Source organism: Erpetoichthys calabaricus, chromosome 11 (genome assembly GCF_900747795.2).
Source record: "Erpetoichthys calabaricus chromosome 11, fErpCal1.3, whole genome shotgun sequence".
NCBI lineage: Eukaryota > Metazoa > Chordata > Cladistia > Polypteriformes > Polypteridae > Erpetoichthys > Erpetoichthys calabaricus.
Genome location: NC_041404.2, coordinates 130,531,249 through 130,675,427, shown reverse-complemented (window position 1 = coordinate 130,675,427; position 144,179 = coordinate 130,531,249). Strand labels below are relative to the sequence as shown.

Below are 144,179 nucleotides of genomic sequence, written 5' to 3'. Positions count from 1 at the left end.
ACCCGATATAATAAATTATTTTCAATAACAAAGTGGGGCCCCTGTGGCATGGGCTGATGGGTGCCTTGGCCATTGACTAGTATAACTGCATTCTTTGCAAATTTAAGGGAATCATCATTCCATTGTTTCCTTTTAAATGAGGCCAGCATTTGTCTAAACTGAAAACTTAATTCTGAGAGAGGGTCCGGTCTGACCTCAAGGGGCTGATGATGCAATGGTCTGCGATGGCCTGGGAACCTCCCCATCCTCCTCTTGGCCTCCCATATCTCTCTCCGCCGGCTGAGTACACGGTGTGGAGACAACCTGCGACGGATGATTCCCGTCTGTTACTAGGCCCAAATTAGGTTTGGGAGTGGTCAGTACATCACTGCTTTTAGTATCAGACCAGTCCCGCCCTAGAATCACAGCGAAAGATGGTTCTTTTAACTGATCCTCCCTGGCTGATGAAACATCGGGTGGATTTATAGAATCAGACATCTCAGTGTACACAGGTTATAATGGTCTTTAGTTTTATCCACTGTCGCAGCAGTACATACCGGCGATCAACAATGGAAGAGGGCCATCCATCCATCCATTTTCCAACCCACTGAATCCGAACACAGGGTCACGGGGGTCTGCTGGAGCCAATCCCAGCCAACACAGGGCACAAGGTAGGAACCAATCCCGGGCAGGGTGCCAACACACCACAGGACACACACAAACACACCAAGCACACACTAGGGCCAATTTAGAATCGCCAATCCACCTAACCTGCATGTCTTTGGACAATGGGAGGAAACCAGAGCACCTGGAGGAAACCCACGCAGACACGGGGAGAACATGCAAACTCCACGCATGGAGGACCTGGGAAGCGAACCCAGGTCCCCAGGTCTCCCAACTGTGAGGTAGCAGCGCTACCCATTGCGCCACCGTGCCGCCCATGGAAGAGGGCTTCCACCTTAAATCCATTAACAACTACCAGTCCTGTATGAGCCACTGACAAGGGGCTTGAAAGCGCACACAATCCACCCCCCTCTCTTCACTTACATTCCGCCTTGCTCCCAAATGAGGGCCGCGCCCAGCAGAATCGGGGACTCTGGTTTATGCCGAGGGGGCATATTAGGAGGGACATAGTCTTTATATCGTTCGCTAAAGGACTGTTCTGCTCTCCCAAATTCCGATGCCGTCCTAGGTGTTTCGATGAGCTTGATGATATCATTCATATTAGAAAAGTCTTGGTGGGTTTTAACGATATTGCCACTGTTTTCCAAAGAGCATCAGCCTGCTCTTGGGTAGATCCCTCATGATCTAGCTTCCTGTAATAACCTCACCTGCTGTTCTGGGGAATCCCCACTCTGCTCTGGGGCCTTGGCCCCCGCGGGTAGGATGGCTCTCTCATCCGTGTGAGCATAATAAGTCCCTGTCGCTTCCTCCATAGAGACCAGCCCACTTCTGTGTGTCCCATCAACACTCTCCCTTATTTATTTTATGTGCCCCAGAACTAGACAAAGGGAGCGGAGTCTTCACCGGTTCTTTCTGAAATCCGGGATGAACCCCCCACCCAGAAGCTCTGCCCCGGTACTCTCCCACCTGGTCATGATTCAGGTCAGGTCCTGTTTTCTTCTGGGATTCTACCATCCTGCTGACTACAGCACTGTCACAAAAATGACCAAAAGACATTGAGAAGGTTTGGGGCAGCCACCCGTATAATTTTTCCCGGCTGAAAAACTGGTGAGAACAGACATGTTCACACAACTGAATCCAAAACAGAACTGATTCACTAGAAACAAGATGGCAGCTTTAAAGGCCAGTATGGGAAGTGACGTCGTTGGATGCCCCAGAGCCCGGCGGGATTTCCCTAGAATGTTCTGCAAAGAATCGAGAGAGAGAATTAGTGCACTTTGCCACCCCCTGGTCTGGCATGGAATTACATCTACTCAGGCCCTTTAGTTGTCCCCTAAACACATGTGTGTGACAAGACACAGGGAGAACATGCAAACTTCATGGTGACAAAAAAAAAAAACAGGTGCAGGACCTGAATCCAGTATTTTGGACCACATACAGTAACCCTTTACAATTATCATTATAATAAAATATAATAGAAGTATGACACAGGACAAATTAATTTTAAAAAGTATGCAAGCCTCCCACTTACCTGATTTTTCCTTTCACAATAATTAATCATTTGATTCTCAGTCAGCTAGTCCTTTTATCTGCCCTAACAAGAAGGAAATGGTGGAGAGATGCAGAAACCATCCCATCTGTATAGTTTTTAATTTTTTGGTAGTTACCTTTGCTGCCTTTCCTAAATGGGTGGGCTTATCTGTCACGGTGGTGTCTTTTTTCTTAATGACAGCAAGGTTTCCAGAGTATTCTGCAATGGACTGATGATCAGAACAGGGTTTGTCATTATTGTATACTAGCTGAGATCTCTGCTCGTCATGTGGGTTACAGATCATGTTCACATCAGAGGGTTGTGTGAAGGAAGATTGGGTTAAAGAAACAGCTCAGAAAATGATTGAATGCTTTATCCACTGGCGGCCTCTTCAAAACCACCCATAATTCAGTTTAATTCAGTTTATGTTTGTACAGTATTCTTCATTTTACAAATGACTAAATTCTGAATGAGTACATTTAAAGACACAGATAAGTTAAAACACATGGAAAGCAAAGAAACTAATTAATGCATATGAAACCCAACAGCAGCTGTCCGTTAATTAATTAATTGTCGAGCTATGGCCAACTGACAACGGAAGAGAGGAAAGCAAAACTCCAGCTAGCAACATCCCTGGAGAAAATAAACCTCTGGGAGTACAGGGTCAATTGCAGGAGAAAATCAAAGACAAAGACAGACGCAATGGAGTCCCAGAGACCTCAGCCAACCACCTGCCCCATCCAATCTGATAATTCCAATATTTCTTTATATCAGATACGTTTCCAAGAGCAGGAGAACAGCTTGGCAATAGAGCAGTGCTCCAAGAGCCATATCAAGATACACTGTAGACAAATTAAGGGAACACTTAATTATCACAGTCTAACACCACGTTAATTAAGCTTCAGGGATATCAATCTGTCTGGTTAAGAAGCATAAGCAATTGTGAATCAACTTCACCTGCTTTGGTGCAGATGAACATGACAACAGGTGTACTGGAGAGGCAACAGCAAGACAACCACCAAAATGGGAATGGTTTTGCAGGCGGTGGTCACAGATAGTTGCTTTCTCCTTATCCTTCCTAACTGATTCTCTCTAGTTTTGTGTTTTGCTAGTGTCCTTGTCACTACGAGTAGCATGAGACAGTATCTGCAGCTGATTCATTTTGCACAGGTGGTCCAGCTTCTCCAGGATGGCACATCCATATGTGTCATTGAAAAAAGGTTTGTTGTGTCTCCCAGCACAGTCTCAAGAGCAAGGAGGAGATACCAAGAAATGGGCAATTACACAAGGAGAGCTGGAGAGGGCCATAGAAGGGCATCAACCCAGCTGCAGGACCGGTATCTGCTCCTTTCTGCAAGGAGGAACAGGAGTAGCAAAATGACCTCCAGCTTGCTACTGGTATGCATGTTTCTGACCAAACTGCTAGAACAAGACTCCATGAGGGTGGCATGAGGGCTCAACATCCTCTACTGGGACCTGTTCTCACAGTCCATTAACGTGCAAGCTTGATTGCAATACACCAGAGTATACCACAATTGGCAGCTCCAACACTGGCACCCAATTCTCTTCATAAATGAGAGCAGGTTCACACTGAACACATGTGACAGTCATGAAAGAGTCTGGAGACGCTCTGGTGAACATTATGTAGACTGCAAAATCTTCTAGCATGACCAGTTTGACGGTAGGTCAGTGATGGTCTGGGGAGGCATATCCAGACCTTCATGTGCTAGCCAACAGTTCCCTAACTGTTGTTCGGTACTTGGATAAAATCCTCGGAGCCATTGTCAGAGCTTACGCTGGTGCAGTGGGCCTTGGGCTCCTCCTGGTACAGGACAATGCCCAGGCTTATGTGGCCAGAATGTGTAGGCAGTTCCTAAATGACAAAGACATTGATCCCATTGACTGACTCGCACATTCCTCAGACCTGAATCCAACTGGAAACTTCTGGGATGTTACGTATTGGTGTATCCAAAGCTGCCAAGTAGCACCATAGACTGTCCAGGAGCTCAATGATATCCTGAGCCAGGTCTGGGAGGAGATCCCCAGGACACCATCTGCCTTCTCATCAAGAGCATGACCAGACGTTGGCAGGAGTTCATACAGGCATGTGGGGGCCAAACACACTACTGAGTCACATTATGAGCTGCCATGATGAAATTCACGCAAGTTGAATCAGCCTGTGATTTCAATTTTTGACTTTGATTTTCGGTGTGATGTTGAATCCAGCTCTCAGTGAGTTGGGGATTTTGGTTTCCACTGAGCATTGTTACATCATTTTGTATTACTCAGTAAAGAGTTTCTACTTGAATATTTTGTTTGTTGAGATCCAATATCCTCTTCAGCATCAGAGCCAGATCTGCCGGGCTGCAGGATAGTTTTTACTCCCAAGCTGTCAGACTCCTTAACACCATGCTGCCCCCTGGGATCTTCCACACTGCCTCAACCACCTCTAGAAACAGAACTTTTATACATGCAAGCCACTTTCCTGCAAAGACTAGTGTGCATGTAAAAAAGAACTGAAAATCTCATACTGACCTTTAAGGATTTTGATACTCTTGATATCCTTCTGCTGTGAAACATTCTGACCTGTCATTATTTACACATGTCTTAAACAACTATAATCATACACTGATAATTTCTGTATTATCTATATCTTTTATTTATTTATTATATTACATATCTGTTGACTATATTTATGTATCTAGATTGCAAATACCACACATTGCATCAATGTTCATATTGCTTAGTACACGTCAATATTGCTGCTGCTTCTTTGTCTTGTCTTTGCACAATGTCTTGTCTTGTTTGTGTTTTAATTTTAATTCTATTTTTATTTTTAATTTATTATTTGCACTTCATGTTGTTACACTGTGGACCCTGAGCTTCACAAATTCGTCTATCTGTATACTTGTATATGGTTGAGATGACAATAAAGTTCGCTTTGACTTTGACTTTAAGTGCTCCCTTAATTTTTTTGAGCAGTGTACAAAGGAAGGAAACAGAATAGATGAGGGTTAATAACGCTTTATAAATATTGCATTACTTATATGTTTGTAGAAATGGCTTAACAAACAGAGATGCAATATGCACAGTTAATCAGCAACCTAATGTGGGTATGCAAGATGCAAGACTAAAGTAGTGAGTCTTCAGTTGGATTTAAAAGCTGAGACTGAAGGGGCACCTTTAATAATCGACACCCAGCATTTTATACTATAGTCTTTATTTACTTCCTGATCCAATAAATGGTTAAATTTTGAATACAACCCCTGCTGGTTACATGTTTTTTCAATACTGAAAGCCCAGTCTAATAATTAAGTGATCACCTGTTTTGTGCTTCATTGTGAATTCACGGCTGCCATTTTCTTTCAAGATAACAGTCAAAAAAATTATTAGCCTATATTCATGTGCTATGGAAATTTGCAGTGTTAGTCATGCCTTCCCACTTTATTCTGTTCAAGTACTTTTTGATTTAGATGTCTCTGTTAATATGCTGTTTGATTCATATAAAAGGCACTCAGAGTTTCCCAATCAAAATGTCTTTGTGAAAATAAATAGAAAAGAATCTTCATTAGGCAAGTACTACATTGATTTAAATGCGAAGATATAAAGAAAGACTGACAAATCTTGTACAGCATGACCAAAAAAAATGTGCTTTCTGGCTGTGGTGATTGTTACTTTTTATTTTTGTGTAATGAAATGAGAAAAACGGTCAGGGGTATGTCACAGCTTGGCAAAATTAAGTAACTAAGTGGAATGGCATTCACTTAAAAATCTGTAAAGGGGACTTCATATCTGTTGTGGCCACCAGGGAGCACAAAAGCACGCCAACACCTGACACAACAGGCACAGACACAAGTGCAGCAACACACACGTTTATTTACATGGGGAAACGCTTCCCAAATCATTCCCCTCAGCAGCACAGTACAGAAGCATAAACCGCATAATGACAATACAGCACTTTGTCTTCTGTCTGTATTTCAGCCTCCACTCCTCCTCCAGCAAGTTTCATCCACCTCCACCTGATGCTGGATCTCGAAATGAAGGTGTGCAGCTCCCTTTATGCTGCTCCTGGGAGTGCTCCAGGTGGCTTGTTAACAAGGTCTGGAATCCCTCCCAGGTGTTGTGAAAGCCCAAAGTAGAGCTCTGCAGCTTCCGCAGCTCCCCCTGGCAGCATCCCCAGAACCCAACAGGGCTGAGCTGACAAATATCAATTCCCATAGAGCCCTGTAGGAATCAGAGGTGCTACTGCAACCCATGGGGGCTGCCAAGTAGCAGTTCACGGGAGATAGTGCCCTTCAAAAGCCATCTCCCTCTGTTCTTCCTTCAAGGAGCCATCCTGGCCTGGTGAAGATGCTGGCCATCCCTCACACTGTCATTTCAGCTAATGTCCAAATGCCTCCAAATTTCACAAACATTTGCTTGACTCAGGAATGGTCTTAGAAAAACCTGTGTTTGAATTCTAGTCCAGGCACTGCCTGTGTAGAATATGCATATTCTTCCCCTGGGCTTTTCTCCAGGTATTTTGGTTTTTGCTCCACAAACCCAAAGAAGTTCAAGTTTGGTTAAGAGGTGACTTTAAACTGCTGTGATGGAGTGTGGGTATGTGAATTAGTGTTTCTTATGTTAGACTGGTACTCAGTTCTCAGTTATTTCCTACATGATCATCAGTGCTGCTGGGACAGACCCCAGCACCCCATTACTCTGAACTAGAGAAAAGGACTTGTATAGATTTGGTAGACATCTTTACCCAAAGTTACTTACAAAATCAAAAAATGTTAAAATGAATGTGTTTCTGTTTGTATAATGGTCACACGGTCAGGTAAATGAACTTGCTCAAAGGTACAGAATGGGGCTCAGATAGAGAGTGTAGCAGTAGAGGCGTGTATCGACCTCTTGTACCCTCAGGTACCACTCCAAACACCAGGTAAAAGTCCAAGACTCTTTTATTTTGCAATAATCACATGCACCAAGCACCCTCCACTCCACACTACTCATATAATCAATTCTTCAAATACAAACACCAATCCTCCTCTCCCAGACACTTCGCCACCCTACCTCCCAGCTCAGCTCAGTGTCTGGGCTTTCCCAGAGTCCTTTTATACTCCCTGAACCAGAGGTGTTCCTGCTCAACAGTCCACAAGTCCTTATTACTTCCGGGTCAGGGTAAAAGTCCTTTTCTTCAACCTGGAAGTACGTCATTTCTCCTGTTCACGTGACCAGGACATACTTCCAGGTTATAGGGCACATAAGAGTCCATGAGCCTCCCTACAGCGATTCCCGGTGGTCCCCAAGGTATCCAGCAGGGCTGTGCATAAAAACTACAAAGTCCATGAGGCCCTGCTGGAATTCGGGGCACGTCCATGGTGTCGGGAGAGCTCCTCCTGGTGGCCTGGGGGTGAGGGCCGGAATATGTAGCCGGCCATCCATCACAAGAGTAAACTTGTTATTTGCACAAAAGTAATGCTGTGTTTCTTTTGCCTGGTACCATTGCCAATAAAGATATACTCTCCCAGTGCATGTACAGTATTTTATGTTATGGCCCGACAGAACTCTGCATTACTTTTCCAGGGGTTCCTAGCTGTTTTTTCCAGTCTCTTGGCTGCTCCTTCCCACTTACTTCTCTGTCTTGATATCCTAGATGATCTACCAAGGTCCTAGCTATGCACCGTTGCTCATTTTATGTACAACAATCTATTAACATCTATAAATAATATACAAGAAGGCAATTAGAAACTAAAAGCCTAAATTCAGGAACAGTGTCTGCCTTTATAAAGTGTCTCAGAGTAGAAAAACAGTCCTAACTGGTTCAAAAATCATAGGGTGATGCAAACTTGGTCTGACTCTTAGGAGTAGGAGTAATAGCATTTTATCAGTTTTCTTAATTTAGGAAACTACTACTAAATTCACCAGGATTAAAGAGAGCTTGTGAGCTGTCTAACTTGGTAGGAGCTGCCAGAAGATGGTGTTCAGGCAGAGATCAAGCAGACACAGTTTTCTGGCCACGGACCAAATGTAGCTTTGAAATGGTAATGATGTGGGTACACCACAACCAACTGTTTCTAAAATTCTGCACCAAACCTTTACAATGTGTGAGGTAATACAAAAATTAATGCATTTCCCCACCACTCCACATGAGGCAATGTTAAAGCAAGCTGCATTAATGGCAATCACTGGATTTCCTAGAATTGTTGGTGAGATTGACAGCACGCACATAGAGATCATTGCAAATGTGAATCGCAAGCAGTATCATAATATCAACACACTGTTTGCCATGAATGCAATGCTGCATTTTAGTAGCCAGTCTATTAGCCTGAAGATACGTGGGAATGAACGGGGCATTGAGAGTGAAATGTCACACAAGTACATTGAGCTCTGCACTCCATGGACCGCTGGAAAATCTACAATACAAGACGAGGAAGGTTTGAGAAGTTAGGCAGGACTCCTGGGGCATTCGGAGAAGATAAGTAGGAGATCATGGAAAGAGGCATGGTATGTAACTCTGAAAGACAATTGGGATCACTGGAAGAGTGAATGTGACTTGAGAAACAGTACTGCAACCGCTGTGGTTAATTTCAATAACTTATTTTACAAGGTGTTCCCATAGCCAAAACATTAAAAAAAATACTGCTGTGGATCATTCTTTGTTAAATAAACATGCCCGCTCTCGGGATTTATTCTTATTCAGCATGCGAGTCTCAATCTTTCTATCTCAGTGCTTGTTACAATATTATCCCTAATTATGTGCAGCTTAGCTCAATACTCTATCTTATGACATTTTCCTTCTTCTTCTTTTTCTACTACTTTGCTTATTATTATTATTATTATTATTATCTTTGTGGTGAAGCCTTAGCGTTAGTATCACAAATCTATGAAACATCACCATGATTTAGAAGGAAACTACAAAATAGCTTCATGAGTGCCATTTTGTGACTTGAAGTGTTGTAAAACTGTAACATCATTCTCAAACATGAAGTCCTACTGCTTTTTGGGAGGAGATTTAGGACACTTGATAACTAACTCTCATGTACTACTCTGGATTAGGACAAATTCATATCCTAGTAAGACTTTCAGTGCAATACCTAGGAGTAATTCTGAGACACTTGATGAACACGGGCACTGATCTTTGACTTGGAGAGGAACATTAAAAAGAGTAAAAAGAAGATCTCCCAAAAGTCTTTGCAGAGATCTGATACAGGTTTGGTGTATCTGCAGAGCCAGCCATGTTTTTGTTCATTCTTTAGAAATTCTGTTGTCTCCAGGCATCAGTCCTAGCTTGAAAGTGCCATAGTCAACTATCAATGACATGCCAGGTGGCTTACTGTACATTGTGTTACCATTGAACACATACAACAGGCTTATCCTGCATTTCCATTTGTTTTTACATATAATTCAGGAATTGCCTGCATCATGGTTAATTGGTGCTCACTTGATACTCTACATCCAGTTGCTGGCCACAGTGCTTTTGATTATCCATGTAAAAGAAGTTTTTCTTTTTTGGTTGAGCAGCATACCACAAGATTTCACATTGGCTTAAAGGTTTTACAGCTTTTCATGTTAGCTGCCTCAGTTACTTCACCACTGTCTGTGATGATTTACAATAAAAGTGTTTTTTCGCACGTATCCTGAATCAGTCATAACTGACCTAACATGGAGTGAGGTTACGAGAGTGAGTATAACACCTTCTTTCATCTGCCATTGCTATGGCTATCTGACAAACTGCTAAGAGGGTTTTAAAGCGATGTTGGACAACATCTCAAATACACATTATACAGTCAATACCCAAATGGGCCAAAGAGGGTCATGCACAAATACACTGATGGGAATAAGAAACATAACACTCTTAGTTGGACTAAAATTTCAGCCTTCATTGTTGAAATAACAACTAACAATTGAAAATAATAGGAAAAAAAACTGTACACCAAAAAAAAAACAAAAGGAAAATAAAAACAAATTTGAACACTAAAGGAATTCACTGCCCCAAAATAATATTTTCCTTTTCTATCACTTACCCTGTGTTGTTTGTAGTGTCAGCAAAAAAATTTTTTATCTCATGTAGTCATGGAAAACAGAGATCACAAAGTTTATGATACAGTGGGCTTCAGTGAGGGGCTAATACTGAACAACAACCAATGATATTAAAACATCCATGAAAACAATCTTATTATTGTGGCATAACCCATTTCTCAGTAATACGGTTATATGTTTACAATATATTGTTAGATAAATACTTCCACAGTAGTGTATAAATATGAGGTGTGTTGAAATTGTCCAGCTTTTGAATTATAAAGACAATTCTTGGCCAGTAAATGAACAAGAGAGGCAGTTTTCCATGCCCAGAAGCCCATTGTATCAGAAATTTGTGATTTCCATTTTCCATGAAAACATGAGATTAAACTACGAGGGGGAGTCAAGCTGAAGTTAGAAAATGGCATTTATTAGAAAATAGAACGAACCTTAACAAAACTGATAATGTCATTTCCCAGTGTAGTCTCCACCCTTCTCAATGCACTTGTGCCTGGAAGTGCCCGGATTCCAGCAGAATAGAAGGTTTTGTCTTGTCCTCACAAAAACTCCTGGTTCTCAAATATGTAACTTCTGATACATCATCAGTCAACACATGTACTTGACATAATACAACAAGAAAGCATCACCAACATAGCAACAATGAATTAAATTCAAAAAATAAAAAGTGGCAAAATCCCAAAATAGTACCAATTACTACTAAAATACAGTATATCATGTAGCTAAGCCACTGGACATCCAGCTAGATGTCTGCAGGTTCAGTTCTCACCTTCAACTGTCAATTAAATCTGTGAGTCAGTTCCACGAGTGACCCTCGGCAGATTACCTAACCTGCCGGTGCTTCACCTGTACTGTAGCTCTGTACTTGTAATTTGTTTTATGGTGGTGTCAGTCAGTCAGTCATTGTCAACCCGCTATATGCTAACACAGGGTCACGGGGGTCTGCTGGAGCCAATCCCAGCCAACAAAGGGCACAAGGCAGAAACAAATCCCGGACAGGGCACCAACCCACCGCAGGACATACACACCCACACACCAAGCACACACACTAGGGACAATTTAGAATCGGCAATACACCTAACCTGTCTTTGGACTGTGAGAGGAAACCGGAGCACCCGGAGGAAACCCACTCAGACACGGGGAGAACATGCAAACTCCATGGAGGGAGGACCCGGGAAGCGAACCTGGGTCTCCTTACTGTAAGACAACAGTGCTACCACTGCGCCACTGTGCCGCCCTTATGGTGGTAATTTGCTGCAGAAATGGACTATACCAAAATAAACCTGTTTACTCTCTTTGCTTTTATGGATACACTTTCATTAACAACACATCATTAGGTAGAAAGGTAGAGTTTCTACTCTAAATTCAGCTGAAATTCATCTGTTCCTCACCCTGTCATGGAGAGTGAGCCCAGCAAACCCATGCAAGAACCTCATTTCACACACTTGTTAATGTACTCTCATATATCACATAAAAAAAATCTCTATACATCCAACCACACCGGCCAATGATGAGCAAAGACAATCCTGGCAGAAAGGCACCCACCTACCTACTCATACTAGACCAATTTAGAGCCACTAATGTGCCCAAAGTGCAGACTTAGATTGTTAAAGGAACCCACAACTCCTATATATTGCCAAGAAGTAAACCAAACATGCATACATTCTCAATAAAATTCCCCCACTCACACATAAACATTATCTAACAGTCAGTGTTCATTAGTTAACATCAGATGCACATCTAGATGCACTAAAGGAAGACAGGTAAATTAAAAATATTTTTTTATTCTTGTGTGAGATTACTTTAGGGCATGTCATACAGGAGTTTTCAAGTTGAAAAAAAAATTAAATAAAGTAATGAAATTAGTTGACCAATATAGGGTATGTTTTCATTCAAAAGCCACGGCTGTGTATTTAGCAAACCCTCAAGCTCATTATTTGAAAATGACTCCATCAGACCTATAAAATGATATTTTATTAAAGAGAATTAGATTTTGCCTTCAACAATCACGTTACCGCTTCAAAGAAAGATCTGCTTTGGCTACCTAGAGCGACAGCCCAGACAGAGCAATTCACCACGAAATTCATTTCTGGTAGTCTGACCTTTCTCATTTTGTCCAATTAGTGTTCTATGACTGAGACGAGGATACAGCTAAATAGTAGAGCCTACTCTTATTTCCAATTTATTACAAGTTATTTACTTTCTCAGGCTTTCACCGCCAGAGCAGCTGAACAAGTTAAAGTGTCTGAAGATGTGCTGGCTCCTTTGACCTTGTTTATCTGAGCTGTAGGCATCAGAGCTTCACAACAGGATGTGTCCAGTGACTCCCTTGGTTTAAAAATGGTCCTGTGACTCAGCTTAGCTAAGACTTAGCTACGACTTGCTTAATCAGATGGCCTTTTTTACTTTCATTCTGCACTGTAATGTATGATTTGCATCTTTGTAATAGATTTTAATACACTGGAGTCTTAGTTGCATGCTCTTGTTCACTATTTTCAGAAGAGTATGTCTTTACCCAAGTACAATGTGGAGGGGGACCCAGTTAGGATTGGTGACTGCAGGGATTGTCAGATGGTTTAGGGTGGGAGTCAGTCTATAAAATGCCCAGCTCAAAACTGCACTGCTAACAACTACTTGTGGGGTCATGTCAGTGCAGCTGGGTTATTCCATGAGGGGACACTTGAGCCCTTATGCATGAGTGGAGCCTCAGACTTAGCTACCTCTGGGGCAAAATGTAATGAAAGGGCAATCTGGGACATCAAGTAATGAAATCACAGTTCCCAAGTACAAAATGTGGCTGCCATGTGACTCATTATGTTGTAGTTGTTACTTGTTACATTGGACAGGTAAACTGTGTGTTGCCTAGCCCCTTTAATGGGACCTGGGACTCAGGACAAAAGGGAAACCTGGGGCTGATAGAAGAATTGCCCCAGATGATCTAGTGGCTGTTCTTGAACCCAGAAGGTAATTTCTATGACACATGGAAGTAGTTCCTAGCAAGGACTTAAAAGCCCCTTTCAGCCAGAGAGCCTTTGAACTTGGAGCTGGGAGGAGAGTCAGACACAAAGGTCCAACTGGTTAGCGAATGTCAGGACATAATTCTTAGATAGATAGATAGATAGATAGATAGATAGATAGATAGATAGATAGATAGATAGATAGATAGATAGATAGATAGATAGATAGATAGATAGATAGATAGATAGATAGATAGATAGATAGATAGATAGATAGATACTTTATTAATCCCAAGGGGAAATTCACATACTCCAGCAGCACCTTACTGATACAAAAAACAAAATTAAATTAAAGAGTTATAAAAATGAAGGTAAAACAGACAATAACTTTGAATAATGTTAACGTTTACCCCCCCGGGTGGAATTGAAGAGTCACATAGTTTGGGGGAGGAACGATCTTCTCAGTCTGTCAGTGGAGCAGGACAGTGACAGCACTGTGTCGCTGAAGCTGCTCTTCTGTCTGGAGATGGCACTGTTTAGTGGATGCAATGGATTCTCCATAATTGATAGGAGCCTGCTGAGTGCCCGTCGCTCTGCCACAGATATCAAGCTGTCCAGCTCCATGCCAACAATAGAGCCTGCCTTCCTCACCAGTTTGTCCAGGCGTGAGGCGTCCCTCTTCTTTATGCTGCCTCCCGCGCACACCACCGCGTAGAAGAGGGCGCTCACCACAACCGTCTAATAAAACATCTGCAGCATCTTATTGCAGATGTTAAAGGACGCCAGCCTTGACAGAAAGGAGGTGGATGGGGCAAAGAGCTCAAATGAACTCTGCTAGATAGACGGGGTGTAAGGTCTTTTTAGGTAGGACCAGTGGAGTGTATTGGGCTTTGGTTTGGATATTTATTTTGATATTTTCTTCCTTCTTGTGTTTATCTCATTTATTGTGTTTTTATTTTATTAATCAATATACCCTTTGTATATACTTCGGCTCCATTGCAGTTATTCTAGTTGTGAAGACTACCTCAAGAATGATTCCTACAGGTCATGAGAAATAATTTACAAAGAGCAGACATGAGTATAAATGACAATAAATGCTAAAGAAGAACAGCTATTTTTGACCCACTTCCAATTCTTTAACCATTACCAAGCAATAAAGATACTTAAAAAATGGCTATAACAAACGTGAGAAAAACTAGCTAAGAATTCCAAAAAGATGAACATCTGGAAATAAAGAAAATGTTAAATCAAAATGAGTCAAATTATCTGGCGCAAAAACCTACAGCTGGCGATAGAAACTGCCTCTTGGTACGTGGAATGTTATCTGACGTGTGCAGGAGGCTTCAAATTACCAGCTAGATATATATTGATTGTCTCTGGAAGCAGGCTTCTCAGTCTCCTACTCCAGAGTTGATCCTCACAAGTTCTTGGCGGGGTGTAATATAGTTGGAGTTTGTTGTAGGGGATAACAGAGTCGCCTCAAGCTACCAACAGGACATCCTTGGCTATTGCATCCTTGTATGCATCATACAGCTAATCCTGGCTTTTTTTTTTTTTAAGAGAAATTGGATTCTGTACTCAAAACAGTTCCATCTACTGACAATGTAGTCCTGCTGGTAGAGTTTAATGCTCCATAATAAACAGATATGAGGTAAAGAGGCATGATTGGAAGAAATGCCTTGCCAGATGTAAACCTGAGTGATAGATAGATAGATAGATAGATAGATAGATAGATAGATAGATAGATAGATAGATAGATAGATAGATAGATAGATAGATAGATAGATAGATAGATAGATAGATAGATAGATAGATAGATAGATAGATAGATAGATAGATAGATAGATACTTTATTAATCCCAATGGGAAATTCACAATAGTGGTGTGAATTGAATCACAGAGTGGTGAATTGCTGCTGGATTTCTGTGCTAGTCATGGATTGTAAATAGTGAATGCCATGCTTGAACACAAGTAAGCTCATACATATATCTGGTACCAGAATATCTCAGGTCAATTAGCTGATTTATAGAGTCATCTGATCTATGACACTGAGTCTATATGTTCAAAAACCTCAGGTAAAGACAGCTGACTCAGAGAGATGAAAAAATCTGGGATGCCCAAATGTGTGATGAGGGTTTGCTGGAAATGACTGGAGACATCTGTGTTTGAGATGAGCTCAACTCTCACATCTAAGAAAGAGTTTCTTGAATCTCAAGAAAAGTCAGGGACATGGAGCCTACAAATTGGACCATTTGTAAGACCTCAGTAGTGAATGCAGCAGGAAGGAGTTGTGGCCTGATGGTTGCTTTTGCCTGTCATGGTGACAACTGAAGGAACTGATTTTGGGCACAAGTAACAAAGGAAGTTGTTAATTTAAAGAAGGAAACATTTTGTGCAATGTTAGCAGGAAGGTCTCCACAGCTGACTAAGATGTACTCTCACACCTGTAACTAGAGCAGTGACCAAAGCAAGGGTCCATGTGCGGGTAAAGTCTGCTGTGGCTGTGGAAATGAATTTCAGGCGGCTTTAAGGAAGTTCTGGTAAGCCATTCAAATGCTCAACAACTGCAGTCAAGATGTCACCCAGACTGTTCTCAAAAAGGGTAGGGAAACATTGACCTCAATGGACAATTATGTCGAGAAGTACAATATACCATGAGAAACTCCTACATTCAGTGGATTTGTCTTCCTCAGTGGAGGCAGTGCCTGAAGCATTAGTTGGGGATTTGGTACAGCTTCATTGCCAAGGTCACTGCTGGATTAGATTAGAACTGACTGGAATTGTTGAAATTATTAAATATTGTGGAAGTAGTATGGCTAACATGCATCTTCAGTGTTGCATGGATTGCAGGAACAGGGCATGAGGACTGCAAGATTGGTGTGGTGGTCCCTGTTTTTTTAAAAATAGTGGACAAGAAGGTGTATTACAGTTACTAAGGGATCACACTAATCTGACCCCTGGAAAAGCCTGATAAAGGGAAACTGGAATTTTTTTCTGAATCTGTCTTGAGGAAAAATGCATGCACCTTGGTCTAGAGTGGGACAGAAGTGGTTGCGAGATTGACAACAGACTTTGTGCAGTGAGAATAGTTCTGCAGATATTATACTTGACTGCGATGGTAAAGGGAAAATGAAGGTCTTAGCTGTTGACTTATCATTCAATGTATATCTCCATCTTCACCTATGGTCACAAGCACTGGATAGTGACTAAAAGAATGAGATTGTAAGTTCAGATCACTGAATTGTGGATCCTAACAGGGTTTGCATACTGACTTCTGCTTCTCCAGATTGAAATGAATCAGCTGAGTTGGTGTGTGCCTGTAATTAGAATGCCTTCTTGGCACCTCATGCACAATGTGTTCAAGACACGGTCTATTAAGTAAAGACACACTGACAGACCCTGTTTCTGGGTATTCCCTGGATGGACTGAAAGAAGTTGCTGAAGATAGGGTGGCCTGATCTGCTCAGCTCAATAGGTTGCTACCATAACCCTCATCAGGATAAATGGAGTAAAAATGATGATGACAATGATGATGATGAAAAGCCTACAGCCACTGTGGCCCTCTATGACTGGAGCTGAGCACCCCATTCTAGATATATGCAGAATGTTTTTCATTTTTGAAAAAGAAAAAGTGTGCTTAATTGATGCATACATTTTCTCCTTAAACAGATTCAGAGAAAAATCAAAGCTAAACTGTTTAAAAAAGATTTGTAATGTTGAACAGAATAATTAGAAGAATATTTGAAGAATGTTACTTATCTTAATTATTCCTAATTATTTTTTAATTGTTTTTAACAAATGTTTCCCAAACTTGGTCCTGGGAGACCTGTGGGACAGCTGTTTTTCTTCTGAGCAATTGCTCCACCAAAGGTTAATTACAGTCTTAAATTAAAGAGTCACATTTTTTTTCTGGTACTATCTTCAGTCAGAAAGCCAACTAATAAGCTCGAAAGCTTCATCAATAAAAAAAACATTTCATTCTCTGCATTCTTAACAGGAAGAGGAAAACACATTGAAGCAAACTAAAAGCAAAAATGAAAGCTGCAGCCAGAGCCACCCAGTGGAAGTTAAGGGGACGTGCATCTTAGATAGACAGGGCCCTAGACCCCAGATTAATGCACCAGTTGAGGGACATCAGTCTAAAGGGCTGTTCCATTAATCGTGATATTCTATATGTTATTATTAATATTTTCAAGTCATGCAGATTTTAAGTTTTTACAGTGAGTATCTGTTAAATTTTATGGTTCAACTGGACATCCTGGATTAACCTAGAAAATGGCAATAAAACCAGTATAGAGGTAGAGTGAGAGAAGGAGGATAAGCAATTTCTGCCATTTGGCAGGAAATTAAATTGTTCATTGCAATGAGTCAATTTTTTATCATATAAGATATTGCACTGTTCCAGTTAAATTCAGTATTCATACAAAATGTCTAGTTCAGTGCTGATGGACGCCAGAGTCTTTTCTTATAGTGTCATGCTCAAGGCAAGAACTAGGCCTGGACAGGGTACTAGACCATCATTAGATCCTCCCACTCACACTTACCCAGGGACAATTTAAATTCATCCATCGGTTAGCCTAATCTGTATGTATCTGGAGATGTGGGAGGAAAACTGGAGTACTTGAAAGACAATCCACACAGACAAAGGGAGAACATGCTGCTGTCACACAGACAATAAGCAAGTGTTGCATTCAAACCCTGAAAGCCTAGATCTGTGTAGCAGTAGCACTAAGTACTGTTCCACAATGTCACCCTTAAGTTCAGCATTGTCACTTACAAATGCTGTAGTGCATTTTATAATTATATGATGCTGTATTTTTTTCAATTAAAAATGTTCTTTTACAATAAGGTATGCAAAAAATTTCATACAGTTAAAAACAGAAAAGTATAAAGCCTGATATTATCAAAAGCAAGTATTACTGCAGTACATTAGCTTATTGTTTAACTGTACACTGTGAGAGTCAAGTTTGGGTCTTCTCTTGTCTCCGTGGACTTTTGTTAAAGTGCTCTGATATTCTGCTGCATCACTAAAACATGCAGTGTAAATAAGTTGACAGCCACAAATTAGCGCTGTGTGAGTAAGTGTGGAATAAATACAAGAGTGAGATCTGTCATACACTGGCACTCTGTCCAGGATTGGTTTCTGGCTTGTGTTAGGTGATGCAGAGGTAAGCTTCAGCTCCAACGACTCTCTGATTTGGAGTAAGGGATGGTTGGATCGATGGATCTGAAGGATGGATAATAAGACAGGCTTAAGATATGTCAAAGGCTTTGAACTGTAAAAAATGAAATGAATGAATGAATGGATAACAACTATCAACAATATTGTCATATAAATAATATATCAAAGACAGATCAACAACAACTACCAAATAAAAAACATTTGTTTTTACTCTGGTGGCAACAGATGACTTTGACATGGATTCATTTTTTACCAGCAAGTGTTCATTATATATCACCTAGCTTTACTTGGTAAGGGTTCACTCTGAAATGTAATCTTAATATTGTGCACGATATTCTGACAAATTTTTGAAATCTAATATTTGGGGAATTTGCATTCTTTACCAAATGGCTGAGATGGATTGGTCAATGATATGTTTATTTAAAAAAGAGAAAAATCTTAAAATTAAAAATAGCAGAGTATTTGTTTGGGAGCTGCTTTACCCTTTTCAGGTGGCAGCTTTCAGTTAGAAGGCCTTAGCCTGAAAGCTTTGTCATGCTGAACAGAAATGTAGGGCATTCTGGGAAAGCTGAAAGGCAAAGCAGGATTTAGGGAGTTTTGCATAGTTAGAAAGTGAAACAGGACCTTATAATGTTCTGTATAGCCAGCCTGTTTGCAGTTTCGAGTACAGTGAAACAGAACAACATAAGAAATTTGACAAACAAGAGGAGGCCATTCAGTCTATCAAACTCATTTGTTTAACTAATAGCTAAGCTGTCCAAACATCTCATGCAGATTCTTCTTAAAGATTATCAAGGTTTTGGCTTCAATAACATGGCTTTGTGTTGGATTCCTGTTACTCTTTATGGAAAGAAGTGCGTCCTGGCTTCTGTCCTAAACGAACTTCCATTAATTTAAACTGGTGTCTTTGAGTATGTGATTTGCCGTTCAGTTGAAAGAATTCAGCTGAATCTGTTTTATCAGTGCATTTGAAAATTCTGAAGACCTGTCTTCGGTCCCCATGCTTTCTCCTTTGCTCGAGACTAAACAGGTTTAATTCTCTGAGCTTGTCACAGCAGGACACATCCTTAAGTCCTGGGTTGCACCTGCTTGCTCTCTTCTACACAGCTTTATGTGCTACTATGTCTTTCTTGTAGGTGACTAGAATTGCATACAGTACTCCAGATGAAGTCTAATTAGTGTGTTATACTAGTCCCTTGAGTTATATTCAACAGTTTCTATCATATAATCTAACATTTTATTTGCCTTTTGATTCACTTTTGCACATTACTACGATGATGAAAATATTTTGTCAACATAAACCTCTAAAACCTTTTCAGAAGTTGCTTCCTTTAGGATGCTGTCCCTTACTGTATCTTGTACTTATAATTGATGTTCTGCTTGTACTTTTCTACATTAAACTGCATTTTTCAGTGTTTGCTAGGTTCTACAACTTGTCCAAGTTGTAAGACTCGGCTTTTGATTCCCATGGGACTTGACCTTGAGCTTGTATGATAATGATTTAGTAACATCCATTCATCTATCATCCAACCCGCTATATCCTAACTGCAGGGTCACGGGGGTCTGCTGGAGCCAATCCCAGCCAACACAGGGCACAAGGCAGGAAACAAACCCCAGGCAGGGTGCCAGCCCACCACAGTTTAGTAACATTACAATGTTTAAAAGAAAAAAAAAACTGAAAAAATGTTAGCTGCCCTGCAAACAGAAAGAAAGGTAGGTGCTCATTTTGGGCTGGGGGAGGATGTGGGAATTATGGTCACCTTTTGTTAGACTTTTTAAAATGTGTTCTCTCAGTTTAGTTTAGTTGGTGCCTTTTTGACATTTTGGTTAAGGGTTCAGCACAGCTGCAAAATGGTCACTTATAAGGAGCTTTTATCTATCTGCTAAACATTGAACATGGCCACTTGGAAAGGAGCTCTCTCTCTGGCACGAAATCATTATTTTAATTTTTTAAATTAAGAATGTAAAAATCACACCAATGTAAAGAATGGTGATGAACAAACTCCACTAAACTCACTTGTTCTTGAGTTGAGAAAAATCGTGGAAAAATTCAGGAATTTCACTCAACTTGGCAAAATGCATTGAAGTCAATGGGAAAGGAAAAAACTGAAAAAAGTTTTGAGAGGATTATATGAGTAGAAGGGCCTTTTAAGTGTCCCTGAGGGCTAGTGAAGTGTCTGCGAACTATGCCATACCAATTACTGTGGCCAAAAATGTGACCTGAGCTGTGAGACAGCAGTGCTAACCACTGTGCTACCATATCTTCCTGAAATAAAATTATGTCATGCATCATCCCGCGTTGTTGCTTTCTAGAGCCAGTTCAGTCACAGAGAAAACACACTTTTACACAGGCATACATCAGACAAATGCTGGATCAAGTGTGGTCACTCAAAAGTCTCATATTTCACAACAATAAAATACTTTATAAGTGATTGTGTGATGCAATTGGCTTAACCTGTCTGAAAATATTTGCCTTGTGCGTCATGTAGCCTCACCCCTGTGTAAGGAAAATTTCTCTACAGAATGCCTTTGAGTTCTTTTAATTTCAGAAAGACAAAAATGTACCTGAACTTCTCTGAAAATTATTTAAGTTTTGCTTTTGTCTTAAAAGTTCAAAAATAATGAGTGTTTGCTTTAAAGGGCTGTTTTTATTTTATTTGTGTAAATGTGAACCTAACTAATAGAATGGAATATCAGAACAGTAACATTTATTGCAGACAGGGGCAAGAGAAGCAGGAAGCATAAATTCAATGAGGGTTGGCCCTCACAAGCCCTGTGCACTTAAGAGTTACAGAACGGCAGAGGAAGAGCAGAGACAGAGACACAGCAATCCCTGGAATCGACAGTAAGGAGCAAAAAATCTTACTCATTCATTTTTCTGAATGTCAGTCTGTCCACAGAATTGCACATTAATATTGGCAGGAGATCTGCCAGTCGGGGTGTTGCCGCAAGTCATGAGTTGGCAGAAGAGGGTTACCAGCCAAAAGGACGGGAGATGCAGTGTCAACAACTTTGCCAAATGCCCATTTGAACACAGGATTTGGAGGTGGCTGATTGGAAGGGCCTCTTACTCTCCAGCATCTGCATGATAAAGGACTGGTACTGTACGCTAAAAAGAGGTGAAGGGGAAAGTGTGGGTAGAGGAAGAACTATACACTGGCTGCCTCTGGGGGTGGGCCTCTGCACTCTGTTCTGTAGCTGAGGGCTGCCTTCCACTGGCAGACACTGCATCTTAGGTGCAAGAAATCAGCATTATATACTGAGGGAGCTGTCCCATCCAACATTGTCAGCTACAGCTCTGTGATGTTACCTTGGATTTGCAAAACATTTTGAGGCACTGGGAAAAAAGAGGTTTTCCTAAGCTGTCCAAAAGGTTAATTTTCAGGCAAAAAACTGGCAACAAAGTTCACCAGCAAACCATTACAATTTGCTAAGGAAGGCACTTTGGAGAATTTCACCAATCAACACTATAAAGTAGCCATCTAGGATCTGTCACCTGTGACTAATTAAACATGAGCCCACTTTGGTTGTATAACTGTTGTGTTATAATGGTTGTATAATTCTTTGATTTGCTGCTATTGGTTATTATGCAAATAAGTATTATTTTTAAGTAAAAGCTTCAAGTCATTCCTTGTCTGATTGCTACTAGCACTGATCATTTCTTATCTAACTGAATTCCTTTAAGGCCATGAGGGCATGCTGTTGTCAAGTCCTCTATTGGTGGTAAAACTGTGTTGAAGTAAATTACTGAAAATGAAAGACAGTCCCAGTCATTAGAGGTCACTAGGGTTGAATCCATGGGGTACAATCCGGACAGTGAAACGGGAAAGAGATTACAGGTAACAGTTGTACAGCTGGGTTTGGCGTTTCTTCCTATCCCGCATTAAGGAAAAGAACATAAGAGTTCAGTTAGTATCTTTCCGGTTAGGTGCATGTCACAGGCTATCGGATAACAAGATAAAACAATATTTATTTTAAAGTATACATTTCATGTCTCTCTGTTATATAAAAAAATCCTGGGATGAGACGAGACATTTTCAGAGAGATAATTTGAAGTCCCACGAGAATAGACTTAGTGCGAAGAGATTTAACCACGCCCACGGTCCACTCACCTCTCATTCATGTGAATGATATTGTCAGACACAGTTCCTGTGCTCTTAGCTCTTATAAATGTTTACGTTTTCCTCATTTTAATACAAGACATACAATCTATTTGTTTCCTTCGATGTAGTCCTTTTCTGGACAATTATTTTATACGTTCTAGATGAAACGTCAACAACTAAGTGAAGAAGAAAGGGCAGCACATTGAAAAGAGGCCCAAAAGCGTTGGAGAGAAAAGAATTCAAAAAAGAACAATAATAATCTTAGTTCAAATTCGGAAAATAATGAAAGTTATAATCAGCCCGGACCAAATGAAATTGAAAACCTAACAGGTCTAAGCGGGGTGGGGGGTGGGGGTTTGGAGCAAAATAAAAGACAAAGAGTAGAAGACAAAGTAGAACATTGTAAAGAGGTCCAAAAACATTGGCGTGATACACATGCAGAACAGGTTAGAGATAATGAAAGTGCTAAAATTTGAAAGTCTCAAAAACTGATAGTAAAGATCGCATTAGTGCAAATAAATGGAACTTATTACTCGGTGAAATAACAGATCAGCGAAAAGAGATTGAATGCATGGACATAGGTGATATGACAGAAGTATGTAGGTTTTGTTTGGCTTTAAAGCTTAAGTCAGAGACTTGTAGATCGTCTAATTTGTGTTGCCATCACGGAAAAGTAGTGTTTCTTCCCAATGAAGAGGCGTATCCGTGAGAAATAAAAGAGTTGTCATTTGGTGAAAATGAAATCCTCGGTCACTACAGGCAAAAAATCCATATCTACAATAATCTGTTTGCGTTCGCATCATTCAATGCACAAAATTTAGATATACATGATTCAGGACCATACGCTATGAGAATCTGTGGTCCCGCAACAATTAAAGCAACTATAAGTTGAATTTATAGAAACCACAATTTGGTCAGGTTTATATTTATGATCACGGAGAGAATCGAAAGAGTTAAATGATCAGACATATTAGAAATTCTACAGCCAATAATGGATACAAATCCATACATCCAAAAGTATCGCACTTTACACAAAATTTATCTGAAAAACACAGACAAAGAAGTTTTCTTGGATTTCTATATGAATCCGAAACTTCACGTTCACATATATAATAAACCAACATGTGACGAATTGTCAGTGGTAATAGTTTCGAAAGACAGAGATATCAAAGACAGAGTTGATATTCATATTTATCCAAAAGCAAAGCACGATTCGTCACAAGTGGCAGATCCGGGAAATGACTAGCGTGTAGGGCCCGCACGGGGGTTGGCAAGTGAAGCAAGCAGGGGGCAGAGCCCCCTAGTAATAATTTATGAAAAAGACCATGCCTTCATTTATTTCTCTGAAATGCAAACACCTCATGGTTATGTCAGTTCTACAGTATGTGTATCTTTTCAGTTCTGACAGCATCAGGTATGACTTTTTTTAATGACAGCTGTCCTTATTTTATAAATTGCTTAAAAACTAATCTTCTGGTTTTATTATTTGTAGTGAATTACTTGTTATTATCAGACTTAGGAGATTTGCAGATAACTGGGCAAATTCAAATGACGTGGCAAGTTTAGAAGAATATCAGTACTGGTAATAATGAAAAAATGTCAACTCACAAAATTCTTTCAGTAATTTGCCAGGAATTAAATGGTTAAAGGAAAAGACAAATAAATCAATAACATCCATCCATTTTCTGAAGCAACTTTTTCTAATGTAGTGGTGTGCAGAGTCTCAGTGTATTCTGGCAGTTAGGAACAAAATCTTCACCAGATGTTGGTTTTGCCAAAATAAGTGGACAAATAATGTGTTCTAATTACAGAAATTCAAATTCATGTAAAAGGTTAAGTAATATCCAAGCCTGTTACAGGATATATAAAAAAGAATTTAGATTACAAATTTTCCAAAAGTAGATAAAGCCTGAAAACAAAGACTGCACAAAATGTATTCCTAAGGTCTACAAGAAGCAGGAAGCAATTGATTACAAATACAAACCTTACCATTTATTTTTCAGAGCTCGATGTAATCCAAGGGAATTCCTAAGAACTGGGAGTTTGCCATCATTGTTCCATTATATAAAGAGAACATTATGTTGACCCTGCTAATTAAAGGCTAGATAGCTTAACTTGATCTCATGTAAATTAATAGAAGCAATTAAAAAAACAAGATAAAACCATCCAATAATCAAGTTGTAACAGACTTGTGGCATGGATTAAAACAGGGGCCTGATACTTTATTTATTTTTTAGAATTTGATGATGAGACAATAAAAACATGCAATTGGTTTATACGCTTATGGGGTCATTATTGTCACACATACAGAATGCATTGAAATTCTTACTTGCATGTTTTAATCAACAAATAACACGGTTCCACTCTCTGGTGACATGATTAGTGAGTATATCATCCATGCCTTACCTTGAAACTCCTGTCTTCTTTACTTGAAAATGATTAGAACGCATATTAAAAGATAAGTTTGATAGCAGGAGAGTTTATGACCTTATCTGCCCTGACTTCCAAGAAGATTTTAATGAGATATATTTCAGCTTATCATCAAAGTACAAGAGGCAGAGTTACAGGGTGTAGTGTGCATCTAGGTGCAGAATGGACTTCAACACAGAAAACCCTAAGTTACAAATTACCAGATGTCAAATACTGTATATGACAAATCAATTTTTTACATTTGTAGTAGATACTAAGTGCAATACTCACATCAAAGACAATTAAAGCTCTTGTTGAATTCTTACTAAGGTCAGATAGCTTCCAAATTTAATTAGAGTGGCTAAAAAGTGACTGGTATACAAGGTACAGAACACTACGTGAGGATTATATTACATAAGAGAGGTGAAGCCATAATTGGAATAGAGAGGGCACCTTTGCTTTCAAGGCCATGGTAGCAATGAAGAAAGCACACAGAAGGCCTAGTACACTTTTAACAGCTAGGCGGCTAATTGAGAGAAAGGAAAGTCTTCAGGTGGAACAAATAGAGTCTCAGAGAAACCATGGCAGAAGTATGTCAAAGTATGAAGGATGTATGGTGGATACTGTTACTTTAAAATCACCTCTTTAACAGTTCTTGTCGCCTACAGAAAATCTCAGATGATTCTGCACTTATGGGGTGTATTGATAAGGGCGATGAGACAGAGGAGAGGCATCAGTTGGAGAACTATGTGCTTCTTAATGCAAACAGAATTGTCTGCACGTTAACATTAACAAAACCATGCAACTGGTTATTGACTTTCACAGCACCATAGAACCTGTGTTCCCAGTCACTATTCAGGGAGTGGATGTAGAGGTGTTGCAATCCTTCAAGTACTTGAGGGTCCAAATCAACGACAGGCTGGACTCAGGGCCATCTTAACGTAGGGGCACTGGCTGGGGGCCACAGGAGAATTAGGGCCCGTGATGTTTCTGATACCTATGTATGTTTCTGATTTGCCATCAAAAATTGGGCCCCAGTGCACTTCTTTGCCCAGGGGTCTATGATGCTGTTAACATACTGGTCTAGAAACACAGGAGATCTATATAAGAAAGGGCAGAGCAGGCTCTTTTTTCTTATGGGACTGTGTTACTTTAATGTATGTAAAGGCATCCTTTACACATTCTACAACATCAATTCTGTGATGGCCAATGCGATTTTCTATTGAGTGCCAGGCCATTAACATCACTTCAAGAGAGCCCCACTGAATCAACCAACTAATCAAAAGGCAGCCTCAGTTATGGGATGCATTCTCAACCCTCTGAAAATAGTAGGGAGAATGAAAACAAAACTGAGTGCAGCTGGTTCCTATGACCATACTATTTTGATAAAAATGCATTGATAAAACTCTAAAAGTGATAAAATGCATCGAATATGACTGGAGGTCTCAAATGAATAAGACAGAACAGTGGGCAATACAATTTTAAATCCATCCATCCACTATTAAACCAAGCCAACTGACGGTTTCAAGTGTTAGAGCCCATCCCAGCAGCACCTACTGTATACAGTAATACACACCTTAAACCAGCATTGCCGGTAGCTTGTCACATGACACGTTAACGCTGGCCTGCCGGCTATGAATTAAATTGTGTTCGCTGGTAACGTTTTAAGTAAAGGGCACTGCAAGGTGGGGACAAGAAGCATTACGTCAACATCGCAAAAATGCCATTCATGTGCCGTACTTTCTACAACTAGCTTTTCTTGAATTGCACGTTTTTTTTGAACAGCTTAAAAAAATCAGTAAGAAGGTAAGCGACAGTGCCGAGATGCGCGAGGGGTGTCGCTGTGGTGCGCAGTGCTGCCCGTCTAACTACAACGTGTTCTTTTTTTTTTTGCTGTGGCAGCGGAGAAATTGCCGTTAAATTAAAATCTCTTATGGTTTTGAATCTCTTTTACTAATTTTTTGGCATCGATATAAGGTACGGATAAACTCGATCGCCGAGTTTTTAAATAATTTTCGCAATAATGGATAATAAAGAAGAGCTGCCTACAGGCCAAAGCCGATCCTCGGTACTCATATTGAAAGGGCACGGCATTCAGTGAAGGCTTAGGCGGTCAGATTGCGACATCGCGCTGGCAAGTTTTCGTGTTGTGTTAGCTTAATGTTATTGTCAGCTCTTAAAACAGTAATGGATTTTATACAAGTTATAATGTTTTAGTTATACTGCTGTTTATCAATAAACATGAGAAAATATCGATTACTGCATTTTAACCAATTTACTGAACCTACTTTATGAAGTTATTTACTTAAAATGATATCTTTGTTAAAACAAGCAACAATAACATACCTAAACTTTCTGAAACCCGTTTAGTCCAACAGAGGGCCACGTTTATGGGGTCTGTCTCAAGGAAGAAAATAATTTTTGTGTTGTCTTTTGTACATTTGTATTGTTTCGGTCGGAAGAAAAATCGATTACAAAAGCTGAGTTGCTCCTTTTTTTGAAATGCAGAGGACTAACTGTTGTATATACTGTATTTTGAGTATGGGCCCCTAAAAAAAGTATTAATACAACATAAAAGTAAGTTCCCGAGAAAGAGCCTTGACAATTACGTCACAAATTTTATTACACATTTGAATGGCTACAATATGACCAAGCTAGCCAAGTTGTTCTAAGCCAAATCTAATCAATAATAATGTCAGGATAAAAGTATTAGTCAGTCATTGTCCAACCCGCTATATCCTAACCCATGGTGACGGGGGTATGCTGGAGCCAGCCTTAACATTTTTAAACAAGAGTTAATAATAATTATGAAAAAGAAAAACTGAAAATTAGAGTTTCTGAAGTATTTATGCAGTTATCTACAGTGGTTTCATGCTATATCTAAATTAGTAGAATGTTCCAAATATTTGGTACATAAAAGGTTAGATGAAGATCAGACAGAGCAATTTTTACACAGTAATTTTGATTTCTTTGTAACCTGGCAATCATATCATAGGGCCACAAACATAAAGGAAAAAAAAATATATATATAAAACATAAAGGAATTGTTTTGAGAAATGAATGAATTTTAATGTCACAAATAACTTCAATGTATTTTTTTCTTTTACAATAGGTCCGTTAATAATGGCAGCTGAGAGAGTCATCTTTTCAAAGTGCAAAAATGAGATAATCAATGGTATCTCCACTCAGATTGCCTGCACAGCATTTAGCAACTACATTTTTGTGGTCATCACACAGTATGGAAAAATGGGAACATTAATATCACTTACACCTAATGTGACATCCTCTGATATTAGTAAACCTATATTTACTACAAAAGTACTGCTTGGAAATGACGAGGTAACCTAAAACCTTTAATTTTCTTCAGTTGTTACAGATTTACAGTTTATAATGTAACCAGAGTAAGTCAATACTCATAAAGTAAAGCACATATAGATATATTTAAAAATGGATATGGTTAACAATTCATTTCTGAGGGAGATGTATACAGGTTTGTCAAATAATTGTTACAATGTTTTATACAAAAGAAGCATTTTACTAATTTTATAGATATTTGAAAGACATACTCTTAAACAAAATAGCAAGACTGGCTTCTCCAGTGCCACAAATGAAAATTTTGATTTCTGTTAAGCGTGAAATAAATTTTAGTATACAGTAAGAAAAGAAACATACATGTGCATTACAACCATGCATTGCCTCCTCTATTATTGTGGCTGCTTGTTTGATCCTTATTGAATATAAGTGAAGGCAGAAGCTGAGAAGAAAGTAGATTGAATTTTGAAAATACTTTCATCTGGTATATAATTAAACATTCTCTTAAACAAAATTGTTAATTGCGAAGAAGGTAATTACATAGTTATGTAAATGAAAGATAAATGATCTCATTACCCAGAATGTGAACCCTATGTCACAGTCAGTTGATAAGTGTAAATATTTAACAGTTTACAGCAAATTTTAAATTGAGTGAGCTGGAATTTAACCTTGTTGCATGTTGTATTTGCAGACTTTGCTATTTATAAATTGCATTTAAATGGCACTTCATTTCAATAAGCCTACAGTGCAGTATTTTTTCTGTATTATTGCATAAGCATCACACTGAATAATAGTCAACCAAAATTTAATATTTAATAAAAGGTGTCTCAGTTGAATAAATGAAACACAACAATATGATACACATTTATTTATCTTAATAAGAAATGATATACAGTGCCCAAATCCCCATGTGAAGAAGTTAATACCACCTTGGATGCAGTAAATTATTACATTATCTTTAGCAGCAATGGCTCTATCTGGACATTTTCTGTAGCTTTTTATTAAGCTATTACACCACTTTGCTGGAAATTTGACCCACTTCTTGTTGAACTGACTCAGCCTGGTGACATTTGTGAGCTTCTAAACATAAAGTGCTCATGTCACGTCCCTTTTAAACTTCACAAAGAAAGAGTTTAGCCCTAGATACTAGTCCATTAAAAATGTATTTATTCAATTTCAGCCATTCTGAAAATTTGTTTGTGCATTTTTAGATCATTGTCTTGCTATATTACTTCAGCTACTACTACTTATTGATGTTCTCCCTAATAATCCTTTGATACAAAGAAGAGATTATTGTTCCTTTACATATGGCAAGTAATCCTGGTCCTAATGTGGCAAAGCATCTCCACACTATGACATATCCATCATCATGCATGACAACTTATACTAGGAGGCTGTCACAGAATGCATTTTTAGTTTTTATACAACATAACAGGGTAAAACTAAGCAAGAAAGGTCCACATTTGACCTTTCTGTCCACAAAGTCTTTCCCCAGAAAGGTGGAGAGTCCTCCATGTGTGTTTTGGCAAACTTGAGGTCAACACGCAAATCATTGTTAATAAGAAGCAGTTTCCATTTTGTTACTCTGCCATGAATCCAGTTTTGTGCCTGGTGCCCTTTAAGAATTCAAGGTATGGCCACTAATATTAGGTTCCCCAGGTGATAGAGTTTTTTTTTTTTGTGACTTCATAGAAAAAAAAAATTCTTCAAGTTCATGGAAAGCAGTCATCAATATTTTTTTTATTTCAGGATTTTCTTTTTGTACCATGAGAATCTTTTTGCTGACATTTGTACTCCCATGGTAAGGGTCAGATATTGTCCGATTTATACTTGGCAGTGATGACCTCAATCAGGTCTCACTGTTAAATTTTAACAAAAATAATCTTTTAATTAAGTTGAGTCCATTTGGAATGTGGAGTAATAACATCTTCACATGTGAGGACTGGGTGTCTGATTATCTAATATATTGTGAAAAGTATGAAGTAGTATGGATAATAATGGGGGAAATCTGTTTTTGGTACTGTATTTTGTTTATTTTACAATAGAACACTCAGAATAGCACTGTTGCTTTTTAATAAAGTTAATGTAAATGTGCAGCTTATGATATTCTTATTTAATTTCATTACAGGCTCTAACCCATGTTTTTGCTAAAAACCTGGTAATGTTTGTATCACAAGAAGCAGGAAACAAACCTGTCTTACTGGCACTGGCCCTCAAAGACAAAAGGATTGAAAGTATAAGAGACATGAAGGAAATTATCAAAAGCTGCCAAGTATGGTAGAAGCTAGTCAGATTGCTAAAAGTGAGACCAAAGATTCAGATGCCAATTAAGAGGACAGCAGAAACGAATCACCTTTTGTTCAGAGATGAGAATGCAAGGAGATGATAAAATGCTGAGGGGGAAATGTGGTAACCGAAAGCATTCAAGGAAGTTGATGCCTTTGGTTACTGACCATTTTGCTAATTATGGAGAATTAAATTAATTAACGTTATAGGGTATCTGGAAAGAAGTGGCATTTTTTATATTAATTTTCCAAAAGACTATTTTATACTTTAATACAATATTTATTGTAGTTTTCAAAAGACAATACTGCATGAATGTTTACAGGGTAACACAGCATGAAATAAATGAAGTGTTATAACAGGAGTGAAGCTTTAAGATATTGTAATGGGATACACACTAGCAGACTGGCTGTCACATAAGTTTTACTGTTTTTGTGCTGCAAAAGTGTAATAAAATGTGAAATCCACTGTTTTTTCCTGTGATATTTTTTGTATTTTTGTGTTTGATAAAATACAGTTATTGTTTATATTTGGCTTTTTCACAAGTTGCCCATTACACTGATAATTTTAAAATGTAGATAGAATACAATATACAGTATGTTATTTACCAACAGTGTAACAAGAGTTTTCCTTATTAATTGGAAACTTACTTAGGGTGTTCATAGAATTGAATGATATGTTATCGTGCACTTGAGCTCAGGTTTTTCTATTATTGAACATAAATGCACAGTATTAAGTGATGGAACAATGAAGAAACATATTTTTAATATTAGTCTGAGATTATTTGCTTTGATCTCTGTTTCATTATACAAAGAGTTAAAAATCCCTAAGGGGTTAGCAGCTTCTTCAGCTTAAACAGGTAGTTAGGTCATTTTAGATGGTCATCTTTAATAGCCCACTCTGAGTACAGTAAGTGGGGGATTGTGTGAGTGTACCCTGCCATGGAGTAACAGCTTGTCCAAGGCTGGCGTCTGCTCTGTACCCATTGCTGCTTAGATACAGACCCATGTGAATTGAAAGTAGGCAAGTAGATTACAAATGGATTAATGTATGAAGAACATTGTCTAAAATATGTTTTGATTCTCAGATGGGGAAAAATAACATTTGACACATGTAACTGATAGGTAAACCAGTGTTTGGTTAGAATAAAAATTGTAGGTACTCCTGATGTTATTATGAAATGAAACACTTTATGCCACATGTGCTTTATGAATAATTGTCATGAGGTAATTGTATATTGGTTGCAAAACAAATTATTTTGTTCTTTAGTTTTTCACTCGTACAGTGGCGTTGCTTCCTTGCAACTTCAGATTAGTAGTGAGTGGTAGAGAGACCACGCTTGATCAGGAAGTTTGGTTCCATAGCCAGTTTTGGGTGTAGAGATGAATACAACTACATCTAGCTGGTGTTTTTCAAAATCTCTCACAAGTACCAGTACAGTCCCTCCCAGGGTAGTCGTGTTCCACAATTTAAGAGCATGTTGCCTTGTGTGGCATTGCACCGCCTTGCAGCTTTTTCTGGCTGTGCCCATCCAGGCAACATGGATCACCTGGGTACTTACTGGCAAACACCGTTAGTAGGCATGTTTCCAGATGCAAGTCCCAAGGTATCACTGTTCAGGGTGAGGTTTTCCCAGATTAAATTAAAACATTCATGAGAACAAGTTATGGATTGCTGTTTGTCGGGTCCCTCCCTTTGACCAATTTGCTGTTGGGTGACCCTAAGAGGAGCACATGACTTCAGACAAAATACCTATAAGGATTATTGAGAAAAACGAGCCCTTCAGCACATCAGGGTCATTTTGCCTTGCATGGTACTTGTCAACTGGTTATAGTGCTCTGAGGCTGAACTTGGTGAAGAGTGCCATACAAAATAAAAATTGAATTCAGTTTTCAGTTCAGTTAGTAAAATACTCAATTGTATTGTACATAAGCAATTGAAGTGATTCATCCATCCATCCATTTTCCAACCCGCTGAATCCGAACACAGGGTAACGGGGGTCTGCTGGAGCCAATCCCAGCCAACACAGGGCACAAGGCAGGGAACCAGTCCTGGGCAGGGTGCCAACCCACCGCAGAAGTGATTCATGATAATGATGACAACTACTCTAAAAAAGCACTATGTACACACACATTAAACTGCATTTAAAAAAATTGTACTCTTACTTTGGAGAAATCAAGAACTTTAGCTGACTTTGAAACAATGTTTTAAATGTAGCTGGAAATGTTCACCATAACTTGATACAGTGCAGCAAAAAAAAAAATGTTGACTTAATGTGTCCCATTTTCCCAAACTGTCATTTTCTCTTTCTCTCTTAGTATATCCTTTATCATTTGTTACATGGAATCTTGATGGGGACCAAATCTAGACACAATGTCCAGTGAATCAGCTGCAGGCCACACTTTCAGATCCAATTTATATTTACACTCAGCATAACCAACTTTTGGATGATATTGGGGTTACCTGAAGAAAACCTGTAAGGGTACAGAAAGAATGACCCATAAAGTCTGCTCTAACCAGGCATTGAAGTAAGATCAGCTGAGCTATGAATGTAAACTACAGTGCCACTGTGGTGCCCTCCTATAGTTCCAACTTTTGAAATAATGTGATAAACTCCAGTTTAAAAGTTAAAAAAAGGTTTTTAAATCATGTTAATGTAATTGTGCCTACTTTTTCTGTAGTAAACTTGAATTAATATAAAACAAAAGCAGTAAACACAATATTTTTGAATTAATATTGGTGAGTATAACTGGTATGTGCTTTTAATAAGCTGTTTTAAAGCTTTGTGACATTGGTTTAGATTAAGGGAACTTTGACATCCTTTACAGTAATATAAGTATTATATATCAAGAACTTGTACAAAAAAATGATAGCACTTATTCATATTACATAACAAGAGATGGAAATATTTTGTGTTAATGAGCACTGAACTAGGAAATAAATTCAAGCTATCCTATTGATATTTTAGTGCAAGATGTGAGTTCACTTCCATATCTCTATATATATAAAATCCAACGTTTGTCTGTATGTCTCAGGTTTTCACAAGAGAACTTCTTGATCGATTTAGATTTTTTTTCTATAATTTTCTTGAATATTCCAGTTGATTTAGAGATTTCTGTCATCACACTGTTATAGTTTGCTTGCAAGAGCAATATATTCGCGCTAATCCAGGACAGAGGCTGCGTAGCCAAGGGGAGAGGGAAGCGTGACGTCAGGAGTGGGGAGCCAGGCGGGGCCCTCCTCACTCACGCACCAGCCTCCATTTGAATCAGTCAACCTCTGGCCACATTTTGGAGCAGACTTTTCCTCTGCTTAGCTAGAGATGCCTGTTTAGTTATTGATTTTTAAAGTTTGTCCTGTCACACCTTTACGCTGGCAAAGCCGGGGGGGGGGGGGGGGCTAGTAGCTAGTTTTGTATATTCAAATGTTGTTGAATACTGCAACATTACACAAAGCACAAATCTAAAGCCATTGTTTCAATTATAATTTGTATTAACAACAAGTTTTTAATCTAAAATAACTTCTTTTTAATTCAGGGTTTTATACTTCACTACTTTGAATAACATAAATATTAATAGAATGCAAACCATATATGTACGCCTTAATTTTCCTTGACAAGGCCAAAGAGAAACACAACTGAAAGAATATGCATTGGCATTCAAGGCTAATTACACACCTTTTTAACAACTGTATAACAAATTCAAGAGCATGTGTAAAAAACATCAGTGTTCTTCAAAACCCTTATTAAATTTTAACTTTTTTCAACTGTGCATGTGTGAAGTCCAGGTGCATTTAGTACATGCCCAAGGAATTTATATATGGTGAATTTTACTGTAGGTGTGTGTTACAACTATTTCTAAGGCATCTGCCGTGCAAAATGGGTTAATGATACTTCATGGTTACTTTTCTACTATGGTAACTGGAGGGTTCCCAATACTTTTTACCTTTCAATGTTACCACTAACCCTGGCTTCAGATGTCACACATTTTATTTAGTGTTCATCCTAACTTATCCGAGGCCCACTAGTCCAGTAGAAGATTTTATTTTCTGTTCTGCTATCCCTCTGGATGAGATTTATCTTGCGCACCATCATTTGATTTCTCAGACATACAATTTACACGATCTTATCTTTGATCTGTCTGCAAGAATTTTGATGAATGAAAGGGTGGAGGTTGTTGAAATTTTGTGATATTTTACTGCCCTTTTTCCTCATTAGGAATAACATTATGCTTATAATGAAATTAGCCCATTTTAAATGTGTTACATTTTCTGCTACTTGTAAAATATATAACTCACACCATACTGTAAGGTTCTTAGTAAGTAAAAACACAGCCATTTCATTAGAAATGAAGAAAAGCCTCTCTGTGTTGAAATACAGAGAATGACACTTTTGTGGATTTTAGTTGGTGTAATATGCAACTGAGTATGTAAGCAAATAAAGTGGGCCACTTTGAAAATGTCAGCTCATATTAAGGATTCTGGTGAAACATTCTGTTACATGAAAGTCAAAGTGACTCTTGCGGTTTTGTCATTCATTGTTCAGTACGTTACAAAAGTTTCATTCATGAACTGATCCATCTAAACTGTTTATGGTGATGAGGCTGGAGCTTACCTTGGCAGCATGGACTGCAAGTTAGGAACTAACCCAGCACATGATACCAGTCCATTGCTGGGCACATAAATGTACACTTTCACACCTACAGTATTTATTTTACATCATTTTAAAGTTGCCAGTTGCAGTCTGTGTAAAGCTTTCATGTCCTTCCTGTCTCTAAGTGGATTTTCTTTTAGGCACTTTACAATGGATTCTGTTATTTAAATCAATATACTTTACAACTTCCTTTTTAATTGAGATAAATAAATCATCTTTTTCAAAAAGAATGTATGATGCTTTTATAGCAAGATTTTGTAAGAGATGTTTACATTTTAAAAGGATTATACCACAAGAAATGAGTTTACCATCTGTTCCAGATTTTGCTAGACTACACATATTTTTGATAAATTCATATTCCTTCTTGATCAAACCAAAACAGTATGATGCCTCTTTATCTTAAAATCTTTTATGATGCTTTTTCCAATACAAAATTGTAGAGAAGGGCCAGAGCTTTTTTTTCACTACCATCAAGTGGAAGGAATCAACCGTGCGTGGGCTGTCGTTCCATTTATCACCAATGATATCTGAATTTCAGATTTTGCAATTTATATTGCCAGTCCTGGCAGTATGGTGGTCCAGGGGTTAGTGCTGCTACATCACAGATTATGTCCCCTGGGTTTCAATCCTGTGCCTGGCGGTTGTCTGTGTGAACTTTACACATTCCACATCCTTATGGCAGTGTTGTATATGTTTCATGTACTTTTCTTCTATATCCCTAAAGATCTGAGAAAGAGGTTGGGGGCATGTGCTGATAGAGTGTTGCCGCTACCGCCACACGACAAAGCACCTGGATTGTGACCTGAGTGCAGTGGGTGACACTTCGGTACCACACTGGAACAGTGTGAAGTTTTTTACGGTGCTTGAAGTGCCAATCCTGTCACCAACCCCCATAAAGACATGCATGTTACTTTAATTGGTGATTTCAAATTGGCCAAATATGGGTGTGAATTTGTGGGCTCTACAGTGGACTGGCCACCTGTCTAGAACTGTTTCTGTGCTTGCACCCATTGTCATTACGAAAGGCTTAGATCTGCCCATAACTCTAAATTGGATTTTGTGGGTTTGAGATTGTCTTTCTATTATAAAAGAAAATCTTGAGACGAGACAAGACTATTGCCAATAGATTTTTTGTTTTTAAAAGTTGGTAGAGGGGGGTCCCACCCTCCTCTCAACCATTTCCGGTTAACAGCCGTAGGAGGGATGCTGGGTATGTTGGGAGAAAGATGTTAAGGATGGCGCTACCAGGCGAGAGTAAAAAGAGGAAGGCCTAAGAGAAGGTTTATGGATGTGGTGAGAGAGGACATGCAGGTGTTGGGTGTAACAAAGCAAGATGTAGAGGACAGAAAGATATGGAAAAACATGATCTGTTCTGGCAGCCCCTAATGGGAGCAGCCGATAGAAGAAAAAGAAGAATTTTAAACTTTTTCAACACATTGTGATTCCTTGAGGGTTTTTGAAGACACAAAGTCTTTGGAAATCTGTATTGTTGTCCACATATTGATCTGGCAAAATTTTACACTGGATGTCCTTCCTGATGTAACCACCCCCATTTATCCAGGCTTGGGACTGGAACAAAGAAACACACTGGTTTGTGCATCCACTATGACTGGGTTTATGGAAAAAGATGAATGGGAGCAGCCGAAAGAAGAAGAAGAAGTCTTTATCTGCTATCTATATTTTTGCTTTAACTTTTTTTTAATTACATTAATCCCTTAAATGCCAGAAGTGAATGTACTAAATTGGGCCCTTGAGCAAGTGTCTTTAACCTGCAATTTCCCCGTTCTGGGTATGACATTAATCTGCATCAAGCCCTGCAACTTATTGGGAAAACTTGGGGGTTGGTGGCAGGATTGGCATTCCAGCCACTGTAAAAAACCTCACACTGCTCCCCTCCATTCAAACTAATGTGGTGCTCAGATGTCACCTATTGCACAGCTGCATGAGAATAAAAGTCAGTTTAATGGATTGAAAGTGAAGTGTGTGTGTGTGTGCGTGTTTAAAGTTGTTTGGTTAATTGACAGTTGGCACCTGATTTTGTTGATTATGAGTTAGCTTAAAATACCGGGCTTTGATTTTGGTATTTGTCTTCTGGCTTCATCTTAGTTTTGTTTCAGACTACACCTTTCTCCCGGTCCCTTTTAAAAATATTATTTGACCTGCCCTTGCCTTCTTTTGCAGATCATAACACCATGTACACTTTTAAACATTTGTATTCAACTCAGGGTTGCATGACTAGCATTTACATAGTATATTAAGCATGTATCTAACTGTATGAAATGTTGTTATTATTGAAATTTAGTTGAACCATAAATACAAATCATCATGGGTTATTCCTTAGTTGACCCAGAAGAACCACTGACTTTCAATCACTTATTTTGCCTTTAATTTGTGTTTCTTTAAACCATTTAAGCCAAATAATATTCAGAGGCAGATGAAGTGAATTGCAAAACACTTTGACCTCATTATATGGGTAGGGAAGGAGGCGCAAGTCAATGTCCTTTTAATTGTATATTTTTTTACTTTCAGACTTTATATCTTTTTTTTTTTTTTTGTTCTGCCTTATACAATTTCTTGTATTAGGAATTTGGTGGTTTTCGCATACCCCTTGGGGTCAGAGCGCAGGGTCAGCCATTGTACAGCGCCCCTGGAGCAATTACAGGTTAAGGGTCTTGCTCAAGGGCCCAGCAGAGTAGGATCTCTTTTGGCAGTGACGGGGATTTGAACCGGCAACCTTCGGGATACCAGCACAGATCCTTAGCCTCAGAGCCACCACTCCACCCAGTAAATCTTAGTAGTTTCTGTAGATTTTTCTGGGGTTTTCTTTGAATTCTGTTGTGTTTAGCTAATCTTTCTATCTTGTGTACTTGGATGATAAATGGAGAATGTTTCTCATGAGAAGACTGTATGTAAATCAAGTTTAATATTTACATAAGATAAAGAAATGGCAGACAATGGGAGGACACATACAAACATTCAATCTGTATTGGCATGTAGCGACTGGCCCTTGAGTAGTGCACTACCTTGCCTGGCTTACTGACTGGCATGCAACAGTATAACACCCATTCTGTGCAATAAATGAGAGCATGGAGAGCCACACCTGTGACAACTGCTACTGAGAAGAGGAATTAAGGAGAGGCTTTCAAACGTTTATCTACACCCTCCACTGAATTATGCCAAGTTGAATTTAAAATATTTAAACTTTGAAAAATCAAAAAACAAAGAAAGGCAAATGCTTTAAATATCTGCTGCAAATAAAACACCACAACATGTTTCTATATTCTCATGTTTACGTTTTCATTTACTTATTTGGCTGACACCTTTACCCAAGGCAGTTTACAACATTTATGATACAGTTGGTTACATTTCTTTTGCTTTTCCAGTTAGAGCACATGCAGGTCAAGTGACATGTGTGAGGGTCACACAGTGTCAACAGAGAGATATGAACCCACAACCTCAGGGTTTAAAGTCCTACACCACACTGCCTAGCCTATGTTATGTTGAACTGAACTGAATTGAAAATCCAAATATTAGCTGAAAAATTCACCTAATATGGGCAGAAATTTGTAAACAGGAATTAAATTAAACATAGAGTTCAGTACAACCCCAAGATCAGCTTCTCATTAAGAAGCTGGTTGCTGTGGAACCCTTCGGACTCATCTGTACTCCAGGATCAGAAAGGAATACATCTTCATGTGAGCCATTTCAACAACTCCATGAAATTAACCTTAAGACACTTTTGGGATTAGGAGTCACCATATATGGTATAAAGTCCTGCCTCCTTCAGTTTTGGACACACTTATTTCTGACTGTTATTTAAAATGACAGGCACCAATTCAATGTCTACTGTACATGAAGGATTTTATATTCGTCTGGGGTACAATAGTCCATTTCTAAGCAATGAAAAGGTTGGTAAGGTCAGTCCCTAGTTGTCCAAGTCTGATGGAAATTATATTACAGAATTCACTGAAACTGGCCCTGTTCTCCCTTTCAATAAGATCCCTCAATGGCCTAACTTCAGGTAATTGGGTTGCCATCACCAACAGTTTTGTAACTGAATATTTAAAGATGTGTACTGCTCTCACCACTTTATTTTCAAAGCATATATATTCATTATCATTTTTTAGGCACTGCCCAATTTAAAACTTTTAAAGTCATTGTTTTAAACAGGGTTGTTAAAGTACAAGTGATACCAGATTTTTTTTCACTCGTGCAATTTCAAGATGGGTCCTCAACTCTGGTCCTGGAGGGCTGCAGTGGCTGCAGGTTTTCATTCAAGCCCTTTTCTTAATTAGAGACCTGTTTTTGCTACTAATTAACATCTCTTGAATTAATTTTATTTGACTTGCTCTTGAAGACTCAGACCGCTTAATTGTTTCCTTTTCCTTAATTAGCAGCCAAACAATAATGAGATACAAAATGAGCTAAAACATGACCAGCAAACTGTGACCATCATACACTATCTGAAATTAAAGAAAGGTGAAGGTCTCAAGAATGTCGATCTGCTCAGATCCACAAAACATTTTTACAGTGGTCTTAGAAAAGAGAAAACCAACAATTTTGGTAATGTATGCTATTGCACAATAAAAGCAGCAACAAGCCATGGAGTTAAAGAACAGGTTTAATCAACAACAAGAATCTGTGCCTAATGAAGCAACTGGTTGGAGTGAAATTGGTTGACTTAGTTGGTCTTCTGTTGGCTCCCTCACTTCACATTTCATTTCTGTTTGGGTGCCATTTAAGGAAGAAATGAAGCAATTCAGGGGAATGAATCTTTAAAAACAGGTCAATTAAAATTAATTCAAAAGAAGTTAATTAGCAGCAAAAACAGGTCACTAATTTAAAAAAATGGGTTAGGATGAAGACCTACAGCTACTGCAGCCCTCCAGGACTGGAGATGGGGACTCCTGATGGAAAATGTTTAGAAAGAAATAAAGTGAACAATATCCTGATTCATAATACTACTACTACTACTGCTATTTCTAATTATACTTCTGTATGCACAACTTTATCTTTGCTAAATTAAATCTAAATCTGAAAAACTTCAAGTTTAGATAAAATCATTAATTCATTACATCATTCCACTCAATCCACTCCCAGACTATTTCTTTGAATGAAAAATTGGTAAAAAAAACACTAATCCTGCAGCACAGTGTAGATTCTACAATGCTGGAAAACAATTCTAAAATGACAACACTCTTATAACCTGCTTACCCATAAAAGCTGGAAGCAAAGGTCTGGTGATGCATCTTTCTGTTACAAAATGATTTACCACTAGAAACTGAAGAAGACTGGTACAGGAATACCCAAAGCAGGGAGGTGCTGTGACCAATCATTGTAAGCCAGGACAGAAACAGACAGACCTGGGCTCATTGCTTAGCTGTCCATCCTTCCATTTTTTTGTACCTGTTTTTTCAAACACTGGAGCCACAACCTATTTTAGAATCAACAGGCACAAGACAGAAACCAGTAGCAGATTGAAAGACAGTTTTCTGCAGTGTATAAAAATGCATACTTGCCTGTTTTGGGGTCATATGAGGTAACACCAGTGAACACTAGTTGAATGGATCAGCTCAAAAAAGGTCTAATTACTTTGAAGAAATAACTTCACCCACTGCACCAACATGAAGAGGCAGCAAAACTGGGTGGTCTGTTGGGGCTTATGCCACACCTAGAAATGTCAAAGCCACCACAAAACCTCCCATCTCAAAAGATAAAAAAACGCTATACTGTATATAAAATTAATCAATTACGGGCACAATTACATGTATTTTTACCCACACGCTTATTTCATTTAAATATAAATAAGTTTACCACTTAACTCTGAAACTCTGTTTTGTCTGCATTACATCCTTTGTGTTTAGGTGTTTTTTTTTCAGCCCCCCTCGGAACTGTTTCTGGTTCCCATTCCCTAATAACCTATACCAAAATCTTTGGGACTGCCTGTGCCACATTGCCTAACCCCAGATGTACATTTACATTTACATTATTTGCTTGGTGGATGCTTTTATTCAAAGTGACTTACAAAAGAGGTAAACATAATCAAGTAACATTAGGCCATGGCCTGTTTGTTCAGCAAGTGTAGCAGGACAGGCAACAAAAGTTGATTGCCACAAGTGAAAAGATGTAATAATTAATAAATTTGCAATCATAGATCAGGGCTGTCTTAACAACATTATAGGTCCCCGGGCAAAGCAATGCACTGGGGCCCCTACCTACACAACTACTCAGCAAGTCACAACATACATAGATTAGCATTGGGCCCCTATGCTCGTGGGGCTCACCAGCGTGCCCATACGTTAAGACAGTCCTGTCATAGATTACAATCAATAAAGCAAATAAACTTCATGTAACAACAAATTAACCAACAATATGAAATATCACAGAGGAATTTTTTTTCTTCTATGATTTAGACTGATATTCACAGAATAGATGGGTTTTCAATTGCTTCTTGAATAAAATGAGGGAGTCAGCAGTGGGATGGAGGTGAGTAGCCCATTCCACCAACTAGGAACTACACAGGAAAAGAGTCTGGATTGAGACTTGATACCACGTAGAGGTGGCATCACCATGCATTGTTCCCTGGCAGACCTGAGTGGACCCCAGTGCAGGATTTACGTATAAGCTACACAAGCTATAGCTTAGGGCCCCCGCCTTCTTGGGGGCCCCCAAAACAAATTGTCCGAGTGAGCAATTGTCATATATACTTAAATATACTACAGCATTATTTGTCCCAATGCCGCACGTCCGGGACGTCCAATATTCTTCACCCAATTTTTTTGCGCGTCTTTTCATTCCTAACAAAATTAGAAGCTACAGAAGAAGAGATTCGTGAAGGAGTTAGTGCTTTATGCCAAACATATCCTGAAGATGTGGACATGAATCTTGTAGGAGAAGTCAAGCATTTTCACCAATATGTTAGACATAGTCAAGCCCATGGTTCAGCGGAACATGATAGTCTGACACATCAGGATCTGTATAGGGTAATATTTAACGATCGTGTCCAAACAGCATTCCCTAATGTAGAAGCAATTTTGCGATTGTTTCTATGTATGATGGTTGCAAATTGCTCTGGAGAAAGATCTTTTTCTCAGCTGAAGAGAATAAAAAATGAATTTAGAACAACAATGACACAAGATAAATTATGTTCCCTCAGTCTCATGTGCATAGAAAGTGACAAACTACGCAGTTTATCATTTGATGATGTCATCAGTGACTTTGCTCTGGCAAAGGCAAGAAAGAAAATATTTTAGTTTAATATAATTCCTTAATCCTTATACCATGTTTGAAGATATTAGATAATAAACCGTTGTACATTGTGCCTTTTAAAAGAACTTTTGTTTCTTTTTACCAGAGTTTGCATTTTTAAGTTTATTATGAATAAAAATGATTTTAAGTTAAGCATTTATTATTTCAATATCTATATACTTCTTAATTGTATTTCAGTTTAAACCTCTAGGTATCGGAAAATCATATTTGGCACTTACATAGAATATCTGGACTTATAAAGGGCCCCATGTCTCAAATAGCTTAGGGCCTTATCAAGTCTAAATCCGGCCCTGGTGGACCCGAAGGAATACAGCACCTCACCAGTGTCTCCATATACTCAGGTGCTGACCCAATGACTCTTCTGTAGGCCAGCATCAGGGATTTGAACTGAATGCGTGCTGCTACAGGGAACCGATGTAGCAGCCTGAAGAGAGGAGTAACATGTGCCTGTCTCCGTTGGTTAAATACATGACGGGCTGCTGTATTCTGGTCCATCTGCAGCGGCTTGATACCACATGCCGGTACACCTGCCAGAGACGAGTTGCAGCACAAGGAGGGCTAAACTAGATCCCATTCATTAAAACTTAAGAAACGTTTTATCAGGAGGATTCCAGTAAATAACCTGTAACAATCTGAAAACGTGGAAACGTGAGCTAAAACAATATCCAAACAAAGTGCCCTTTGCTTCACATTTCTGAATGTAAATATTTCATTAGGCACATTTATTAAATAGGCATTTTAATGTTAACGTTAAGGAAATTTGCGTATTCCGTGATAGCAATAACACGACTTAACAAATTTACACCTGAGGTGTACAGAAGGAGACTATGTTTTCCCTGTGTGTGAAGAAGTGAAATGCAGGACATCAAGCACAATAAACCGTTTACCCTGACCTGTGTTGCGCTGGTTGCGAGGATACAAAGTCGGCTTGTACATACAGTACTGTAGATCACTTAGTTGTCAAATGAGGCCAAGGCTGAAAGGCAATATGTCTTAAATGTTGCATATCAAAGATCAAGCTTTATTTAGCACTGTCTTCGAAGTGGGATACAGACAAAAGTTACAAGTACAAACTCGTGTTTTAAGTAATGATTCGTTTAGGATATAACAACGGAAATGTCAGAGGTACATGAGCAGCTTCACGCAGAAAAGCGCTTACATGACAAGATAAAGCGGCATGCAACGATCGCATACAGGTCAGGTGGGCGTGGCGCCACACGGGCACGTGACTGTCCACGGCGTTTCCCCTGCTTCTGACTTACCTGTTTAATCGGTCAGGTGTTACTCGTGTCTGTCGTAACAGTAATGAATGCTGCGAAGAGGGTTTAAGGAAATGAATTGATACGCGGAAAAGAATAACCCAAAACAACACTTAAAACAGTTTGAAAAGAGTTTTAAAAGGGAACAGTCTCCGGTTTAACTTATCCGGTGGCGTCAGAAGGGATACGAGAAGCGACGAGGACTTTAATCTCATCACTTGTTTACTGTACCTGTCGCCAACAGCGTGAACAGATAACGAAAGAGAAAGATTCAGACGACAGACAACTATATATATTTTTTGCCTCTGTAACTGTATATTTTTAATAAGTCGTTGGCTGTGAGGATTTACGCCTTTAATTTATTCCCTATCAATAATATGGATTATTAAGAATGAGGCGTCCCATCTTCCGAGACGCATTTAGGAAACTCTAAAGTTAACTTTGCTGCTTCCGTGTGGATTGCCTCCCTGGAGGAGTGCCAGCTGTGCATTGACAAAGTTTTATTCTGCTGGTAACCAGACGGTGAGTGTTACTTTTTTTTTCTTAACTAGAAGAGAGCAAGTCCGAACGTAAAACATCTTTGAGACGTTTTATGTTTTCAATGTTAAAACCTTAATGTAAGGTTGCAGAATTCTCTTGCGGCCAAACGTTAATTAAATTATGCCTACACCCCTTTCCAGAATTGTAATCTTTATATAGTACGGTTTTTTTTTTTTTGTTTTGATAATCAAGTAGTTGCATGGGTTTGTAATGGTGTTCACATTACTGGCCTAACCATAAAAAAAATCCATATAAATGGTGAATTTCTGATGAATAGGTGGATCGCAGAGTATTATGCTGTCCTACAGTATCATCATACTATGACCGGGAACAGTAAAAACGTGTTAAATTTTCTCTACAACTATGGAGATTTGAGCTGACATTTTGTACAAAGCGCAAATGCCCGCCAACCCCCCGGCCCATTTGTTTTTTCCAGATACAGAAATATCTAAATAAGAAGTAGAAATAGTTAAGGGACCATCTTAGGACCACCGTAACTGCTTATTTCCATATGGCCGAAATGAAAGCATTCAGCCACTGACACCAGGATCTAAAAGGTATTCTGTTAACGACAGGAAGTAACAAATTACGTCCTAGAGAGCTGCACTGGCTGCAGGTTTTCAATAATCTCAAATTCTTAATTAGCAGCAAGTCCCCTCCAGTAAATAAACTCCTTGCCTAATTAACTTTTCTGTAGAATTATTTCTGTATTCAGATTAGCTGACAGTCTATGCATGCTTTTCCATCTTAAGGAATATTGATGCTACACTAAATTGTTTTCGCATTTTAATCACAGTATATTCACTCTTTCACTGGTAGCAGGTTACATATTTCTGAGGCTTCAAGGCACTAGATTTTTGGGCACAAAGGGTACTTAAATTCTACTTTTTTAGATACTGTATGTAATAGTCAACTGAGGTGTTTTGCTAATATAGTATAGCTATATATTGCTACTTTTCAAGAATTATATGACATTCTTCTTTCTAAAATGGAGCTGGTTTTGACACATCTATCCAAGTTAACATCACAGTGTATCTACTTTCAGTTATTTCAGTACATGTTTTGGTTTTGTTTTGTTTTTTTTTTTGGTATTTGCGCTCTGTTTTTCTTAAAGCGCTCTTGGTGGACAAAAAGTATTAAAAGAGAATCCTTGAAATGCATTTTTGTGCACATGAAGGTACCACAGTAACATACATTTTGGTCCTTTTTAATGTTTTGCTCACTCCATATGCTGAACCAGTGCCAAATGAAGCCCATTTGGAGTCTTAGCCTCTGAATAGAGCAGAGACATTTTCAAAGTGTCTAAATATGCAGATAAGAAACAGCAATTCCGCTTTTCATTGAAAGATTAGTTACAGTGAAAACCTGTAACCCTTTAGGATTGCAACTGACCATCTATGCTTTAAGGTTTTTATTCATACCACTTTATTAATTGAAAATTTGTTTTTGTTGTTAATGAATACACCATTAAATCATTGTTAACGGTTATCTGATCCCTCCAGTAAATTCACTTACAAACACCAGGCCTCGTGCCATTCTACAAATCTTGCTTAATACATTTCTTTTTCAGCCATCTACTTAGTTAGAACAGGGAGATGACTAGCAGATCATTTTGGATAGCACATTCAAGCAATGAATATTAAAGAGCTTTCTAAGGCTGTTCTTTCACATTCCATGTACATAACCACACTGTTGTCTGTGCCTGTCTTCTTGCACAGGTTTTAAGATAATTTTTTTTTTTTATGGGGAAAAAAGAAGCAGCTAAAATCATTGTCATCTTTGGATTACATATTAATAACCAACTAACTTTTTAATCTTTCCCTTCATCTTTTGTAATAGCAACTTTAAATACTAGCTAGCATCTTTCACTAATTTCATATCACCTGGCTATATTTCCTCCTTCCCCTCTTATTTATGTAACCCACTTTTTCCTTTTGAGTCACACATTTGATGATGGCTGTATAGCCGCTGCATTATGTCTCTTACCTCCTTTTGGTGTTAACATGTTCTTCACTGTGGGCTAATTTACCACTAATGACTGATTAGAAAAAGGTCATCGATTAGCAATCCATATATGTTTCCTGAAGTCCTTTATTTCTCACAGGCATTGTCACTTTATTGGTAGCAACAACACCTGTTGGCAGTTGTGAGCTGGAAATCATGTGATATATGACATCATTTTGCTCCACCAATATAAGCAGAAGTTGTGGTAGTTCCAGTGTCCCAGTTTTTGGGTTGTATGGAAAAAAACTTTATTGAAGCTTTAGGTGTTCAGAAAATATTAAGGAAGTAGGACTTTGCATATTTTTTGATTCTAAGTTTTGATTTACATATTTGATTTTGTTATTTTGATTAGTATATCTTTTTGGCTAAGTTCTTTGCTTGTTTCAAATCTACAGTTAGTTTGTTTAAAGTATTAAAAAGTGCAAATTGTGATTTGACTGTTTGCTATGTTCTCTTGGCATTCTTAGAAAGACTCTACATGTTTGCTTCTTCCATTTAATGGACAATAGTCCAATCGAACACAATACCAATCCAGACGAATGGCTTGATTATGATTACCCTGTTATAAAGAAACACAGAATCCTAGTATGAAACAGAAATGAGATATAGAGAAATGCCTTTTTTAATGTTGTGCCACACTCGTGCTGCTCAGAAAAAAACTGGCTACACCAGTCCCAGACATCTCCAGAGTCTCGTGTTCAAATCATGCAATGTAAATAGTTTGCATGTACATATACACAAGCTGCACAGTTCTAAATTAGATTTATTGCTGTTTTGATTTAGGAAGTTCATAGCCAATATATTTCTACAGAAGCGAGCGTATTGCGTATTTTGGTAGATGATCACACACATGCACGCACACACACACACACACACACACACACATAGATAATCGGTTTTATTATCAGAGTTTCATTCAATATACTGGCAATTGCCCACACTTTTATTTACATTTTGTGAATAAATGTTGTTAAAGTTAAAATGATAAATGTATTAAATGATTAAACTGATAAATTTTTTAAATGATAAAATAGCAGTGACGTAGCTGGGTTTTTTTTTAAATTTTTTATTCTTTTTTAAATCCTGGTCCACAATGCAAGAGCACCCAGCCATTTCCACAGCACTTGTCAAATGAATGAGAACCCATAATGAGTGTTTTTTTTTTTGCATTTGTTTGTCTGGCTGGACACTACTTTCACATTTAGAAAGTTGACTTGGAGTAGGAGAAACTGACTCACTTTTCTGCCATACGGTACTGATATGCTTTGGTGCTCATGTAGTTTTTTAGTCTTGCTCTGTACACACCAAGAAATTCAACAAAATAATGAAAAATATCCCAGTACTTGCTACTTGTGGTCATCCAGCAGCCATACCACATTCACTTCAGAAGAGGTTATCCACCTGAAGCTAGGAATGTTTAGGCCCAGCCAATACTTGGATGGGAGACTATCTAGGAAAAGCTTAGGTTGCTGCTGGAAGAGGTGTTGGTGAGGCTGTTGTTTGAATGTTAATCTCAATATTCCAGTGCAGTAATGGGGACACTGTGCTGTAAAATGGCGGCATCCTTCAGAGGAGATGTAAAACCAAATGTCCTTACTCTCTGTGGTCATTAAAGATCCTTGGGCATCCTTTATACACAGCAAGGTGTATCCTAATGTCCAGTGCTAAACTGCTTTCCATGGCCTAGTCGTTCTAGTCCCCTCATCATCCCTAGTTTCTAACTGTCTCTCTCTCTCTCTCTCTCTCTCTCTGTCTCTCTCTCACCTGTTCATCACCTAATAGCTAATGTGTGGTGAGAGTGATGATGCAACAATGGCTGCTGTCACATCATCTATGAAAACTACTTTGAGTAGTGAGAAAAGTGCTATATCTTCTTCTTGTTTTGGCTGCTTCCGTTAGGGGTTGCCACAGCGGATCATCTTGATCCGGTATGGAAATTTGTATCGTTGTCAGCTTATTGATTTGGCAAAATTTTATACTGGATGCCCTTCCTGACGTAACCCTCCCCATTTATCTGGTTTGTGCATCTCCTGTGGCTTGGTGAGAAAAGCGCTATATAAATGTGAGGCTAGGGATCTGCATGGGCAATCGGAAGGTTGTGGTTCCCATCCCATAAACGTAAGAAGTGACTCTACTCCCTTGGGCTCTTAAGCAACAACAACAACAACACTTATTTATATAGCACATTTTCATGCAAATAATGTAGCTCAAAGTGCTTTACATGATGAAGAAAGAGATAAAAGACAAAGTAAGAATTAAAATAAGAGAACACTAATTAACATAGAATAAAAGTAAGGTCCGATGGCCGGGGAGGACAGAAAAAACAAAAAAAACTCCAGACAGCTGGAGAAAAAATAAAATCTGCAGGGATTCCAGGCCATGAGACCGCCCAACCCCCTCTAGGCATTCTAATACATAAATGATCAGTCCTCATTGTATTCAGGGTTTTCATGGAAGGACTTGATGATGACGGTCACATGGACTTCTGGCCTTTAATCCATCAATGTAGGGACATCATGATGGCGCTTTGATCAGGTGGTGGTGGCGCAGGTCATCCCCACAGAAAACCGGAAAAAGAACAGGAGAGTAGGGGTTAGTACGGATTTTGGAGCCACCATGAATAGTAATGATAATTAGTTGAATATGCAGAGCATCAGGATTAAATTAAAATGAAGTTATGAGAAAGCCATGTTAAAGTAATGTGTTTTTAGCAGTTTTTTTAAAGTGCTCCACTGTATCAGCCTGGCGAATTCCTATTGGCAGGCTATTCCAGATTTTAAGTGCATAACAGCAGAAGGCTGCCTCACCACATCTTTTAAGTTTAGCTCTTGGAATTCTAAGCAGACACTCATTTGAAAATGTAAGATTATGATTTAGAATATAAGATGTCAGACCTTCCGATATATAAGATGGAGCGAGATTATTTAAGGCTTTGTAAACCATAAGCAGTATTTTAAACTCAATTCTGAATGACACAGGTAACCAGTGTAGTGACATCAAAACTGGAGAAATGTGCTCGGATCTTCTTTTCCTAGTTAGGATTCTAGCAGCTGCATTCTGCACTAGTTGCAATCGATTTATGTCTTTTTTGGGTAGTCCTAAGAGTAGTGCGTTACAGTAATCTAGTTGACTGAAAACAAAAGCGTGAACTAATTTCTCAGCATCTTTCAATGATATAAGAGGTCTAACTTTTGCTATATTTCTTAAGTGAAAAAATGCTGTCCTAGTGATCTGATTAATATATGCGATTTAAAATTCAGGTCAGAGTCAACAGTTACCCCTAAATTCTTTACCTCCGTCTTGACTTTTAATCCTAATGCATCAAGTTTATTTCTAATAACCTTATTATTTCAATTGTTGCCAATCACTAAAATTTCAGTTTTCTCTTTATTTAGCTTGAGAAAATTACTACTCATTTACAAGAAACACAAGTAAGACATTGTGTTAGCGAAACAACAGAGTCGGGGTCATCAGGTGCTATTGATAAATACAGCTGCGTGTCATCAGCATAGCTGTCTCTAGAATTTTACTTAAGAAAGGCAGGTTAGAAATAGGTCTTAAAATTTTCAAAAGCAGAGGAGTCGAGATTATTTTTCTTGAGTAGGGGTTTAACTACAGCAGTCTTAAGACAGTCTGGGAAGACCCCCGTATCTAATGACAAATTTTCTATGTCAAGAATACTATCAATTAGCACACCCGATACTTCTTTGAAAAAACTTGTTGGTATTGGGTCAAGGACGCAGGTGAAGGGTCTCAGTTGAGAAATGATGTTATATAAATCAGGTAAATCTATCCTGGGGAAAGAATTAAATTTGTTTATAATGGAGTATTGGGGCTTAAGAGGATCCACAGTGTTGGGGAGATATACTATATTATCTCTCCATTATATAAAAAAAAAAAATCCTGGAAAGCAAAAAGCAAGGCAACGTTACGTGATCTTCTCGGAAGACATTTAAAAGACCCGCGAGACAAAAGAGACTTGCCACAGAAGCGGCTTGCGGGGACCGTAAACATGAGACTTGGTGCCAAGAGATTGTCCCAGGGATGTCTCGCGGGGACGTGGAACATGAGATTCTTGCAAGACACGCCCTACTTACAAAAGATATCATATAAGAGCGCACCCATCAAAAAACACTTAGTGGTGTAAAAGCACGTAGTACACACAGATCATGTGCTCTCAGCACATATAAAGCGTATACAGAGAATAGAGACCCAAATGCGTTGGAGAGAAAAAAAGGCAGATAAGAGATTATGAAAGCAGTGGAATTCGAAAGGCTCAAACAAATGATGGCGCGATACACATGCAGAGAAAGGTACAGAATATGAAAGCAGTAAAATTCGAATGTATTGTAACGTTCCAGCCAGGTTGAGGGCTTTTTGGTTTTAACCCTTTGCGGTCGTTAGGCCAGAAAACTGGCCTTAGTAAAAAGTGCGCTATAGGTCGTCAGGCCACCGCTGGTGGCCCTGCAAGTTTCTGACCGATTTGCACAGTCGCCTGGTCGAGAAAAGTGGCCTGTGTTATTCCTACGTGCTTGAAAAAAATAACTGCTGTAATTATTGGCGTTTTTTCAATAATTAATTACGACTAATGTAGCGTGACGTTGAAAATTAAATACGACTGCAAAGGGTTAAGTGACTGTTAGGTCCGATTGAGGGAGGGCGGAGTACAGCACGGAAGACTGATAGCGGGTATTGATTGATGCGGTAAGGGGGGTGTTAGAGAGGGTGCTATAAAGTTGTGTTTGGGGTTAGGAAGTCGCCGATTGTTCAAGTAAAACTTTTGTGACATTTTATCTTGTCAGTTGCTACAGTATCAAAGAAAAGATAGAAAAGATCGCATTACCGCAAACAAAAGGTGATTAATCATCAGAACCAGGTGTAATTGAAAAAAATAGCAGGACAAATCAAGGTCAGAAATAAAACGCAAAGAGTAGACAACAAAGTCTTTTCGCATTCGCATCATTCAATGCACAAAATGTGGATTTACAAAATAATGGACCATACGCTATGAGAATCTGTGGTCCCGGAACAGTTAAAGGAACGACAAGTTAAATTTCAAAGAATACACAATTCGGTCAGGTGTATATAGATGATCACGGAGAAGCGATGCAAATTTTAACAGGCAAAAAGAAACGTAATGTATATATTCCGCGAATAACATTATACACCAAAGGAGATCATGATATGCCATTTGTATTAAAATGTTTACAGTTTACCGTGAGAATAGCTTTTGCTATGACAATCAATAAATCCTAGGGACAAACATTATAAAAAGTCAGATTATTTATTAGAGAAACAGAAACAATATTCACTCACAGGCATTTATACTTTGCTTTGTCACAAGGGTCTCCAAAAAATATTGTTTTTAATGAAACTTTAAAGTAAAAGTGCAAATAATGAAATTCTAAAGAAAAAAAAAAATTTAATATTGTATATCCGATTAACCAAACACAGGGGTTGGCGAGCGAAGCAAGCAGGGGGTGAAGCCCCCTAGTTTCTAATATTATTAATTTTTTGATTGAAAAATACAGCAATAGCCTCACAAGTTTCACTGGAAGTATTCTAGAGGCATTCCATTGAGTTACCTGGGTTTAGCAGACGATCAATCAGAGAATAACACTCGGGGATTACTAGCATTGTTATTTATAATTCTAGAGAAACAGTAGCGCCTCTCAAGACAGACTGTGTTATTGTATTCTGTTATTTTAACCTTCAATATCTGATAGTTAGTTTAGTTTTTCTCCATTTACGCTCGGGCTCTCTGGCATGTTCTCTTTAAATCAGACACTCTTTGGGTCTTCCATGGTATAACAATGCTAGAAGATTTTTTTTAAAGCAAGGCCCATAATCTGCAATTGCATCCAGTCCTGCACATAGGCTCTCCAACCTGCAGGGAAAATCCTGAGGATTGGTGGCAGAATTGGCACTCCAGCCACCATAAAAAAAAAAACCTCACACTGTTCCATTCCATCTGAACTAGTGTGGTGCTGAGGTGTCACCCATTGCATGGCTGCACTCGAGTCCTAATCTGGGATCCTGAGGTGGTTTGTCATGTGGTGGGTGCGGCAACACACTGTACCAGCACATGCTCCTAACCTCTCTATCTATAGATTTGGGAAAATTACTCCATGTGATATTATTAAGTAAATGAACTGTGCTCATGTACTGGCTGTCATTTGACAATTGTATTGTTTCAAACAGAAAATATTAATACATCTTGGAGGTGTTTTCTCATAAAAGTCAGAGGTTGTACATAAGGTGATTGCACAAGTTTTTGCTGAAAATTGGCCAAATTTTATCTCTTTGATTACCAAGTATCTTTCCCTTCAGTCTTGTAAGGTAGATTGATTGTCTAAATGTAAATATGAGATGGAAAACTTCAAAGGGCTTACTTTAATGCCAAAAAGCAAAAGGGAAAAGTTGCACCTTGTGGTGGAGTGTTTCCAGAATATAACTTGATACAGTCATATTCAAAAGTTTGGGAACCCCTCTTAATTCTTTGGATTTTTGTTTATCATTGGCTGAGCTTTCAAAGTAGCAACTTCCTTTTAATACTGTATATGACATGCCTTATGGAAACAGTAGTATTTCAGCAGTGACATTAAGTTTATCGGATTAACAGAAAATATGCAATATGCATCATAACAAAATTAGACAGGTGCATAAATTTGGGCACCCCAACAGAGATTCAGTAATCCCTCGCTATATCGCGCTTCGACTTTCGCAACTTCACTCTATCGCGGATTTTATATGTAAGCATATTTAAATATATATCGCAGATTTTTTGCTGGTTCGCGGATTTCTGTGGACAATGGGTCTTTTAATTTCTGGTACATGCTTCCTCAGTTGGTTTGCCCAGTTGATTTCATACAAGGGACGCTATTGGCAGATGGCAGATAAGCTACCCAACCACAGCGCTTATTATGTATTAAATTAAACTCCTCAAATATATTGTGAGCACGGGGGCTGTTCGCACCCCTAGAGGACACGGCCGCTCCTCAAAAAACGCTGAAAGATTACCTTCACAGTGCTCCCTTCTTTGCTGGGCTTACATGTGGCTGCTTTGCAAGCGATATGCTTCCCGCATGGTGCTTCACATACTTAAAAGATCAAACAGCACGTATTGATTTTTGATTGTTTGCTCGCTCTCTCTCTCTCTCTCTCTCTCTCTTTCGCTCCCTCTCTCCCTCACTCGCTCTAACGGAGGGGGTGAGCAGAGGGGCTGTTCGCACACTGGCCTAGAGCAGTGGTCTCCAACCTTCTTGACAGCAAGGACCACTTTATTAGATGCAAATTTTTCCACGGACCGGTCGGTGGGGGGTGGTTTGGGGGGGGGCAGTTTTATACACAATTTACATAACATGTCTATTATTGTTAAGTTATTAAGCAGTTCGCATACGTTTGCAACCCGAGATTTTTCTTCTTTTTGCATATAACAAAGACATATGCTTTGCATTTGCCATTCCAACAGTTTGCACATCACAAACATTAACACTGCTATCTTTCTTTTGTGTCTGCCGTTTCTATAGGAGGGTGACAATGAGTTAAATTCCAATGGATGTTTTTCAAATGTTGACAAGCAATAAGCAAAAGGTATCACTGAAAACCACAGAAAACAAAAACAGCAAAAAAAAAAAAATAGTACGAGGAAAGTTCGAAGAAAGAGATTTTTTTTACAATGTTTCTGTTTGGGGATCGTTGTGCAAACGTGCACAACTGAGCTGCGACCACAGATCTAACTGCTCTGTGGATGATTTGTTCAAACATTTCAAGGTCACTTCGTTGTAATGAAAGCATCTGCTGAATGTACTTCGTAGTAACGTGATTTCTATAGACTCATATTAGGAAACTGTCGGGACCATAAAAATAACTTTGTTGTAATACTCTCTCTCCTCTCTCTGCGCTGCTGCAAAGCCCCGCCATCCAAGCATTCTGAAAAGTCTGAGTGAGTCTCCGTTGCCGGCAGTTCTCTCGCAGCCCGGCTGTCAGACGGCTGAGGCCCGGTAGTGGGCCGCGGACCGGGTGTTGGGGACCCCTGGCCTAGAGGATACGGACGCTCCTCTAAAAGATGCTGAAAAATGCTTGCTCCCTTCCATGCAGCTACTTTGTCCGGCGATGCTTCGCATACTTAAAAGCCAAACAGCCCTATTGATTTTTGACTGTTTGCTTTTTTTTCTCTCTCTCTCTCTCTGACACGCACTCCTTTGAAGAGGAAGATATGTTTGCATTCTTTTAATTGTGAGACGGAAATGTCATCTCTGTCTTGTCATGGAGCACAGTTTAAACTTTTGAACAAGAGACAAATGTTTGTTGGCAGTGTTTGAATAACGTTCCTGTCTCTCTACAACCTCCTGTGTTTCTGTGCAAATCTGTGACCCAAGCATGACAATATAAAAATAACCATATAAACATATGGTTTCTACTTCGGGGATTTTCACCTTTCGCGGGGGGGTCTGGAACGCAACCCCCGCGATGGAGGGGGGATTACTGTATTACATCAATACTTTGTTGAGCCTCCATTTGCAAATATAACAGCCTCTAGACACCTCCTATAGCCTTTGATGAGTGTCTGGATTCTGCATGGAGGTATTTTTGACCATTCTTCCATACAAAATCTCTCCAGTTAAGTTAAATTTGATGGCTGCCGAGCATGGACAGCCTGCTTCAAATCATTCCACAGATTTTCGATGATATTCAAGTCAGGGGACTGTGACGGCCATTCCAGAACATTGTACTTCTCCCTCTGCATGAATGCCTTTGTAGATTTCGAAATGTGTTTTGGGTCATTGTCTTGTTGGAATATCCAGCCTCTGCATAACTTCAACTTTGTGACTGATGCTTGAACATTATCCTGAAGAATTTGTTGATATTGGGTTGAATTCATCTGACCCTTGACTTTAACAAGGACCCCAGTCCCTGAACTAGCCACACAGTATAATGGAACCTCCACCAAGTTTGACAGTAGGTAGCAGGTGTTTTTCTTGGAATGTGGCGTTCTTCTTCTGCCATGCAAAGCGCTTTTTGTTATGATCAGATAACACAATTTTTGTCTCATCAGTCCAAAGCACTTTGTTCCAAAATGAATCTGGCTTGTCTAAATGAGCATTTGCATACAACCAGCGACTCTGTTTGTGGCGTGAGTGCAGAAAGGGCTTCTTTCCCATCACCCTGCCATACAGATATTCTTTGGGCAAATTGCGCTGAATTCTAGAACGATGTACAGATACACCATCTGCAGCAAGATATTCTTGCAGGTGTTTGGAAGTGATCTGTGGGTTGTCTGTAACCATTCTCACAATCCTGTGCATATGCCGCTCCTGTATTTTTCTTGGCCTTCCAGACCTGGGTTTAACAGCAATTGTGCCTGTGGCCTTCCATTTCCTGATAACGTTCCTTACAGTTGAAACTGACAGTTTAAACCTCTGAGATAGCTTTTTGTAGCCTTCCCCCTAAACCATGATACTGAATAATCTTTGTTTTCAGATCTTTTGAGAGTTGCTTTGAGGATCCCATGCTGTCACTCTTCAGAGGAGAGTCAAAGGGAAACATAACTTGCAACTGACTACCTTAAATACCTTTTCTCATGACTGGACACACCTGTCTATGAAGTTCAAGGCTTAACAAGCTAATCCAACCAATTTGGTGTTGCAAGTAATCAGTATTGAGCAGTTACATGCATTCAAATCAGCAAAATTACAAGGGAACTCACATTTTTGCACATCTAGTTTTTCACATTTGATTTACTTTCATACAACTAAATACTGCTTCACTAAAAAACTTTGTTCAGAAAACACTCCACTACTCAGATGTTCATAGGAAATGAAAGACCTATCACTGTTATCTTTTTTGTTGAAAGTAAATTTATTATGCAGGCTGAGAGGCGTTCCCAAACGTTTTCATATGACTGTAAATATTTTGTATGTCTTTTTTTGTAAGCTAGACAAAGCAAATGTAATATTAGATAGTGTCTAATCTGTCTAATTGCTTGAGGTTACAGATGTAGAAGGAAAGGGGGAGGAAGTGCTACAGTACCTGATTAAAGTCTACGGGAATTTAGATGTTTATTAAGGTCTACACAATAGACCATTTAAAAGGAGAAAATAGAGTCACCATAGGACCTTACACAATAAAAAACACCTCTTAATAGGGATATATATATATACGTACAGTATATATACTATCACACACGTGCGCATGGGAAACAGCTGAAAGGCCTAAACAGTAGTAATTCTACGCCAGGCCAGGGGGCGGCGGAGTGTACTGACTATCTCTCTCAGTCCCTTGCAGACCTTTCCCGGGAATTCATGAAGAATTTCAAGATTTAATATGCACAAAGGGTAACACTGCAAAGGCAGCCCAAACCAGAAAAGACGGCTGTCAAAAAGTGGCCGATAAATTAAACGCGTGTGCATTGTACTTACTGAAAGCAGCGTTTCATTTCCTATGTGTCAGATTAATTATTATTTAATATGTCATAATTCCCGATCAAACGTGAGCACAAGGAGAACACGGGAACAGGTTAAAGTGAAGTACAAGAATATACTTCAAACTGGTAAATATTGGTATATAACTATTTAAATAATTGTTGACATAAAGAATCATATATAATGTAAAGAACATTAATTTTAAAGCTAATAAGAAGGCAGACAAGCAAAAAAACAGATGGAGGTCCACGCGGTCCAGACCTAACCCCTACAGAAGAGTTGGCTCTCCAGCAAAATGCCCATCGTCCTGTTTCTGAAGGCATTCCAGGGGGAAGCTCCTCCTCAGAACCAGTGGCGGGATGCAGTGGTCACTTCATTTCAGGTAAAGGATGGTCATTGCATATATTTGTCCTCAATGTGTGCCATAGGTAGGTTCCATATAGCCCTCTTTTTTTTGGGGGGGGGGGGGGGGGTCAGTTGCAGGGAATGTCATATCCCTAGAACCTGTGTCTGACCAACGAAACATTGACAAAGGTCAAATATTTGATGAAGACACTGTGTCTGATTATTCATCAAGAGGAGAGGTACATTTTCCAAATAATGTTTGATCAAACTGCACTGCGATCAGTCCCATGTGCCCCAATCACATTTGGAAACCCTAGGTAATGAGAATGTTAGGCTGACTGTGAGATTCTTCATGGAACTGTGGGTGTTTTTGCCTGTGTATTACCTACCTGCAATGGCATGAAACACCTCTTTTATTGTCTGCACACGCAGTTGTCCAGGAAACACTATGAAAACCCAAAGGAAATATTTCAGAGCCAAACAGACTTTACGAATTGCCTGGCAAACTGCACTTTTAGATAGATTTTCCGCATCGCCTACAGTATATGAAAAAAGTGCAGCTTGCAAAAAACCTCAAAGCAATGCATACTGTCTGTGTGGTTGTGAGAGGCCGAGTTTGACTTCGAATATAAGGTCCTTATAAATTTTTGAGGTACAATATTCCCCCTCAGTTAAAGCGGTATCTTTCGAAAAGAATTTCTTCCGGGAGCAATAAAGGATCTTGCCGATCGTGCAAACCCCTCTCTATATGAAATTCTCTTCTTATAATTTGCGTACCGATATCAATTGGTTGCTCATTCATGAACAGCGAAGTCATGACTGAATGAATTCCACGAGCGGACACTGATGAAGTGTGCGAGCTAATCCTTGTTTACATCGAACAAACCTGCTCCGAGCAGGTTTGATGATTTGGTTGTGTTGCTATGACAACACATCCAGCAAGACTTTCAAAAAACCGATAGATCCAGGATCACGCCAAATCGTAAAAAATTACATCCGGCTAAACGAGTAATCCACGTACGAAAAATACCCCCCTGTTCTGGACTCTGATCTGTACACCGTGTACAAAAAGAAGCAATTTTGCAGCCGAGCATATTATACGGGTGGCTGCCCCAACTGTTTATGATGTCTCTGACTCATTCTTGTTACAGTGGCGTAGCCGGCAGGATACGACTTTCCCAGAAGAAACTGGGAAGGAACCTTGGATATACTCGGGTAGGAGAGTACCAGGGCCGTGTTTCCAGGTGGGTGGCGTGCTCAGCGGTCCGGAGCGGCACGGTGCAGGCTTTGCTCCCACCAAGGGACAACGAGCCCCTAGTCCTACATAGGAAGAATGTGGAGGAGACCCACCGACGTGGGCTGGTTCCTGGGGGGAAAACGAAAAGGGTTTACTATGTTCTCTCAGAGGAGAGGACTGAGCCGCCTGTTGGGACCAATGTCCCACAGACATATGGGCTATCCCCAGACCAGCAGGTAGAACACCTACAAGCTTGGGAATATGATCCGGAGAGATCAACCCGGGAGCAAGCTTATGCTCTCTGGGAGCTAGTGGCTCAATGGCTGAAGCCATTTGAATTAAACACAAGGCAAATTGTGCAGCAGGTGGCCTGCTTTATTTTACTTAAAGGTCTTCCCAATAATTTTGCCCAGCAGGTCTGGGGAGACTTTCATTCCATGGACGAGCTAATAGCTCAAGTAAGATCTAAGCCAGCCTCACAATCTGTGAGAGCAGAACGGTCCTCTAGTGGACTCCGTAGGGATTATGTCCCACTCCATAAGTCCCTTCCATATAAATCGAAGCCTGTCCCGATGTCCCCGGGGCGCGGGGTGGGCCACTCGTGCGGAGGGATGCGGGTGGAAGGAGGGAGGACGGTAATGTGCACTTACAAACCCCCTGGCTACTGGTCATACAGGAGTGGTAAAAATCAATGGATTTAGAGTTACAGCCCTTCTAGACTCCGGCAGCAACATCTCTATTGTTGATTGCCGTTACATACTACCGCGTCAATGGACGAGAAAAAAGACCAGTATCCGGTGTATAAACGGCGAAACACGTTTATATAAAACCACCCTGTGTGTCATAAGCTATGAGGGGTTAGTAAAAAAGTTCTCCTTGGCGGTCCACCCACACCCACCTTCTCCTGTGATCCTAGGGCGGGACTGGTCTGACAGTAAATGCGGTGTACTGACTCCCCGTAACCCTGTAGGCCTAGTCATAGAAGGGACAAACCCGACTCAGGCTGTTTCCACGCCATGTAACCTACCGGAGGAGAGAGATACGGAAGACTCCGGGGAGGCTCATGGGCCGTCGCACTTAAACACGTCATCAACCCGGGCCTCGACGAGTCGGGAGGACTCCCCGCCCCTTGAGGTCAGACTGGACCCTCTCTCCGAAATACAATTTCAATTCAAAAAAACACCGGCGTCTTTCAGGAGGGAGCAATGGAATGACGACTCCCTGAAGTTTGCTAAAAATGCAGTCATGCTTGTCAATGGCCAACGCACTCATCAGCCCATGCCTCGCGGCCCTCACTTTGTACTAGACAACGATCTGTTATATCGAGTAGCTGATCATGAGGGTGGGGTGCGGAAGTTGCTGCTAATCCCACGAACCTACCGGCGGCAGGTTTGTGAGTTGGCACACGCCTACCTCCTGGGAGGCCATTTAGGCCTGATATCCAGAGGCAGTTCCGCTGCGCTCTGCCACTACTAAAGCTATCGCATGGGAACTAGTGGGTGTATTTGCACGTGTCAGTCCTTACGGATCAAGAGACGCCCTTTACCTTGGCGACGTTCAAGGAAACAGCCAAGTTACTCAAAATAAAGCACTTAAGGACCGCAGTGTATCATCCTCAAACCGATGGTCTTGTCAAGAGGTTCAATCGGACTCTCAAGCAAATGCTGCGCAAGGTGGTCAGCGGGGACGGGAGGAACTGGGATCAGCTCTTCCCCCTTGTGCTCTTTGCATATCGGGAAGTCCCACAAGCCTCTACGGGGTTCTCCCCTTTTGAGCTGTTGTATGGACGACAACCCCGAGGATTATTGGATGTTTTAAAAGAAGGATGGGAAGGAGAGGCTCTTCCCTCTGTCAATATATTAGAGTATATCAAGCAGTTACGCGATCGATTCGGAAAAATCCGACCTATTTTAAAAAGTCACATGGAAGAGGCGCAAGCAGCACAGGCCCACTATTATAATCATGGCACGGCTCTCCGGGAGTTCCAACCGGGGGATCGGGTCATGGTGTTGGTCCCTACCTCGCATTCTAAGTTGCTTGCCCATTGGCAAGGCCCGTATGAAGTTAAGGAGAGGAAAGGGCTCGTCGATTATTTGGTGAAACAACCCAATCATCGGCCGAGCGAGCGGGTATATCCTGTCAATGTGCTGAAGCTGTGGAAGGAGAGGGATCCCGATCCCTCCTCCACTCAGCCTGGCTCTTTCTTTGCTCAGAATGACAGCCTTAACTTTGGTTCCGACTTGAATGCTAAACAGAGACGGGAACTCGAGACAGCGATCTTGTCCGTTCTGGAGGTAGTGAGTGAGCAACCCGGAAGGACCTCTCTGATTGCGCACGACATAGTGACAGAACCCGGAGTTGTCATATGAGAACGCCCATATCGTCTTCCCGAAGCAAAGAAGGCAGAAGTGGAGCTTGAGATCAAGCGCATGCTGGAGCTAGGTGTGACTGAGGAAAGTTATAGTCCCTGGTCCAGTCCAATTGTCTTGGTCAGTAAGCCCAATGGGAGTTGGAGGTTTTGCAACGACTTCCGTCGACTGAATCAAGTCTCCCAGTTTGACGCCTATCCAATGCCTCGCGTGGACGACCTCCTCGAGAGGCTTGTACAAGCGAAATTTTTGACCACACTTGACATGACAAAGGGGTACTGGCAGGTTCCTTTAACGGACTCCGCGAAGGCTAAGACCGCGTTTAGCACCCCTAGTGGGCACTGGCAGTCCAGGGTCCTCCCATTCGGGTTACATGGGGCTCCGGCAACTTTTCAGCCTCTGGTGGACAGAGTGGTCCGGCCTCATAACGCGTTTAGTGCTGCTTATTTGGATGAAGTTGTCATCTATTCCACCACATGGAAGGATCATGTGCAGCAGGTGGAAACGGTATTGCGGACACTGGGTGAAGCCGGGCTTCGAATTAACCCAAAGAAGTGTTTCTTTGGATTAAAAGAAGCTAAGTATTTAGGCTACCTGGTGGGCCGTGGTGCTGTGAGGCCACAGTGCTCCAAAGTTAATGCCATATTAAACTGGCCCCGTCCGAATATCAAGTGGCAATTGCAGGCTTTTCTCGAGTTAGCTGGGTACTACCGCCGGTTTGTACCCCGGTTCTCCGAGAGAGCAGCACCCTTGACAGACCTAACAAAGAAGAGGGCTCCAAACCACGTGGTATGGGCTGACAAGACTGCCGCTGCATTTTGTGACCTAACACAGGTCCTTACGTCAGCACCCATATTGAAAGCACCCAACTTTTCACTTCCTTTCATACTCCAGACGGATGCTTCGGACACAGGCCTGGGGGCCGTGCTGAGCCAAAGTGTTGATGGTGTTGAACACCCCGTCATGTACCTGAGCCGGAAACTGCTGGATCGGGAGACCAGGTATGCGGCAGTGGAACAGGAGGCTCTTCTGATAAAATGGGCGATTACGCAGTTGAGGTACTACCTCTTGGGCTGTGAATTTACTCTGGTGACCGACCATGCACCTCTCCAGTGGAATGGCCCTTCACAAGGAGTCAAATCCGCGAGTCACTAGGTGGTTTCTTGACCCTCAACCATATAAGTTCTCGCTTGTTCACCGTAAGGGTTCTCTCCATGCCAATGCGGATGCTCTCTCTTGAGTCCATGACCTCTCGGACAGGTCCGCCCGACCCGATGGGTCTGGGCTAAGGGGGGGTCCTTGTCACACACGTGCGCATGGGAAACAGCTGAAGGGCCTAAACACTAGTAATTCTACGCCAGGCCAGGGGGCGGCAGAGTGTACTGACTATCTCTCTCAGTCCCTTGCAGACCTTTCCCGGGAAATTCCGCCTCTTGCCGGCCCCAAGGATGACGTCACTTCCGGGCACAAGGACGCCACTCCCAGTTCCTGCACCGTTGACATCATTTCCTTTCCAGGCCTTTAAAATTACCATCTTGCCTCAGTACAGGCAGTTCTGTTCTGGACTCTGATCTATACACATTGTGTACAAAAAGAAGCAATTTTGCAGCCGAGCATATTATACGGGTGGCTGCCCCAACTCTTTATGATGTCTCTGACGCATTCTTGTTACAATACGTATATATATGTATGTATGTATGTATGTATTGTGGGGAACAGCCCGGACACAGACAGGTAGACATGTTGGTTTCACCACACACACGTTTATTGTACATTATATACAAAGGTCAAGTGCACAATCCCAGTGCCTCAGCACCAATCACCCCTTAAGTCCTTGGCCACACTCACAATGCCTTTACAGTCTCTGGTCCGCTTCCACTCCTCTCCACCAAGCTTCGTCCTCTTCCACCCGACTCTTGCCCCTGACTGGAGGGAGGCGGCCCCTTTTATACACCCCGGAAGGACTCCAGGTGTATCCTAAGGGCTTCCGTAGCCACACCCCTGTGTGGCGGAAGCTCTGTCAGTGTATCCGGAAGTCCACCGGGTGTCCCCAATACTCTTCCCCCCCAGCACTTCCCTGGTGTGGCGGAAGTACTGAGGTCCAGGGCTCCCAAGGCATCGGGGCACCCCCTGGCGGTGACCACGGGCCCCTACAAGGTTGAGCTTCCAAGCTCTGTACCCGTGGTCCCCAAAGCAACCAGGGAGGATGCCCCCTCATGTTCTGGAGGAGGCACAAGCCCTCCTCCGGTCCTCCTGGGCATCCCGGCCGGGCATGAACCCACGACGGGTACCACAGTATGTATGTATGTGTATATATATATGTGTGTGTGTGTGTGTGTGTGTGTATATATATATATATATATATATATATATATATATATATATATATATATATATATAATAGAAATGCATTTGTATCTCCGGAGGCTGTGACATCTGAAAAACAGCACATTTATTTCTGAACACTGACAAATCTAGCAAAGAAAAGCATTAACAGAAATAGAGAGGGGATTCAGGTTCCAAACACTTGCAAGTTGAAAGGCCTGGGAGTGTGGAAGCAGACTGGTGTAACGTATTGACTTGGGAGATGTCTGCCAAATTTGGGCATAGTTAAGACTATTAACAACTTGTCTGTGCACCTTATGCACTTCAGCTTCCCACACTGGTATTTATTATACCCATTGCTTGTTGATTGCCATTCTGCCCTCTTAACACAGGCTCATTTCATACACTACTACTCCTGTCTGTTGCTTAGCAGCATTTATATTTTCGGGAATGGTCCAGCTTCATAGAGTCCCTCTTGCCTTTTAGTTTCTGTTTTGCATAGCTTGCAGAATTCAGCACAACAGGTATGCTTCTCCTCCCCAGGTCCTAGTGCCAGAACATATGCAACAAATGCAAATGGTACATGACTAAGGGTCCTGTCAGTGACTATGATGCATTTCTGTTTACTGATGGCAAGATTAATATGTACAGCAGAAATGCAACCCTGGCATGACATAACATAGTAGAAGGAAGATATTTAATTGTAGATGTAATGGCCTAAGTAAACTTGTGCCCGATGCAATTAAGCATGATGTCATACTGTATTTTGGAATAACTTATTTCAGTTCTGTTTTTGCATATAATCTAATGTTTGTATGTAAAATATTTCAGTAATATCAGTCATATACAAAAACAAAAAATGCAGTATGCGCTATTTCATATTATCACGTTATTTAATATTGGTGCACTTTTATAGAATTTTGTAAACAATCAAATCCAGATGCTTTAAATTTTTGTTTTTAATACATCTAAAATTGTTTAAAAATGTATAGTGTGTCACAAGGTTTAGTTTTTTTTTCTTTTTGATTTATATCATCAGCACAGCATTTTCTTACACCAGAGTACAGGCTGCCTCATCATCATGTAGTCCATGTTGAAATATATTATGAAACAATTTTTCTATACAAATGAATGAAATCTCAATTCAACATCATCTCTGTTGTTTTTTGTTTTTAAAGCTGTTTATTTTGCTCCAGTAGACACACTTAGGTGAATTTAACCATTTCCCCATACTATCATTTCTTCGGTCAGTGAGTGTGATTACATGCACATGGAAATTGGGTTAAGGTGAATAACCGGGCTAAGGCTGTAAACAGCTACTTAAAAACCCCCGTTTACATGTGCGAGTCCCCTTACCGAGTTCTCCTTTTGTCAAGACACTTCAATGTAATTCAAATGCTTTATATAAATATAAATAAAAAAGTATCCAAAAATAAGAATAGAGGCAGCATCTCCTGAGTAGTGTGCAGAATGTTACTTTTCTTGACTGGCCACCATTTACTTTAAAATTTTAAGCCAATATATGAACCTTCATGAAACTGATCAGCGATACAGCTAAGCATGATCATTTTCTTCTGTTTTATAAATACTTTTTGTCCTTCCTGTGCTGTGAGGTAAATGACATTCAGCCCCTTCTTAAAATCCCGATAATTCACAGTATTAACACTGGCCTCTGAGTCATTTGACTACACTGTTTGAACATGCGTATCTATAGCAAATAGCCGAATGATAACTAAGCTAACACTTTATTTATAGGTTTTTGTTACTGGATTGCATTCAACACACTCCTCTGCTTGGCTGTGTGACTGAGCCCTGCAAAGGACTGGCATACCAGCACGTTTGCTTCTTGTATTGCATTCAGAACAGCTAGGACAATAATTAAGAAGGTATTTACTTCAATAAAATAAGTATTGCAGTAGGTTACTTGTTACTTTTAGCAGTAATCAAACTACTTGTGTTACTTTTAACACGTTTCCCTTCTTTTTTTTTTTTAAACATTTTATTGAATTTATTAAAATCAAATGTTTCCCTTCTGCTCCCAAGATTGTGCTTCTGAGTTTAGCACTGTACATTATTCTCATCAACATATATGTAGCGATTTCTGAAATATTGAAGCAGATTGTTTCAACCTGAAGAGGAAATAAAGCAGTTTCCTAAGAATTTGTCTCAGAAAATTGATGTTTGTTGAGGCTTCCACTGTTTTCTATCTGTGACTGCTGGAAATGTGTGCAAAGCTAACTCTTGAACAGACTAACAGAGTGCCACCAAAGTAAGCGGACTGTAACCTAGTTAAGTGTTTACATAGCCATATAACAGGGTTACTTGTGGAGAAATCTTTGTGTGTTAACCTGGTTTCTCAGAGACCATTATATTGGTTTGTCTAACAGGAATAAGGGTTTTCATGGAATTTTACGAACCAGACTTCTGTGAATAAACGGGTTATAAAAGCACATGTAAACACACCAAGTTTGCTATTGTTCCATCCAAAAAGAAAATAATATGGATCTAAAATATTGAAATATGTTGGAGATTGTGGTTTTATTTGATGTCTTATAGAGGCAGCACGGTAGCACACTGGTTGCACAGTATCCTGAGTTCAAGTTGCACTGCTATACACTCACTGTGAGGAATTTACACAGATTCCCTGGGTCGGTATGGATATTCCTTCCAAATCCCCAAAGACAAGCAGATTTAGCTAGCTATGTGTGTGAGTGTGTTTGTGTGTGTGGACTGGCACCCTGACCAGAGCTCATTCCTGCTTGGTACTTAATTTTGTCAGGATAAACTCTGGATTCCTTTGACCCTGAATTGGCATAAATGGGCTTCAGGAATTTATATTGTTGTCATTATTTTATAAAAACAAGACATCTCCCTACAAGACCTGGCACTGGTATAACTTATCTGCTATATTTTCATTCATTTACCAAATCCTGTTATCTCTTTCCTCAGTTGCAGTGAGGTGTCCTCTAATGTTTCTGTAATTCAGAAGAGCACCAAAAAACAAACTTGTGTGAGAGAGAGAAAAGGGGGTGAGGAGAATGGGACATTTAAGACCATTTAATTCTAAAATGTAAGCAGTATCTAATTATGTACTTTTATATCAACTCATTCAGAACATGTATGCAACTAGAAAAACATTTTTTAGTATTAGGTGAAGATAATTCCTGAATGCAGGAAGCATTTTGGAGTTTTAGGGCAAAGAGAGTATTTCCCGTTTTGCTAGGGTTTAGTGGCACACCATGCTTGTAAGGTAGCTGATTTACAAGACATTCAGCTGTGAAAACTCCCACTAAAATTAGAAACGAAGTGACTGAACTCCAGCTTGTACCAGGATCTTCTTGTACTTCATCTGATAACAAAAGTGTAAATCAGAGTTGTACTGACATCTCTCCAGAGGCCCCACTACAGACTTCTTTAACCAGAAAATGGGAAATTGAATCAAGTAAGAATAAATAGTTGTAATTCATGGAATGACAACTCTTATGGACAGAAGACCTTGCCTGTGAGGACACACTGATCTTGTAACTAGACGTAATCCAAACATGAGATGTTCCATCTTTCTTCATAAACTAGTTACACTCATCCACTCTGGGGAATGTTGGAAACGGTCTCTGGAATATCTGAATGTCTGGAACAGTCTCCGTCTCTGTCGGTTAACTCCCTGGCAATTCCCTCAGGGAATTCTTTAAAATGATTGAAAAACTCTGAAACCCACCCTCTGAAGATAATGGCTGATGAACTGTCTTCTGTTTGGGGGGCAGAGAACTTGCAACTTCTTTTTCTTTGTGGATGAAATTGATAATCCCTCTCCCAAACAAAATTATAGGCTGAAAAGATTGAGAAACAGCCATTACTTCAAGAAGGGAACTTTTTATGACAGAAAGAGAAATGCTTTTTATTGAGTTGCAGACACCACTGCAAAGGGCCTAATAGCAGAAAGCAAACTGAAAAAGCACCATCACAGAACACCACAAACAAAAGGATCATGCAGTAAAGAGAGAACATGCACTCCAACGTAGGAAGAATCCTTCACTTGAATCCAGAGCAGCAACACAGCTACAACTCGACAAAACATCAGACATCACATTTAAAGGTTTCATGTAGAAATGTTGCGTACACCTGTTTCCACACTCACGTCGAGATGTATAAAAGCTAACCTTGCTGTAATTCTACTTCACGGCAGCCTCAGACCATTTGTTTGCATGTTTGTGCTTGGTGTTGTAAATGGGCAGCACCCAGCATCAAAGCAGGGCTAAGGTTTCTGAATGGTATCCTTTTCTTTTTCAGATTTGCATCCATAACGCGTGATTTATCAAATACACCAAAATTAATTACATATCATTTACATGTTTAAGGCACTTAATTGTAATAAATCTGTAACAATATAATGGTGCACGGAATGACAAAACTATTGCAACTGCCATGGCTGCTATAGCGTTGTTAGAAGACATTACAAATGGAAGCACGTATTTAGAGATCATACTGATTTCTTGTCCCATGATATTGACTGACTTCTAAGTTGATTTAAATTTCCAAGAGCTTTCTTCTTGGAGCTATGTGCAGAACTTGGGGCTAACTTTACAAAGGCAGACTGAGAAATTGTTTTGTACCCGTTCCTTTGAAAGTTCTGTCCACCCTTGAGATTTTAGCCGCAGGAGCTTTTCAACATGAACTGACTGACCGATCAAGTATTTCTCTGTCATCACTGAGTCGCACCATGCCAACTTTATGTGATGGTATTATCCGCTTCTCATCCAAATATATAAGATTTCCTTACACTGTGGTTGAACAGACAAACATCAAAGTCCAAGTCACAGCAACATCTGGTTTTCCAAATGTAATTGGAGCTACACACACTTTGCTATAAAGGCACCTTCAGAGAATGAATTTGCTTATGTAAATAGAAAGCATTTCCACTCTATTAATGTGCAAATTATCTGTGATGTGAAAATGAGTCTCATTAACGTTTTGGTGAGATAGCCTGACTCAACTAATGATTCATTCATTCTGAGAAATAGTAGTGTTGGGAATAAATTTGAAAATGGTATTGTGTGTAATGGCTGTCTTCTTGGTAAAACATTTAATATTACCCCTTTGGTCAAAATTCTAAATGATGTAACCATGTAACACGATTACTTAGGTGACAGCTGAAGAAGTGGCTTCTCACTCCATTCGCCAACCCACTGACTGGTATAAGAGCAATGTTATAACATCCTCAACTCTCGGGCTCGGGCAATGGTAGAACGCACTAAAGGACAGCTTAACAGCAACTGGTGCTACCTGGATAAGACTAGTGCAATGCTGCTTTATACTCCAAAGAAAGTGTGTTGCATGGTGCAAGCATGTAGCGTGCTGCATAATGTGGCACATGATCGTGTCTTGCCCATTCCTGAAGAGATGTGGTATAATGAACCTGACCCAGCCAAATTGGACAGCATTACAACTTCGTTTGAAAGTAATTACCAGAATGTATAAACAGGTACTCACATGCAACATTTATTTTTTAGCCAATTCTTTTAATTTGTTGTCAATATCACATAGTATAACATTTATATTCATTAATTCCTTTCTCCACATCTCTTACAGTACCTTAAAGTATCTACTACTGCATTTTGTGACACTAGAACAGCGTCCGTCTGCACATGGCCAGATAGTCGCCTGGTAGTTTCCAAGGCAGGGGTGTGTCCTCAGCCAGCGCCCAAAGATGGGCTCAGGACAACAGCATCATCACTGCCTGGAGTCGTGTCCCCAGCACAGGGGTCATCTTTTGTAATATTGTCTGAAACAGAATAAATAGTAATTACCAGTGGATGAGGAGGAGTTTTAAAGTGCTGGTTATAAGTGTCTCCCCAATAATTGCAGCAGCTCGCTGCTCAAATCGTGTGAGCCCCAGAATTCTGCTACCTCTTCTAGTGGAGTTGACACTCCAATGTTGGGCTGTGACTCACCTTTCCATGTCGACTTTTGTTGCTTATATAACTGCTTAAGCCACGAAATAGTATGTGTTTCCTGGCATCCATTGCACATTCACTGAAATTCTTTTTTAAACGTGCTTTTGCCATTTTGCCTTTTAATAAAATACCGACTGGAAGGAGAGAATTGTATTGCTTTGCATATTCAAATTGGTGAAATTCTGGGAGGAGTCGGGTTGGGGCTATAGGCTCGTGCTTGTGCATTAAAATTCATGTTTACTGGGATTTATAAAGGGCAAGTGCATAAAAATTTGTTTACATAGTTTTATGCATCTGAATTTTTTATGTGTACGCACATTTCTAGTTTTGTCCGTACGCCATTTTTAAGTAGGAATTTTACACAAGGCATTATACATGAGGCATGTGGTATTGTAAAACTATTTATCTGTGCCAAGAAAAATTAGAACTCTGAATAGCAAGTAAGCAACCAGCCTCTCTATATTATGCTTGTTTGTGTTCTGTCTTATATGTCAACAAATATATGCAGTTGTCCTATTTCTGTAATCTTTGTATTTACCAGTAAACTGTATTATTCTTTCTGTTAAAATGAGTGTGCTTCAATTACTTTCATATAAGTCCAAAAGCCGGAGACCCACCTTGCCGAATTATTTGATTAATGACTGGTATTGCCAAAGGCAATAAGTTAAAATTCATCTTTTCATCTCCAACATTTGTTGGCGTCCCTCTAGGTGGATACGATAAATTGCACTCATTACTACATGTATTGGTGTTCCCCCGGGTGGGTGTTTCATTGATTACTAATTATCAATTTATACAGAATACTGTCACTTTATTCCTGAGCATGGAGCACACGTTTCTTTTCAGATTGTTTCAGGAGTAAATAAAATCAGTAACAAGGTTTTATGATTGTGCATTGTTAATTTTGGGAGTGGAGCAGCACTAGAACAAAGTAAGACCAGTTATCTTACTCAGCTGCTATAGATGTACTTATATACTAGACAAACAGGTAATAAGAACTGATTAAAAACCCATTAGGAGTGTCTAATATATAAGCAATAGGGGCTGTTAATATAAATATTGTATAGCCCGAGTTTTATGGGAATAGAACAAGATCTTTAACGGCAACATCTTTCATTGTGGCTTAACATGTCAGACTGTTTTTATTTGTTGTCTTTTATTTGGAGAAGACAGGCAGGTGGAGCACCTGAAATACTAAAGTTTCAAGTACCCTGCAGTCTTCATAGCCATGCTGTATATTTTGTTAATCCTGGGGTTTTCCATCATACTCCAAATGCCTCAACCAATTTATTTTTCAAACATTTACTGTTCTGTGCATATAGAACATTTTATGAATTAATATGTGCCTAATTATAATTTATTTTTTTGTCTATTTGTATACATTTATTACAGGTAAATGTTGCAGATTTTCTTAAAGTAGATTTCTGTTGCTCATAGTCCTGAATTGACGACCGTGTCCATGAATGGACACTCTGTATCCACTGAAAAGATTTACATAACCACTTACATCTGCATTTCCTTTTATCTTGATCATGAATTAAACTCTTAGGTTAATGGCAAATCAAGTATTACAAAATCATTTTCTACTGCTGCCTGTAATGTAATTCTTATTAGTTTGCCTTTCTAGCAAAAAATAAAAGGGTAAATGCTGTATGCATATGTGTTGGATGTTTTGTAAAGGTTACATCATCTCTTTTTCCCTTTGTGTTATGAAAGAAAAGACAGAAATACAGAGCTGGGTGTCTGAATGCCTGATATCCAACCTATTGTGATGACAGTATGATTAAAGTACCTGTGGCAAAGAACATTTTAATTGCCATGATTTTGTTTAATACAATACTGTATTAAAATTCATATTATATTGTTGGATATATGACAAATACTATTATAACCTTTCCTTTTTCTTACCTGCTGTGTTAGTTTCATAATTGTTCTTGAAGTCCATCTTAAGGACTGTATTACATTTGATAATTGTCCTGAGAGAAAATACATAGGCTTTCTTCAGCAGTTTGTTGCATTTGGTTTAATATGGTTCTAATTAAGGTTTCAGTAACTTAAGCTCTGAATCTTTGAAGTCTACAGTATATATTTAACATATTTGTTTTCTTCAGGTTTATATTTAGAACTCTGCATTTGTGAAGTATCAGTTTGATGCAGTGTTGTTCTTTAACAGATGATGCAAATAAAGTTGTAGAATGTGCATTTATAGCAAAGACTACATTATTCTGGTAAAAAGGACCTAGGAAACTGAGAGAGTGTATTTATTGTAAATATTTTGTGTGTGAAGGTGGTTCTTTGAATTAAATCTTTTAGTATTTTACTCTTCAAAGCTGGATCTTATTTGAGTTTCTTTAGGAAGCAGCGGCCTATTCCAATTTAAGAAGCTTATAGGCTTATTCTTTCTAATTCTAGGTCTGTGTGTGTGTATGTATGTGTGCGTGTGTGTGTGTGTGTGTCTGTGTATGTTTGCAGACATCTGATGAAACCAAGTTAATGTTTATTTTTGGTACTATATATATTTCATTGTATCAGCACTTACTTGATGTGTTGTAGGTCCAGTCCCTAGCACTGATTTCACCCAGTTATATGAAGCAGTGTCACTTGACATTTCAGTGCTCAATTTGCACAAGTTTGCATACAATTACATGTGTAAATGATGGTAAAGAGAAATTGGATCAAAGGGCATCTTGTAATAAAATAATATGTTGGCTTTGTTATTGTAAATACAAGCCATTGCTAAAATTATCATTGTTTGTTCTGTGATAATGATAGAAAACCAAGCATTGTTACTGTATACTTTAAGACAACATATTTAAATGTCCAAGTTATTTTCCATTGTGTAAATGTCAGTTCTATATGAGGCAGTTTATTAATTTATTAGATTTATTTCATTGTTAGTAATTATTAGGAGCAGTTTGGTGGTACAGTGGTCTTGGAGCTCATGTTCTGGGTGCTCCCTGTGTGGAGTATGCATGTTCTTCCCTTATTTACATTTTCTCTAGGTGCTCTGGCGTTCTTCCACAGTCCAAACACATGCTGGTTAGGTAAATTGGCCCCTATGTACATATGTGTGTTCACCCTGCTGGCACCCTAACCAAGGATTATTCATGCCTAGCACCTGCTAGGATAGGTTCCCACTTCCCTATGACACTGTCCTAGGTTAGAAAAATGAATGGATGGCAATTGACTACTATTCTATGTGACTTCAGTACAAGAAGAGGTAATCCTCTGAGCCTCCTGCTAATATTTCAGCCTGTCTACTGTGAAGATTTGTTTAATGTACTCTGCCATTTTTAAAATATAAATTGATTTGCCCAATACCTAGTAATGTACCCAGTTTAAACATTCAGCTGTGGGTAAAAGAAAATGTTCTGTATCTGAAACCCCATCTCTATGAAGTAAATTATTATTATTATTTTTTATTTTAATATATGCCACTATCTCTGTCCTTCACAGGATCTTGCAGCACAGGATCCTGCAGTACAGTTAGTGTGATGACACCATATTGAGGCAATAACAAGTCTTGGTGTGTCCGAGTATAATAAACATTGTAAGCATGTTCCAGAATATAGAAAGTCTGCTGAGATCAGAACTTGAGAAAGAAATTGACTTGCAGATCTCCGAGTTGTGAAAATACCTACTTCATAAACTTTAAAAATAATCACAATATGATTTTATTTATTTATTTATTTATTTATTACATTTCAATGTGTTATTGTAAATATGTTTCTCTTGTAATAGTAAGTTTGAATATCCCGGTTGTTACATAGATTATGTTAGAAATTTGATAATACCAATGTATTCATTCATTTCACAGGAAAATCTTAACTTCATACATATGGATATGGAAGTAAATATATCTGACAGAAGTTTAAGTTCTCAGCTATCTTTAAATTCAAATGGAAGAGAGATTACAAATGCAACACTCCTGCGCTCTGGAAACTCCACTATTGATGGGCAAACACTTTTCCTGAACACCCCTTTAGCTCAAGGACTTTCAGGGGTGTTTGTATGGTCAGCTCTACTTCTCACATGCCACCAGGTAAGAGAGTATGTTATTTCATCGTGTAAAGGTTTTTAATTTATTCTTAAATGAGAAATCGGCAAACAGACAATAAGAAGTGCTTTTCTGGAATAATTTTGGAATGTGCTACATTATTTTACATGTGTCTTTGCCTGTGACTTATATATTTTGCTTTCCAACCGCTAATCTAACTTTCTGCCTAGTGACATTCAAGAGGTTTTTTGTTTGTAAATGAAAAAGGAAAAGAGTGTTGCTAATCCATTTTGCACATAGATGATGTCACAACTCGATCAGTACTCTAGCCAGATTTCCACCCTGCATATGTTTGTTTATATAATATGTATAGCCACAATTTTAAATAATGGAACAAGAAAATCCCATGCTGCTGCTGCTGCTGTGGTATTCATTCTGTCTTTGTCTTTCGTTGTTTGAGACAGAGTGGCAGAGTGGTTAGCACTGCTGCCTCACAGCACAGATCACGTTTTGGGCATAATGATCTGTCTAGCAGTTGTCAGATGTTTCTCTAGCCCACAGGGACACTTAAAAGACCATTGTGCCATTATTATTCACTCACAATTAGTTCACTCCCTGCAACCCAGATGACTTCAATGCATTTCACTTAGTTTGTCGAAGTTCCCAAATATTTTTGTGGTTTTGCCAAACTCACAGTGAAGCGAACTCTATGGGTATTGCTCATCACTATTGGTCATAATGTTTCCCTACCAACTAAATGCTATTTTACTTTTTATATTTACTAAATACATTCAAATTTATTATAATTCTTTTTTTTACAATAAAATAGCAGTATTTTCAAAGATATCAGTGTATAATATCAGAAATGAATTAGAAATAGTTACCTGCAATAAAAAACATCTTCAATTGCAATAAAAATGTTTCTTTATTAGCTATATTTTAATGATGTTATTTCTTTCTATGCAATATATCCATCTTTAAATCCCAGTTGTATTTATTTATGAATCAAAATATGCTTCAAGGTAATTTCTGCCATTAACAAAAAGTCAATATTTAAATTAGTAGGTTTTGAAAAGGTTACAGGAAGATGACAACTCTGACAGGAACTATGAAGTAAGGCCTGCAGCTGTAGGCCAGTGTAAGAGCAAATTAAGACTGTCATATACTGTCAGTCTGTTCTGTTGCTGCAGAGCTAGGTTAATTGCGTTCATTTTTAAATCATATGAAGTGCCAGTGGACATTGTGAAATGTCACTCTTTCCCTGGAAAATTCCACCTACTCTGACACTGAGAGTTTAGGTTTTTATTTACTGCTCCCTGATATACAAAACTTTAGTTTTTAGCCGCATTTCTGTAAAGCTCAAAATACCTTGCAATTTAAAACCATGCTCGTTAATTCCAGCATAACTACTGCCAGACATTTTTTTCAAGGGTGGTAGTTCATGTCTGAGAAATACAATATTTTACAGCTTCATGTACTGTCATAGAAACATTTTTTTAAAAATTTCTATTTAGTTTTTAATATGTGATAAATGTTTGTTTAAAAATGTGTTTGACTTAAATTAATTTAATGATTGTAAATATTTAAAAAATGTAATTGACATAAGCAGCACATTATTATTCATTTGACTTATTAAAAATATTTAACAAGACAAACAGTGGTAAGCCGATTTTATTTGCATTTACAGCTGTATCCCCTCAGGTCATGTCATGCTATTCTGTAATTGTCAAGCTTGTAATCCTTTTCAGGTTCATGTGTTTTAAAACTGGAAGATTTTCATTTCTAGAAATGTATCGTTTTTAGTTTTTCCATGCACTGCTTTGTTTACAGTTTAAATTTCTGTTCCTGGTCATCTGGAAAAATCCATATAAAGAAATGCATGGCAGGTAATGCAGGTACTAATAAAATGAGGAAACACTGCTTTAGGTATACATTTGTATTTTTTATTTCAAAAGTATTATTTTTCCATTATAGTCCTCATACTATTAACACATTTAGAAAATAACTTAATTAAAAATGTGATTTTAGTTATAGATAGTTTTTGTGTTATAAAAAGCTTTCATTTTGAGGATCATGTTTTCATTTGCATCGTCGGTTATAGACATTTGAAATTAAGAGCTGTGCTGCCTCTTAAACCTTATTGACGCAAGTTTTTAAACGGCGGCAAGCACATTTTCAAATATATTCTAGAACATTCTAACTTAATTGTTATTTTAATGAACAGGAATGCAATAAATTCAAGAACATTTACTATCAATGAGTAATGAATGCTTTACCTTACTTAGAGTATCAATGAATGTTTAAGACATGCATTATTATGTTGGGAAATAACCGCAGCAATTGTATATTTTATTATAAAGTTCAAAAACTACAGTGATGTTGTGACTATGTGGGTTCGCTCCGTGTTCCCATTCAGCTTCTAGGCGCTCTTGAACCCGCCACCGTCGGTAATGTCACCAATGAGCTTGGCAGTGAGGCACAACAATGAAGCAAGGGGATGGTGCATAAGTGTCTAGTGCTTTTATTAAAAACAGCAACAACAAAACAAGTGTTCAAATAAATAAGTGCAGTGTATCAAAATATCCTTAAATAAATAATCCGTGAAAACAAGTGAAAAGGTTGGAGGTTAAAATCCATTAGAAAAAAAAAATCCTTTAAAAAAAACAACGAAGTTAAAACAATGGCTGGAAACAGTCTCTTTAAAAAAATCAAGGCACGGTGCCCTCTTTTACTGGTGACTCCCCTGCTTCTCCCATCCAGGCTATGCACCAGGGGAGTCACCCTACATGCAGCTGACCTTCTTTGCTCTACTCGACTGGTCTGGTGGCCTCCCAATCCCTGGCTTCGTTTAGCCCCTACCAGACTGAGACTTGGGTTTCCCCCAACGGTCAGGATTCTATTCCAAATCTCTGACTCCCGCTGCCTTCGCTTCGGCGAGTCAACCTTCTCCTGGTCACTCCTGTTCCCAACAAGCGCTCAGCAGGAGCGACCACTACCGTCGGCTCTCGGGTGCTGGCCAAACACCCCACTCGGGCTCGCCTCTCCCAGCTGCTTATCACGAGCCTGCGCTCGCTCGTTCTCCTTCTCTCCTGCACCAGCTTTTTCCCTCCTGCTTCATGCCATCTTCTTCACCTTTAACCTCTCGTTTGTGTTTTTTTTCTTCCTTTTTTTTTTTTTTTTTTTTTCCATCTCCCAACTAGCCGCCTCGTGCTTCTGTTTATCACGGGGACGTGGATCAGCTGTGGCAATCAGCAGCTCCCAAGAACAATTACGGATGCGGACGACTCTTCACCTATGCATTTAAATGAGAACCTCCCGCATCACAAACTCCCCGAGAACTGCTCGGCCACACACCACGCCCCCTCGCTAAGCTGCGAGTGCAGCGATTATTTATTTTAAAAGTGGACTTTTTGACATGAGCTGTGGGCCCGCTACACCACATTCCACCCCCCATAAGCCCCAGCTGCACGGGAAGGCTCCATGCCACTGCCAACCCTGTGCAACTGGTGGCCCAGGTCCACAGCTCGGCCACACTACCACTGCACTAAAATGATAAAAGCACTAAAACAATCCCACAATAAAACCAACCCAAGCCCCTCTTAAAACAGGACATAAAAGAATAAAAACTTTTAAAAGACAATAAAATAAATAAATGTCCATTAAAAAGCTCTGTCCTTTAAAATGTCCTCCGCACATTTTCAAATATATTCTACAACATTCTAACTTAATTGTTATTTTAATGCACAGGAATACTGCAATAAATTCAAGAACATGAATGCTTTACCTTACTTAGAGTATCAATGAATGTTTAAGACATGCATTATTATGTTTTTCAAATAACCGCAGCAATTGTATATTTTTTTATAAAGTTCAAAAGCTGCAGTGATGTTCAATCAGTAAAATTCCTCAGCCTTTATAGTCATGAAATAAATAGGGATTTTGAAGGTGGGAGACTAAATAGATATCTCTCTGTCTATCATGAGTATATGTATGTGTTAAACTACAATATTTGGAAAAATCAGTTCAATTTTCATGATAAATTTAAACAATGATAGTATAAGAGGATTTGTTAATGATCGAGTTTTGGCTGGTGTTTAAAGAACTAGGATACAACCTGCAGTTCTAGTCAGTCCTCTCCGTTATTGTGTGGACATTACTGTAGTGCCTTTGAAAAGAGTAATTTTATCCAAAACAGTATCCTACCAATTTTAATCTTGTCATGTTTAAGTATATGAAAGTTGGCAATAGATAGGTATGGCATGATCTTTTGATATATGGGCAGAAAAATACAGAGACTGACGCTTTGACTGCAACCACCCCATGCAAGCTCTGACATTCGTTTTCTGGTGGAAAATAATTGGGTAACTATGACTGGGAGAAAACTTGGGATAAACAATTATGGAAATCTCCATTTGTGATTTTCTTAGTAAACCTGGAGTCCTTCACCAGGTTAATACAGTCATGGAAGACCATGAAAGAGCTAATCAAAATAATAGTGCAATATCCCACCACAATGAGCCCCCAATAGAACCAACAAGTGGAAAAAGACTCAGAATTCTCACCCACCTCCTTCAGAAGCCCCCTGAAAAACCCAGATCTTGCCACCCACTGAAAGAAAATCTATCCTCACCCAAACTGCATTGCTACAAGTGTGGCAAGGTTGGACACTTAATCTCTTACTGCCCTTTAAGCAGCTGGGAATAGATATCATACGACCACTAGAGGTGTTGCCATGTGATCAAAGGTACATTCTTGTCCTTGTTGATTAGGTCATCTGTAGGGATGGGAATCGAAAACCGGTTCTTGTTGAGAACCAGTTCCCACTGTTTCAATTCCTTGGAATTGTTTGCCATTTTTGCAAACAATTCCCCTATCGATTCCAGTCGCCTCGAGTGACGTCACCACATTGCGTAGCGTCATTTACCCAGCAGGAAACATGGCGCCTAAGCGGCACAAACGCTCAAAAGTTTGGTTATACTTTACGAGAAAGGATGACAACAGGGCAATCTGCAATACTTGCAAAGTAGATATTTCATCAAAGGGAGGAAACGAATATGCAAAAGCATTTGCTAACAAAACACGCGATAACCTTAAATGAATGTCGTGTTTTTGATCCGCTCCGGACTAATGAATCTCAAACCAGCAGCATCGGTAATGTTTGCACGTCCTCTCCCGTTAATACGGCAGGTAACTAATCAACTAACATTGCATATTATGTTAGCACAATTTGCCTTATTGCAAAACCTGTTATTACTGTGCATTGCATTTAGATGACCATGACGAGAGAGACAGACAGAGTCTGGCTGTCTCAGATGCTGGCAGTTCTCGCTGCAGTCTGCCGGTAGCGTCTCCTTTCACAGAGGCGGGGAAAAGTAAAATGACACAGGCCAGGATAGACGAATGTCACCGAGCAGTGACTAAGTTTGTGGTAAAAGGCTTGCACCCATTTGCCACAGTAGATGCCCCCGATTTTCGGTAAGTGAATGTGTTTAATTGTAGGCTAAGTCAGGGAATGGCAAAGTTGCATGTTCTCCTCTTACCAGATGTTTCATCCGTTTCCATTTATAAATCTTTTAGAGAAATGACAAAGACTCTGAACCCTAAGTACAATGCCCCAAACAGAGACAGTTTAACCAACCACTTGATCCCTGTTTGGTATGCGGTTGAAAAGGCAAATCTGATTTCTGAGCTGAAACATGTGTTGAAGGCAGCCGTCACTGCAGATGGATGGACAAGTTTTAGTCAAGATCATTACCTCACAGTAACACTGCATTATGTCAGGAATGGCCAGGCTCAAGAAAAATTCCTCAAAACCAAACCAGTGTACCAGGGACAGCTGTAGCAGAGGAGATTGATGAGATCTTGGAGGAGTATGGTATGAAAGACAAGGTTGTGGCCGCCACTGTTGATAATGCGGCCAACATGGATGTAGCTGTCAAAATAGTTGATGGTTGCAGAATTGCACAGTGCACAGTTCCATTGGACTTGAGTTGATTGTATTTGTTGCTGGCTGATGTAGTTTTATTTTTGAGTGCTCAGCTCATATATACTTTTAAAAAGGAGAGTGTAAATGTTACTTGACATTCTTGTGTAATTGCCACAGAATAATTTATGTTATACTTTGTTATTGCTACAGAAGAATATTTATTTTATTATTATTTTACATTTACAAATTTTTTTCTGGGGACCCCATGGCACCCCATCGAGGAGCCGTAGGCTGTGGATCTCTTAAGATCTCACTGTTGGGTTTGTAAGGTCATGCTACTCCTAAATTTCTATCTTGTTCAAAGATAAGATATAAAACAAAGTTCTAAGCTAATCGACCTGTGTGTTCTCCTTTTTTAAAAAAAAGAATCGATAGGAGAATCGATAAAGAATCGAATTGTTAAACAGAATCGAAAATGGAATCGGAATCGTGAAAATCTTATCAATTCCCATCCCTAGTCATCTGGTATCCAGAGGTCATACCACTGACAGTGGCTAATAGTAAGGTTATCTACTGTGTACACCTGGGGGTGTTTGCATGTGTAGGGATCCTAAAGGAGATCGTAATGGATCAGGGGACCCCTTCCACTCTAAATTATTTAAAGAAATTGTAAACCGCGTACATATAAAACACTTTTAATCCTCTGTTTTTCAACTGCAGATACACGGGTTGGTTGAACAGTTCAACCAGACTCTAAAACAGATGTTGAGAAAAGTGGTCCACAAAGATGGGAGGAATTGGGATAAATAGATTTTAGGCTATACTGGGTTTTCCCCATTCAAGTTGTTGTATGTCAGACAGCTGCGGAGTATCTTGGACTTGGCTAGTCCGTGGGACCAAAAGAAGGATGCAACAACATAGAAACTGACATCAGAGATCAAGAGATGTGGGACCATTTCATCTGGACATTGGAGAATATAACCTATATATACAGGCTGTCAAATAAACAAACCATACGCCGTGGCGCAACGTAAAGAGACTTCGCCTCTGATGCTGACGTCCGAAGTTCGATCCCCGAGAGGGGTACAGTGAGTGTGTACACCTGATGAGCCCAAATAAGGGCGAAACACGTGTCGCCTACTCTTTGCATTATTTGACAGTAAACTATACAACATATACAGTACTGTGCAAATGTTTTAGGCAGGTGTGAAAAAATGCTGTAAACAAAGAATGCTTTCAGAAATATAAATAATGATTGTTTATTGTTATCAATTTACAAAATGCAAAGTGAACGAACAAAAGAAAAATCTAAATCAAATCAATATTTGGTGTTGCTACCTTTTGCCTTCAAACCAGCATCAATTCTTATAGGTACACTTGCACAAAGTCAGGGATTTTGTAGGATTATAGTCAGGTGTATGATCAACCAATTATACCAAACAGGTGCTAATGATCATCAATGTCACACGTAGGTTGAAACACAGTCATTAACTGAAACAGAAACAGCTGTGTAGGAGGCTTAAAACTGGGTGAGGAACAGCCAAACTCTGCTACCAAGGTGAGGTTGTGGAAGACCGTTTCATGTCATGGCAAGATTGAGCACAGCAACAAGACACAAGGTGGTTATACTGCATCAGCAAGGTCTCTCCCAGACAAAGATTTCAAAGCAGACTGGGGTTTCAAGATGTGCCGTTCAAGCTCTTTTGAAGAAGCACAAAGAAACGGGCAACATTGAGGATCGTAGACGCAGTGGTCAGCCAAGGAAACTTAGTGCAGCAGATGAAAGACACATCAAGCTTATTACCCTTCGAAATCAGAAGATGTCCAGCTGTGCCATCAGCTCAGAACTGGCAGAAACCAGTGGGACCCAGGTACACCCGTCTACTGTCCGGAGAAATCTGGCCAGAAGTTGTCTTCATGGAAGAGTTGCAGCCAAAAAGCCATACCTCTGACGTGGAAACAAGGCCAAGTGACTTAAGTATGCACGAAAACATAGGAACTGGGGTGCAGAAAAATGGCAGCAGGTGCTCTGGACTGATGAGTCAAAATTTGAAATATTTGGCTGTAGCAGAAGGCAGTTTGTTCGTCGAAGGGCTGGAGAGCAGTACAATAATGAGTGTCTGCAGGCAACAGTGAAGCATGGTGGAGGTTCCTTGAACTTTTGGGGCCGCATTTCTGCAAATGGAGTTGGAGATTTGGTCAGGATTAATGGTGTTCTCAATGCTGAGAAATACAGGCAGATACTTATCCATCATGCAGTACCATCAGGGAGGCGTATGATTGGACCCAAATTTATTCTGCAGCAGGACAACGACTCCAAACATACAGCCAAAGTCATTAAGAACTATCTTCAGTGTAAAGAAGAACAAGAAGTCCTGGAAGTGATGGTATGGCCCCCACAGAGCCCTGATCTCAACATCGAGTGTGTCTGGGATTACATGAAGAGACAGAAGGATGTGAGGAAGCCTACATCCACATAAGATCTGTGGTTAGTTCTCCAAGATGTTTGGAACAACCTACCAGCCGAGTTCCTTCAAAAACTGTGTGCAAGTGTACATAGAAGAATTGATGCTGTTTTGAAGGCAAAGGGTGGTCACACCAAATATTGATTTGATTTAGATTTCTCTTTTGATCATTCACTGCATTTTGTTGATTGATGAAAATAAATGATTAACACTTCCATTGTTGAAAGCATTCTTTGTTTACCGCATTTTTTCACATCTGCCTAAAACATTTGCACAGTACTGTATATATACTGATCTCTAAAATTAAAACGCGTCCCAGGACAATATCCACTCTTGTCTATTGCTAATTTTTCAGTAAGCTTTTCTGAGACTATATATACATCCAGAAATTTCTGCATATTATATTTTCTGTTGTATATTCTTTTATTTGGTTTTTATTATCCTCTAATAAATGCCACATTGCTTTTATATTTCTATACTTTGTCTTTATATTTTGAGTGAATGAAGTAAATAGTAGAGCACCTAGTGTGAGAAGACTGCTGTTCCTTGCCTGCAGGGTTATCAAGGCTGATTGGTCACTCCTAGAAATTTAGAATAAGTACCACTGTTGGTTAGAAACTGGCCCTATAATGAAAGTGATTGAGTGGTCATGTGTTTCGAGGACCACCTGTATGTTTGTTAGTGCTGGAGATAAGTGAGCTCCTCTATAGAGTACATTAATAGTGGCAAACATTTGGCATCACTTTTACACATACTTATGTGAAGGTGGTCCTATGTGAAAAATTGCGGAGTGACTGGCAATTGGCATCACTCAAGACTTTGTCTGGAAAGGATTTCTATGTGCATGTGTGTGTATGTGTTAATTTTAAGGTGTGGGAGCAGACAAAACTAGTAAACATACCAGACAAGTCTCACAATGCAATGATAATACCCTGGGATGCACACATATTTTGCCTTTTTGATGTAATTACAATTTAATTAAATTTATGAAGGAGCAGACAAATTGGTGAACCTGTTTATGATTGAAAATGACTTTTTGTGTATTATGAGGTGACCTTAAACAAAGTGCCCTCCCTTCCTAATGTTTCCAGTAAGTCTAATGAAAATTAGATTCAACTTCACTGGCTCCCTGTGTCTTTTAGGATTGAATTTAAAATTCTATTAACCTATAAAGCCTAAAAAGGCCTTGCACTGGACTACTTCAGCAGTCTCCTCCATCACTATGCTTCTGTGCTCCTACTAAGGTCCAGTTATTTTGGCAATCTTCTTGTGCTTCAAACTAACCTGTGCTCAATGGGTGTCCAAGCTTTCAGCTCGGTTGCCCCCAGACTTTAGAATGACTCAATTCATTCTTTTGAAGGACAATTTAAAACTAATTTCTTCAGGATGGCATTTAAATTTGCCCTCTGTTTCTAACACTGCTTTCAGTTTATGATCTATGTCCTGTAGGGCCCTATGGAATCCATTTTATTTTTTCACAAATTTTTTTTTTTTTTTAATTTCCATTTTCAACCATTTTATTTTTCCTAATTCGGATTATTGGGTTTTTATGTTTATAATTTTTTTTTTTTTTTACAGTAAGTAGCCACAGCTATAACAAAACAAACAATAATGAAATGGCACTTTACATTCCTTTTAATGTAACGGCACACTAGCACAGCTGAACCTTATTTTGCATATCCATTTATCAGGTAGGAGCCCAGATTCTCCATGATGCTGTATATTGAGACTGCAGTATAACAGTGAGTGCCCTTTAGAATTGTAAGAGCTGTTACTAGTTTGATACATCATTCTGAGTTGAAGGTTAACTTCACTTTTAGGGTCTAGGATATTTGTTACAGCATGAGCTGATGTGTTCTCAGCCAGAAAGAACTTTTTGTAGAGGTGAATATGTTCAGCGAGGTACCCTACTGATTTGAACCAGCTAATCCACATGGTGTTTCCTGCCTTGGGGGTTCCTGGCAGGCTTCTTGAAGGCAGATTTTATCCACATCACTAGTGATGCAGTCTCACTAAAGTATTTATAGTGCTGCCAGGTCTCTCCCACCAAACTGATGACATTTATTAAATCCAGAAACATTGTTGTTAATTTTTAAAAGGGTACTATGGTATGCTGGCAAAACTTGCAGAAAAGTTGTTGTCCAGATTCGTAAAAGTCGCCGGGATATTGTTGTGCCCTCAATTTTGACATTAAGATTGTGTTACTTAGGTTTTTTTTTTTTTTTTTTTAGGGTATCTACTGCTCGTTTTGACATTTCTGTATCGTGCAGCTAGCCAATTCGGGTGTCATTAACGAGAAAACATGCAGGAAACACGTGCACAAACAGATAGAGGCACGACTGGATTTCTACAAGAATTGCATTCTCTTGAAAAACAACAAACTATAAAATAATATCTGAATGATATAACTACAGATTATTCAGTCATTTAATTTATTGGGAAGTTTTGTAACAATCACAAAATCAGTCTCTAAATTCCACACATTTCCATATTTAAATCTAAAATCCATTTTTATGCATTAATTCCATGATTCCGTCCGTGTTTTCCGCATTGCAGAAATCATAGGGCCCTAGTCCAGGTGCTCAAATTGATTTGTATTTATATCACAAATTGTTATTTGGAGGATATAGCGGGTTGGATAATGGATGGATGGATTGTTGTTTGGGGTTTTCTGGTAGTATTTTGCATTTTTATTCTGATTTATTGTCTATTGTTTTAATTCAAAACTATGTCTCATATTTATCTTTATTTAGTATTTTATGTGGATATTGTTTCCCTGTTGTTGATGCTGAATTTCTGCAAAGTGCTTTAAGCATGGAAAATAAAAGGACTATATAAATACAGTGTATTATTATTTTAGTATTATTGTTATTAAGAGTTTTTTTTTTTTTAATAAAATTAAAGTGAGAAAGTAATTGGAAAAAACATATATGTAATCATGTTCCATTGAACAATCAATTTCTCCAGGTCCTGATGACCGAGTAGCTTTTTATTTCTCCCTCTCTAACAGCACCTATTCTAACCTTTTCTTTTCTCATCTGTCCTGGCTTTGTTTTCTCCTCCTCCTATATGGAATATGTTACCTGCCTTTTCCTTTTTAGTTGCACACCTGATGAAGACTATGCAGCCGAAACGTTGGCTTTAACCTTCTTTCATTTTCAGCTTGGAAATAACTTTGAACCTTTTTTTTTCATGGTCATATTTGTTTGATTAGTTTTATGTAAGGTGGAACTTTCTAATATCACACGACTTTTATTATATCACTGTAGAATAAATGGCATTTACAACAGATATGTCATTTTCACTTTGAATTCAAATAAGGCAGCTAACAAACTATAAGTCAGTATTGCAATGATGGGTATTTTATATCCTTTTTGTCATTATTTACTTAACACTAGAATTACCAGAGTCTACGAAAAAACTTGTAGATCCGGCCAACCTTAAAACCGTTCTCACCTCTCTTTTGTCTTCTAAATGTGCCAAATAAGACAAGCAGCAAGCAGCCAGCTATTCCATCCCCCACCATCGCTGAACGTTCACTACGTTTTCCCAGTTCATGCCTTGTTTGATTATCTGGGAGTGACTGAACTGCTGGAGTTTTACAGTGGAAATAATAGATCGTTATTTGGAATACACGTATTTCATGTGTGTTCCGTTTCTACAGTAATCTGTGTAAACACGTTGTTAAAACAGACACTTTTTCATATTGTAGTAAAAAATGTTACAAAATGTAGGCATAAACTATAGAATGTGTGAAACCTGACGTCCAAACATCAAATAAACACTTTCACAAAAGGTTCAAGGATGACATAACACCTTCTGTGGCATAACGCTAAGATTTGCAGAATCGGAGCACAGCAGCCTTGCCATGCCGTAGATACCCGAGTTCGATTCCCCGCTGGGGAGGAAGTGGTTTTTTTTTCTTTTTTTTCTTTGTAACCACAAACGGACATAAAATTTATAAATTGGTATGCACTGTAAATCGTTAAGTTTAAAATGTCGATCGTAGTTTTTTCTGTTGATTAATTCATGCTTTTTTACTTAATCAGAACAGGAGCTTATTCAGATTATTCAGCTTCTGATCTGACTCTAACAGCGCCTCACTATAAATTCACACCTGATCTGACACTGTTCGTTTTCAAATAATATTGCATTACTTCGATGATTACTTCGAACCAGTACCTGATTGGTACTATTCGCATCATAAAATGACTTCCTCAAAATGTCACATATATATGTCTTTCTTTTTTTAAAATGTGCGTTGATCACTGCCAGCATGTTGTAGCACACAGCAACTGGCCACCTGCATGTTCTTGCGCGCACTGAATAAGACAGCGCTATATGCAATCATCAGATTCAAATGTTAACAGTTGACACACACGCAAGGATCGTCCTTCTTACATTTACAACGTGTGTACCTGTTACAATGTACTCGCTTCTCTCTATGCTGTGGTTTCTATTACACACCTGAAAGAAAGACAATATATGTGAAAACATCATCGCACTAATGCAATATTATTTGAAAACGAACAGCGTCAGATAGGGTGTGAATTTATGCTGGAACTGGAAATTCTCTGATGTGGAATCAGTTCTGTATGGGTGTGGGTGTGAATGGTGGACATAACTGGGAATTACTGTGAATGTATGTGGTGTTTTGAGATAATGAATAGAGCTGCAAATTACAGGTGCTTGTTCAGTGTAATAGGAACCATAGAACAGTGAGGTGTGTACACTGCAACAAGTACACATGTTGTAAATGTAGGAAGGGCGCTCCTTGGGTGAGCTATAGCGCGTCTTTATGTGAAGACAGCAGTGTCAGATGGGGAGTGTCTGATGATTGCATATAGCGCTGAAGTTACTGCTCTTTACAATGCTTTCCTCTGCATGTCCTGGAGTACAAAAGAAACAGCATACAGCAACATGTGGGGACTGGCAAGATTGGGGAAAAAAAAAAACACGGTCGTATGTATCATGATATACTGCAGAGCTATAGGGCGTCTTTATGTGAAAACAGCAGTGTCAGATTTGGTAGGGAAGGATCCTGAACATGACTGAGAGAATGAAAAGTGAATAAAAAAAAAACAAGAACAAAGCTAACCTTTACAAATATCATAAATTACACTGGCTGTTACAGACTGAAATCAAATGTATCTTTTTATTCTAAAATAGTAAAAATAAGAGCAGTTCACTTCTCAAAAGGAAGTCGAGCAGGATCGAACTCGTGACCTCTTGATTCCCAGTCAGCAACTGATACTGTTGTGCCATGGTGGCAGTCGTAGTAAATGAATGTCAATGCTGCACACTAAAGCGGCTTTTTTTTTTGGCAGTTATATTTTTGAATAAAAGCGCACTTGTTCTGTTATATTTGTACCTTTCGTGAAAATGTTTCTTTGATATATGGACTTCAGTATTCATACATTATATAGTTTATGCCTACATTTTGTCATTTACTACTAGAATATGAAAAACGTTTCTGTTTTAAAAATGTGTTTACACAGATTACTGTAGAAACGGAACACACATGAAATGCATGTGTTCCAAATAACGATCTATTATTTCCACTCTAAAACTCCACTTCACTCCCATATAATCAATCAAGGCATGAGCTGGGAGAAGTTTGTGCACGTTCTAAGTCGGTGGGGGGATGGAATAGCCGGCTGCTGGCTGCATGTCTTTATCTACACATTTAGAAGACAAAAGACAATGGCGGAGAGGTGCAAACGGATTTAAGAAGCAATTTAAGGTGGGACGGATCTACGAGTTTTTTCATAGGCTCTGGTAATTCTAGCGTTAAATAAAAGCAAAATGTATATCAGAAACAAAATTTGCAACATTAAAATTAAGGTATAATGTTTTGAATGTTATTTTATGTTTATTGCTATTGGACCAGATGATATTCTTTAAGTCAGGTTTGTATTACAGCACAGAACTTTAATATGAATCGGGTATATTTAATTGAGTTGTTTTTTTTACTTTGGCCTGAAGCAGTGAGCAATATCATAAATATTTAACACATGATGTGACAATCATTGTGTTTATGTAATTTGGAGAGCAGTGTGTGCTTATATACTTGCATTGTGTTATGCAGTGGTTTTTTACCATAGAAGGGCAATTTGTATTGTAGCTTAAATGTTAATTGTGCTTTTTAAAAAAAAAAAAAAAAAATTAAGCCTTTTCTGGTATTCAGACTTTATTCAATGTGAATGTCTGCTAAATAGTGACAGTTGACTTTATATAATTATCTAATTTTGAAGTATATACCTCCTAGGTTTTTGTGTATATCTTAAAGTTTATTAAACACATTGTTGAAGGTATCTTTTTTTTTTTTCTATTTCTTCAAACAGATTTATAAGCATCTTCGTTTTTATACAACTCCAAATGAACAGCGTTACATCATTAGAATTCTTTTTATTGTCCCAGTGTATGCCTTTGATTCATGGCTGAGCTTATTGTTTATCAGCAATGACCAATACTATGTTTACTTTGATTCTATACGGGATTGCTATGAAGGTATGTTTCCTATTTTTAATATATTTCATTTTGTGATCATTCTGAAATTCAATATATGAATGACAAAATATCTCCTTTGTATTGACACCTTTGATAAACTGTTTCACCAGAAAAAAAATATAACAGAATTATTGTATAGTTTCGAAAACACTTTTCTTTTGCTCTGTGATTATTTGAGTCTCTGACAGCTTTATTTTTAGAGCTTGATCTGTGGATTCATGCAGCTAAATCCAGTTCTTTTATTCGAGGACTGCATTTAGCTGCATGTTTTTACTGAACCCACTCTCTTAATCCAAAGCAATGTTTTGCACGTTCAAAATCCTAATACAGTATAATTAAATGTCATTGTTTGACAGTTTCAGTATTCAGAATGAGGTTTCAAAATCATCCTATGAGATTTCTTGGCATTTTAAGACAGTTAATATTTTGATACTGCTAAAGAATTATTTTCCAAACATTGCATGTGCTTGGTGAAAGCTCCCTCTCTGCTTCTTCACTTCTTCTGTTCTCTTAGAACAGAACCATTCAAAGAGAGTCATCTGAATATAACAATATACAGTATGTTTATAGACTGGAAGATAGGGAAAGAAAGCCATAGGATAAAGTGATTAAGACAGGGAAGAAAAATGCGAGTTTGGGCCAGTGAAGTTGAAACCACAGCAGTTGGTCTAACATGGCATCCCATTGAGCAACGATTGTCCCAAGTATATCTTGGATGCCAAAGCAAAGGGCTCTGGGACACTGAAATTAAATTGCACTTAATACTCCCTGCTAGGCCCATTAGTGTGAGTGAGCCACCTTTTACTGCATGTGGCTTGAATTAGTACAAAATGGATTAACTCGATTGTAGCTCGCTGCTCGCTTTGGAGTATTAGTGTTCAAATCACATATTTTGTTAATGAAAGACAGTAGACAACATGAAAACTTATGATTTATTTAAAAGAAGAAACCATTGGGTATGTAAAAATACCACCTTTTCTTTTAATTGACTTAAGAGTTTACTGCAACGTACACAAACAACTTTTAAAATATGACTGTGTCCCATCAGCGGGACAGCACGTGCATAAGTGTTTAATATGGGTATTTATTTTATTTTGTCAGAAAATTGCTTTATTAAAACATTTGCTGCACTTCCTTATCTTGTGAATATATAACTTCTTTAGTTGTCATCCAGTAATATTCCTTCGAAATTTGTGATACAGACTTAAAAGCTGAACTGCTAGCAAGAAGAGGTCTGGCCAGTGTGTGTAACATTATGTAAAATCAATGTTAACCCACGTTTGGCTTTGTAATAATTTTAAGCTAAGGAGTGTTTATAAATGCGTAACTGTAAAAGAACACAAGGAAAATATTTCTTAAAGTAAAGAATAAAGATGAATGGTGGTTGGTGCTGTTGATCACTTACTGAAGGATAATCCCTCATTTGGCCAAAGCAATTTTTTTTAATGTCTCATATTTAATGTTATTAGTTTATTTGCTGACCTGTTATTTGTAAATTTTTCTCCATAGCATTTGTAATTTATAACTTCCTTAGTTTGTCCTTTGAGTACCTTGGAGGAGAAAGTGCTATTATGTCTGAAATCAGAGGTAAACCTATCAAGTAAGTCACTCCTTGAAGAGTTTTCTATATACAGTAGTGTTTTGGATTTTAGTTGCTTTACTCTTAAGACAGAAAAGGACTTCTTTGCTGTGAATGAAACAATAATATTAGCTACTCTATACATACTCTATATACATTTCTTCATGTATAGTGTGAAAATCACAGCAATTACCACTAGCCACCTTTTTCAGACTATATAATGTTAAAAAATATCTTAGCAATTCAACTTTAACAACATACCATCCTTGGGCCTAGTAACAATGCAGGAATTTTGTCAAGTTTTGTTTTCTGCCCAAACTACTATAATTTTGAAGCTGTCAAAAATTTTGAACGAGAAGACTAAAATGAAAATATTTCCCAATACCAAAAGTATATATTTTGCTATCTTATTTGTGTCAAGGAGGCAATATGAAGTATGCCAGGGTTCATATTTTCTTTCAGTATCAAAAAGAAGACTTCGTATTGAATTTTTTTGTCAGTTTTAATGTTACTCACAATTGTAGAATGTATCCTTGTATGAAAGTATACCAAGACTTGTGTCTGCTTTTAAGTATTTTGTTGTTTTGCAAGTTGGTGGTTTAAAAGAGTGTCTTTGCTGACATTTTATGAAGACATGTAACCAGGTCTAGACATCACTTTTGATGATAATGTGCTTTTATTTGTCATGTTTGCCAGCTCTAGCTGTTTATATGGAACCTGCTGTCTGGGGGGAATGACTTACTCAATTGGATTTCTACGTTTTTGTAAACAGGTTTGTGCCTTTTGAATAATTTTTTTTTTTTTCACCCTTTCATTGTTTTTATTTTCAAGTTACAAGCAGAACATGTTACATTTTGCTATAATAAAACCATTGTCATTGTAGTACAGGAGGAGAAATGTATAAAACATTCTTAATTTCATACTGCTCAAACAATTAAGGTAACACTTAACACTAGAATCCCTGGAGCCTACAAAAAAAAGTCGTAATGCTGGGCCACCTTAAATTCCTTCGCACCTCTTCATCAGTGTGGCTGTTTTGTAAATGTGTCAATTAGCCTAAACAGCAAGCAGCCTGCTATCCCATCCCCCACCAACGCAGCTGAAGTTCTCCCAGCTCAAGTGTGTTTATCTGGGTGAGGTGCCTGGATTTGAATCAGGTCAGGTTGGGGAGTATGTACTGGTACAGAGTAAATAATATATTGTTATTTGGAATACATACATTCATGTGTATTCCGTGTCTACAATGATCTGGGTAAATGTAGGATGATGGAAAATCCAAATGTTGAACACTTAGCTAAAACAGAAACTTTTTTCATGTTATAGTAATAATTGACAAAATGCTGACATGAAGTGTATAATGTGTGAAGACTGAAGTCCAAATGAACGCTTTCACGAAAGGTGTAACTTGTAAGGTGTAAGTGTGCTTTTATTGAAGAATATAACCAAATAAAAAGAAATCATTCAATTTACATGTTGCTGTCAATGAGTAAAAAGCCAAGCACAAATATTAATTGACCAGGTGTTACAGACTCAAATCAAATGTATGTTTTTATTATATATTAGAAATAATAATAGCAGCTCACTAATCAAAACGGAGAGAACCGTTGATTACAAGGCAGCAGTTCTTACCTCTACACCAGCCAAACAGACATGTTGGTTTTTTGTAGATTGATATTTGGGCTATACCGTATAGAATTCCAGGCACCTCACACCCAAATAAACGCACTTGAGCTGGAAGAACTTTAGCTGCGTCGGTGGGGAATAGGATAGCAGTTTTTTTCAGTGGTTGTCTTGCTGTTGCCTCTCTAGTGCACCTGTTGTCACTTTATTTTGCACCAAAGCAGGTGAAGTTGTTTCACAATTGCTTATGCTTCTTAACTGGACAGATTGATATCCCTGAAGCTTAATTGACTTAAGGGAACATTTAATCATCACAGAATAACATTAATTTTTTTGAGCAGTGCATATAAATATATACTAACATTGTGCTGTTGTTGATTATGTTTATTAAATATAGTTTACTGTTCATAAAATCCAATTTAATTTTGCCCTGCTGTGATATACATTATGAAATGTATCTTTTAATTAAACTGGTAATTCAGATATCAACTGAACTGCATGTACATTGCTTTGTATTCATATTCAGCAAATATAGTTGACTTTCATTATTATGATTTTTCAACATAAAATAGTAAGAACATTCATTCATATTTTGTAATGGTTTCTCTTTGAAGTGTTTAAAGTACTACTGGTTTTGCCATTCTTTTTTTAAATAATAACTTAAGTGCTTTAAACATAAACTATTACTTTTTACATGTATATTTCTTTTATCATGGCATACATGATAAAAGTGTGCATATTTTTGATACAGTAATAAGTAGAAAAACAGCAGAAAATAATTCTGAAATGTGTTGTTCATCCGTATATACAGCACTTTGACACTGCTCATGGACTAATGCAAAATGCTAACATTTAAACTTATCATTTTTTTTTGTTTACTATCAGGCTACTCTACAGTTTTGTGTTGTAAAACCCATAATGGCTGTGTTAACCATCATATTGCAAGCATTTGGTAAATACCACGATGGAGACTTTAAGTAAGAATACATTAAATTTATTTTCTGTTGTAAATGATTTGCATTATCTATTAGGAATGTGCTTTGTTCTTACTACTTAGAGGTAGCTCCTTAGAAATAAAATGAAAGTTGTTTTACTTGCATGTGAATGGAAGTTTGGTGATCGGGTTAACTTAGAGTTAAGTTCAGATTCAGATTATACAATGATCAAAACGTCAAGAAAATTAGATTTTAGCATGGTATCTGTATGTGTGTCTGTGGAAAGCTGAAACTGATTTTCACATCTTATAATTACAATTTTCAAAAAAAAAAATTACACAGTTTAAGGTTTCACGTAGAACTTTTGGATGAATATGTTCTAGCAAAGATGGTAGTTTCCAAGATATTCTTCATGAACACAGAAACCTATGTACAATAATAACTTCCTAAAACCTTGACCTGTCTTCTTGAAGCAAGTTGCATCATGTTTGTCTTACTACAGGTTTTAGGCCTATTATTATTGGTCTAGTAATTATCTCCATCCTTTTAAAAAAAACTAACTTTTGCTTCATTTTTGGATTCATATTTTAGGTCATTATTTAGTGTATACATAATAATAAATGTTTTTATGGTATATTGGTATATAACAATACAGCCTTGTTTTAATAGATTTCTAAATTTTGTTTTTCTCAACAGTGTAAAAAGTGGTTACCTTTACATTAGCATCATCTATAACTTCTCAGTTAGCCTGGCGCTGTATGCTCTTTTTTTGTTTTACTTTGCAACCAGTGATCTTCTTCGTCCTTTTGAACCTATTTTGAAATTTTTGACAATTAAATCAGTTATATTTTTGTCCTTCTGGCAAGGTAAGAATAATTTTTTACATTGCCTGAAATACAGAATTTGTAAATAATTTTTAGAATATCTTATTTTATTTTGTAGATTTTTAGGTCAATTTTGTTAATGAAACAAAATTTAATCCTGCTATATTTGCATTGAAAGATTGTGATATTTTTTTTCCCTAAACCATATTGTGGACATTTTAATATATGCTTTTTTAACAAGCACTTTCTAAAGAAATTAATGGAAAGCTTGGAGATAAAAAAAACTTAAATGCAAATGGGATTAATGTCTAAATTACAGAGTTGAAAAGGCTTTAATCAAAAAATATCTTAATTCCCTTGTGACTTATTTTGTTAACTTGGGTCTTTGTGCATTTCTTACATTGAAGCAATTGATAGGCAATCTCTGTAGCTGTAAATGGTCATTTTGCTAGGTAATACACATATCATTGTATCATTGACTTTATGAACAAATCAACTGAAAAACTGAACTGATGATGTAATGGATTTGGTTTATATTATAAGCTTTAATGCGTAGCAAGTGTATGTCATGATTTGCTAAATAAGGTAAGTTGATCATGTAGATTAGTAAGCAAATTGTAAAATATAAACAATAGAGGATACACACCTGTAAATTATTTGGTGTATCATCAGGTATGCTACTTGCACTACTTGAAATGTGTGGAGTCATCCCTGAGGCATTATTAATAGATGACCATCACGTGGGAGCAGGAACAGTGGCAGCAGGATGGCAAAACTTTATTATCTGCATTGAAATGTTTTTTGCTGCAATTGCACTCAGATATGCATTTACATATGAAGTCTACCAAAACACAAAGATTGAATCTCCAGGTATGACATATTTTTATTACATATGTTTTGCAATTTGAGATAAAGTAAAATAAATTTGTCCTCTCTTTGTTAAAAAAGTTGATTCCACATCCAGAATCTTTTGTTAATATTTGTCTCTATCTGCATAACTGTTACCATTTAAATAATTTACCTGATATTAATTTATATACTCTTGTATAAAAAAATATGGGTAAAATATGGAGCTAGAGTAAATGTGAGGGATTAAGTTACTCACCTTGTGCTTTATATTGTGCAGTTATCACTTGCTTTATACATACCACATTGAAAGTTTGATACAGTTGATACAGTATTTCAGAAATAAATTGCTCCATCCTAATAAAAGAGCACATTCTGAGAATAATCTGGTGAGTGTGTTTAGTGTTATGGAATGAGAGGAAGAGGAATGCAAAGTTAATGGAAGGACTTGTTGTGGAGGTGATATGTGTTGTGCTGATGAGAAACTGACTAAGGTGGTTTTGGAATGTGGAGCAAAAGGCATAGAATTATTGGGCAGAGAGGTGCACCAAGATGGATGTGGAGAGGATGAGTAGGTGATGTCAGATGATATGAAAAAATAGGTCTTACCGAAAGATGTCCAGGACTACATGATAAGTTGGGAAAGAAGACTTGGGGCAACAAATGGCTAATCTGAGTAAACATAGAAGAATACTGGTGCTAAGGACTCTGGATTACCACTACTTGGAAAATACATTTAGCATAATTTCCGTTTCTAATCTGTATTAAGTCTCACATAAAAGAACCAGTTTTTGAGTCCTGATAACTTAAGAGCAGGTGCCTAGATAGAAAATAGTATGAACTGGCTCTTATAGTACCAGCTGTGTTCCCATGTTTCTCTGCAGCAGCAACCTGCTGTGACTTTTTTTGTCATGTAAATGTTTGAGTGCCTGTTACATGTGACTGAAGCTAAGAATTTCGAAAACTATTTTAATAATTATGGTTATAATAATGGAAATAATGAAGTGTTATTAGTCCATGATGCAGAAATTATAGTGTAACTTTCTGCACAATTATTGAAAACACTCTAGATTATGTTATGTACTTGTGGTAGAATGTTTCAAAATGTAAATATTAAATCAGCTATAATTAGGCATTGTATTTGTTTACAGTTAAAAAGCTTGTAGATTTGCATGCTCATGTGAAAAGAAATGAAAGAAGAAGAGGTGTTTATTTTGTTTTTGGTTGTTTTATTTATTTGTCTTTTTTTAGTTTTTTAACACATGAAAAATGAGAGCTTGACATGCTGTTAATGATTTTTTTATCACTGTTTTTGTGATTCCTGGTACAAGTTATACTTTTCATATTCTTACACCAACTAGGTTCTGCACAGGACTTTCAGTACTGAATAAAGTGCAGCAGTTTAAGACATTTCTGGTCACAATGTCTATTGTACAAATAAGATTTCTTATATCTCCAAGTAATAATTTTTTTCCTTTAAAATGGAAGTTACTTTATGCTCCCCTGTAGGTGATTCTATTTTGCAGAAATAATTAAAGTGGTTTAAAACAGTTAAAACTACACTGCTAGCAAAACTACTGAGAGATATTGTGGAATTCTAATGTAGATTAAGTTTTCTGATTTCATTGTTTTCACCTAACTTGAGAAAGTTCTTCAGATCAAAGCTACAATAAATGATTGTTCCAATATTCATATTTTTTGTGTTTATTCCTTTGATAAGTCACAGTTCACTGAATGCCAAGTATGGAAAAATAAATATTTTGTGCAACAGAATGTACTTTTCCGCATTAAACCAAAACTGCCAAGGAGTGTGTTCTAGGGACCTAGTTTATATAAAAAAAAAAAAAAAAAAAAACTTTAAATGCGCCTAAGAAAATGTATAACCTAATAAAGCAGCATCGAACAATATATTCTTATCCATTGCCATGGTGAACACAATGGAATTTAAACCAATCATTGCCTTTGTTTTAAATGAGTTATTTTATTGAAATGCCTTCTCAAAATGCATAACACAGTAACCCAAGAGAAATAAAACCTAGCTGGTATCTTGACTTTCAGGCAGTACAAAAATAATAGTAATAGCTTTCTCAAAGGTGTTTTCTGTTGAATGATAAAAGTTGTGTTCTGACTGTTGATGACAGTGTAAAATATCATAATATAATTTACTCAATAACAGGACTGTGGGAACTCAAACCCAAAAGGAGAAACAAATTCAAGGTTAGGAACCAGTCCATCACAGGACCACTGACACGTACACACCCACACCTGTGCAGGCCATGATGATTGTGAATCATCAGTTAACCTAACATGCACATACAGGCAGGCTGTCATGTCTGTTAAAGGTGTACCTACTAAACTACTTCTGCAATTAATGTTATGTTTTTTTATTTGTAGTTAATTTAAAACACTTCGCAGAGATCTATGTTCACTTTGACCTTAAAGAGTCTTTTTTTTCTGTTGATCAGAGTCAAAAACCCACATCCACTGTTATTCAGAGTTGTATAACAATTCCATGATTAAAAGTTAAACATGATATAAGAGTCTAACCAAAGGAGTTACAAACAGAAAAATACTGAATTTATAAAATAACTGTTCCAAAAAAATATTTTATTATTACTTTATAGTAGTTGATATGTTTTATGTAGCTTCTTTTATAATGGTAATTATCACAAAGCGTTTTACCTAACATACTTTAAAGCCTTCTCCGCCATAGTCAAAGCCTGTTTAACATACACACAACTTCATTCATGTCACAGCTCACTGGATTAATATTTTGCAACACTTCTTTCCTTATAGCCATGGTAAAAATGCAATTTGAATATAATGACCTGTTTTTTGTAATATTAAACTTCTGTAACATTTGTAAAATACTCTTGAAATTTGATTTGATACTGACAACAATGTAATGTATATTTATATAATATGTTATTAAAAATAGCGTATACTCAACTATACTGTTACCAAAAATGTCTCTGAGGTATTTTACTTAAAATGATATTTACTTCTGCCTTTGAAGCATAAAAAATTTACCTGTGGTAAAAGTTTCACTTAAAAGTAAGTGTCAATGGAAGAGATACTGTCCATCACTGCGCACATGTACACACATGCTTACACCCACTTATAAACAGGCTTCATGCGCTTAGAGTGTAAAAGAAAAAAATGATTCCTGGAAGGAAATATGCACCGTGCCTCTGGGAACTTTATCACTGAAAGCACTAATTGTGTAGGGAGCACAATATAAGCACCAGCACCTTTACTGCATCATCTAGCAAACAATTACTGAAGAAAAATCAGTGTTATTTCATATTACTCATTTCAAACAACACAGCCTTCCTTCAGCCTCAGACATTCTTGTGTTATGCTGCTACATATTAATGAGTTAATGTAAGCACTGGAAGGGCTATTTGGGGAATGACCAAAGTTGTGTATTTGTGTATTAAGTCTTTTTAAATAGTTTTTAAAGTGTGCATTTTTAAGTTTTTAATTTTATTTGCAAGTGACTATAGAAATAATAGACCTTTACTTTCTGTACAAATGCTATCAACCATTTTGGGGAATTACTCAATGATTTCAAATTCCTTAAGGATGAGTTTGGCCCGAAGTGCAGTGATCACAGATTATTATTATTTGCTTTAAAAATCAGCACTTAATTAGCACAATTCTTTTGCAAAATAATTTTGGATTGAAATAATATACATATTACCATTAGTGCATCCACTCAACCCTTGTCCCAGCATACAACATTCGGTTAAGCATATTGATAGATAGATATATTTGTAATAAATATAAAATAGGTATGTATATGAATACAATCAGGGTAGCAAGATCTCTTTAATAAAATCTGAGGCGAAAATGTCCTCAATGGATTTTTATGGTCCTAGCCTGGCCCATGGATCAGTATTGCAATTAATGTTTCTTATCTTAGATATTGGTGTTTTATCAGATATTGCAAGACACAGTGATCCCTCCTCGATTGCGGGGGTTGCGTTCCAGAACCCCTCACGAAAGGTGAAAATCCTCAAAGTAAAAACCATATGTTTATATGGTTATTTTTATATTGTCACGCTTGGGTCACAGATTGCACAGAAAAACAGGAGGTTGTAGAGAGACAGGAACTTTTTTCAAACACTGCAAACAAACATTTGTCTCTTTTTCAAAAGTTTATAGGTGCTCCATGACAAGACAGAGATGACAGTTCCGTCTCACAATTAAAAGAATGCAAACATATCTTCCTCTTCAAAGGAGTGCGCGTCAGGAGCAGAGAATGTCAGAGAGAGAGAGAGAGAGAGAAAAGCAAACAATCAAAAATTAATAGGTGCTATTTGGGCTTTTAAGTATGCGAAGCACAGTGCGGGAAGCATGTTGCTTGACAAAGCAGCTGCAAGAAAGCCCAGCAAGGAAGGGAGCAATGTGAAGGTAGTTTTTCAGCGTTTTTTGAGGAGCGTCCGTATCCTCCAAGGGTGCGAACAGCCCCCCTGCTCACAATATATCTGAGGAGTTCTATTTAATACATAATACGTGCTCTGATTGGGTAGCTTCTCGGCCATCTGCCAATAGCGTACCTTGTATGAAATCAACTGGGAAAACCAACTGAGGAAGCATGTACCAGAAATTAAAAGACCCATTGTCCACTGAAACCCACGAACCAGCGAAAAATCCGCGATATATATTTAAATATGCTTACATAGAAAATCCGCGATAGAGTGAAGCCGCGAAAGTCGAAGCGCGATATAGCGAGGGATTACTATATTGCAAGATTGTGAAAAGAAATTGTTCTTCTAGTAACCATACCTATTGCTCATCCTCTTCATTAAAAGAAACATAGTTATTTAGACCTGGTGAACATTTAAATATAACACACAGCCTCTCTAATTTCACAGATGTATAATGATCCCTGTTTGAATTGTTATATTGTTATAATTATTTACTATCATTGTAGCAGACTGTAGCCTAGTTGGTTTCCCTAGGCTTGACTGAGTGAGCTAAATGGTGAGTGGGTGCACCTTATACATTTCTAAAAACACTTTAGAAAATGAAAAGGAATTTGAATAAAATGCCAGCATTTGGTTGTAAACATTAGCTTTAGCCTACCTAACAAGACAATGTTATTTGAATGATTTAGATTGCAGTGTCTTATCACCTTTACATTTATGTCCTTTTTTGCTTGTGGAAAATCACTAATAAAACAAAAATAAAATTACTTTGTTTTTAATTATTTTAAGGTAACAGTGCTCCAATGCAGAGTATCTCCTGTGGCTTGAAGGAAACCATGAACCCCAACGACATAGTACAAGATGCTATTCACAATTTTTCTCCAGCCTATCAGCAGTATACTCAGCAGTCTACACAAGAAGTGACAACCACAAAGCAGAATGGCAAGTTGGAAGAACATGGTCCAGTGAACTGGAACAAACGACCAAAGAAAAACGAGAAACTTACACTTATCAGTTCAGATGATGAGCTGTAGCCCTTAATAACATGCCTTTTTTTCTTTCGTAACAGTTAAGGCCATTTACTGTTGTCATATTTTGGAATTGTTTGTAATGTCATTTCCTCACCTTCAAGATGAAGTTACCCAGAAATCATGTATGAAGTAATGAAACAAAGAATATGAATTCTAAATTTGCAAGCTGAAGACAATACTTTTTCTGGGTTATTTTTCTTCTCATTTTGTTGTTTCCTGTGTCCCAGTCCCTTTCTATTTGTACTTATGGTTTTATGATTTAAATGAGATGGATCTGTTTTCTCTTGATCTCTGAGGTGAAGCAGATGTTTTGCATTATGATTTCTTTGTTTCTACAGAGAAAATAGCAGACAATGTATTGGAAAATGACTTTAGTTGTCATATACAGAATGCTCATTTTGAAAATCTGATATAAGGATGTCAAGTAATATAGTTTGTCACTATAATACAAAATGAATAGGCCATGTTTTAAAGTGCATTAAGACAAAATGTATGCTCTAAAAAATAACAGTGTTTATTAACAAGATTTTTTGTAAAAAAAAAAAAAAAAAAAAACACTATACTTGTGTATAACCAGAAACGTTTTTAAAAAGTTCACTTAAGTTTTAAATTGCCAGTGGAGCTTAGGGTAGCAGCTGCACCTGCACTATTAAAAAAAAAAAAAAAAACTTTGTAAGTAGTGGTTAAGAAGAATGAGTCCTTAGGTAACAGAGACTTATAAATTAATAATCAGCTGAAAATGAATAAATCAGTGGTATGAAAACTGCAACATATTTTACCTATATACTGTATATGTATATAAAAGTCATTTTGTGTATATAGATGGCAATGCTGTCTTACCTTTTAAGCTTATTAAATCACAGTGGTGTTTCTGATCCCTTTACATATGTACCACTGTATATAATAATTGGAAGCATATCAATTGTGTTTATTGTGAGCGTTGCCATTGTTTGTATGTAAACATATTAAGTATGCATAATTATAATTTTACATTTTTAATAGTGGTTTTCAAACAGTGATGCTTACTTTTTTATTTTTATTGCACTTACCAGATAACTGTATTACATCAAAAGACTGCTTAAATTATAAATGCTGTGGTAAAATATTTACATGAATAATTCAGTTAGGATACAAGTGAATGAGAGTTTCATGGTTTCAACGATAATTCCAAATGTAACTGAATATATTTGGAGTGATTATAGTATTACTGTGGTTAGCAGATACTAAAATTTTGGTTGAAGTGTACACACCTGTAATAGTAATACATTTTATTTTATAAGAAGCTAGGCTTTTGGATAAAAGAGTAATTCATTTGTGTTTAATCTTGTTAATACCACAGTGAACTGAAATGAAAAGTTTATGCATTTAAATAAGTTTGTGTGTATTTTAATATTTGTAGATATTCTATAAATATGGGGGAAAAATGGTTAAAAGTTCATTTCAGACTAAAAAAATAGAAACATTTTAGGTGGCAAAAAACAGTAATATAAACCTGGTCACAAGGTGACCAACTAACTTTTTTTACCTTGAGCCTTGGTATACTGTAATTAGAAATTTACAGCTACATTGTAGTCTTTTGTTCTTTTAACCTCTTTTGCTTTGTTATGCCATCTCACTTTTGTATCTTAACTGCTTACTTTACATGAGGAGCATTCTTAGTTCTTAAAAAGGGAATTTTAAGGAAGCCCTGTTCTAAGCCCTCTGTATAATTAGATTGTACTTCGTAGTCTGCTTATGACAAGAACAACAGACAGGGGAAAACACATTTAGAACTTTCTTTTAACTTTCTTTTATGCAATACTGGCTTCATTCATGTAAGGAATATTCCTTACACATAAAATGTTACATTGCAAAACAAGCAAACTATGTTGTATGTATCAAGAAAAGTAGCAAACTCAGGCAGTGCAGAAAACTATTTAAACCACAGTTCAATGTTGAGGCAGAGACATTTGAATTCGAACAGGAGAAATATGAAGAAAAATAAAAGGGGGGGGGGGATAAAAGATCCAACCCTCAACCACACAGTGGCAACTGTATTGTCCTCTCATTTTTTTTTTATGCACAGGATTTATTTTATAGAAGTTCTGTTTTTCTTTACTTGCCTTAGTCATATTATCCTAGATTTGGGGTCACATACAGTATGCATGCTTTATATTTAACTGCTTAGACTTGCATTGTTATTTTTCACTCTTTTTTCTTTAATTTTTGCTCATATTTTGTCTCTTGTTTTACCCTTAGCACTACCATATTTCTCATTGTTGACATACAGAACAATTCTTATATCAGTATTCGATTTTTGTATTGTATATCTGGAACACAGATCATTATACTATTTTTTTTTATCACTGTTGCTAGTGAAAGGCATATCAGAGCAACCAAATGTAGTATTTTTTCTGGTGTGTCACTCCTGAAAATACTGATGTTTTATATCTGGTAAAATACCTTAATTATTGTAGTTCAAATAGTTGTAGATTTCAGTGCAGACAAGAAGCCTTAATAGTAATAGAACAGAGAATCACTATTCTCTGTTGGCATACCAGCCACCTCATTGTAAAGAATTTACAGGGAAAATGTGTAGCAGCTATGTAAAATTAATTCTTAAATATATCTTTGAAGCATGTGGTTTTTTTTGCAACAGTCAAAATTTCCAAGGAAAACTTAGAGGTATATATTAGACAATTACCTGACTTCACCTGGGAAATTTCCTAAGACATAGTGGGCATCGTTTATAGTACTGCTAATTGAATGTATCAGAAGTACTATGTAACTGAGTGTGTATGTATATATATATATATATATATATATATATATATATATATATATATATATATATATATATATATATATATATAATATAAATATTTCAAGCTGACACATGTCAAATAAATGATCTATCAATAAATTTAACAAAATCTGTAAGAGTCCTGACAATATGCCTTAGGACGTTTTTCTTTTATGAATGATGCTGACACATTTCCTGTCGCTTGTATTTTTAAAGTGGTTTATTGAGAGTGAAAAATGAAGATATCTAAACTACATGTTTAATTTAAAAAAAAAAAAAAAAAAAAAAAACTTGACATGGGGGTGTTATTTGAACAGTTGTTTTTTTAAACAAAAATGTAGTAGTGTGGAAAGAACCTGGGTCTCAGTCCAGGAAAACAGAATGTATGGTATCATCAACATCTATGTAAATTTAAAAAAAAAAAAAAAAAAAAAAAAGAAGCTATGCCTTCTTTAAGACTGTACAACTGAAAATATTTGCAGTCCTTAATTTCGAAAGTAATTTCTTCTTAAGACCTGAAAGAATTAGAACGCAGGTGTGTCTACTACTTACCAGCATAGGAAAAACATCCCCACCCATAATAACAACAGCGCAAGTGAGCAGAGAGCTGAGGAGACTTCGTGCCAGCAAAGCAGCGGGTCCAGATGGAGTATCGCCACGACTGCTGAAGGTCTGTGCATCGGAGCTGGGGGGTCCTCTACAGCGCATCTTCAACCTGAGCCTGGAACAGGGGAGAGTCCCGAGGCTTTGGAAAACATCTTGTATCACCCCAGTCCCAAAGGTATCACGTCCTAGTGAGCTGAATGACTTTCGGCCTGTTGCTCTGACATCACATGTGATGAAGACCATGGAGAGGCTGCTGCTTCACCACCTTAGGCCACAGGTTCAACACGCCCTTGACCCTCTGCAGTTTGCATATCAGGAGAAGGTGGGAGCGGAAGATGCCATCATCTATATGCTACACCGATCCCTCTCTCACTTGGACAGAGGCAGTGGTGCTGTAAGAATTATGTTTCTAGACTTCTCTAGCGCCTTCAACACAATCCAACCTCTGCTCCTTAGGGACAAGCTGACAGAGATGGGATTAGATTCATACCTAGTGGCATGGATCGTGGACTATCTTAAAGACAGACCTCAGTATGTGCGTCTTGGGAACTGCACGTCTGACATTGTGGTCAGCAACACAGGAGCGCCACAAGGGACTGTACTTTCTCCGGTCCTGTTCAGCCTATATACATCGGACTTCCAATACAACTCGGAGTCCTGCCATGTGCAAAAGTTCGCTGATGACACTGCTATCGTGGGCTGTATCAGGAATGGGCTGGAGGAGGAGTATAGGGACCTAATCAATGACTTTGTTAAATGGTCCGACTCAAACCACCTACACCTGAACACCAGCAAAACCAAGGAGCTGGTGGTGGAAAATGTGAATTTCCCATTGGGATTAATAAAGTATCTATCTATCTATCTATCTATCTATCTATCTATCTATCTATCTATCTATTGTGGACGAAAAAATGCACACTGAAAAGCAGACAGATAATATTTTCTCAATTCTTGTTTATTTATTTATTTGGAGTCGCAGTAAGTAGAGATTCAAAAGAGTATAACCTATAGCCGCAAAGCTCAATTGAACCCTGATCAAAAGCCAGGAGGGGTTTTTTATACTTCAGCATCTCATGATTAATAAGACAGAAAGAACATCCTTATCAAAACAGAAAAGTTAAACAATATGTCTGTTGAGCTAAGCATTATCTGTGGTTTGGAAGCTAAGCACAGGAGAGACGCCTTTGCATAAACTACATGTGCAGTTCTGCAGCCTTGTGACCTTGTCCCTGAAACATTCACTCTGAGAAAGGGAAAAACAAGAAACAGCTTACATTTTATTCATGTGGACACTATTTCTCCTGAACCCTGGAATAACATATTTTTGTTAGTTCATAAGCCAAAGCGTCTCTCACTGGCAAGTTACAAAATAGTTATTATAAAGATTCTAATTTACTAAACACACAAAATACATGGTGCTGAGGAGAACATTCTTCTTCTACATTCCCCGCTTTTTGAACCAACAAAAATATGGGTGACATAGGAGTAACAAGGGAGAGAGTAGGAGAAGGGGAAGGAGTGGAAGGAAAGGAGGAAGAAATGGGAAGCATGCATTCTTCATGTAACATATAAGCCTTGGCCACGGAGGCAGTGAAATACTGGGACACAAGATATCTAATTAGGGGGACTATACAGTAGGCCACAAGTAACAGAATGATAAAAGCAACGGCCAGTGAAATAAAAACTGACCTGAGCCATCAGCCCCAGGGGCTAGAAATGCCAGAAGTGGTAGCTAATTTATTTGAAAGGGCAGTTAAACCTGGCAAAGCACGGTGATTGATACATCGGGAGCCGTATTATTAGGGATGCAAGTGCAGCACGCATCACCAAACATAGCACATACACCCCCCTTTTCAGCAAGGAGCATATCTAATGCTAATCGATTTTGCCAAGTCATAAGGGATGTTCTATCAAGCTGTTCATGTATCCCTTCAACAGCCTCTTTAGTAAAATTCAGGAAACGCTGTTGGTTGTAATATAAGTAATTAATCCAATCTACATTTTTATTTATTGTAATTTGGGGGAAAATAGACTCAAAGCCAGCAGCAACTTGATCTCGTGCTTTAAATTTATCAGGGACTCCGCGAGGGACACCAATGGAATCAAAGTAAACGCCAGGGCCGTGAAGAGAGAATGTGGAGGGGTCAGTAGAGCGGGGTCGACGACGTCGGCCAGAGCTGGACGACATGCGAGGAGAATTCAAAGGGAGGAGGCGGAATGGCATAACAAGTTGGGTTAATGCGCATGTGCCAGTCCAAATAGGGGGAAGAATATCAAGTAATTTTAATGTACTGCACATCCACCAAATATCAGCACGCGGAGTGGACTGTGTCAACAGGTAAAGTGATAATGTAGAATTAAATGAGGTGGAGTTAACCTGGAAAGTCTGGGAACAGAAGGAAGAAGGGATATGACCAACATTAGTACCTCGGAAGGGGGAACTATAATTACTAGAGAAGCAGGTATAATTGCCTTCATGAGACTGGAACATCGGGGGAGTCATATGAGGAGTGGGGGGGGAAAGAGGAGAGAAAGTGTAATGCAGTTAGAGTCTTTTGGTGTGGACGGAGAGGTAAAAAGGGCAAGGAGACAAGGAAGACCAACAGGGTAAATATTAGAAAGAGGGAAAGGGACGGTAGCCAAATGTGGCCTGGCCGTAGCACAGGCGTAGCAATCAGATTGATTTACTTGCTTAGCCGAATATAATACCCACTGTAACCAACGGTTCTGATCGCCATAGCCAGTTTCAATTGAAAAAGTGGATGAGAGGGTGGAAATATTCATAATCTTAACAGAAGAAAAGTCTGAACCAGAAGTTGGGGAGACGGGTGTGTGTGCAGGAGAATGAGAGGTGTTAGTAACAGGATTGTCAATCTTAATTAGAAATCTCCCTAAAGGGTCTGTTCCAGATACATATGCCCCTAATATATAGGTTCCTGAGTCATGTAAAGAGGAGTTCTTCAAAATGATGATCAAGGGGTTACAATGGTTGTCAACACATTTATGAGAAGCATGTCCTTTTATGATAGAAAATCGATTTTTCAAACCGTATTTTTGGGCCTCAAAAGGTTGAGAACCCCAGTCCTCAGTTCCAGTGTTAGCAAAAACCCATTGCCAGGTGTCGCAGTTACTTCCCCAATAATACCTTGAAACAGTCATACACACGTATTTGTCAGACCAGGTCCACTGGGCTTGTCGACCAGTCCCACAGTTGATAATAGAGCAGAAATCAACCTGTACTGATGTGGTGATTCCTAACAGGAAAGTCAAGGTGACCAGGGCAGTAGACAAGGGAAAAGAAAGCATAGTAGCACAGCAAAAAAAGGGTGCCATCTCTTGCAATGTGAGGCGTGAATCCAGGCGGGCAATCCTTCCATTTTCACTGCATGTGGTGTGGATAGAAGAACTTGGAACGGTCCTCTCCACCTCGGCTGATGCCAATGTTTCCTCCGAGTGTCATGGACGAGGATCCAAGTGCCTAAGGGAATCGGCGTGTCTTTAGATGGAAGATTAGTCCTCCAGGCCTGGTTAACCTGCTCGTGGACTTCTTTCAGAGAAGCTCGGAGACCTGTAAGACAAGAGAGAAGATCATTGTCCACAGTATGCAGGTTAACATTTCGCATAACCATGCCCACAGGCATGGGTGTCCGGTCAGAATTTCAAACGGCGACAGTCCTAATTGCCGGTGTGTTCTTGCCCTCAATCTCATTAAGGCCAGAGGCAAAGCGTCCGGCCAGGATAAATTTGTGTGCTCACAGATTTTTGCTAATTTAGATTTTAGGGTGCCATTATCAGTTTGCAATTTCTGTGGTATGCCCCACCTAGGAATAATTTCTTTGATTAAAGCTTTGGCTACAGTTTTAGCATCAGCGTGTTTAGCAGGAAAAAGTTCTACCCATCGGGAGAACACATCAACAATTACTAGACAATAACGATAACCTTTAGACGGAGTTAGTTCAATGAAATCCATTTGGAGGTGTTCAAACGGACCCATTGGATTAGGTGTAACGGCGGGACTTACCTGGACTTACCTGGGTGCCCTTTCCTACATTAGACTTTTGACATAATGCACAGCATCTGCAGAACTGCTCTGCATATGTAGAAAAGCCTGCAGCTTCCCAGTGTTTTTCAACATCCTGAATCATGGCGTCCCTTCCAGCATGGTCTAGACCATGAGCGATTTTTGCCATACCTGGGAAAGAAGCCTTTGGGAGGAAAGGTTTGTTAGTTTGCCTATGGGTCCAGACTCCATCAGAGAGGGACCCTTCTTTGGACTATTTTCTTTTTTCTCTGTCCGTGGCTGCACTCTGTAAAGAAACAAGTTGATTATCAGGGTCCTGGTTATTTCTCTGTTGGAATAAAGAAATTGATGTGTTATTATATGCAGCCTGTTTAGCAAAGTGATCAGCTAATTCGTTTCCTTTGCTGACAGGATCTTGTTTTCCTATGTGAGCTTGACATTTAACGATCGCTAACTTTGATGGTTTAGTTATAGCTTCTAAGAGGGATTCAATAAGTTTTTGATGTTGGATCGGTTTGCCAGCGCTGGTCTTAAATCCTCTACTAAAATAGAATGAACGGTGTGAGGTACCTTTACTGTTAGGGGGCTCATGAGCACTTTGTTTGTCTGTATGTGGTTGCGCTAAAACTGCATTCATTAATCCCCCCTTTTTCGTCCACGAACACAGTGAATGGACGAGAATATAGTCAGTGAGAGTAATGCATTTTTATTATTATTTATTTATTGATTTATTTATTTTTTTTTTAATCACATAGAGCCTTGTCAGCCTGCTATATCACTACATGCAGCCAGATCGCAGTGTTAGCTAGATTTTGTAAAGGCTGTGCTCCTCCTGAAAAACTTACAATCAAACAACTTCTCAGGCCGCAAGCTGGTACTACTTTTAAATAAGGAATTCATCCTACCATGGTGCCATACATGCTAGCCTCCAGATCATGGAAAAGTCTGAGGCGGAACCGGGTCAGCGACAACAAGGAAACACTAATTTCCGTGGCGACCCAAATGCCAACTGTAAACAAAGATAATCTATCTCTGGAAACACACAGCACAACTCCACAACAAGAAAACATTCCCACCAAAAGCTATGCAGCCACAGAGAAATATGCTGACTTAACCTGTTGTTTTGTGACCGGTCTTGGAAAGTTTTGAATGATGGTTAAACGGCCGCTAGAGAGAGCTCTTGTATCGCAAGAAATGTCATGACCTAAATATTTAACGATAGCTTGAAGTAACTGCAGTTTTTTTTTTTTTTCTCTTTGTTTTCTTCGACACTTTTTTATGGCCATTTTCACCTAAAAAGAATAGCAATTTTCTGAGTATCATGTGCACTTGTTGTTTATTTATTTTTCTTTTCTTTTTTCTTATCTATATACTGTATCAATTTATTATCTTTTTCTGGCCAAAACCATAAACACAAGGGGCTTCAGTATATCCCTGAGGCATGACGGTCCAGGTCCATCGGCGGTTTTGAAAGGTAAAAGCAAACCAGGATTGAGAATCAAGGTGCACGGGAATGGAAAAGAAAGCGTTAGCAAGGTCAAGAACAGAGAAGTACCGGTCGGACGGGGGCATCGTGGAAAGAATAGTGGAAGGATTAGGAACAATAGGTGTTCTAGGAAAAAACCGCAGAGTTAACTTGTCATAGGACCCGTCAGCCTTTTTTACAGGAAAAAATGGGGGAGTTGACTGGAAAGTATGTAATTGGAATAATCGCTCCTCGCCTCACGAGATCAGAATGTACGGCGGCGATGCCAGCCTCTGCCTCTGGAGACAGAGGATCCTGGACATGGTACGGGCGGAAGGAAGATTTTGAGAAAATCACCAGTGGCTCAGTGTGCTATCCTTCCATAATCAATTTTTCCCTTGGGACCACAGTGCTAAGGAAACATGGGGAACCGAATCTCCTAAATAGAAAACGCTTTGTGAATATGTGAGGTGCACTGAAGCAACTGCTTTAGTAGACAACAAAAATACATGGAATGTGCAAAGTTTCAGGGCATGTGCTGGAGGAAAGAAAAGGTGTCCACTTCAGTAGGGAAATACTGGGCAGTACAAGGCAGGGTGTCCGGGACTTGTAAGTGAGGAAAAATAGGCATGAGGGGAAAGAATGAAGGGCTTTCAAGAGGAAGGTGTGCGGGGAGATGTTCAGGGTCCAGGCTGTAAAAGAGGGCTTGGGGTGTGAAGTGTGGCACAGGAGCTTAGGAATGGAGCAGCAAAAATCCTTGTTCAGTTAAAGAAAATTGAGACTGACAATTAAGTCATAAGATCCCATCCCAGCAGTTTCACAGGACACAAATGATTTAACAGAAAGGAACGAGTCAATAATGAAACTGTTAATGCTGAGCTGTAATTGCACAGGAACCTCCTTCAGTGCGTGGCTCCTGTGTCCATTTCAAAGGCAGTTTCTTTGCCATTAAAGTCAATAAAAGATCAGTTTCAGCATGACGAGTAAGCAAAGGAAACTGGAAAAAGTGGCTGGGGTCCCTGATAATTCTTAGGACCAAGGAATGTCATTAGGCTCAGGGAGAGGGGGTGACGGAGGCGCTTGTGTGTGCAGTTGCGTCTAAAATGTCCAAGTTCACCGCAGCAGCGGCAGGCATATGACGCTGGCGTCTGCTCCGAAGGGTTAGGCATCTGAGCAAAAGGATTATTAGGGTTTGATAAATGGAACCCACGTCCTTTTCTGTGCCCTCGCCCTCGACCTCCAAAGAATTTTCCACGTCCTCTCCCCCTAGCCAGGTCAGTTCTTCCAGTATAGTAATTTATTTGTGCAGCCAAAAGTTTGGTCTGTGTCTCTGACTCTTTTAATTTAGTCTGACTGTCAGCATGCTCTGCATGACGCTTGTCTTCCTCGAACGTTGCGGTCTTCCAGCCTTTTTGCAGGACGTGCAGACTTTGCTTTGAATGGCACTTCTCAGTCCCGAGATGAAAGGAGGCACTGCAGCATGAGTTCTATCGTTTGTATTGTCTAGCCCAGAGTGATTAGCCATCAGATCTTGCAATCGGTGAGCCGGCTGAAATTAGTGACCAGTTTGTGCCCTTTTTATATTTTTTCTGCCAGGGCTCCTTTTAAAGGCTCTCACTGGGCGAGGAAAGGACCTTCATTCCAACACCATGGGACACCGGTATGATCACCGTGATTTACAGTTGCCCATGTGGTGCTCAGCTGTCGACGGAGCACCTGTGTCCACTGTGCAGCATTTGTTTCATATATGTTATCCAGCTGCTGTAACAGCTCCACAAATTGCAGTCCACCGACTGCTCGTGCTCTGGGAGACTCTTTTAATTTCTGCCATTGCAACCCAGTAGCACCTTGTGAATGATCTGAATTATCTTCCTCAGGGTCAATATGTGAGGACGGGTCATAATGATATTGTTCATTGTAAAAACCTGCTCCAGACGGTTCGTCTGTTAACAGGGGTGCAGTTGGAGGAGAGGGTGCAGGAGGTGGAAGCGGGGGAGTTTTGGTAAGGAGGGGGTGGACAGATTACGGGGTATAGGGGGTCTTTCTTTTCGGTCTGCTTTCTTTTACTTTCAGGCTTGGGCGCTGTCTCTATCTTCATTTTCTGCAACGCTAGCAATAATTCTTCCTTGTCTTTTTTGTGTTTTGACTTCAGCAGCCAGCAGGTTGTTACGCCTCTGCTTATTCCACTTCTTACATGCCTTTTAAAATCCAACCCAGTCTGCTTCTCTATTAACTGTTTAGGGGACCCGCTTTCAATCCCGACGGTGTACTAGGAGCCTGGTGATTCTCCGAAAACAATCCTTCTAACATTAAGTTTTGAGGACCCTGGGGGACCTGTTTGACTGGCGTGCCATTACAATTTCCCATAGTAAGCGGCAGGCCTTCAATAGAGAGCAACCCAATCCCCGATTATTTCTCGTTCCACTTGTCGTCCCCGGAATCAACCAGTTGACAAGTGGAAATCAACCTCCCCTCTTCAAATTTCACACGTACTCTAACTGCCCCTTTCACCCCTATTCCTCTTAATATAGGAACGTGCCACTCGGTCCTTTCTACTCGAATTCTTAAGGGATGACTTACTAGCATTCACACTGTGCCGTCGCTCTCTATGAATCCCTAGAACCCTTCTAGGTCGATACGGTATAATTCTCTATTCTTTTAGCATGCTTTTTATTTTTTATTCTCTTTTATTATTCCCCCGTATACTTCTATTTCTTCCAGCACACCAGTCAAACCAACGGGAATCCCCCGAATCTACTCACCGCGACTCCTTCTGCCTGCCTGGAAAAATCCCGTCCAGTTGCTTTTCGTTTCGGTCAGGAGGAGGTCAGCGACTCCCCACGCAGGAAAGCGCCCAAGGTTGGCCAGTCCTAACTTTTACCGGAGCTGGTCCTCGATCCCGGAAATCGGTCCACTTGGACGAACCCGCCCAGGGAGTCGTCTGCCCGTCACCTGCCCCACGTTCGGGCGCCAAAACTGTGGACGAAAAAATGCACACTGAAAAGCAGACAGATAATATTTTCTCAATTCTTGTTTATTTATTTATTTGGAGTCGCAGTAAGTAGAGATTCAAAAGAGTATAACCTATAGCCGCAAAGCTCAATTGAACCCTGATCAAAAGCCAGGAGGGGTTTTTTATACTTCAGCATCTCATGATTAATAAGACAGAAAGAACATCCTTATCAAAACAGAAAAGTTAAACAATATGTCTGTTGAGCTAAGCATTATCTGTGTTTTGGAAGCTAAGCACAGGAGAGACGCCTTTGCATAAACTACATGTACAGTTCTGCAGCCTTGTGACCTTGTCCCTGAAACATTCACTCTGAGAAAGGGAAAAACAAGAAACAGCTTACATTTTATTCATGTGGACACTATTTCTCCTGAACCCTGGAATAACATATTTTTGTTAGTTCATAAGCCAAAGCGTCTCTCACTGGCAAGTTACAAAATAGTTATTATAAAGATTCTAATTTACTAAACACACAAAATACATGGTGCTGAGGAGAACATTCTTCTTCTACACTATCTATCTATCTATCTATCTATCTATCTATCTATCTATCTATCTATCTATCTATCTATCTATCTATCTATCTATCTATCTATCTATCTACACAGAAAAAAATTAAGCAGTAACAAACCCCCATGTACCGGTCAGAGTCCGTGAAAAATGCTCAGACTTTGGCCAGGCACCTCTGTGGTCTCCTAAGACAGCTGGTCACTGGGCCAGAGCCAATTCAGAACTGGAAACCTCACCCATCATACTTTACCATTAAGGATACTCCTTCAGCTCTACTGCATTGTAACAAAGTCCTTAGAGAAGCTGATCACACAAAGTGCATGTTTGGATTTTCAGTTTTCAATATTATTGGTTGCAACATCTGTAAAATCAATGAAGTCTGTAACTAATTTTTGCCACACCAAAGAGCCTCTATGCCTGGTCACTATTCAGGGAATAGATGTGAAGATGATGCACTGTTTAAGATACTTAGGGGTTCACATCAATGTCAAGCTGGACTGGTTTAAAACCACAGGGGAGCTATGTAAGAAAGAGCAGAGCAGACCATTTTCTTAGAAGACTGCATTTCTTCAATGTGGGAAGTAATGGCCAGTGTGATTTTCTTTCAGAGATGGGGTTAGTACTTAAATATTCATGATAAATGTAATAAGTACAGCACTTGTTCTTTATGCTTAAGCATAGAAAAAGTACTATATAAATCAAATGTATTTTATTATTATTAAGCCTGAAAGTTTTCACACTTTACAGGAAATGAAAATGCATATCTGAAAGTGTTTCCTGTAAAATGGGTTGAAAAAGAATTCATCAGACTGGAGCAGACTTGCTGTGTCTTAATTAGGATTTCTGCTCTTCAAGAAATTCTACTAATTTGTTATTATTATTATTATTATTATTATTATTGTTCTGTCGGCCTACCTCAGCTGCCTTTTCAAATTAACTTAATTGGTTGATCAAATGTACTTAGCTCCAGGTTCTCAGCTTTTATATGAACAGTGGCATTTTATAAAATGCAAAAACTGTAATTTTTAAAATGGAGCACTTAGTGAATTAAATGTGTTTGTAAAACACAATTGCCAAGTATCATTAAATGTTTTGATGTGCAAGTGAAGAAGATCATCGTTCTGTACCCCCCTAACCACACAAGGCTTTGTAATCCTGCTGTTTTTTAGTGAACAATTTATGAGATTGGCTGCGTCTGCTTTTAGTCGTCTCTCTTTTTTGGAGCCAACAGTGTATTTGCAGTGTACTTTATAGCATTGTTTTTATTTTTTTTCCTGATTTAAACACTTTTCACTCAGTATTTTAGTTTATATTTGTTAATTTCATTGAAAAAAATCAACATTTATCACAATAACTATGGTCTTTAATTAACATTGTAAAAGGTAAACTGTCATGATGGTGATTTTAAAAATGATGAGTGCTTTAAATCAACTACTACTCTCTCCCCCCACCCCCATTAATAATAAAGTTAAAATGTTATTAGAAAATATTCTGACACAAAACAGAGAGCTGACACAATTTTTAAATAATTTTTGGACTTTTGCCATTATGTTATTGTTATGCTTTAAATAAAATTGATTGCATGTCAAAAATGTTGGTGACTGCAGATGACCCAGAAGAAGTGTGAGCCCCACCACCTGCTGCTGATGATAAATACAGTCAATAATTCCAGGTAGCGATCCTCATTTTAACTGTTATTTTACTTTTTTCTGTTTTTGTAGATTACTGTAATCCATTGTGTATACAACGTTAAGACTATAGCATAACACAAACATCTTTTTAAATTACTAGAGCATATTTTCTGACAGCACTGCTGCCACAGAATAATTTGGCTGCGTATACAGTACACTTATGTTTTCTAGTTTTTGTTATTGAGTATTATTAAGATAAAATGCCTAACTTTTCTATCTTCTTAAATACTAAAATATCCAATATAAACTTGAAAATACTGGAGCTAGGGTAATAGTTTAATAATTTTTTGCCAATGTTTTATTTGTTTGCTTTACTATAAAAGGCAGATTCAGAATACAATGTTCTCTTTTGTTTTCAATAATTTTATAATAGCTGCAATTTTCTAAAAATGAAAGTATTATACATTTTTGTCCCTTTGCTTCACTTTTGAATTAACTTCAGTGCCTTTAGTTTAAGGTGTCTGTCTTTATGTGGAGTTATTTACAAGTATGTTGTTGTGTGGTATATTTTTCTTAGACATTTAAAATAAAATTTGTGTATATTAATATATGTATCTACATTTTACCCTCTTAACTGCAAACTATTATGTTTCAACATCAAGTTTATTAAGGGAACATAATACGGTGTAATTTTTACCTGCATGTAACCTTTAAATTACTGACTGTAATACAGTGCCAACAACAGACAGAATACCCCACAACAGATGGACTGACAGACAGTATTTCATTTGTCTCAAGGGGAAAATGAAATTTTAAATGTATACAGTAAATATACAGTATATACAAGACGTGTTGATGCGGTGCTCAGTATGAGTGGTTGTTGAGCAGCCTAAGGATCTTGTGGATAAAGACTGACCCAGAATTTAATGGGGCTGAATGGCGAGACAAAGTGTTGGCGCAGGATGCCCGAGGTCTTTCATATAACGGTTTGCCCTACTAAGGCAGTGTGTCTTACACAGTATACCAGGCCTTATATCTTGAACAGAACAGAACCATGCACTAGTTAAACATGTCAGCTTCACCACCCCTTGTGGTACTTTACAGCCGTGACGTGAACAAATGCTGCCAGCGAGGATTGACTGAATTGTGTGCCTGTAGAAGTCGGTGAACATCAAGACATCTGGATTTTCCTCAGACATCTAATGAGGTAAAGACATCGGTGAGCCTTTTTGATGAAAGCCAAGAAGTGTTGTGCGTGCTTCGGGTTGCCCGTGTTTGTGATTCCAAGGAATTTAAAAGAGCATTCCCCCTAGTGAGGTTGGGTTTGTGGCCTAACTGCTGCGTTCTGAAATTATACAATATGACAATTCTTCTTCTTCTTTCGGCTGCTCTAGTTAAGGGTTGCCACAGCAAATCATCTTCTTCCATACCTTTCTGTCCTCTGCATCTTGTTCTGTTGCACCCATCACCTGCATGTCCTCTCTCACCACATCCATAAACCTTTGCTTAGGACTTCCTCTTTTCCTCTTCCCTGGCAGCTCTATCCTTAGCATCCTTCTCACAATATACCCAGCATCTCCCCTCTGCATATGTTGAAACCAATGCAATCTCGCCTCTCTGACTTTGTCTCCCAACCGTCCAACTTGAGCTAACCCTCTAATGTACTCATTTCTAATCCAGAGCCAGTTAGTCAGGTTTACACTGTGTTTCTAATTGTGTGCATTTTCTAATGTTTCATTTGTGTTAATATGTATCTCTAAACAAAAGTAAGCTATGAGTGTTCAGATGACTGCCATAATAATATAATATAATTCTGTACATTTCCTTCAAATGCTTATTGATTGGAATTTTTTTCAGCTTTCTTGACCTATTGACAATACGACATGCTGACAGATAAGAACTGCCTGTCTTTGTGAGCAGATTCTGTGTGCAATTTTAATGTATAATTTTTATACTTGTGCTATGTATTTTATGGCATGAGGTGTACTAACAGGCGCTTTGTCTCTCTTAAGCCGATGTCTCATTACACGACTTCTAGTCAGAGGGAATGTTAAACTTGACAACTGCAGTTGCTGATTTTTGTCGGCTGAGTATGTCAGTTTATACAGGTAGAAATGGTGGGTGGGGACATATAAAATTGTACAGCTTCATTGATGGCTTTTCAGCAACAATTTCACATTTCCAAAATACTGCAAGCTCACACATTTTTCTGATAGCCAATAATATACCACCCTATGGATCCAGTGACCATGCAAAGGCTTTACAGGTACAGTGACAGTCTCACATCCCTCCCAAATCCTTAAGACAAAATCTGCCAAGTTCCAGGTTAGTTTGGACTGAGCTGCAGGATATGTCAGACTGCACAATTGGGGTAACAGGAGCGTGTCATGCTTGCCCCTAACCTGCTAAAATTATGTAAATGAAATCTGCAACTAACAATTTTCAGAAAAGTCTTTTAATATGCCATGGCTATTAGTAAAGCAAGTCTTGGACTGGTTCACAAAATCCATGTACTCACCAAAATGGTAAACCACCTAAATCTGCAAGAGATTCCTCCTGATTTGTAGTCTACTAGTCATGTAGATCAAGCAGTGCTGAGACACACCATTCTATAAAATCACTAAGTTCTCAGCCTTGACTTTACTCGGGCCCTGAGATGAGGAGGATGACCAAGGAATAGCACCATAAATGGCATTGGCACTTGTATAGACATTTGACTAGAGCAGGGATGTCAAACTCCAGGCCTGGAGGGCCGCAGTGGCTATAGATTTTCATTCTAACCCTTTTCCTAATCAGTGAGCAGTTTTCACTGCTAATTAATTCATTTTCCCTTCATTTTAATAGCCCTGTTTTTAAGGATTCAGTCCTCTGAATTGATTTGTTTCTTCATTAAATGGCAGCCAAACAGAAATGAGACGTGAAACGAGCCAACGGATGACCAGCTAAACTGGGATTTCAAACTCCAACCAATTTCACTCCAAACAGTCTCTTAATGAGAAGCTGATTCTTGCTGTTAATTATGCCCGTTATTTAATTCAATGGGTTGTTGCTGCTCTCATTCTGCCACAGCAGACATTTCCAAATTTGTTGATTTTTCTGATTTTTCTAAGAACATTGTCAAAATGTTTTGGTGACCTGAGAGATCAACCTTACTGAGACCTTCGCCTTTCTTTATTTTCAGATATTGTGTGATGGGGACAGATGAGCTGGTCATGTGGTGGCTTGTTTGTCTCATTATTGTTTGGCTACTAATTAAGGAAAAAGAGACAACTAAGGGGCCTGAGTCAAGTTAATTAAAACTAAAGCAAAAGAAGTTAATTAGCAGTAAAAACGGCTCAAAAATGAAGATGATGGTTAGAATGAAAACATGCAGTCACTGCGGCCCTCAAGGACCGGAGTTCGACACCTGTGGACTAGAGAATAGAGAGTTAAGGGAAGAGCCTAAGCAGTCACAGTGAACCTTTGCAAATGTGTCTTTGATCTTACAGCAAAGCACTGAAACCATCTCTCATAAGGCTGACAGTTAAATCCGTTTTCCATTAAATCCGTGATCCACGCTGAACTTAGTCTAATCTCTTGGCAAGAGTGGCATAAGCCATAGATCGATCGTATTTTATTTGTCCCTAGAGAGAAATTTAGCTTTTCACAGAAGCTCAAGAAACACAACAAACACACAAGAATTACAAAAAAGAGGAAAACTTCTGACTTGACTAATGGTAAAAGTGCAGCCACAGTGAGGTGTTAACAATTTGTATTGCAGTAAGTATGAAGGAGACCCCACAGCGTTTTTTCTAAATAATTCATTAGCTAAACGTCCTCAGTGTTAGTGTGACAGTAGAGGATGTGCAGCATTGTCCATAATGGCATCAGATTTGTTTTCAATCTCTCCTTCATTACAATCTCCAGGGGGTCCTATAACTGAGCCTGCCCTTTTAATTAGCTGGTTAGTTCAGTGAGCCTCTCTTGAAGTGATGTTACCTGCCCAGGAGATCACACTGCAGAAAATCACACTGGCCATCACTTCCTACATTAAAGAAATGCAGTCTTCTAAGAAAATAGTCTGCTCTGCCCTTTCTTATATAGCTCCTCTGTGTTTTTAGGCCAGTCCAGCTTGACATTGATGTGAACTCTTAAGTACCTGAAACAGTGCATCATCTTCACATCTGTTCCCTGAATAGTGACCAGGCGTAGAGAAGTTAGTTACACACTTCATTGGTTTTACAGATGTTAAGTTGCAAACATCCATCCATTTTCCAACCCGCTGAATCCGAACACAGGGTCAAGGGGGTCTGCTGGAGCCAATCCCAGCCAACACAGGGCGCAAGGCAGGAAACCAATCCCTGGCAGGGCGCCAACCCACCGCAGGACAAACACCCACACACCAAGCACACACTAGGGCCAATGTAGAATCGCCAATCGACCTAACCTGCATGTCTTTGGACTGTGGGAGGAAACCGGAGCAACCGGAGGAAACCCACGCAGACACGGGGAGAACATGCAAACTCCACGCAGGGAGGACCCGGGAAGCGAACCCGGGTCTCCTTACTACGAGGCAGCAGCGCTACCACTGCGCCACTGTGCCGCCCAAGTTGCAAACAATAATATTGAAAACTGAAAAAAAAAATGTATTACCAAGAGTCTGGATGTTTTGGTATGTGACCATGTAAGGAGTCAAATAGGAACAACTGAGTGTCCACTTCTACCCTGAAGCATTCCCTGCACTTGCAAGAATCCAAACAAGCACTTACTGTATGATCAACTTTTTAAAGGACTTTGTTACAATGCAGTAGAGCTCAAGGAGTATCTTTAATGGTAAAGTATGATGGGTGAGGTTTCCAGTACTGACTTGGCTCTGGTCCAGTGACCAGCTGTCTTAGGAGCCCACAGAGGTTCCTGGCCAAAGTCTTAGATGTTTTCCACAGACTTGGACTGATGCATGGGGTTTGTTACTGCTTAAAATGTTTCTGTGATCCATGATGTGAAATTACGCACCTGCGTTGTAATTCTTTCAGGCCTTAAGAATCGAATTTAAGGACTGTAAATATTTCGAAATGTCCAGCCTTGAAGAAGGCTTTGGATCGTTAAATTGGCGAATTGTTTTTTAATTTACATAGATGTTGATGATACCATACATTCTGTTTTCTTTGACTGAGACCCAGGTTCTATCCACACTACTACATTTTTATTTAAAAAACAACCGTTGTGCTTATTACATTTATTGCAAATTCATCTCATGTTTTTTTCATATTAAGCAAGGATTTTGAGTGGGCAAGGCCATGTAGCTTGTGTTCTCCTTTTGTCCATAACAACCTCAAACACTTAAACTTTTGAAGATGCTGTCCAGAGTCGTATACTGAAAACTCAGCCTCAGTGTTTTAATGTGAAAGGGCAAAAACACACAATTAAAAAAACAGTCTATAATCTCGCTCTGAATTGCATACTGTAGCTCTTCTCTGATTGGATCCTGCTTGCTACATCTCATTCCCTGATTGGTCACCCTTCATGGAAGAAAACCATATTCCAAAATAACAGACATAGAGGAGTTGCTATCCATGGCACTTGTTGTGTTGCTTACCTGTATGCATCTAAATTAAGTTTTGGACATTTTGAACACTGCATACATATGGAAAAGACAGTTTACCAGTTGCTACAGTTTTGCAATAAATCCCATGGCCAGCAGCGTTACTATCCCATGAAGGATTTTTTCACCAATATGCACATGTCCAGTAAAAGTGAATGTCTACATCATATGCATTTTTGATCATTTTAGTGCTGACTTTTGTAACTGATGTGAAAACACTAGTGTGGATGGGAGATCATTTTGGTCTAAAACATAGTTTTTTAAATGAAAATGCATTAGTGTGGACGTAGCCTCAGCTTAGCTATCTGTGCCCATAGAGTGGTGTGATATATTTGTCTGCTCAGTCAGATGTTTAAGGTTGTATAAGACTACTAACACTCCTTATTTGCTTGTTGTGAGGATGAGATCAGGTGTTAACTGGCACAGCCCAGGTCTCCCTTCGCTAGATGTTTTGGAAATGGAGCGTGTTTTCATTTTACTTTCTTAATGTCTTAAACATTTTTTTATCCTAGTGAGGAGTATTATTTTTTTTGAGTTCCTTTCAAAGATTTTTTTTCATTGAACATTTGAGGCACTAGAGCACACATCGCAAAAACCTTAGGAGGTATAAAAATGTTCAGGCAAGAGAAAGCCAGCAGGACAGAGTGAGAGATTAGCTGGTGAAGTGCTGTCCTTGTGTCATGGCTCTCCAAGTCTTGTGCCATTTATCCCACATCCTCTGTGCCAGGTAAGCAGGGCCACTTAGCTGCCTTTTTGGACTCACAATGGAGCTTTACAGTCCTTACAAATGGAGCTGCCATATGCACATGTATGACCGGGGTCATCAGAGAGAAATGTTCAAATTAGCTATAGCGGATAATTTAGATAAAAAAATGAGGAGAGGGTGACTGAAGTTAAATATAGTGAAGCGGAACATGGCATGTCTAATCCATTTCAGAAATGAAAAATTGAAGATGAGGTGCTGTCATCTATCTGACAGCCAAGCACTGCAACTGATGTGAGTTTCAGCCAAATCTGGAAGGGGGTCCAACCAGGAAAGAACTGTTGAGTGAGGTCATCATTGGTTCTCAGTGCCCCACTGCAGTGACGGGTACACTGTGCTGTAAAAATTGGCACTGTCCTTCAGATGAGACGTTAAACCAAGGTGTGGCCATAAAAGATCCCTGGACATTTTCCAGGAAGTGTAGGGTCCTTGCTAAATTGCCTACCAGGGCCAGGTCATTTTGGCCCTCTAATCCCAACCCTCACGTCTCTGATTGGCTAACTAGCTCTCTCTCTGCTTCAATAATTAATAACTAATGTGTGATGATTGTACTGGCAAAAGAATGGCTGCTATCGCAACATCCAGGTGGATGCTACACATTGGTGGTGGCTGAAGTGGTCCCCGCTGTCCATGTGAAGTGCTTTGAGTAGTGAGGAAAGCGCTCTCTATAAATGTAATCAATTAGCTTTTTTATTGTATCCTTTGTATGGATATGGATATGTGTATGCCAAAATTAAACACAATCCAACATGTTAACTACATTTCAGAGCATGCAGATGGTGTATTTAATTTTGGCAGTTTTATTGTGTCATAATTAAAAACATATCAACTAAAGGATTGATTACTTATTACTACGCTATGAAATTTTTTTGTTTAAAATGTAATATAAACACATGACATTCATGTCCATATATTACATGTCATAACTGAAAGCAATGCAAACTTTGCCTTTCGTATTAGCGGCTGCTCCGAGTGTACTGCATGTCAATTCAAGGACCACGCGCTAATCATGCCAGAACTGATTTTGACCGAAATAATCTCCTGTGCTGTGACATTACTGAACTTTTTCATTTCAGGAATGTGTACCACTAGGTGGCAGCACTTAGAGGTGGCATTTTGGTGAAAATGAGATGTCACTAAAATACAGTTGAGTTTTATTTTTGAAAAGTATTCATTTTGTTTTATTACAGTTGTTATTACAAGCAACTAGGAGTCATTTTGTTATTTTAGTCCGTGAACTATTGTGGCCTCCCAACTGCCGGGACAGAAGTTATGAGGCAGTAGTTTTATTCCCAGTCCAGTCCATTTGGTTTCTTCTTCTTCTTCTTGGAAAAGGTTTGACATGCTGTCATGTTTGCCCCAATAAGATCCTCTAGTCAGAATAAGCCAAGATCCAACTGTTTGGCATCAATTTTAAACATCAAGAGGAAACCAGGCACCACTTATCACCTGCACAATACCATTCTAGCAGTGAAGCAGGGTCGTGGCAGCATCGTGCTGTGGAGTTGTTTTCCAGTGTCAGGGGCTGCAAGACTAGTCAGGTTTGATTGCATACTAAACGGCCCAAAGTACAGGGATATTCTTAATGGAAACCTGCTGCAGAGCACTCTGGACCTTACATTGGGCTGAAGGTTCATCTTCCAACAGGACAACACTGGAGTGGCTTACAGACAACTCTGTGAATGTTCTTGAGTAGCCCAGTCAGAGCCCATCCAACCTGACAGAGCTGGAGAGCATCTGCAGAGAAGAATGGCAGAAAAAGAATCACCAAATCCAAGTGTGCAAAGCTTATTGTTTAGGAATAGGAAGAGAACCCACACACACTTAGGAAGAATGTGCAATTAGAGACAGTGGCCAGTCCTGGATACGAGTATGGGGCCATGAGTCAGCAATGCTAACCTCTCCACCCATAGTGTAGCAGCCAGTGTATCCTTATGGCAGCAGAAGTTCAATGCTCCACCAGATGAACCAACGGTCCCTGCACTGTATCTGCATAAGCCAGCATGAAGTGGCTGACTCACATCCTTTATTATCAACTCCTCGTACTCCCAATAAGCATTTTCAGAGCTCAAGTACAGTCATTTGATTAATGCTGATAAGCTGCTTATGCATCAGAGAGCTCACTCAAGCTTATCTGGAGCCCCTGCACATATTATTATACATGTATAAAACAGAACAAATGTTATGCGCCTCGCTATTATCAAATAATACAAAAACACAGTCAGCATTAAAAGAATTCTTCCTGTTTTATAAAATGAAAAATGCTACTGCTTTGTCTTAAATTTGCCTGCTGCACTGTTCACAAGGGTCATTTATTGTCTGTTTCAATTGCAAGCTCATGATGGCAATTTATCAGAATATAAATAAACATCAAACCAATAGCAGATGACCCTGCTTAAGGCCATGTTACATTATGTGACATTTTTAGTCCTAGCCTTCACTTACATACTCTTAGCAAGTTGGAGGTGGTCATTGGCACAGTCCCATGTGTGCCAGCTGTGCAATGCAACATACTCAGAGAATCTCTGCAACTAGTCTGTGACTTGCTCTTATAAAATCAAACTGGTTTGATTCTCTCCTCAGTCATACTGGTGGGCTAAGTGTATGTGACAGATGACAAACATAGAATGCACATCCAGAAGTACAATGCATAGAATGCAGAGATGGGGGATTTGGACCTCATAAACAGAAGAGAAACTCATCTGTGTGATATCTCATGTTTTACTATTACGGCAGAATAGAAAAAAAGAAAGACAAAGAACTTGACGTGCTGCTAACCATTCGTACATTGGCAGTTCTGTCAGGCAGCATGCTATTGGCTGTCAGAAAAAGGGGCAAGCTCAACTGTGCTAATCGATAAAGTAGACATTCCCAGTGATTTTCAGTTGTGTAACTGACATCGTGATTAGCAACTGTGATCAGCAAATCTGACATATCCCATGCCTAGAAGTTGCTTAATGTGACATTGGCTTTCAAAAAGCAGGGTACAATTCAAAACAAAAACAATTTATTTGTGTTATATATACTGTGGCAGATAGCCGGCAGCTCATCCCGGCCGGGACGCCCCTGTGATGGAAGGATGGGAGAAGGCAGCTTTTCTAGGACACTGCCTCCCCCAAAACACTAGATTCCCTGGGATCTGGCAGTGCCCTGGATTCCCGCTGGGCATCCTGGGACTTTTAGTTCGGTTGCACAGCCCTGTTGGGTGCCATGAGGGCCACCAGGGGGAGCTGTAAAGGAACAGAAGGACTCATGCCGTATTTATAGCCCAGAAGTACTTCCAGGTCACGAAGATGGGAGTCTCGAAGTACTTCTGGGCTGAAGAAAAATCCAATTCTCCATCTGACCCGGGAGTGCTAACAAGTCACGTGGGTGGAAGAGCAGAAGCACTTCCGGGTCAAGGACTATATAAAGAATTGTTGGAGATCCAGCAAGCAAGCCAGAGTTGGGAGGTAGAGGACAGAGCTTGCTGGGAGGAGTGGAGGAGAAACTATTGTGATTATTAATAATATTATTATTAATATTGTTGTTGAATTGCCTGTGTATGGTGGTGGAGGTGCTTGGAGGCACTGAAAACAAGAAGAAAATAATTAAATAACTTCTTAGTGATTTTACCCGGTGTTCAGTGCGTCTGTCTGTTGGGTTGAAAGGGGCAACAGAGACCCCTAGTGTCTTACAATACAAAATAAATCAATAAAAAACAAACACAATAGAAAAGTGGAGTGGATAGAGGCAGATCCTGCACTCACATGTGTAGAAGTTCTCCTATTTGATCATGGAGTAAAATGAGCTGCTCCTGAGGGTATTCAACCCTCACATTTTACTTCCTATGTTCAATACTTCACATTTACTGATATTAAGCTTCATCTGCCACAAATCTGCCCAAGCCTGTATGCTGTCCAAGTTCCTCTATAATGATTTAACAGATTTCAGATTATCTGGTATCTTGGTTATCATCTGCAAACTTAACCAGCTTGTTACTTATATTCCTATCTAAATCATTTATATATATATATATATATATATATATATATATATATACAGTGGTGTGAAAAACTATTTGCCCCCTTCCTGATTTCTTATTCTTTTGCATGTTTGTCACACAAAATGTTTCTGATCATCAAACACATTTAACCATTAGTCAAATATAACACAAGTAAACACAAAATGCAGTTTGTAAATGGTGGTTTTTATTATTTAGGGAAAAAAAAAAATCCAAACCTACATGGCCCTGTGTGAAAAAGTAATTGCCCCCTGAACCTAATAACTGGTTGGGCCACCCTTAGCAGCAATAACTGCAATCAAGCGTTTGCGATAACTTGCAATGAGTCTTTTACAGCGCTCTGGAGGAATTTTGGCCCACTCATCTTTGCAAAATTGTTGTAATTCAGCTTTATTTGAGGGTTTTCTAGCATGAACCGCCTTTTTAAGGTCATAGCATCTCAATTGGATTCAGGTCAGGACTTTGACTAGGCCACTCCAAAGTCTTCATTTTGTTTTTCTTCAGCCATTCAGAGGTGAATTTGCTGGTGTGTTTTGGGTCATTGTCCTGTTGCAGCACCCAAGATCGCTTCAGCTTGAGTTGACGAACAGATGGCCGGACATTCTCCTTCAGGATTTTTTGGTAGACAGTAGAATTCATGGTTCCATCTATCACAGCAAGCCTTCCAGGTCCTGAAGCAGCAAAACAACCCCAGACCATCACACTACCACCACCATATTTTACTGTTGGTATGATGTTCTTTTTCTGAAATGCTGTGTTCCTTTTACGCCAGATGTAACGGGACATTTGCCTTCCAAAAAGTTCAACTTTTGACTCATCAGTCCACAAGGTATTTTCCCAAAAGTCTTGGCAATCATTGAGATGTTTCTTAGCAAAATTGAGACGAGCCCTAATGTTCTTTTTGCTTAACAATGGTTTGCGTCTTGGAAATCTGCCATGCAGGCCGTTTTTGCCCAGTCTCTTTCTTATGGTGGAGTCGTGAACACTGACCTTAATTGAGGCAAGTGAGGCCTGCAGTTCTTTAGACGTTGTCCTGGGGTCTTTTGTGACCTCTCGGATGAGTCGTCTCTGCGCTCTTGGGGTAATTTTGGTCGGCCAGCCACTCCTGGGAAGGTTCACCACTGTTCCATGTTTTTGCCATTTGTGGATAATGGCTCTCACTGTGGTTCGCTGGAGTCCCAAAGCTTTAGAAATGGCTTTATAACCTTTACCAGACTGATAGATCTCAATTACTTCTGTTCTCATTTGTTCCTGAATTTCTTTGGATCTTGGCATGATGTCTAGCTTTTGAGGTGCTTTTGGTCTACTTCTCTGTGTCAGGCAGCTCCTATTTAAGTGATTTCTTGATTGAAACAGGTGTGGCAGTAATCAGGCCTGGGGGTGGCTACGGAAATTGAACTCAGGTGTGATACACCACAGTTAGGTTATTTTTTAACAAGGGGGCAATTACTTTTTCACACAGGGCCATGTAGGTTTGGATTTTTTTTCTCCCTAAATAATAAAAACCATCATTTAAAAACTGCATTTTGTGTTTACTTGTGTTATATTTGACTAATGGTTAAATGTGTTTGATGATCAGAAACATTTTGTGTGACAAACATGCAAAAGAATAAGAAATCAGGAAGGGGGCAAATAGTTTTTCACACCACTGTATTAAAAATAGCAGCAGCCCTAGCACTGAACCCTGTGGCACACCACTCTTAACATCGGCCAATTCTGATAATGTTCCTCTCACCATCACCCTGTGCTTCCTGTGTCTGAGCCAATTCTGCACCCATCTACACACCACACTCTGAACTCCCACTTCTTTTAGTTTGATGCCAACCTCTCATGTGACACCTTATCAAATGCTTTCTGAAAGTCCAGATAAATAATATCATAAGCTCCACTTTAATCATATCCTTCTGTTGCTCCTTATAGAATTCAAGCATGTTAGTAAAACACATGACCTCCCTCTTCTGAACCCATGATGACTGTTCAGAAAAACTCCTCTACTTGCCATTTGCTTCTCAATCGTATCCTTAATAACTCCTTCCATTAATTTTCCTGTGATGCACGTTAAGCTTACTGGCCTATAGTTGCACTGATCTTCCCGGTCACCCTTTTTAATAGATGCCATAACACATGACACTCTATAATGGCCTCCTGAGTTAACAGCGCCAACCCTGAAGGACCTACCTGGAAAGCATTTACTTGTATGACAGGGTCAACCCCTGGTTGCCTAAGATTTACCCACCAGGTCCCTGAGCTGGAGAACTCTGGTTAAAACCCCTACACCAGACCGTTCTCTAGTAGTAGTAGTAGTAACAGTAATTGTTGTTAGCATTGTCACACATACATTGAACAATGGGATTCTTACAAACATGGCACACATTGCAATTTACCCAATTAAGAATCACAAAAAAGCAGAGAGATTACAAGAAGGATTAATTTCACAGGAACTCCCACCTCCAGCAGATGATTCACATGGAGATTCTTTGTTCAGATCCTAAGCAATTGGTTTTGTCCTGAGACCTCCTGAGAGTCGAGGTTCATTAATCCCCCTTGGCATCTTCAATACCTCTGATAGGGAAAGAGCAAAAACAACAGAGAAATAATGTATTTTTACTCATCCCAATAGCATGGAGCTTGTTCTTCATGTGGATGCTCATGGCAGGTTAGACGTAGCGCAGGGGGGCTGATATCACTTCTGTCACACCAAACACAGTGCAGAGAAGTGTTCATCACCTTCCAACCCAAGCACAGACAGATGCTCCTGACATGCTGACCTAAGTGCTTTTGCAAAGTTTTTTGTTTTTTAATTTATTTGCTGCAAGCACTCAATCAATGTCTTCTAGCTTAAGCTAAGTGTTGCCTTTGGCCTTATGCCTATACTGCCATGGTGATTATATATTTATTTTTTTAAACTGCAGTCCAACTAGAGTTCTCTTTTTTTACTTGAGTATATTTGGACTGTTGCAACCACTATATTGTCACTTGGCACCAGCAGCTAACGGACCAGAGCAGATAAACAGGCAGCACTGTTGAAGAACCCCACCACAGCTGCTCCTCTGTCACATTCACCTTTCACAGCAGGGTCTACAGACTTGAACATCTCTTAGTTGGGAAGCTTCCAAGGTGGTAGTTCACCATTTTTCCATGTATGTGTTGACACCAGCCTTCACCTCCATCCATTGCTTGCTGCTTCAGAACTTGTTCAATGTGTATCTTAGCTTCAACTCTGTCATCTGAAATTAAATGCTACTTCTATAACTGTAGTCACAGTAGCACTGTCTCAGCACTTGGGGACTTGAGTTTTGTTCTCCATTGGAAGCCCATGGTCAGAGATACAGTAATTTAGTGTTATTTTAGACTTCAGGGTCACTTTTACAATTTGTTATGAAGGGGCTTAACAATAGTTTATTTAAGTCGTATTTAATACTATGATTTCTTTGCAGCACTCTTGTGCAGCAGGATCTTGTAAGCCCCTTCAGTATGAACCATGGCACACATAATTAAACTGAAACTGACAATCAAGCAGTAGGGGATGTTAGGGATGAATTTAATTATGTGATTGCTGCTAAGAGTTCATAATTATATTCAAAATTACATTTAGCTTTTTCAACTCTTGGCTTAGTGACTCTAATTAAATATAATTAAGGTGGCTGTCAAACTTTCTACATTTTTCGTGCCTTTCATTCAGGAATGAGTCCCTCCAGAACTTTAGTAATGGAGAAGGAGGCATTAAATATGCTGTTTGGAGTCTGTTTGGGGTCATGGATGTAAAATATAATAAGAAAAGCTCCCTCTCCCGACAGCAAGATGAAATGCAGATTAGTGAATGCAATTCAAGTAATAATTTCATTTTATTCTGTACATATGACAAACAATGACCCCATAAACCCGTATAGCAATAATGGGGCTCTGCTTATATTCAGTCATCAGTCAGTTATTTTCTAAACGACTTCGTCCTGAACAGAGCCTATCCCAGCTACCATAGGGCACAAGGCAGGAACACACTCCGGACAGGGTGCCAGTCCATCACATGGAGAACACACACACACACACCACACTCTAGGGCCAATTTAGTATTATCAATCCACCTAACTTGCATGTCTTTGGATTGTGGGAGGAAACCATGCAGACTATTTGAGAGCAAGCAAACTCCACATGAGGAGGACCTGGGATGTGATCCCAGGTCTCCATACTGCAAGGCAGCAGAGGCACCACTGCACCACCCACTCTGCTTATGTTCTCATACATAAACATTTTCGGTTGTTAGTCATTTGTACACAAATCAAGTAATCTATATACTGTCACACACATGCACTTGGGAAGCAGCTATCAAGCCCTAAGGTGAGTGATATTACAAGGGATGAAGGGTTGATTGTATGTACTAATGCCTCTCTCTCTCCATCAACAGAATCAAAGAAGACAAACAATAACTTACCCGTAATACTTCCGGTCACCCAAAATGGCTTCCATCCAACTCTGAAATCTATTGATGACGTCTCCCCCGAGATGACATCACTTCCGGCTCCCTCATATGCCATCACTTCCAGCCCCGCCATAATGATGTCACTTCCGGCTCCCAAAATAACGTCACTTCCAGCCATCTCTTATGATGTCATTTCTGACTCTCCGAATTCGACGTAATTTCCTGTACAGATCATTTCCTGCCAGCATTTTATATAAAAACTCACTTTATTCATTACTCCGGTGTCAATTGCGCTTGTTTTTGATCATTTTTTGCTCATTTCTTGCACTTTGTCCGACAGACATTATACGGGGACATTCCCCAACTGTTTTTGTGATTTCTCGAGTCTTTACTTTCATTACAAATATATATATATATATATATATATATATATATATATATATATATATATAGACAGTAATCCCTCACTTATCGCGGGAGATAGGTTCCAAGGCCGACCGCGATAACTGAATTTCCGCGAAGTAGGGACACCATATTTATTTAATTACGAGCTGTATATACCCGGCGTTGCCCGGGGCAGAAGTAACCTAATCGGTCAAACACTTACATATATAAAAAAACCGAACCTAATCGGACAAACAGCTAATCTATATACATAAGCAAACCTAATTGGTCAAACAGTTACATAAATACAAAAGCAAACCTAATCGGTCAAACAGCTTCATATATACAGAAGCGAACCTAATTGGTCAAACAGTTATGCATGTGCAGAATGATTTTACAAACATTATGCGTGTTAACAATCATTAAAAAGAAAAGATTGAGGAACTGTTCTTCTATATGTGATGAAGCCACTAATCAGACAGATTTTTTTCAGGACCCAGCTGTTTCATAACTAAACTACTGCCACCCCAAAGTAATGCCTAATAGTGGTTTTTGGGGTAGCTGTGGAATAAAAAGGGTGTTTTTTAGTCAGTAAGAATCTGACAGTACCCTTCAGTACGGGCTGAAGGGTGCCTATGTAAGGTTTTACATCCTTCCCGTATGGAAAAAAAAACATACTAAACTTTTTTTTCATCATTACACATAATCTCAGTCAAATGGAAGTACGCATTCTCAATTTATTTTTATCTAATTTTTACTTTTTCACAAAGCCATCCCATGCCAATTTGTATGAATAAACTTTTGCTAGAGAGTTAGCAAAAGTTTATTCATGCACATATTTTAATACGGATAATCTATCTCTAATCAAGGTTCTCATTTTCATTCTAATTTAAAATAATAATAGATACTCATTTTTTTCTTCTGTTTTAGAAAAACCAATCTATGCCACCTACGTCTTCGTCAAGTCAGCTTCATCCAGCTTCATCACATATAGAAGAAGAGTTCCTCAATCTTTTCTTTTTAATGATTGTTAACACGCATAATCTTTGTAAAATTATTCTGCACATGCATAACTGTTTGACCAATTAGGTTCGCTTCTGTATATATGAAGCTGGTTTAAAAACACCAATCAAACTAACGATGACATCAAGTATTACCCAATCAAAAGTAGGAAAGGAGGCATCTTCATAAAATGCGTGTGGGATGATTTGCATGAGACGCTGCTTTAAAAAAAAAATGATAAAAAAAATACGGGATAAATCCCGTCCAGTATTGATTCAAAACGGGACGCGCAATTTCATTCTCAAACGCGGCACGATTCCGTATTTTAAAGGACGGGTGGCAACCCTACAGTGCCAGGTAACCACCCATACAATCACATTGTGATTCAGACTAGGAATGCAATGAATGTAATTACCCCGATCTACATACAAGGCGAAAGTCTTGCAACATTCAAAGATGATGGTTTGGGATAAGTACACCATACAACATAAAAGAGCTTATGAAGCCTTGAACCGAAAAAAGCAACATCTCAGAGATTGTAAAAAAAAAAATAGGAGGTAATGTCGTTTTACTCGCTGTACATTTTAGTCAAACATTACCAGTTATTCCACGAGGGAGACCACCAGATGAACTCAACGCGTGTTTAAAATCCATGCTTCTCCCACGCTCGGTTATATGTCGCGTGTTCTCGGGTAGGTGCACCAAAAAATGTATACATTTAAGCATGTAATGGGCAAACAAAAAATGAGGTATACCCGAAGGCACAGCAGTAGTACTTAATGTAACTTTACTTCTTAAATGTTAATGTTTTACTGTTTAATAATTTATACGCTTCTTATATGTTGTTCAAATTCTTTTATCAAAATACCACTGACAGCGCAATGCACGATAACATCGAGTGAATACACCATACACATCCGCCCACGGCTGCCCTGCTGTGCGCAGATAGGACTTGATTGTACAATAAAATAAAATAAAGATAAAAAGACTAAAACAATCATCACCCATAAAGCGGATAGTAGACGTGACGTACTATATGTGTACCACATTTCAAGTGTATAGGTGCAACGGTTTGCGAGCTACAGGTCATTTAAAATCCTGGACAGACACACAAATTGCCACGGTAGCAAATTACAGAAGAAGATTTTACTGTTTAATAATTTATATTTATATGAAATGTGCTTCTTATATATTACTTCATATTCTCATATGACAATGATGTTAATGTTTATATTGATTTCTGTGTTATTAAAACTGCATGTATGTGTGTATATGTATATATATATATATATATATATATATATATATATATATATATATATATATATATACTAGCAAAATACCCGCGCTTCGCAGCGGAGAAGTAGTGTGTTAAAGAGGTTATGAAAAAAAAAGGAAACATTTTAAAAATAACGTAACATGATTGTCAATGCAAGCCCGTTTCACTCAGTAAGTCTTATGTGTGTGTTTATGTATGTGTGTGTATATATATGTACATGTGTATATGTAGATATGTATATATATGTATATGTATATAAATGTTTATGTGTGTGTGTATATTATATATATAATATATATATATATATATATCTATATATATATATATATATATATAAAAGACAGCAACAGTTATAACAATGACAACACAATTACATTGACAATCATGTTACGTTATTTTTAAAATGTTTCCTTTTTTTTTCATAACCTCTTTAACACACTACTTCTCCGCTGCGAAGCGCGGGTATTTTGCTATATATATATATATATATATATATATATATATATGAGCTGTATATACCTGGCGTTGCCCGGGGCAGAAGTAACCTAATCGGTCAAACACTTACATATATACCAAAGTAAACCTAATCGGTCAAACAGTTACATATATAAAAAAAACCGAACCTAATCGGACAAACAGCTAATCTATATACATAAGCAAACCTAATTGGTCAAACAGTTACATAAATACAAAAGCAAACCTAATCGATGAAACAGCTTCATATATACAGAAGCGAACCTAATTGGTCAAACAGTTATGCATGTGCAGAATAATTTTACAAAGATTATGCGTGTTAACAATCATTAAAAAGAAAAGATTGAGGAACCTGTAGCTCGCAAACCGTTGCACCTATACACTTGAAATGTGGTACACATATAGTACGTCACGTCTACTATCCGCTTTATGGGTGATGATTGTTTTAGTCTTTTTATCTTTATTTTATTTTATTGTACAATCAAGTCCTATCTGCGCACAGCAGGGCAGCCGTGGGCGGATGTGTATGGTGTATTCACTCGATGTTATCGTGCATTGCGCTGTCAGTGGTATTTTGATAAAAGAATTTGAACAACATATAAGAAGCGTATAAATTATTAAACAGTAAAACATTAACATTTAAGAAGTAAAGTTACATTAAGTACTACTGCTGTGCCTTCGGGTATACCTCATTTTTTGTTTGCCCATTACATGCTTAAATGTATACATTTTTTGGTGCACCTACCCGAGAACACGCGACATATAACCGAGCGTGGGAGAAGCATGGATTTTAAACACGCGTTGAGTTCATCTGGTGGTCTCCCTCGTGGAATAACTGGTAATGTTTGACTAAAATGTATAGCGAGTAAAACGACATTACCTCCTATTTTTTTTTTTACAATCTCTGAGATGTTGCTTTTTTCGGTTCAAGGCTTCATAAGCTCTTTTATGTTGTATGGTGTACTTATCCCAAACCATCATCTTTGAATGTTGCAAGACTTTCGCCTTGTATGTAGATCGGGGTAATTACATTCATTGCATTCCTAGTCTGAATCACAATGTGATTGTATGGGTGGTTACCTGGCACTGTAGGGTTGCCACCCGTCCTTTAAAATACGGAATCGTGCCGCGTTTGAGAATGAAATTGCGCGTCCCGTTTTGAATCAATACTGGACGGGATTTATCCCGTATTTTTTTTATCATTTTTTTTTTAAAGCAGCGTCTCATGCAAATCATCCCACACGCATTTTATGAAGATGCCTCCTTTCCTACTTTTGATTGGGTAATACTTGATGTCATCGTTAGTTTGATTGGTGTTTTTAAACCAGCTTCATATATACAGTCCAGTGAGTAGGGCGTGTCTTTCAACGGAATGAAAAAAAGGCCCACCCGACGACCCACCCATTCCATTTTTATATATATAGATTTAACATGTATTTGGACGTTTTTAAACCCTCCCTGTATTGTTTACAACCCACCCTTTACTCTATTAATAACAGGGACAACTGCTAAGCAATATAAAATCGGTAGATAAGTTTACACTTACTGTATAGCGAAGTACACGTAGCTATATATGACATGATGATGGTGATGAATATGCTGCGCAGTAAAAATGATGAAGATGAAGGTGATAATACCCTGAATGCAGTAGCAAGAGCAAGTTAATGCTGAATGAGTGAGATGAGACTTCCTGGTTAATGCAGCACTCTGAGCCAATCAGCAGCACACAGGAACTTAACTGCGTGCTCTGATTGGGTAGCTTCTCAGCCATCCGCCAATAGCATCTCTTGTATGAAATCAACTGGGCAAACCAACTGAGGAAGCAAATACCAGAAGTAAAAAGACCCATTGTCCACAGAAACCCGCAAAGCAGCGAAAAATCCGCGTTATATATTTAGATATGCTTACATATAAAATCCGCGAAGTCGTGAATCCGCGAAAAGTGAACCGCGAAGTAGCGAGGGATTACTGTAACCCAATGTCTGTCTGTCTCTATGACTGCCCACTTTCACGAGAGAACTAAACAGATTTAGATTGTGTTTTTTTCTATAATTTGCTTGAATTTTCCGGTTGATTTTGTGACTTAACTCATTGCAGTAAGTATCATTATTCACTTGCGGCAACAATTTATTTGCGCAACTCCAGGCTGAGACAGGCTGCAGGCCGAAGGGAGGGGGAGGCGGGACATCAGGAGTAGGGAGCCGGGTGGGACCCTCCACACTCATGCGCCAGTCTTTGTTTGATTCGCTCTATGTTTCGCCACATGTTAGAGCGTACCTTGCCTCCGCTTAACTAGCAATACCTGTTTGTTCAACAGACATTATCATCCACAGATTGTTAAGGAGTAATGTTTGATGTATTTGAGAGAGACATCAGAGCTACAGTACGTGTGTTTAATGGGTTGGTGCTGATTGGCGGAGATATCACGGCCACATGTTTCCTCAATACAAATTACATTCAAAAATTTTTTAAATCATTTTACTTGTTTGTCTTGCTTCACTACTATGTGGGTGCTGCCACGGGGGACAGCTAGTTCAAAATATTTTAAAACTGTTACTAATCCTTGTTTTGTGTCTCTTCTTTGTTTCTGGATGTGACACTTAGTGCCACTGCTCTACTGCCAGGCTGCTCTCCTGTGTATGGAAAAGTCATCTTGGATAAAGGACCATAAGAATCATCGGATGAAAAGATTTTCTCATTAGTTTGAATGGCCAGTACAGACTCCACTATAGAAAACCCAGGAGCGGGTAGGTGGCTAGTTGGTCAAGATTTCCAGGGCCCTCGTTTATAAAGATTGCATACGTACAAAACAAGGCTTGAAATGTGCATATGCAACGTTCCACGCAAATGTTGAGATTTATAAAAGAAAACGTGACGGCGGGACATTTCTAAGCACCCTTCAATGCTGCTTGTGGAAGCAGGGCATAGGTAAACCTTGGCAGAGTTAATAGTTTACATCAGTCCATACTTCCTTGCATGTCACGTGTTTGATCCAGCCCAGTTACACTTTTACACCACCCATATTTTCAGCCAAATCTGATAAATTATAACTCACATGGATAATAATTCATATTACTGAGCTGTTATTATTATGTGTGTTGACATAACAAACATATTAAAGCTCAAAAGTGATGACTATGATGCACAGTCTGTATTTTAGTTCCCTTTTAAGAGGGCCAATGCTGCGTATTTGCACTGAAGAACTTTTTTTTAATTCATTAGCTCAGATAACCTGCTGTTACTTCTCAGGGAAGTGGCCGACAGGTCAAAAATACCTCAGCCAGGCTTTACTTCGTCATAACTGTTGTGCTGGAAGCCTTTAACCGACCAACAATGTGCTACATCCAGTTTTCTTATGGTGTGGGTGCATATACATATAACATAACATCACCAACATAAAAAAGCTACTTTGCACCAGTGTCTGCTTTCCTAATGTAATCGGAGCACTTTAATGCACTCATATTGCTATAAAGGCACCTAGAGAGAATGAAGCTGCTTTGTTAACCATAACATAGAAGTCATCTGTGATGCCAAGATGAAACTGACAGTCGTCAGGACTGCTCTGGCATAATTCCGTTTAAAAAGTCATCACCATTTACAGATGCCATTTGAAGATTGACTTTAGAGAGCATTGTTGCGTTTTTCATGTTACACATACCCTCTGTCGGTGACTAGCAATCCACTTTGTTGCCAGAGATCTGAATTTTTTTTTTTTTATTAATTTAGTCATTATGCACCTGGAACTCATGATATTTACAACAGCAGTAACATGTTGCCATTCATTATATTTGCACTTGTTGCTGACGCTCAGGCCACCAAATAAAGGTTCTTTGCATGCTCTGATTTAGAGACAAGAACTTCTGTCTCGCACTACTGAATGCGCCATGAGGCTACACTACCAGCCAATGGAGGCCTGCACCATCACGACTGCATATGTATGAGGCTGATTAGCATGGTCCATATATGGTTATATCATGGTGAACAGGGCGGGGTCTGAGGAGAGTTCACGAATACACATTTACAAGATGTTTCCAATTTATAAAGGGTAAATAGTGTAGAAATGTGCTTACGCCAGGTTTTGTAATTCTGACTTTTTTGGTGTGTGCATTTTCCTGATTTTTGGCGTACGGATGTTTTCATTCTCAAAATCATGCAAAGTTTTATAAATAAGACCCCAGAACTGTGACTTTGTCTTTCTGTTTTACAATTATAATCTCCACCATTGTCTGCCAGCCATAGTTCATTAATTAATTAATGGACATGTATTATTGTGTTCCATTTATATTTAACTAGGCAAAGAGCTCGTTTCGACAACGTAAGGTGAAACGGGCATGAGTTTGTGTCAGCAGTGTATGAAGAACAAATGATAAGTAACGAAGAAGTTGTTTTGTAATGATTGTAGTCCGCTTTACTCATTACTGTACAGGCTTGTACTGTTAGTTGATGAATTTTCCAGGCCTATAGTATAATATTGAATGATGAATGTTCCAGTACAATATGGAATAGTAATAAGTATAAGCACCACAAACCTGATATAGGTGTATTGAATGAATGCGTAATTGAATCAGAATGCGTAATTAGGCCTCGAGCTGTAGTCGAAATCGCCTTTCAGGCCTCTAGAGCTTTAATCGAAGTCGCATTTCTCTTTGAATTTTTGCAGCCGTAAATCCACCGCCTGCCGCGATGTTCGGGTTGGATGTCGGTCTCGTAAGGTTTATCGGGCAGCTGCGCAGAAGGCGACGGACGGACGTGAGTGAGTGAGTGAGTGAGTGAGTGAGTGAGTGAGTGAGTGAGTGAGTGAGTGAGTGAGTGAGTGAGTGAGTGAGGAGGCAGGCGAATTATGTATTAAGATTAGTTTCTACCATGCTCTCTGTGTATTTTAATAAATCTGTATTTTTTATGTGTACCAGTTTTGTATTTAGTAGTTAGTATACTCTATACTTGTATTTTGACTGAGAATTGTTCACACTGCTCAATGCCTGCACTCAGTGATGAATACTATATAAACATAAATTGTATTCTATGCAGGAACTGGCTTGCTCTTCTCTCTGTTTGAAAGTTCTTCACTATCTCAATGGACTCCAGGACTACAGACAAACTGTTATTTTGATTGCTGAAACTAAATTAGCCAAATGTATATTTGTGCAGTTTTGCTGAACTGGCATCTAGTTTTAGGTTACAGGCTGCTTTTTACCTGTTGCCACGGGTATAGCCTCAGGGCTGAAAATATAGGTTAAGAAAACAGATAACAACAAAAACATTTCTATAGCACATTTTCATACAAAGGATGTAGCTCAATGTGCTTTACAAGATTTCAAAGAAATAGTTACAAGTAAAGAAAAACAAATTAAAATTTGACTGGCATAATTAGATGTACTGTACTGTATATAAACAAAAGACCTTATGTGTGTGCATGGCGCAGTCCACTTTGCTCACACTCAACCACAGCCACTAGATGGCACATGCATGCACTTTCAATTTTTTCAGGGCTTGCATGCACCTCACTACGAAAGACCCGTGTGCAGCAAACGCCGCCGTGCAACAATGTGCAAGTGAAACACCTCAGCAACAGAGGGTTTTCACTAAAAACATTGTCTATCTGGAGGTAACTCTCAAGACAAAGATTAATAGGACTTGTATGCCAGTGATACGGCTAAGATATGGCATCGCTAGTGTCTTCTTACGAAAGCCAGTGGGGCAGCAAGCACATGTGGGTCCACGTCCTCTGCACTGGGTGATTCTTAAGAGTTAGCTGACGCCTCTCCAAGTTCACGAATATAATAAAACTGCTAGTAATTAATAAATAGTATACAGAAAGTAAATAATGCACACTTACATAGAATAGTTACACTTAAATCCCTTGTCAAAGTCGCTCAGATCCTTACGCTTGTCCATTTTTCCTGTTCCAACACATCACCATCAAGTACTGACTGCTCACTTACTACCTCATATATCCCACCCCTGTCAGGTGCCATTGTAACAAGATAATCAACATTAGTCACTTCAGCTGTCTGTGGTGTTAATGCTGAGGCTGATTGGTGTACAATTAACACAGAAGTAAAAGCCCTAAATACAGACCTGGTTTTTACGTCAATGAATGCAAACCTGAAGGTGTTCTGTGGTATCTGGCACCAAGAAAGGAAAGCAGTTCCTTTAAGTGCTATACATTGTGAGGTGTGACCTCCATCTCCTCAACACCTTGAACTCTTTGTTATGTTCCTCAAACCATTCTTGAACAACTATTGCAGTGTGGCAGGATACTTTATCCTGGTGAAAGAGACCATGACCTCCAGGAAATACTGTTGCAAGGGGTGTTCGTGGTCTACAAGAATCTTTAGGTAGGTAGTACGTGTCAAAGTAACAGCCACATGAATGCCAGAACTCAAGGTATCCCTGCACGACATTGCCAATCTTCCATTGGCTTGCCTTCTTCCCATAGTGCATCCAGCTGCCATCTCTTCCACAGGAAAATGACGAACATGCACCCAGTCATCAACATGATCTAAAAGAAAATGTGATACATTAGACCAGGCTACCTTCTTCAACTGGTCAATGATCCAGATGTGATGTTTGTGTGCCAATTGTACACATTTTCAGGAGAGGACAGGGGCCAGAATGGACACTGCAACAGGTCTGCAGCTACACAGCTCCATACGCACCAAGCAGTGATGCATTGTGTGTTCTGACACCTTTCTCTCATGGCCAGCAATAAGTCCATTAGCAGCTTGTGGTATAGTAGCTCTTCTGTGTGATTAGACCAGATGGTCTAGCCTTCACTCCCCACACACATCAAAAAAGCCTTGGGTGCCCAAGACCCCATTGCCAGTTCACCAATTGTTCTTCCTTTGACCAGTTTTGGTAAGTGTTAAGCATTGCATGCCTGGAAGACCCCACAAGACAATCTGCTGTTTTGGAGATACTCTGACCCTGTCATTTAGCCATCACAATTTGGCTCTTGTCAGAGTTACTGAGATCCTTACGCTTTCTCATTTTTCCTGATTCCAACACATCACCTTCAAGAATTGACTGTACACTTGCTGCTTAATATATCCCAGCACTTGACAGGTGCCATTGTACCAAGATAATAAATGTTAGGATTAGGGTTAGGCTTAGGGTTAGTGTGAATCTGTCTGTCTGCCAGGCTCTCCGTCTGCCTGTCTGTCTGTCTGTCTTTGGCCAGTGTTAAGCCATTTATTACATACACCACTACATGAAAAATTAAAAATGTCAGGGAGATTTTAATGTGTCGCATCTCTTTTTCTGCTTTTAAGTTTTTAATACTTTTTCTGAATGTATCCATTATTGAGACCCCTTGGTGGTGCACACATCACTGTATTAATATAGAACTTGGCACTGTGTCCTCTACATTTAATATCCCCAGAACCTTGGCAATGATTTACTCAAGGCTTCTAACATATCCTATATGTTTATTGCTGCTTCTGTGTGACAGTTTCAGAGCAGTCAATTGAATGCGACAAAAAGTAATAGCAGGCTGGGGCTCAAGTGATATATCAAGATGTTCATTTTTTTTAAATGTATTTTTAAAGGACAAAGCAAGCAATCTGCCAAAGTAGACATGATTCCCATTAACCAGTTAGAATGCACCATTTTACAATAACAGGGTGTAACTTTCAATTTAAACTGTAAAAGACATAAAAATACAATGGAAAAAAAGAACTGATTGTTAAAGGAGAAACTGCATTAAGAATTTCATAGTGTTTGTTTCTGTAATAAATATGCATTTGATACATGTGCTTACAAATAGCAGCTTTAAAAATGGGACAGTACTAACAAGGTATAGAATTTTATACATAATGTAACAGTTTCAATCCAATTTAGGGTCGCAGAGAGCGTGTTAAGAGTTCAGTTTTCAAAATGACTGAAGTTTTATTGGTGAATGAGGACAAAATGAAGAAAAGAAAACCTCAGAGTGGAGTGAATTTCACAATACAGATTTTAATGTAAGTAACTTTTTACCTTGCTTGCCTTGTAAAGATCCATAAGACAGAAGTTGCTATTAAATGTGTTGTATAAAAAAAAGATTGACAAATGTAAGGTTACTTTTTCAGATGTAAAATTTTCAAAAAATACAGTACAGCACAGTTAAGGGCATAACACTACATTTTAGAAGCCTTTTCCTTCTGTTTAGGAGGTATATGAATAAAACCACAGAAAACGGTTTTTAATTTGTCTTCTGCACCAAGAATAAGTCAGAGAATGCCAAACAAAAATGAAATATGGCACTTTTATTGGCAAAAATAAATGGGCATTTAACACATGCAGAACAGAAAATATCAAATAACAAAGGACAAAATAAAAATGTGCTACCCTACTTGGGCCTTATTTTGCAGGTCTCACTCATTTATTTGTATATCTTGAAAATACAACAAGTTCTCATGTTCTTGCCTTCCTTGACTCTTTCCCTCTCTCTCTCTTGATCCAGGCCTATTATTTCCATCAGATAGGCCTTTACCCCAATTCTTTTCCTAACCCTAGATGGGTTCTTATGCACAAGGCGGCTTTAAACTCACTCTGAGAGCCACTTCAGGATCAGTGAAGACCTGAGATTCTGTGCTGTCTGGCAAAGCATTTCCAAGTCTTACAGTTTTAAAATATGAGTGCGTATATAAGCCATCTGTCCTTCTATGTACATACAGCTCACAGATAACACTTTAGATTTCACAATTTTTAATATAATATAATATAATATAATATAATATAATATAATATAATATAATATAATATAATATAATACGCTCCATGTGAAAAATGAATGCAGTAAATATGCAGATAAAAAACACACATCAAAATCTCCAATTTGGACAACCTGCATAAAGAATACGGATTTTAAGGCTGTTGTATTTGTGTGTGTTTATTTCTGCATTCATTTCATACTACATTTTGGCATGTGAGTATGTGTTCCATTTCCTCCATCTCCATACATCAGCAGACTTTAGATACTATTATTAGGAACATTATCATCGACACTGTCATGCATGTGAGCCTGTGGGTCATCTTCCTGGCTCAGCAAAGCTAAGCAGTACCACCCCAGGATGAGAGGGGGCTCTGTTCTAACACTGTCTTCTCTTTTACCTGCAGTTCTGAGAGGCAGTCCAAGGAAGAATCCTAGCCCTGCCTTCAGCCATGAGTAGGCTCTGCCCCTGCCAGTAAGGACCCAATAAAGATGGGTGGTGTCCACAGTATGGCAGCTCATTCCAAAACCAATGATTCAAGGTCTTTCAGTTGGATTCAACATCCAGCAGAAAGCAGTTGTGTTTCCTGTGTTTTAAGCTATATACATGGATGGCCAGCTTTGATCTTGGAGGGCTACCATGGCTACAGGTCTTCATTCTAACCCTTTTCTTAATTATTGGCCAGTTATGGCTGCTAATTACATTTTTGCTTTGCACCCTCCCCCACCATAACCTATCATCTATGGGGAAGGAGTGAAAGCTTTTCGTTAAAAATTTCAATCTCCAGTTCTCAACAGTACATTTAGGGTCTCCTGATATAGAGAACATCAATATCTCAATGATGGGTGTGTGTCTGTATGAAAAATACCAAACCCGATACTTTAGTCTGTTATGAGATGAAAATGTGCTGATTCGTTTCTGAGTCAAATCATGCAAGAGAAAGAGGCACTGTAGAGCAGGGGTGGGCAGAGTCAGTCCCGGAGGGCCGCAGTGGATGCAGGTTTTTGTTCCAACCCAGTTGCTTAATCAGAAAGCAATCATGGTAATACTTCAATTTCATGGATTTTTAGTACTTTAACTCTACCATATCTGGTCATTCTCATATCCTAGATTTTGTTTTCCTTTCTAAGGCTATCATCCAAATGATTTGAAGTCTAAAATGAATGAATAATTCTCAGTCCTTCGCTTTTTCTCTTCACTTTCCTTACAAGTATTTAATTAAACCAAACAGTGCACAATAAATATACACAGGTATAAATGGAAACAAGCTAAAGGGAAAAATGCTGGCTTTTATTGTTGTTTGTGTCTTAATTCTAATAAGCCGAATTAAAAAATGAGAAAACAGTTGTTTAAGACTAAAATAAATAATAAGGGTTCAAAATCTTAAAAAGCGCGACAACTAAAGTGAAGTAGAAGTGTGACTTGAGCAATAAGTGCTTCTTATTATGCAATTGTGTTGGAACAAAGACCTGCAGACACTGTGGCCCTCTAGGAACAACTTTACCCACCCCTGCTCTAGAGGAATCCTCAAATACTATAATTCTGCAATTAATTATTAATTCTTCTCGTCAATTGCTATCGTAATGACCTATTTTATGATCAGAAAGATCAGAGTGGTAAATAATTACTGAAATGTTGTAGAATAGTACGGGTAACTTGGTTCCTAGGACACAAAGCCTACTGACGCTGACATCTGAATTTCTTCTCTTCATTTTACTTGGCTTGGCCCCCTTAATTGTTTCCTTTTTCTTTGATTGGCAGCCAAAACAAGCCAACACATGACCAGCTAATGTATTATGCATCTGTGCAAGGATAGCAAGATGTTCTGATAATGGCTAATCTCTCTCTCTCTCTTTCTGTATATACTGTATATGCATATTGTGGCTTCCAAGTGGCACACCAGCTCCCCAACCCGACACAAGTTTTATTTTTTTTTCCTGTGGGAAACGCTTCCAAAATTGTTCCCACCTGCTCAGCACAGTTCAAAACACAATAAGTAGCACAATACATCACTTTCTTTTCTTTTTTCTTTCTCTCTCTTTCTCACTCTATCTCTCTCTGTCTCTGTCTTCCACCTCCAGTCCTCCTGCAGCAAGTTTTGTTCTCTCCCCCTGTGTACTTATAGAGTGAACCACATGCAAAAGTTCACAGCCTTACAATTTAAGGCAGAATCAGTTTATGTATTAGTCACGTTATTTGTATTCAGCAGTTGATAAGGGAAGTCACATGATATACAGATTTGTTAATAATGATACTGCAATTTTTTTTGTGAAAGATTTCTATGAATAAGTTTACAGTAATCTACAAAGCCTCCATAAAAGATTGAAATTGCCTAAATATTCATTAAAGAAATAATGTATTTGAAATCTTTAAAATAACACACAAACAAAGAAACAAGTAATCTTTCAAACTGTGGTGTGGAGGCTATGGCAATGGACTTTAAACCACAAGGTTGCAATTATAGTTCCCGTTTAACAACCACACTGTGTGGAAAAAAAAATTAGTTATACAACTGTAATGTTTTCTTATCTTGTAGGCCGCCTTGAATCAAAGTGCCAAATAAGCATCAATAATAAAACTGCAGACTTATAAAATTATCTTAGTGGAGGATATGCTGTGATACTGGTATGTGGCTCACCAAATAGAATTAAACAAAATTCCAAAGAAATCATTTAGAGGAACATAACATTTCAATCAAAATTCCAAAATATACCAATAATGTTTAACTAACTTGACGCTCAACTGAAAAACACCTGTTCAATCCCTTCTTTCAGAATGATCTCCTAATTAGCGATGCTGGATCTTGCTCTGTGCTGTTACTTAAAACTCAGTCCTTTAAAAACTGTTGACCACTATGCTTTTCCAAAAGGGCTTGAAGAACTATGATGGGTTTACTTAAATAGGCTGCTTTAGAATATGCTCCAGCCTCTCTGTACCTCTATAGCCAGCTGAGTTTGGGGTGTAATCAAACCCTTTTAGGTTCCCTCCTGTTATGAATTCTCTTTTGAATTTAATACATTTTATAAATAGACTTAATAGAACTTTGTATAACCTTAGTTGTAGTGCCAGTTGAAGCCCATTTGGAGTCTTAGGTGGGGTGGACAGAAGTCACCCTCATTGTCCATAGCATGTAGCTGGTAGTATTAGACTTTGACAACCTATTGCATGGGGTTGGTCCCTTCGTTGTCCAGAGAGTTCACCCCTCTAATAGCAGACATGGCGTTCTTCTGTGCATATACTGCATACTTTAAGGAGCGTGTACCCCTTGGTGTATGGAGGATGCACACCTTTACTTTCATAAACAGCACCCAGCAGGTAACATCGTCCACTCAGCATCATCAGAGTTTGACGACTGGAATTGGGGAGGTGGGTGGATGGTCACCATCAGTGACTAGAGCATACATGCCTTAAGAAACACAAACGGTATACCTTTTGTGTACAAATCACAGAAGCATTAGCATCATATTTCCATGACCCATTTCCTCTTGGTGCCTGGAGCACGTGCCCTTTAACTTTCATAAATGGTGCCCCTCAGATAGGGGCTTGACCAGCTCTCCCTAATTGATATTTTTGATTGTTTGTTTTGACAAATTATTGTAATGCCATTTTGAGCAACTGTTTCTAGGATGAGTGTTCCCAGACTTCATGTTGTGTTATGTGATATCACCCCTGCAATGGTATCATGTGTAACGGATCGTCCCAGATTTCTGACTACTCTCTGGAAGTTGAGTATGAAATTCTATTTAATTTTAATAAGAGACAAATTTAAACTCTTGTTTTCTGAATTTTGGTACCATTTTGGCTCTGATGAAAGAAAGCCTTGTTTCTCTGGTTTTGACCTCAGCTTTGTTATTTGCTTTATGTCTCATTTTTTGGTCCATTCACACTTTACTTGTTCTGCCCTTCTTCGACTGGTGTCAGAACACCACTAAATGTTTGCCTCAACCTTCAATGCTTTGTTCACTTTTCTTCACTATCTAACTCCTGTCATCCTGAGATGACATAACATTAGAACCACAAGGTGAACTGATATAGTTTAACAAGAAGACTCCAGAATGCATTTAAGATCACGGCATACTTACTCACGTCTGCTAACATCCTATAGCTCGGGGAGACCATCACCGATTTTGGAGGGCTACAGTGGCTGCAGTTTTTCCTTCCTTCCACTTTCTTAATCAGTGACTAATTTCTGCTAATTGACTTCTTTTCCCTTCATTTAATCACCTTGTTTTTTAAGACTCAATCCTCTGAATTACTTCTTTTTTTAATTGGCAGCCAAACAAAAAGGAGTTGTGAAGTGAGCAAACAGATGATTAGCTAAGTTGGGGTCTTAAACTCCAATCAACTTCACTCCAACCAGTTTCATAATAAGAAGCCGATTCTCGATATTAAGTAAACCTGCCATTTAACTCCATGGCTTGTTGATGCTCTCATTCTGCTACAGCAGACATTTCCAAAACAGTTTATTTTCTTTATTCTAAGAACACCATCAAAATGTTTTGTGGAACTGAACAGATCAACATTACTGAAGCCTTCACCACTCTTCCTTCTCAGACATTATCTGATGGACACCGGTTAGCCAGTCATATGTTGGCTTGTTTTGACTGCCAATCAAA

The 144,179-nt window shown here is 38.8% G+C and overlaps 2 protein-coding genes across 2 annotated transcripts; both read left to right on the top strand.

Moving 5' to 3' along the window:
* The first annotated feature begins 26,619 nt into the window (after window positions 1-26,619).
* On the top strand, window positions 26,620-30,874 carry psmg3 (proteasome (prosome, macropain) assembly chaperone 3). The gene is made up of 3 exons (XM_028813914.2): window positions 26,620-26,784; window positions 27,920-28,146; window positions 30,248-30,874. The coding sequence occupies exons 2-3, from the start codon at window positions 27,931-27,933 to the stop codon at window positions 30,398-30,400; spliced, it is 369 nt and encodes a 122-aa protein (XP_028669747.2). The 5' UTR covers window positions 26,620-26,784; window positions 27,920-27,930; the 3' UTR covers window positions 30,401-30,874.
* A 12,683-nt stretch (window positions 30,875-43,557) lies between these two features.
* Window positions 43,558-101,690, top strand: tmem184a (transmembrane protein 184a). The gene is made up of 9 exons (XM_028813912.2): window positions 43,558-44,103; window positions 72,594-72,818; window positions 87,509-87,674; window positions 89,184-89,274; window positions 89,950-90,025; window positions 91,759-91,850; window positions 92,505-92,674; window positions 93,305-93,502; window positions 98,701-101,690. Exons 2-9 carry the CDS (start codon window positions 72,615-72,617, stop codon window positions 98,943-98,945), a joined length of 1,242 nt encoding a protein of 413 aa, XP_028669745.2. The 5' UTR covers window positions 43,558-44,103; window positions 72,594-72,614; the 3' UTR covers window positions 98,946-101,690.
* The last annotated feature ends 42,489 nt before the right edge of the window (window positions 101,691-144,179 follow it).

Bases quoted from the DNA above. Each gene is read 5' to 3' on its own strand.
- psmg3 (XM_028813914.2), top strand. From the start codon at position 27,931: ATGGCAGCTGAGAGAGTCATCTTTTCAAAGTGCAAAAATGAGATAATC. The intron at 28,147-30,247 runs GTAACCTAAAAC...ATTTCATTACAG, and splicing joins TACTGCTTGGAAATGACGAG to GCTCTAACCCATGTTTTTGC.
- tmem184a (XM_028813912.2), top strand. From the start codon at position 72,615: ATGGATATGGAAGTAAATATATCTGACAGAAGTTTAAGTTCTCAGCTA. The intron at 72,819-87,508 runs GTAAGAGAGTAT...TTCTTCAAACAG, and splicing joins TACTTCTCACATGCCACCAG to ATTTATAAGCATCTTCGTTT. The intron at 90,026-91,758 runs GTTTGTGCCTTT...GTTTACTATCAG, and splicing joins TTCTACGTTTTTGTAAACAG to GCTACTCTACAGTTTTGTGT.